This window comes from Salvelinus fontinalis, chromosome 6 (genome assembly GCF_029448725.1).
Source record: "Salvelinus fontinalis isolate EN_2023a chromosome 6, ASM2944872v1, whole genome shotgun sequence".
NCBI classification, from domain to species: Eukaryota; Metazoa; Chordata; class Actinopteri; order Salmoniformes; family Salmonidae; genus Salvelinus; species Salvelinus fontinalis.
The window spans coordinates 39,395,992-39,540,170 of NC_074670.1; the positions used below are offsets into that span (position 1 = coordinate 39,395,992).

The following is a 144,179-nucleotide window of genomic DNA, read 5'->3' on the forward strand; positions in this document are numbered from 1 at the left end:
ATTCATGAGACAATGTGAAAGATGGCGCCCGACATTTTCAGGCCAATTTTGCTAGTATTGTCATTGTATAACCACGTTTTTTTGTGGCTAAATATGCACATTTTCGAACAAACTCTATATGTATGTTGTAATATGATGTTACAGGAGTGTCATCGGAAGAATTCTGAGAAGGTTAGTGAAAAAATTAATATATTTTGGCGATGATAACGATATCGCTCTCTTTGGCTTGAATCAATGCTCGGGTAACGTTTGCATATGTGGTATGCTAATATAACGATTTATTGTGTTTTCGCTGTAAAACACTTAGAAAATCTGAAATATTGTCTGAATTCACAAGATCTGTGTCTTTCCATTGCTGTGAGCTGTGTATTTTTAAGAAATGTTTTATGATTAGTAATTAGGTAATACACGTTGCTCTCTGTATTTATTCTAGTCGAGTTGTGATGGTGGGTGCAATGTGTAAACTATGATTTCTACCTGAAATATGCACATTTTTCTAACAAAACCTATCCTATAGGATAAATATGCTATCAGACTGTCATCTGATGAGGTTTTTTCTTGGTTAGTGGCTATCAATATCTTTATTTGGCTGAATTGGTGATAGCTACTGGTGGAGAGAAAAAATGGTGGACAAAGAAAAATGGTGTCTTTTGATAACGTGGTTAGCTAATAGATTTACATATTTTGTCTTCCCTGTAAAACATTTAAAAAATCTGAAATTGTGGCTTTATTCACAAGATCTGTATCTTTCATTTGGTGTCTTGGACTTGTGATTTAATGATATTTAGATGCTACTATTTAATTGTGACGCTATGCTAGCGATGCTAATCAGTGTGGGGTGGGGGGTGGGGGGTGGGGGGTGATCGCGGATCCGGGGTTGAGAGGCGTGAAAAGTTAACAAGTGACATCAATAAGGGATCATCGCTTTCAGCTGGCTTCACCTGGTCAGTCAATGTCATGGAAAGAGCAGGTGTTCCTTATGACTTGTATACTCAGTGTATATAGAACCTTGCTTAATAAAGGGTTCTTTAATATCGTCCAAGGAATCAAAAGGTTCTATATAGAACCCCAAAGAACCCATTTTCCTAAGAGTAGACACGTTTCATCTAGTAGAATGAAAGAGGAAGAGGCGAAGCAAGAGGTTTTACTGCCCAAAATCTATCCACAAAAATAAGCCAACAAAGTGAGGAATTTTTTGTATGGAAGTTAGTAACCAAGTTTAGATCCACAGTTTTTATGCGAATAAAAGTTCTACTGTATTTTCAAAAAATCACGACGTGATTTTATATAAAACGTCAACAGCTAATTCTTTCATTCGACATGGTGGGATATTTTTGTGTCATTTAAATGTATTATGAGAGAATTGTTAGTGGAAACGCTTTTATGCACAAATATTGATATAATAACTATTAAAGTAAACTTGGAGTCATGTGATGCAATGTGTGGTCCTCCCACTATGACTTGTCGGGAGAGTGTGCAATTTATTAGACTACAGATTAAATAAATTATGAACTTCACATGGTGATGAAAGGGCAAGGTAATGGCTTGATGCTCCTTTCCAATAATTATCGAGGGTCTTATTCTGTTGACATGATGATCGAATGTTAACTGCTGTTTGACAAATGCAAATATGAATTGCTTTTAGCCATAATAATCTCATCATGTAGACTAGCCTAACCCCACAGCCTACTCTCACTGTGTCTGTTATTGACTAGAACCCACATGCCAAGACCAGAGTAGGCACGTTTGCTATTTAATGCAACAGTTTTTGTGATCTGTAGAGTGGAAATTGCACTGGAAACACTTTGAACTTTAGAGTTTTTTCCGTACATGAAAACTGAAGCAAATTCTTTTGGTGTGTGCACTATATTCACACCAAGTCCGTTAGGACACACCACTGGTGGGAAAATGCCCATCTTTTCTTTATACAGATTTTAGAACGCATGAAAATCTGCCTCCAATTGGATGGAAACCTAGCTAATGAGATAGTCGAATTTGGTCAACAAAAGGTTTTATTGATAATTTGCATCTAAGGCTTATTCGATTGAATACAAGTTTTGTAATGGTCAGGTTGTTACGAATGCACTAATATAAGTGGACGCATTTGGCATTTCAGCAAAGTTGTCAGAGATGGATGAAGGACTCATTATGGATATACATTGCCATTAATGGGCTTCCACCATTTTAATGTAGTCAACTGGGTGGGTTTTCGCCAGGTAGCCCAGCGGTTAAGAGCGTTGGGCCAGTAACCGAAAGGTCACTGGTTTGAATCACAGAGCCGGCAAGGTGGAAAAATCTGCCATTCTGCCCTTGAGCAAATCAGTTAACCCCCAACAACAACTGCTCCCCTGGCGCCGATGACGTCGATTAAGGCAGCCACCCACACCTCTCTGATTCAGAGGGGTTGGGTTAAATGCGGAAGACACATTTCAGTTGAATACATTCAGTTGTGCAACTGACTTGGTATCCCCTTTCCCTTTCCTATGAATTGGGCGCATCAGCCAATGAAGAAGAAAAATGTACTACTTTAAAATGGAGATGGCATGGGGTGCGCCATTGTGGCTGTCACAGACGCTATGATGGCATGGGTTGTGTTGGTTAATTTCTTTACTATCAAATGAGGAGAAGCAAACTTATCACACAAGTCAGAGTAATACTTAAACTAAATCTTTATTCACTTATTAATAAAGGAGCAGGTCAATACAACACACACATATTAAGTGAATCGATTGAGTGCTCTACGATGGCTGGTCGACGAATCACCCTCAGATGATTTGTTGAGAGCCCCGAGACAAAGGTACACAGGTCTTATATAGGCAAGATACTCCCCCTTCAGTCTACATGACGAACAACAGATGTATGGAATGGGTCACAAGGTTAAGATTTTCATGAAGATACTTATAATTCCCAGCAGACAGTATCTGCTGTAAAAACTGTTCTCATTGTGTAGAAACCAGGGTCTGGCCCCAAGCCATCTCTCCCTGGTACCTTATAGAACAGAAACACTAACTCATGGTCTGGAATGCGGTATCACCCAAAGATATCGTAAATTTGCTGTCAGTGTTAAATCTCTCAGAGGCCCTCTTTCAGTTCACACAGACACAATAGAGTTATAAGTGCATAAAACAACCATTTGATGCAATTACAGTATTATAACATCATGTTGCAAATTTGCTCTCACAAGATACAAAGATGAGTCCTCTATCTATCTCTATGGTCTGTTGTTCACATGCGTATCTGCCCTCTCATTGGCTAGAATGGTTCCACCTGATCTCGCCTCCACCTGTCTGTCTTCCATGTCTGAGAACATGTATTTCCATTGTTAGAGCAGTCAGTCGAATATCTTGTCAATATAATAGACAACCTTTGTAAGAATTCAGTGCATGCTATTGAGGAAGAGAATGGTATTTCAAGACCCACCTGTGTCTGACAACAGCTGATAATCAGCTGAGGGGATGCACTGTCAATAGTATCCAGCTGCAGCAGCCTGTGACTAAAAGTAGCCTGTCACTAAAACCAATACTATTGCCATCTACTGGCCATGGTTAATCCCTACAACAAACACATGAACTCCTTTTCTTTCCTAGATTCCTTTCCTCTATTCCTAGTTTCCTTTCCTCTTCCTTTCCTCTCTACTGGCCGTGGTTTATTTTGTTATTTTATTTAACCTTTATTTTGACAGGGAAGATATATTGAGACCCTACAGTAGGTCTCTTTTCCAAATGTACCCTGTATAATACATTATAAAAATACACGTTATACACTCATACATACATACATACAGTTGAAGTCAGAAGTTTACATACTCTTAGGTTGGAGTCATTAAAACTCGTTTTTCAACCACTCCACACATTTTTTGTTAACAAACTATAGTTTTGGCAAGTCAGTTAGGACATCTACTGTGTGCATGACACAAGTAATTTTTCCAACAATTGTTTACAGAAAGATTATTTCACTGTATCACAATTCCAGTGGGTCAGAAGTTTACATACACTAAGTTAACTGTGCCTCTAAACAGCTTGGAAAATTCCAGAAAATGATGTCATGGCGTTAGAAGCTTCTGATAGGCTAATTGACATCATTTGAGTCAATCGGATGTGTACCTGTGGATGTATTTCAAAGCGTACCTTCAAATTCAGTGCCTCTTTGCTTGACATCATGGGAAATCAAAAGAAATCAGTCAAGACCTCAGGGAAAAAAATCGTAGACCTCCACAAGTCTAGTTCATCCTTGGGAGCAATTTCCAAATGCCTGAAGGTACCACGTTAATCTGTACAAACAATAGTACGCAAGTATAAACACCATGGGACCACGCAGCTGTTATACCGCTACAGTAAAACTAGTCCTATATCGACATAACCTGAAAGGCTGCTCAGCAAGGAAGAAGCCACTGCTCCAAAACCATCATAAAAAAGCCAGACTACGGTTTGCAACTGCACATGGGGACAAAAATCGTACTTTTGGGAGAAATGTCCTCTGGTCTGATGAAACAAAAATAGAACTGTTTGGCCATAATGACCATCATTTTGTTTGGAGGAAAAAGGGGGATGCTAGCAAGCCGAAGAACACCAACCCAACCGTGAAGCATGGGGGTGGCAACATGTTGTGGGGGTGCTTTGCTGCAGGAGGGACTGGTGCACTTCACAAAATAGATGGCATCATGAGGCTGGAAAACTATGTGGATATATTGAAGCAACATCTCAAGACATCAGTCAGGAAGTTGAAGCTTGGTCGCAAATGGGTCTTCCAAATGGACAATGACCCCCGAGCATAATTCCAAAGTTGCGGCAAAATGGCTTAAGGACAACAAAGCCAAGGTATTGGAGTGGCCATAACAAAGCCCTGACCTGTAAAGGTTGTCGTAGTCGTTCTCCTCCTCAGACGAGGAGCAGCATGGATCGGACCAAGATGCGGATTGGTAAGTATTCATGATTTAATGGCAAACCAACAAAACACTACAAATTAACAAAACAACAAACGTGACTAACCTGCAACAGTCCTGTGTGGCCCAAACGCTGACACAAGAACAAACACCCACAAAACACCAGTGAAACCCTGGCTGCCTTAGTATGACTCCCAATCAGAGACAAACGATACACACCTGTCTCTGATTGAGAATCATACCAGGCCGAACACAAAAACCCAACATAGAAATAGAAACCTAGACCAACCCACCCATCTCACGCCCTGACCAACTAAAACAAATACATAAAGGAAAACAGGTCAGGAACGTGACAGAACCCCCCCCCCCTTAAGGTGCGAACTCCGGGCGCACCAACACAAAGTCTAGGGGAGGGTCTGGGTGGGCGTCTGTCCACGGTGGCGGCTCTGGCGCTGGGCGAGGTCCCCACCCCACCATAGTCACTCCCCGCTTCCGTATCCCCCTCCCAATGACCACCCTCCAACTAAACCCACCTAAATGAAGGGGCAGCATCGGGATAAGGGGCAGCACTGGGATAAGGGCCAGCAGCTCCTGGCTGAGGGACTCTGGCAGGTCCTGGCTGAGGGACTCTGGCAGGTCCTGGCTGAGGGACTCTGGCAGGTCCTGGCTGAGGGACTCTGGCAGGTCCTGGCTGAGGGACTCTGGCAGGTCCTGGCTGAGGGACTCTGGCAGGTCCTGGCTGAGGGACTCTGGCAGGTCCTGGCTGAGGGACTCTGGCAGGTCCTGGCTGAGGGACTCTGGCAGGTCCTGGCTGAGGGACTCTGGCAGGTCCTGGCTGAGGGACTCTGGCAGGTCCTGGCTGAGGGACTCTGGCAGGTCCTGGCTGAGGAACTCTGGCAGGTCCTGGCTGAGGAACTCTGGCAGGTCCTGGCTGAGGAACTCTGGCAGGTCCTGGCTGAGGAACTCTGGCAGGTCCTGGCTGAGGAACTCTGGCAGGTCCTGGCTGGACGGCTCTGGCAGGTCCTGGCTGGACGGCTCTGGCTGGTCCTGGCTGGACGGCTCTGGCTGGTCCTGGCTGGACGGCTCTGGCTGGTCCTGGCTGGACGGCTCTGGCTGGTCCTGGCTGGACGGCTCTGGCTGGTCCTGGCTGGACGGCTCTGGCTGGTCCTGGCTGGACGGCTCTGGCTGGTCCTGGCTGGACGGCTCTGGCTGGTCCTGGCTGGACGGCTCTGGCTGGTCCTGGCTGGACGGCTCTGGCTGGTCCTGGCTGGACGGCTCTGGCTGGTCCTGGCTGGACGGCTCTGGCTGGTCCTGGCTGGACGGCTCTGGCTGGTCCTGGCTGGACGGCTCTGAAGGCTCGGGACAGACGGGCAGCGCTGGGCAGGCAGACAGTTCAGACCACGCTGGGCAGGCAGGCAGTTCAGACAGCGCTGGGAAGGCAGACAGTTCGGGCAGCGCTGAGCAGGCAAGCAGCGCAGGCGGCGTTGGGCAGATGGCCGACTCTGACCTGCTGAGGCGCACAGTAGGCCTGGTGCGTGGTGCCGGAACTGGAGGCACTGGGCTGGAGACATGCACCACAGGGAGAGTGCGTGGAGGAGGAACAGGATTCTGGAAACGCACTGGAAGCCTGGTGCGTGGAGTAGGCACTGGTGGTACTGAGCTGGGGTGGGAAGGTGGCGCCGGATATACCGGACCGTGAAGGAGGACACGTGCTGTTGAGCACCGAGCCTCCCCAACCCTACCAGGTTGAATGGTCCCCGTAGCCCTGCCAGTGCGGCGAGGTGGAATAGCCCGCACTGGGCTATGCAGGCGAACCGGGGACACCACCTGTAAGGCTGGTGCCATGTACGCCGGCCCGAGGAGACGTACTGGAGGCCAGATACGTTGGGCCGGCTTCATGACATCCGGCTCGATGCCCAACCTAGCCCTCCCAGTGCGGCAAGGTGGAATAGCCCGCACTGGGCTAAGCACGCGTACTGGGGACACCGTGCGCTTTACCGCATAACACGGTGTCTGACCAGTACGACGCCCTCTCACTCCACGGTAAGCCCGGGGAGTTTGCTCAGGTAACCAACCCGGCTTCGCCACACTCCCCTTTAGCCCCCCCCCCCAAGAAATTTTTGGGTGAGCCTCTCGGGCTTCCAGCCTCTCTTACGTGCTGCCTCCTCATACCAGCGCTCCTGGGCTGTGGCTGCCTCCTTCTCCTCCCGAGAGCGGCGATTCTCTCCCACCTTAGCCCAGGGTCCTTCTCCGTTGAATATTTGCTCCCATGTCCATTCCTCTTCTCTCCATTGCTTTTGTTCTTGCCGTCCTTCTCCAATCCGCTTGGTCCTGGTTTGGTGGGTGTTTCTGTAAAGGTTGTAGTAGTCGTTCTCCTCCTCAGACGAGGAGGAGCATGGATCGGACCAAGATGCGGATTGGTAAGTATTCATGATTTAATGGCAAACCAACAAAACACTACAAATTAACAAAACAACAAACGTGACTAACCTGCAACAGTCCTGTGTGGCCCAAACGCTGACACAAGAACAAACACCCACAAAACACCAGTGAAACCCTGGCTGCCTTAGTATGACTCCCAATCAGAGACAAACGATACACACCTGTCTCTGATTGAGAATCATACCAGGCCGAACACAAAAACCCAACATAGAAATAGAAACCTAGACCAACCCACCCAACTCACGCCCTGACCAACTAAAACAAATACATAACAAAGGAAAACAGGTCAGGAACGTGACATGACCTCAATCCTATAGAACATTTGTGGGCAGAACTGAAAAAGTGTGTGCGAGCAAGGAGGCCTACAAACCTGACTCAGTTACACCAGCTCTGTCAGGAGGAATGGGCCAAAATTCACCCAACTTATTGTGGAAAACTTGAGGAAGGCTACACCCAAGTTAAACAATTTAAAGGCAATGCTACCAAATACTAATTGAGTGTATGTAAACTTCTGACCCACTGGGAATGTGATGAAAGAAATAAAAGCTGAAATAAATCATTCTCTACTATTATTCTGACATTTCACATTCTTAAAATAAAGTGGTGATCCTAACCGACATAAGACAGGGGATTCTTACTAGGATTAAATGTCAGGAATTGTGAAACTGAGTTTAAATGTATTTGGCTAAGGTGTATGTAAACTTCCGACTTCAACTGTATACCCTCCACCACAGTACTGCATAACATTGAGTTCACATCTAGTCAGAACTAGGAGACTCTGATATTTTTGACTTGCAAACTGGTTGTAGTTAATCACGTGCAGTGTTCAACAAATTATACCCAACGTTAACATTGACTTAAACGATAACATTGACTTACATCGTTGTGCAACATCATGGGTAAACTCTGGCTATCGTCTTTCATCTCGAAAAAGTGGATTTTTACTGTTGTGGGCGTTTAAAGGCCCAGCTAGTCAAAATTTTATCAGCTGATGAAACAAACACTAGAGTGAAAAAACATGTTCAGTGTCATTTCCTGATAGTTGCTATCTACACAGGACCTTCTAATCAGCAGGTTTGCATGAGTGGGAGATTCAGCTTTCGATAGTGACATCACCATGCAGTAAATTGGTTAATAGACCAATAACAAAGAGAGTTCCAAACCTCTGCCAATAAGAGCTAGTTTTCGGTTTTCCCCTCCTTACCCAGATAATAGCTAGATTTCCATTAAATTGGAGACACATTTTCATGTGAATATCTAAAATACGCATCATGAAAATATGCACATTTTCCCAACAGAGGTGTTTCCACCAAGCTGACCTGCTGCAAATTTTGGCAGCATTTATAAAATTGTTCCAAAACTTCCTGTTTCCATCACACGTTGTGATTTTTTTTATACGGTATGACTTACTCGCATAAAAACGGGATGGAAACGTGATTAGTCCTTGCAAAAATGTTCTTGCTTGAGAAATATTGTTTTGCTAGAAAGTAATTTTTTAAAACTATTTTAAAATATACTACAGTAAGGTACTAGTTACCCAGAAATTATTATTATTATTTTTAAATATTAATTAGTTCAGATCAACTTGTTCTTGTGATTCAGCTATATGCCTGAATCCCAGGTGAATTAGATATTGTCCCATTCATTTGGAATTACAGGATTTAGCTGGATCTTCACTATTGAAGATGGGAGGTGGGACGGGGACGCTATCTAAATTAGGCAATTCATTCTGGAGTGAACAATCCCTTTACCCTGCACGCATATATTTATTCACATAAGTGAGCTATTAATGCTGCATTCAAGTGCTAGTCGGAAGTAGGAAACTCAAAGATGTTAGACTTGCTAATTGTTTGAACGCGGCACGTGTAACTGCAAACAGTTAGCAAGTGGATTTTTTTTAGTTTCCTTGTTCCGACTAGCACATGAACGCGGCATAAGTCCAACAACAAGACTCAGAGTGATTTAAGGTTTTTAATTATAGGTGACTATTTACAGGCAGTTACTAAAATTCCAAATTTCGTAAAAAAACGAAGTAAAACCGAACACTTAAAGATTCCCATTGTTGCAGTGTTTAATCATACAGTAATATTTTGTGCTTAGAAAAATAGCAACCTATAATACTATTATAGTTAACATTTATTTTCAAATAATAAGGAAGAACAATATATACACAACAGTAACCTAAATGCATCTGTACATTAAAGGACTCTGTAATCTACTGGCCAGAATACAACGCATGTAACATTTCTCCAGATAAAAAAGTATTTTCCTGCCGAAATGATTCCCTGTCAACCGTAAAATCCACTAATTGTGTTTTTTTCATCAAATCCTGATCTACGCTAACTGCACTTTGATACATTCTGTAAAGATTTATAACATTTTAACTTTTGTTATATTTAAGATGCCATCATCATAATCTTAGCATTTCAAAACAGCTATTATTTGCAGCATTGCATGGTTTGACCTATGTAGAGAAGTACAAAAAACACAAATAAAAAAGCGTAAATTAAAAAAAGTGTTTACATTTACATTTACATTTAAGTCATTTAGCAGACGCTCTTATCCAGAGCGATTCAATAATTGCACTGTGTGTTGTTGGCTCATGCAGCGAAATGAAGAAATCTGTGATATGAAAAAACAGCATTCTACTGTCAGCATGGGGATCAGTCTGGCAAAAAAAATTACGAAACAAATAAAAAAAAGAATAGCACACCAACTACCTCCTCATTGTGTTCTTTCCTATGACTAGTTAAAGCTCAAATGCTCACCCCACGTCACAGCCAAATATAAATACAGGCAAGGCAGGGTAGCTGTTAAGAACGTTGGGCCAGTAACCAAAAGTTCGCTGGTTCGAATCCCCAAGCGGACTAGGTGAGAAATCTGCCGGTGTGCCCTTGAGCAAGGCACTTAACCCTAATTGCTCCTGTAAGTCGCTCTGGATGAGCGTCTGCTAAATGATTCAAATGTAAAAATGCATGTAAAAGTGATCAAAATATTATGCATTACAGTTGTCATTATTAGAACTCTCAAGTTTCAGTCTAAGAAATCACAGAAATCTATACACAAGTACACAAAAATCCCAGAGCTTTTCCAGTTTTGGGAATGGCAAATCCCACAGTCGTCTTCCTCCTTATTCTCTTTCTGCAGCTTCGTCTCTAACATTTATTATTAATGTGTTTATTATTGTAGCTGTCATTATTATGACTATTATTACTGTAATGTTATTACATTTACATATCTGCAACATGGGTTAACTGTGCCATACAGAGTAAAACCAGAAAAAAGGCAACATCGAAAGAGGTGGCAAAAGGTCGTTGTCAGTGGAACCCTGAAGGATAACACACATCTGCAGAGTGGCTCCTAATCAGCCCTCTCGGTCAAGCCCCTCTGCCACCTCTTCACTTTGTTGGCACTTGGTACCCCCTACTATCCGATAGAAATACTGCATCTGGTCCTCAGTCCCCCTGTTTTCCGTTCAGTCAATTCCAGGGCCTTCCTTGATGATCTGTACAGTACATTCAGCAACATAAAAGGGAAGTCTGTTTAGGGAGCACCAAGACCCCGCGACTCCTCTCCAAGAGACTCTGCCGGCCACTGGTTAAGTAAGTGCTTTCCAGCATGGGGTGGATGCTAAGGCCGGTGGAACCTAAAGAAAAGAACATCAATGATAATTTGATCAATCACAACAACTCAACATATCAAAAAGGTATTTTCCAAGGCTGTAAGAGCAGCCAATTAAAGGGATCGAAACAAATGTCTTGGTATGTTAATGCAAGATCTATATTATGTAATTGTGTATATACAGTGGGGCAAAAAAGTATTTAGTCAGCCACCAATTGTGCAAGTTCTCCCACTTAAAAAGATGAGAGAGGCCTGTAATGTTCATCATAGGTACACTTCAGCTATGACAGACAAAATTAAAAAAAAAAAATCCAGATAATCACATTGTAGGATTTTTAATGAATTTATTTGCAAATGATGGTGGAAAATAAGTATTTGGTCAATAACAAAAGTTTATCTCAATACTTTGTTATATACCCTGTGTTGGCAATGACAGAGGTCAAACGTTTTATGTAAGTCTTCACAAGGTTTTCACACACTGTTGCTGGTATTTTGGCCCATTCCTCCATGCAGATCTCCTCTAGAGCAGTGATGTTTTGGGGCTGTTGCTGGGCAACACGGACTTTCAACTCCCTCCAAAGATTTTCTATGGGGTTGAGATCTGGAGACTGGCTAGGCCACTCCAGGACCTTGAAATGCTTCTTACGAAGCCACTCCTTCGTTGCCCGGGCGGTGTGTTTGGGATCATTGTCATGCTGAAAGACCCAGCCACGTTTTATCTTCAATGCCCTTGCTGATGGAAGGAGGTTTTCACTCAAAATCTCACGATCAGTCGTCCTGGTCCCTTTGCAGAAAAACAGCCCCAAAGCATGATGTTTCCATCCCCATGCTTCACAGTAGGTATGGTGTTCTTTGGATGCAACTCAGCATTCTTTGTCCTCCAAACACGACGAGTTGAGTTTTTACCAAAAAGTTATATTTTGGTTTCATCTGACCATATGACATTCTCCCAATCTTCTTCTGGATCATCCAAATGCTCTCTAGCAAACTTCAGACGGGCCTGGACATGTACTGGCTTAAGCAGGGGGACACGTCTGGCACTGCAGGATTTGAGTCCCTGGCGGCGTAGTGTGTTACTGATGGTAGGCTTTGTTAATTTGGTCCCAGCTCTCTGCAGGTCATTCACTAGGTCCCCCCGTGTGGTTCTGGGATTTTTGCTCACTGTTCTTGTGATCATTTTGGCCCCACGGGGTGAGATCTTGCGTGGAGCCCCAGATCGAGGGAGATTATCAGTGGTCTTGTATGTCTTCCATTTCCTAATAATTGCTCCCACAGTTGATTTCTTCAAACCAAGCTGCTTACCTATTGCAGATTCAGTCTTCCCAGCCTGGTGCAGGTCTACAATTTTGTTTCTGGTGTCTTTTGACAGCTCTTTGGTCTTGGCCATAGTGGAGTTTGGAGTATGACTGTTTGAGGTTGTGGACAGGTGTCTTTTATACTGATAACAAGTTCAAACAGGTGCCATTAATACAGGTAACGAGTGGAGGACAGAGGAGCCTCTTAAAGAAGAAGTTACAGGTCTGTGAGAGCCAGAAATCTTGCTTGTTTGTAGGTGACCAAATACTTATTTTCCACCATAATTTGCAAATAAATTCATAAAAAATCCTACAATGTGATTTTCTGGATTTTTTTCCTCATTTTGTCTGTCATTTTGAAGTGTACCTATGATGAAAATTACAGGCCTCTCATCTTTTTAAGTGGGAGAACTTGCACAATTGGTGGCTGACAATACTTTTTTGCCCCACTGTAACTTCATGTTGTCCATAGGCTGAGGAAGTACCTTGTATAGATCCTACTGTCTTCATGAACCTCCATTTCAGAGCTCTTAAAGTCATTGAGCTCCTTCCGAATGGCAGCCTGGACGAAGGTGGGAAAGTTAATACAGTTAAGACTTGCATAAAAGAGCATCTAACTGCTAAAGTAAAGACTGAAATATATACTTCCATTACTGGGCAATAAGATATACTGGTGTCAATAAGTAAGTGCATTGACAGCTGATTGTACCTTGTCGGCGGGTGTTAGCTTGGTCCAGGGCTTGTCCGCTCGCCGATCGTAGTCATTGGCTGTGGTGACCTCCACATACTCGTGGAAGCGCAGGATCTTTCTGGCCTGTAGCTCAGCAACCGTGGGCCTCTGACTCAGCTAGAGGAGGAGTTAAATGAAGAGTTTAAAGGCATGACGCCCTTTATCTATTTCCCCAGAGTCAGATGAATTTGTGTTCTGTATGAAAGAAGTTAGAGGTAGTTTTGAAAGCCAAAATGGTATCCACAAGTTCATCTTTATCTGGGGAAGTAGATAAAGGGCCTCATTGCCAGTCTCCCTTGAAGAAGACTACCTTCTCTCAGCTTGTTTTATATCAATTCACTCGTTAATCCTCTGTACGTAAATGTTCTGTTAAATGAGAGAAATATATTATTACAGGTAACAGTAGTGCGTGTGTGTGTCACTGGTCTTACCTTCCTGGTGAGTCTACGTTTGATCTCTCGGACCTCCGCCTGCCTGTCTACCTGGTTCTTGGCTGGAAAGGAGAGAGTCAAGCCAATGTTTAGAACCCTGTACAGACATGAACCAAATTGTGCAATTGCTGTCTATTTCACAAAAATAGGATTTTACAATGGGATTTAATAAAGGTACTAGGTACAAATACACAAGTACACCGACTGAGATAAAAAAAATCTAATCCACGTTGATAAGAAGTGGCCTCATGCTCTTGGAATGTGGCCTCATTTATATAAATAACAAGAATCCTTACTGAGAGAGAAATACCAGTGGGGATTGAGCTGTGATTAGGTGAAAACCTAGGCCCCATTCTAATTCCATAAAAGTGCATTATTCCTTCCTCCCTTCCTTTAAGTTCTCTGATTAGACATGATCGGACGGGTGAAGGCAAGCGCTCCATGCCTCCACCACAAAGTTTTCACCGGTCAGAAAAAATGTGATGGGGAGTAGGAAAGACTTACGTTGAAGGATGTTTCTCTGCTCCAGCTCCTCTGCACTGGGTCTCTGGCTGAGACGCCTAGAGGATAGAAGTTCACATCAACCTTGTGTTAGATTTGGTGTGTGTACATGTGGAGAGAAGAGGAAAGAGCGAGAAGAAAACGATAGTGAGACTGTGTGGCTTTATCTATTACCTTGTGAGTGCAGAGCCTATTTGTGTGCGTATGGCCTCCCATTGCTCCCTGCTCTGCCATGTCAGCCCTGTTGACCCTTGGTGTGTGTGACCTGGTGTGTGTCCAGGAGTGCGTCGTTCGGTGTGACCGCTGGACTTGTCCTCTCGAGCATGTTTCTCTGGGGCGTGTCGGTTACTCAGTTTCAAAGCTAACGTGTCTTTCCTTCTGACCCTGCTGGCCAAAGCACCTGAACAAGAACCACAGAGAGATGTAGTCAGGTATACAAAGATATACAAAGATATACAATACCAGTCCACACCTACTCATGCATAATCAGTGCTCTAACTCCCCCTTGCGCTGGTCTGGAGCAATGAAGTAGTGACGCAGGGTACCGTACTAAACGACAAATTACCTCTAAATCCGGCAGCATAATCGCAAAACATTTAGTGGAGCAACCATTGTAGGTGTGTCCAAACTTTTGACTGGTACTGTGTAGGTGTCCTGTGTGTCTCAATTGGTAAGAGTGCAGTGCTAACAATGCCAAATCGGGGGTAAATTTCCACAGGGATTATAGTCACATACAAAAAGTATGCGCTCACTCTACTGTAAATCACTTCTAATATGCCACCGAGTCTGCTAGGTGGCATATTTATTTTTACAGTATTTTAAAGACGCTGCTGTATCTGAGTATAAATGTTTATCCATAACCCAATTCAAGTGAGACAGAGATACATACTGGGTGGAGGCTCATCTTCCTCCTCCTCGTCTGAATTTTCATCTTTATAGAGCACTGGCCCGTCCGAGTCGCTCTCTTCCCTTTGCAGGTCCTGCTCTTCTTCCTCCTCCTCCTCCTCACTGCTGTTGGGCCCCTCGGGGATGACGTTGATGCAGGGCTCTCCCACCATGCACCTCCTGCTCCGTGGCTCCAGCTCTGGCTGGGGAAGCTCCCCATCGTACTCCTCCTCTTCATCATCATCATCATTATTATCATCATCTTCATCATCATCATCCTCCTCAGAGTAGTCATCCTCAGCCCTGATAAGAGAGAGGAGGGAAAGAGAGAGAAATGGAGCGATGGAGATCAGATGAGTTTTCAACAGAAATAGGAAAAGCCGCCAGTCACATATTATTGACGGAGCTGATAATAAATAATTGGCATCACAGAAACCTTGTGTGGCTAGATTCATTCATAAGTCCTAGACAAGGTCTTGCCAACTTTACACCTAATGTTTGAGGTGTGTGTTTTACTCAAGTCTAGAACATTGATGAAATATCCACAGGACTCACAATTTCAGAGGCTGGATGCTGACGGCTAGGGGCCGGCCGCGGTCCCCCTGGTACTCGGGCGGCGTCTCAAAGAGCAGGGAGTGGGCTGAACGCTGGGAGCCGTCGGGATGTGGCTGGGCCTGGCCGGGGCTGGACAGGGCCCTCTGGATCATGATGTGCAGGGGGACAGGGGCCGGACGCTGGGGGGGCTCACTGGTGGGGCTGGGGGGGTCAAAGAGCAAGGGCTGGGGGATGGGATGTTGGTAGGAGTGCTGGTGGTGGAGGTAGTGAGCGTGCAGATGCTGGCGGGAGGGAGAAGAGGGGATGTAGTTGGGTAAGGGCGGGGACGGGGGAGGCATCTGGAAGCCGACTGAGTGGTTATGATGGTCCTCAGGAGAAAGCAGGGAGGTGGAGGGGGTGGGGCCCGACTGGGTGGACGCAGAGGGGTCCTCCGGGTTGCGCTTTGTGACAGGGGTGGTCCTCTTGGGGGGCATCGGTGGGGAGGGCTTAGTTGGCACAAGGCTGGTACCGGCCTGGGTGAGGTTGCCTGTGGGATTGAGAAACACAGTTTATTGAAGGTGTCACACACACTGATAAAAACACATGTTCACTTACTTTATTAACCTAAATCTGGGCTTTCAACTGCGGATCAAGTGAGTGCACATGCTTGTTTACGTCTCCAATTACATGTAAGATCAAGCCCAAGTAACATGGGTGAGTGCACATGAATGGATATACACACCCAGATCACATGACTGAGTCCACATGAATGCATAGATCCACAAACCCAGGTCACATGAGTGCATCCGACAGGGTCTTACATTACAAACGGGTGCATGTGGCCATCAAGGTTACAGTGAGTACACATGCTCTAGAACACACACAGATCATACACAAATTGATTTGGCCAGTATGCATTCATCGCTTCTTAGCATCTCTGAACTGAGAATTATGAAAAAAAAAACCTGTTCAACCAAGCTGGAATAGACATTTTGCGATTGCATGCAAACCTTTAAATATGTAAGCTTGATGCAGTTGCTGACGGATGTGTCAGCATGAAATAGCATTAAAATACAAAGCCATGGACACATACTGCATTGGAGTACAATAGATCACAGCAGCAGACCGATTTAAGCGCCAGACATGAAGCATGCAATATACTGGATTGGACTATAACATCTGCTTTAAACAGAGTCAAGCCCTTCATCTGCCCTTCTCTCCTTTCTTGCCCCAGAGCAGATGTGTGGATTAGCCTTTATGGGGCAGCCTTGTCTGCGCTGCGCAGCCACAGCTAGCCATCATGGGAGACTCAGTTACTCCCCCATTCACATGCCAGATGTGGTAGTACACATATGGTGCTCAGACACCCACATACACCCACTTAAACGCACACCTCACTCTCATTTAACCTTACGTGGCATGATCATAAGAGAGCACTCAATCCAGGCCGTTATAGGTTAGTCCAGCAGTGGCATCCAGGTAGCATTTGGCATGAGGCATTTCAAGTCAGGATGATGCAATATGATGATGCAGATGACCAGAAGGTTGAAGTAAACAGGGGGGGGGGCATACACCCACACAACGCAGGCTCGGGAAGACGTTAGAGACAGGGTGGGCCCCATTGCTGCGTCGATGCCAGTGAAGAGGGGCTTTGGCGGGCATCCTTTGTTTTACCTGACCGCAGGCCTCTGCCGTCCCGCCGACACAGGTAGACAGGGAGGGACAGGTAGACGTCATAGTCGCCCTCGCGTTTCCAGCAGGACCAGTAAAGGGGCAGTTGGGAGTCATTCTGGTTCACACCCCCCTGTAGAGTGGAGGCTGGCGGGGGACGAGAGGTACGACACGCAGGCCTTCAGCTCTCATATAGGCTGGCTGAATGTATACAGTGTGTATAAGGTGACCAGACGTCCCTGATTTACAGGGACAGTCCCCAACTTTAGTGGCCTGTCCCCGGCTAGAGCTGTCCCTGAAAATATCCCTGATTATCCCTCAGAAAGAAAGATGCAACTGTGAAGTTACATTGAGGTTGATATTTCAATAATCAAAATGCTGTATCCATTCAGATTTGCATGTGCAAATTGTCTCTCCCTGTACCAAACTTGTTTGACCATTCATGAGAACGTTTGATCATTGATACAAACATGTAACCACCGCATGAACAACCATGCCCACCAGGGCCCTCATTTATCAATGTTGCATAGAAAAGCTTCTAAATTAACTCGTACAAATACAAAAAAGTTGGTATTTATCAATCGCTCGTATGCTTGATTTACAGACACCTGTAAGTAGGCCTTGATAAATCAGACGCGTTCTAAAACACTGTGCTAGTGCACGTGAAGTCTCATTTACATAAATAACCGCCCTAAATAACAATTTATGGTCACAAACCTTCCCTTCAAATCTGCAAGAAATGTCACTAATTTTTGTCCGCCAACATGGAGAAATCAAAAAACACGAAGAAAAAAAACGTCAGAAATAGAACTTTTCATCGCCGAAGTGGAAGATATAAGTGTAACAGGAGAAGGGTAGAGTGACTCTTCACTGTCTGCTATGGACCAGCGCATTGGCAGCATAATTGGAGAGACCTCAGTGTCTGGCATCATTTGTGATGGTGATACTGAGGACCCTCTCCCAGACCCTGAAGGAATACCAGACACATCAACTGCTGGTAAGTCAAGCTTTATTTTCGCAACCATATTCAGACATGGCCCACATCTAAATATTTTTTCTTGACAATAAATATAACAAAATAAATGTAACAAAATGAATATAACCAAAATTACAAAACATGAAATCTTTACAGACGTGGGTGATTTGCCTGACCCCTCAGCCATCCCCAGGCCTACAAGAAGGGTGTCCTCTTTGGCAAGCGCTTCATTTGTGCCGCATATTTTGACTGACGCAGTCCTGAAACAACGAGATCGATACATCAATTCTTAGATTCAAACAGCAGATGGAGGATGTATGCAACGGCCTGAGAGACAAATACTGGTGCAATGTAAATGTGTTTTCCTTGTCGATTTGATTACAATATTTGGAAGAACAGATACCTAAAACCTTTGTGTGATATTGACTCTTGTCCTCAGTGCCAGAGCTATGGGTGGTGGGAAACACTCCCTGTCAGGCATGGGCTCATCGAGTCTGGGTGGATCATTCAGTGTAATGCCAATTTTGATTGCAATGTTGTGGAGCACACTGCAATCCTTGACAATGTAGCAAACCTAAAAATGAATTTTCACATTGTATTACATTCACGTAATGGCATTTGAAGGCACATCATTTCAGTGGCAAATCTTGCTAGGCTGGTATTACAGTGTGCCTCCTGTCCCAGACAAGTACAGCCAACGCCCTTTCAGCAGGCCTATGGTGCGCTCCACTGTTCTTCTGCGTACGTGGGCTTGGTTGTACCTTGCCTCTTGTTGGTTTGAGGGGTTTGTGAGGGGAGTCATCAGCCATGTTTTTAATGGGTAGCCCCGGTCTCCTGCAATTATGAACACAACATTCAGATATTGTTTCCCAGTAGAGGTCTAACATGGCAAATAAAACATAAGTCACTTACCAATAAGCCATCCATCCCCAACAGCTCCTTCCTGGAGGTTAAGGCCGACTGAATTGTTCTGCACAATGAATGAATCATGTGTCTCACCTGGCCATTTGGCCACTACATTCAACAAAGCCAAATGTGAATCACAGATGACCTGCACATTGACAGAATGGAAACCTTTTCTGTTGACGATGTTGAATTTGCTCAATGATGGTGCTTTAATTGCGATGTGGGTGCAACCAATTGCTCCAATGACATTGCGAAATCCAGCTATGGTATGGAAATCCCTTTTCACTCTGGCCTGTTGCACAGCAGTGTACGGAAACTGTATGTATTGTGGGGTCAATTAAATAATGCCATGAAGGACTGCAGGCAATAATCGGCTCATAGTTGGTTGGGAAATGCCAGACCGATCCGCAATATCCCGTTGGAATGTTCCAGTGGCCAAAAATCCCAGGGTGGAGAGGACTTGGGTACGCACTGGGATGGCATTGGTGCGTTTCGTCTCCCTTACTAATACTGGAGAGAGTTGGTTGCAGAGATACAATAAAATATGCCTTGGAAAACGAAATCTACTAATTAGCCAAGCGTCGCTCTCAGCAAAACAAACGGCACACTCACTGAAAACACGCTCCCTGCATAATGCAGCTTGTGCCAGATCCTCCAGCAATGCAAGATTTGCTGTTTTGAACAAGTCACAAATGCTCAGTGTTGCCTTTTATGTTATTTAACTGGTTTAACTAAATTGCCTTCAACCTTACATTCAACTCTCTTTCTAATTGACTATTATTCAATTAGGCTGAAATGGTTTCATGCTTATGAATTCGATAGCATCCTGAGAAAACGATTAGTAACAAAAGTGTCTATAAAAGAAATACATGAATAAACTATTCATGTATTATCTTTTTTCTTCATAGTTTATGATTTGGTCCAGTATGTCATCCTTCCTCCACCATTTGGCGGATGGTATTTCATTAGAAGTTTGACTTTTCCACCACAAGGTGCTGTGTGTACACATGGCCAGAGGTGTGCTTAAATGTACGCACATTTTCAAGTATATCATGTCAGATTGTCAGAATAATAGTAGAGATAATTATTTATTTCAGCTTTTATTTCTTTCATCACATTCTCTGTGGGTCAGAAGTTTACATACACTCAATTAGTATTTGGTAGCATTGCCTTTAAATTGTTTAACTTGGGTCAAACGTTTCGAGTAGCCTTCCACAAGCTTCCCACAATAAGATGGGTGAATTTTGGCCCATTCCTCCTGACAGAGCTGGTGTAACAGAGTCAGGTTTGTAGGCCTCCTTGCTCGCACACGCTTTTACAGTTCTGCCCACAAATTTTCTATGGGATTGAGGTCAGGGCTTCGTGATGGTCACTCCAATACCTTGACTTTGTTGTCCTTAAGCCATTTTGCCACAACTTTGGAAGTATGCTTGGGGTCATTGTTCATTTGGAAGACCCAATTGCGACCAAGCTTAAACTTCCTGACTGATGTCTTGAGATGTTGCTTCAATATATCCACATGGCATCATGAGGCAGGAAAACTATCTATTTTGTGAAGTGCACCAGTCCCTCCTGTAGCAACATGATGCTGCCACCCCCGTCCTTCACGGTTGGGATAGTGTCCTTCAGCTTGCAAGCCTCCCCCTTTTTCCTCCAAACATAACGATGGTCATTATGGCCAAACAGTTCTATTTTTGTTTCATCAGACCAGAGGACATTTCTCCCAAAAGTACAATCTTTGTCCCCATGTGCAGTTGCAAACCGTAGTCTGGCTTTGTATGGCGGTTTTGGAGCAGTGGCTTCTTCCTTGCTGAGCAGCCTTTCAGGTTATGTCGATATAGGACTCGTTTTACTGTGGCTATAGATACTTTTGTACCTGTTTCCTCCAGCATCTTCACAAGGTCCTTTGTTGTTGTTCTGGGATTGATTTACACTTTTCGCACCAAAGTAAGTTCATCTCTAGGAAACAGAACGTGTCTCCTTCCTGAGCGGTATGACAGCTGCGTGGTCCCATGGTGTTTATACTTGCGTACTATTGTTTGTACAGATGAACGTGGTACCTTCAGGCATTTGGAAATTGCTCCCAAGGATGAACCAGACTTGTGGAGGTCTACAATTTGTTTTCCTAAGGTCTTGGCTGATTTCTTTTGATTTCCCATGATGTCAAGCAAAGAGGCATTGAGTTTGAAGGTAGGCCTTGAAATACATCCACAGGTACACCTCCAATTGACTCAAGTGATGTCAATTAGCCTATCAGAAGCTTCTAAAGTCATGACATAATTTTCTGGAATTTTCCAAGCTGTTTAAAGGTACAGTTAACTTAGTGTATGTACATTTCTGAGCCACTGGAAGTGAAATAATCTGTCTGTAAACAATTGTTGGAAAAATTACTTGTGTCATGCACAAAACTATAGTTTGTTAACAAGACATTTTTGGAGTGTTTGAAAAACAAGTTTTAATGACTCCAATCTAAGTGTATGTACACTTCCGACTTCAACAAAGTACAAATTGTTGAATCCCACACCTTGCTTAGAAATGATAGAAATGATCACACGCATGTTTTACGAACATTTCTGTTCGTATGCAACATTGATAAATGAGGGCCCAGGCTACTAAACAGGTGATTGTAAAATGACTAGCCGAAGAAAACTGTGGAGGGGTAATCAATGTCTGTGTTATAATTAATACAGGTATTTGAATGGAATATTTCGAAAATTCATAGTTAACAATAGTTCCATGCCATTGTTTTTTCTACATTTTTGCACAACTAGCCCCATATAAAAAAATCCCAGATTTTAATTTCCAATATCTGGTCACCATAACTACACATACACTAGGGTGATGTTCATTAGGGCACACCGTAGCACACCATTTAAAAAACAGTCCAGGTAGTCCTTCCTGGTTTCAGACATTTTTTTAAAAACGTGTGGTGTCTAATGAACACGACCAAGGTGGATATGCTTACACTGAACGCACTACCAGCATCCAGAAGAAGAGGGTCTGTGTAATTAGAGTGTTACGCTAAGTGTCTGAGGGGCTTGTCTGGGCTGTGAGAGGGGCACCAAGTGGGGAAAGTGAAGAGAGGAAATCAAAACTCCTTCCGTTTCGGGCCCTCTAGGTTAGCCGTTGGAAGTAATCACTCTGTACCTAGCTAACTGTTAGGAATATTCCTAACTAACTAGTGGAATACCTTTGAAATACCTTTGAAAACAGTCACTACAGGCTCAGCTAGCATTCATATACAGTTTGATATGTTTCAACAACAGCTGGGGAAGCAATGATTGCATATTCAGTACCATGCCGGATGAGATTTTAAATCTACAAAACCTATAAGTATCCCATAACTTTTCCCAGTAGTTTATGATAACCTTGGTTTGAACATTACCTAACAAAATGCACTGGCTAAAATTAATTGTAGACAATAACTGAACGTATTGTAATTCTACCAAATTAAGAATGCAGAAAGTTTATCAACGAAGCAACTTCTTAATGTCATTTCTCCTTCCTGCTACATGACTACATCATGAAAAGCCCCCATTTTTCAGAGTATTCTATGCCCCATTTTTTAACATATCCGACATGGTTTAATACATCGGAATTGTTTACATAATATGACAGCTGAAATGTCTACACACATTCTAGAACGTACATATGAAATAGCTTGACAGACTATAGATGGCGAATAGGTGACAAACGAGCGCACGGCAATTGACTTCCAAGCCTACTAGCTCCAGGCTAAACCAACCAACCAACCTACATGTAATAATGATACAGGAATTATATACAAAAAATGTGTTTAAACAGTCCTAAGGAAATAGGCGTATCAGATCTCAACAGTGAATAAAGTCAGTCTCCCCTGACGAGAAATGCCCCTGGTAAAAACAAAAACAACAATATTGTCTTCGCATGGAGCTGAGCAGCAGCAGGCTCAGAGCCACCAGAGTCAGTGGGGTCCTGGGAGAGTACAATGCCAGGGAAAATCTGCTTCTGCTGCTGTCTAAAATAGTTCAGTCTTATTAAGTCATCGGCTGGGGAACAGCTGCTGGAGCCGCAGGGATAACATCATTATAAGGATGAGAGTGGCAAAGTGTGTGTGTGTGTGTGTGTGTGTGTGTGTGTGAGTGTGTGTGTGTGAGAGAATGGGTGCAACGTGCGCACGTGTTCCTTGTAGTAACCCCTATGCATGTAACATGAGTCTTCTGCAGACATGTATGCATATGACACGTGACTAGAAGTTACACGTGGAAGCTCCACTGATTGTGCATGTGCGCACGTGCACATGAGTGAATGTGTGTGTGCATTGATGCAAGCTGCACCTGGTCTCCCCTGGCATCTCATTGGCTAATTCTGTCATTCTGTGATTAAACAGGCCCCTACTACAACAACCACCACAACTAGTACTACTACTCACCCAACATGGCAGCATTAACGCCCCTGTTGACAGGCTTGGGCAGGGGGAGGGGTGGCTGCTTGGTCGCCTGGGGGGTGGAGGATGGAGCAAGGGACACTATTGCTGAAGATTGGGTGTTGGCGCCTGCAGAGGAGACAGTTCGGGCAGGCTTTGCAACTGCAGAGGAAGAAGAGGAGGAGGAAGAGTATGTGGTTGCAGGGTGGTTGGATAGGGTGTGGGGTGAGGGTGACCCTTCGCTGCCGGGCTTGGGGGTGGAGCTCATCAGCCACTTGGGGGGCATAACGGACTGTTTGGGTGGCAGCGACTCTCGGAGAGTATCCCGCAGCGAATCTGGGTCAGGAACAAAATGGCTATCTGATTCTGCAAAACAAACAGCACACAAGACATATGTTACATAACATACATGTGTTAAAGAGCACTATACATTTAATAACTAATCATCATCATAAGAGACACATGGGCGCATTCGTGTCAAAGACCGTACACAAAGCAACTCGCTACACACTGCTAGGCTTTTTGGAGCGTGTTTGTTTCTTTCAATAATGGAAAAGATACTATCTCATCACATTATGCATCTCCCTAAAAAACATAAATGTTTCAGTCTTGGGTTGGAGCACTGAGACAATTTGTGCCATTCACTCAGCCACTCTAGTGTGTGTGTGTGTGTGTGTGTGTGTCGGTGTGTATTGTCATTATCAGGTGATCAGCTGTGTAGACAAACAGTGCTGTAATTACCAAACCCCCTCCCCCCATTCCCCTAACCCTGCTTCTTATCCCACGCCATTTCTCAAAGCTGCAGTTTATTTATAGACAAGTCTTTATCCCATGCTGATGTCACAGAGAAAAGAGGAAACACAGAAGGTATTCACACTCCTTGACTTTTTTCAAATGTTGTTGTGTTACAAAGTGGGATTAAAATGTGTCCTTTTTTTGTCAATGATCTACACAAAATGCTCATTGTCAAAGTGGAAAAAAAGTAAATTGTTTTTATTTATGTAAATAAAACCGCAATATATATTCATTAGCTAAGTATTCAACCCCTTGAGTCAATACATGTTAGAATCACCTTTGGCAGCAATTACAGCTCTGACACTCTTAAGAGCTTAGCATACCTGGATGGGACAATATTTGCCCATTATACTTTAAAAAATATTCAAGCTCTGTCAAGTTGAACATTGCTAGACAGTCATTTCCAAGTCTTGCCATAGAGCCAATTTAAGTCAAAACTGTAACTAGGCCACTCAGGTACATTCAATGTTGTCTTAGTAAGCAACCCCAGTGTATATTTTGGCCTTGTGTTTTAGGTAATTGTCCTGATGAAAGGTGAATTTGTCTCAGTCATGACGTGGCCCTTTCTGGGTGTAGATAGTGGCTTCCCCCTCTCTCACTCTCTCCTACACCCAGGTTCTATTATCTCAGGTCGTAAATTCCTGGTGGAGACTCTCTTCCCCTTTTCATGCAGATAGAGACCACAGAGTGAACAAAGGATTTCACGTGGCCGAACTCCTAAATCCCCAAAATGGGAAAATGAAACTATATGTCCACTTGTGAGAATGTGGGAAGGGTCAATGGACACTTAAGGGACAGTTATGTTGAGTGTGTTTCATTTGGTGACTTCATGGAGTACAGGAAACACACATTACTAATCTGAATGCGTACATTTCTCAATTATGGTGTTTGCATCTAATTCTTGTATAAAATGAATGAGTAAAGATGAAACTCTTTGTGAAATAATGTAATGTGATGTTAACCTTTCATTTTGATAGAATTGTATTCCCTGTCCCTGTTTAACTAGTCAGCGGCCACGCCCCCGTGAGCGCAGACATGATCTGGCATCATGGAACCGCCTTTTCTACTGTTACGAATAAAAGCCCCTCCTAAGAAAATCTTCTTCAGACTAAGCAAACCCACAGTGTGAGCTTTGATTGGGAATAGTTAAGACCACGCATACCTCGGTGTAAGCTGAGGTGGCACAGGTTTGAGTACCAAGATTAGAAAACCATACCATGTGGAGCATTGGCTACACGCCTGGAAATTGTTACATTCTGAGACTATCGATCGCTATAGAATAAGAGCAAATCTTAGATACAAATTACTAGTCTGCAGCTAGAAATTATGTAACTTGGGATGCGAATACCGACAACCGCCGAAACATCTACTCTAAGAACAATGGATGCCTGATGTATCCATTACAACCGACATTATCAGGAGCCGCCGATAGAGCTACCACCATGAGTAACCAGAGACTCTCTGATGAACTGACTCTCCCGCAGACGGACTGATGATTCCAACAGAGAAGATCACAACGACATATGGGCGTAAATATATATTGATTGCAATTATTCCCAAATTAGTGAGTGTTCATGTGCGAAGGATTAGCATTTCAATGTATATGATTATAGACTGTGTAATGAATCCATTTTGTCTTTCCCGCTCTTTCTCAGTTCACATCCCCTTCCCTTTGTCCACCAAGCCGTCATATCGGTTTAGCCCACTAGGGAATCTTCCCTATCATTGTTAGTAACCAATATCTACGGTTTGTTTGTTTATGCATTTCTGTGATTATTTAGTTAGTTAGTAAATAAATGATTAAGCAAATTGGTGTATGGATGATTTATAGTAAAGGCTGGGTTTGTGCAGATAACCAACAATTTACGACATTCAGATGACTGGTGTGAGGTAAAGAATAATTCATTAATAGAAGACTAATCGATCAGATATTAAAATATCTGAAGAGTTATATTCTGAAAATTATAACTTTGTAATCTGAAGATTTTCCATGGTGCCCTGACTTCCTAGTTAATTAAATTTACATGATTAGTTTAATCAATTGAAAATATGAAGACTGGTACTCCGTGGTGTGTTGTGTTGGATTACAGGTTTCCTGTACAAGCTACCTTCTTTGCATTCTGTAATTTATGTTAGTATTGTGGAGTAACTACAATGTTGTTGAGCCATCCTCAGTTATCTCCTATCGCAGTCATTAAACTCTAAACTCTGTAACAGTTTCCTTTCTCTCTGGCAACTTAGTTGGGAAGGGTGCCTGTATCTTTGTAGTGACTTATTTAAGCTTGCCATTACAAAAGGGTTGAACATTTATTGACGCAAGACTTTTCAGCTTTTCATTTATTATTAATTTGTAAACACTTCTAAAAACATATTTCCACTTTGACATTATGGGGTATTGTGTGTAGATCAGTGACACAAAATCTAAATTGAATCAATTAAAAATTCTGCCTGTAACAACTAATGTGGAAAAAGTCATGGGGTGTGAAAACTTTCTTAAGGCACTGTAGGTCAGAGAAAACCGAGGGAGAGAGAAAAGGGGAGAAAAGGAGAGGGGGAGAGGGATGAAATGGAAGTGTCAGGAGTGAGAGAGAAAAGAGACAATAGAGGGAGAGAGAGAGAAAGAGAAAGCGAGAAGATTAAGATAAATCAGGAACAGCATAATATCGAAAAGAAACAGCAGACACTAAATGGCATTTAGCTCAGTGTGTAATAGCTGGAATGGTATCAATTAGCTTTAGCTCTTCAGCAGGGTTACGGTTGAGCTGAGAGGCATTAGCTTTTAAGGGCAGGAATGGTTAAAACGATAGTGCCGCATTAATTACGAAAGGAGGAGAGGATGAGCTATTCCCTCTATTCCCTTCTGTTCCTGAATAAGACGCATAGCTGGAGCAGGACTCAGGGGAGCAAAGAGGCTCCGAGACTCCTGTCTATATCTGGGCCCAAACCAAAGGCCTGAAGAGGAGGAAGACTGACTGGAAGGAGGGAGGGAGGGACAGTCAGAAAACCAGGCTCCAGGTAGAAGTTGCCTTTATGCAAAGATCTAGGATCAGCTGATCCTTTTAAAATGTAGGGTAGTAGGGGGTAAAGACAAACCTTAGATCAGTGTCTAGGGACAGCTTCACCCTACTCCACAGAATAAGGGTGTGTGTGTGTCAAATCAAATTTGATTGGTTGCATACACATATTTAGCAGATGTTATTGCGTGTGTAGCGAAACGCTTGTGTTCCTAGCTCCAACAGTGCAGTAATATCTAACAAATCACAACAATACATACAAATCTAAAAGTAAAAGAATGTGTCGGTGTTAATAGCTCACCTCTACGGGCCCTTCCCTCCTCTGCGGACGCGTGCCGGGGGAGGGTGGGCTTCCATGCTGTCTCAGCGGGGCGACTCCTCCTTCCGTCCTCTGATGGCGCCTTCTGCAGGCCCGGCCGCTTTTCTCCGTCAGAAGGGTGTAGTCTGCCCCCACGTCTACCCTCCTCCTGTCCCATCCCCTGCACCTGGCCCATCATCTGGCCCTGCCAGGCCATGTTAGACTTCCCCTCCCCCTGGGACAGTCCTCCTCCACCTCCTCGCCGGCCCTCCTCCTGATGTCCGGAGCCTCTGCGGCCACCCTGGTCCCCGTGGCGGTCTACGTCCGGGGGGAAGCGGACCCTGCGGTCCTCTGGCTGGGGCAGCCAGGCTGGGTTAATCTTAAAGTCTGAGGCGTTCATCCCAGAGTCTGAGGGGGGTCTTGTCTGGTTCTCCTGCCCTCTGCCCCCTCCACCACCTCCACCCACGGGCAGGGTGTGGCCATTCTTCACGTAGGGCTGTTTGGGGCTGTGAGGATCGCCCCCTTCTGTCACAAAAATGGATACAAGCAGTGAGACTTTCTATACAGAGACAATCATCACTCACACATGAGAAGATCTATAAACTACACTACTTTGAGTCACCAACAAAAGGAAGGGGTTAGCCAGAAATCTAACAAAGCCATCATCTCTACTCAAAATGTTCTGCATATTTGAGTATAAATGGTCAAATTTAATTGGCTTGTTGAAATAGGGCACAGGATGGACTTTTGGATTTGTTCCCTCGGTGCATCTGGACATGATTTCGCAGCCCTATTCAGAATGTAAGGTTTGAGAAAGGTGTCCTAACCGCCAACAGCTCTGGAACAGAGCTCTGCCCATGGAGTGAAATATGTTTAATAAACGGGCCTCTGCAACACTGATGCCGGCAGAGTAAAAGCACAGAACACACTGACTTTAAAAGCTATTTCGCTGCAGGGTGCAATTCGTTCCACTTTCCCCAGCTCAAGAAAAACGCTATGTCATTTTCTTACCAAAATATACAGTTATACTGTTTAAAAGGGAGCATTTGCCTTTCTTCAACTGCCATTGAGTGTGCTGAATTTGAAGCTGTTACTGTCATCGACTATGCTGTCTGTGTAGGTGTGATAGCCCTGGACTTTCGTCTGATAAAGATAGTCATTTTCAATTTGCTCCCTCCCCCTTGGCTGCCCTAACCCTTAAATGTTTGCAGATCTGAAGGGTCTGGATAGGTATATGTAGGGTAGTGGTGGAGCGTCCACCATGTTGCTTACACTTGACATATATCAAATCTTTTTTTTTTGTCACATGCGCCGAATACAACAGGTGTAGACCTTACAGTGAAATGCTTACCTACAAGCCCTTAACCAACAATGCAGTTTTAAGAAAATCTCTAAAAAACTAAATGATAAGAATAAAAACGAAATAAAGAGCAGCAGTAAATAACAATAGCGGGGCTATATACAGGGGGTACCGGTACAGTAGTCAATGTGTCATTGTGCGGGGGGTACCGGTGTCGAGGTTATTATGTACATGTAGGTAGAGTTATTAAAGAATAGATAATAACATTCTCACATAGGTGTTCCATTTGTCCAGGTGGGAAAGGGCAGTGTGGCGTGCAAAAGAGATTGCATCATCTGTGGATCTGTTGGTGCGGTATGCAAATTGGAGTTAGTCTAGGGTTTCTGGGATAAGGGTGTTGATGTGAGCCATGACCAGCCTTTCAAAGCATTTCATGGCTACAGAAGTGAGTGCTACGGGTCGGTAGTCATTTAGGCAGGTTACCTTACTGTTCTTGGGCACAGGGACTACAGTGGTCTGCTTGAAACATGTTGGTATTGCAGACTTGGACAGGGAGAGGTTGAAAATGTCTTGGTTAGTTTGGTTGGTTCTTGGTTAGTTAGGTTGGCTTTGTGCATGCTACCTGTGCTGTGAAAAATATCTGTCCTTTTTTGTATTTAGTGGTGAGCTAACATAAATATATGTGGTGTTTTCGCTGTAAAACATTTTAAAAATCGGACATGTTGGCTGGATTCACAAGATGTTTATCTTTCATATGCTGTATTGGACTTGTTAATGTGTGAAAGTTAAATATTTCGAAAAAATATATTTTGAATTTCGCGCCCTGCACTTGAAGTGGCTGTTGTCATATTGTGCCCGGCTTCGGGCTTGCAGCCCAAAGAAGTTAAAGGTCTTACTCACATCAGCTGCGGAGAGCGTGATCACATGGTCATCCGGAACGGCTGATGCTCTCATGCATGTTTCAGTGTTACTTGCCTCGTAGCGAGCATAGAAGTTATTTAGCTCGTCTGGTAGGTTCGTGTCACTGGGCAGCTCTCGGCTGTGCTTCCCTTTGTAGTCTGTAATAGTTTGCGAGTTTCTGGATGAGCGTTTTCCTGTTTGCTTATGGAGGAATACAGCTCATTGAGCGCGGTTTTCGTGCCAGCCTCGGTCTGTGGTGGTATGTAGACAGCTACGAAAAATTCAGATGAAAACTCTCTAGGTAGATAGTGTGGTCTACAGCTTATCATGAGATACAAGCGAGCAAAACCCTGAGACTTCCTTAGATATTGTGCACCAGCTATTCTTTACAAATATGCATAGGCCCACGCCCCGTGTCTTACCAGAGGCTGCTGTTCTGCCGATAGAGTGTATAACCCGCCAGCTGTATGGTCTTAATGTCGTCGTTCAGCCACGACTCGGTGAAACATAAGATACAGTTTTTAAATGTCCCGTTGGTAAGATATACGTGCTTTCAGCTCCTCCCATTTATTTTCCAGCGATTGAACGTTAGCTAGCAGAACGGAAGGCAAGGGCAGATTAGCCACTCGTCGCCTGACCCTCACAAGGCATCCTGATTTCTTTCCGTGAAACCTACGTTTACTTTTCCAGCGAATCACAGGGATCTGGGCATGGTCGGGTGTCTGTAGTATATCCCTTGCGTCCGACTCGACCAATTTGAGGTGAGTATTCCCAGTTCTGATGTCCAGAAGCTCTTCGGTCATAAGAGACTGTAGCAGCAACATTATGTACAAAAAAGTTACGAACAACGCGAAAAAACTAACAAAATAGCATGGTTGGTTAAGAGCCGAGAAGACGGCAGCCCTACCCTTCGGCGCCATCTTTCGCCCTCCGGCGCAATCTTTCGCCAAACATTCAAAGTTTAGGGGCAAGTGGAAGGGTTAGTGAGCCAACTGGAACTGGCTGATTGAGTCATGTGGGGATCAGGTGAGTGAGTGACATCACCAGTGGCAGCACTCTTACCATTCTCCGGGAGCTCCTTCAGCACTCCCTGTTCTATAAGCTCCTGCCTCGGTCGCCTCATCGACATCCTTCTCTCCAGAACTGCCGTCAACACACAGAATTTAAGCCAGCGCGTTAATGCACTGAGGTTTTTTTTTCAGATTTCTTCCAGATAGCATATAAAACCAAAGATAATACTTCAAATGTTAGTGTCATTTCACGTTCCAGAAGTCAAAGATGTAAGTTTACAGATCTTCAAATAAAAATGATTTAATTCTAACCACTATAACAATCGTCTTGTTAAAGCAGACTGAACTTGATACACTGGAAAACTGGCCATATCACCAGGAGACAGGAATACACACTGAAAAGGCGTTTGATAAAGACTGAATGCAACACATAAAAACTAACAAACACAATGAAACCGGAACACAAACCTTCTGAAGTTTCCGTAAACTTCTCGCTGCTTTTCTTCTTCCTCCACTTCCATGGTTTGAAGATCTTGCCAAGGGTAGAGAACTTGCCCTTGCCCTTGCATGGGAGAGGGGTGCTGTCCCCATCTCCCTCCGTCGTGGTGTGCAGGTGGTCAACTTCATCAACTGGAGCAATGGCGTCAGAGAGACAAGAATAGAGAGTCAAGAAACACTGTTGAAATATGACAACCACAACTGGGCATCTCCAACATAACAACAGCAGAGAGCAGAGGTAACCCTTGCCCAAACATTTTTTACAGTAGCCTAGCTGAGCTCTAACTCAGGCGAGCAAAACCTTGTGCACCAGCTGCTGTTTAGCCTGGCCCATGCACTCTGAGTAAAGTGTAGTTTTAGAACATTAACCTATAGCCTAACTGAGCTAGACTGACACCCATATGCACACAGAGTAAAGTGCAGAGGAACATTAGCCTAGCTATGCTAGCCTGACACCCATATGCACCGTGATTAAAGAACATGGGAGGGCCAGGCTCATTAGGAAGGTTATTAACGTTAGCTCAGAGCTCTGGGACTGTGTGTGCTTTGGCAGGGTGATGGTGAAAGCGCATGTACTCCTCCACACATTCACAACCAAGTAACCAACAGTTATGAGATGGGAGAGTCCCTCTTGCACTAGCCTCCATCTATAGCTTCCCACAGTCAAGAGTCTCACATTCCTCCCCTTGGGATAATATTGTTATAAGCCTTTCAACACCAACAGGCTACGTGCAAGCACACACACACATTGCACTCTTTATGCTTTTTCACTAACAATGTGGAGTCATACACCTTTAAAAAATATTTGGAGGTAGGACTCTCTCTTTGGCCTGAGTGAGTCTCTCTCCGAGACACGTAGACATCCAGCTGCCATGGTAACAGCTCAGGTGATTGACAGGCTGACTGACAAGGTGCTGAGCTTCACATCTCTGTGAGCCAGGTTCCTCTAAGGTTGAGGTATTAATTCAGCAGACATAATATTTACCGTGTAGAAGGGCTGGGGCAAAACAACCTACCAGTCCCACAAACACAGGATGTCCTGACAATAACACTGCCCCAGCAATTCGGTTCACACAACAACGCACGCTTAAAAAACGCTATAATATTTGCCAGCTGCTGATGGGCAGATGTAATAATACTATACAATACCTTCCTTCAAAACACCAGAAGTGGATGTAGAGGAAACATGTCAAAAGGTGGAAATGGGCACCAAAGCAGGGTCGTGGAGGTTATATTACAGAGCTAGTCACCTGGGTGAGAGGTCAGGGTCCAGCTTCCATGGTGGTGGGACTTGAGGCAGCATGCCATGAGGAAGCAGAAGGTTGTGTTCAAAAATCCAAACACTTGTCCCTAGTCGATCACAACACCCTAGGTAGGGAGGGGCGGGGGTTGGCTGTGACAGCGCAGAGACCCACAGAAGGCTGCTAAGCCACATACGGACAAAACATCAAAGTCCAGAGGCCAGGTCCAAACCATGTACATCCATCTCCTCGGGAAGTTATAAAAACCAGTGGATTCAGTTCATGATATCCAAAGAATGAGTTGCTAAACGCAGTTGTCTGTAACACATACACTCCCCTGGTTCTCCTACACACAGGCACAGCAGCCTCTGGCAGAACGGTTTGCCTCTGACAAGGAGAGCAGGCAGGCAGGCAGGTTAGTTAAAATCCACTCAAGCAGGATAAATGCTGGCTGTGCTGGGCCGACACACTCCAGATCTACAGTGGGTTGACTGACTGATACTACCAGAAACACAAGGCAGCACATTCACTCCATTCAGCTGGTAGCAAGAAATACAGTTGATCTTATCCCGGAGATTCGAAAGGTGACCAAATGGATCCTTCCTATACCCATTTTCTTGTCAAAAGCGTGCCTGAAGAGTGAGTGGAGGTCCGGTGTGTGTGTAGGCTGTCTGCAGCTGTGTGACTCGGACAGAGGAAAGGGGGGAGGGGGTCTGGGAAACAACGGAGGAAACGGCACTCCACCCTGATCCTTACTGTGACAGAGAACAAAGTCAACCTCCACCACTCACACATCTTACTGTACTGGACATGGAAACAGAGAGCCTGTTTCAACTGTAGGCTATACTGTAGGCTATAAAGCACACAGGACATAATATTAAGTGATAATGCCAGAGAAGGCGGTATATTGGCAGGGGTGTTAGCAAATTGTGCCAATATATCCTTCAAAACACCGGCTTCGAGGGCATTATCACTTTTATACAACAGGTTACCAACATATTCAAATAATGTTTGACATATTTTCATTAAAAACATTATTTTGATGAATTTATTCATACCATTTCATCCTTCCACAAGCCGGTAGGGATATGTGGATATTGTAAAGTGTAAAGTGTGTAAAGTGTATATTGTAAAGTGGTTGTTCCACTGGATATCATAAGGTGAATGCACCAATTTGTAAGTCGCTCTGGATAAGAGCGTCTGCTAAATGACTTAAATGTAAATGTAAAATATAGTCCTGACACAAATCTAGGGTTGCTACCAGTGGCGTGCCGTGGGCCTGGGGCCTGGGCCTTCAGTGAGGTCCTACACAGTCCCACTCGAATGAATCCACCTCTTATTACCATCATTATGATGCCATGGCTCTAGACACTATACATTTAGACAGAAACGCAGTATAACCAGGCGTTGCGTCACCTTGAAATTGACATTTTTATTCAGAGAATTGCAGGGGAAGAGTACAATACAGTACAGTTCAACTAATAGGCAAGAACATAGTCGAGTGCAACAGAGTTATATTAATATTCTTCTTCTATCCATTTCTGGTCCACGAACTTTGAGCTTTAAGTCCCCCCCCCCCAAAATATACAGTGTGTTCATTAAACAGCGCATTGTCGCACCCAAAGCAGTTTCACCGTGATGATAAAGACACATAACTATTCACTGAAAATAAAAGAAAGAAAACAAATAATTTGCAACATAGGCTATTTGCCATTTTATTTTGTTAATATATAGGCTATTTAATATTAACAAAATAAAATGCGAAACATACATACACATTTAGTAAAAAATAAAATGCATTGTATGCCTACTCACCAAAGACTGATTATTTGAACACAAAATCCTTCCTCCTTTCTTTCCTCAAGAAGACTTCAATGACTCTGTTGTACAGTCTATCTGTGCGTTTTAGTTCCACCAATAAGTAATTTTCTATTGACATGGAGGCTAATGCTGAAAGCCGAGTCTGTCCAGTAGCATTTCTGGAATACGTTTTGATTCGCTTTAAGGCCGAGAATGACCGCTCGACAGAAGCCGTGGACACAGGGATAGTCACTGTCACACATGCCTTAAGTAAATCAAGGAGATCAGAGGGACTTTTCCCTTCAAAATCAGTCATAGCATACATTACAGTCAGTTCTGTTTTTAGCTTGGATAGGTCGAACAGTGTTCCGTGACTCTCTGTTAAGCTGGAGAAGGCTGTTTGCAGGAATTTTTTCCGGTAGGTCTGAAAGTGCTGGGGGTCCAGGAGGGAGAGAAACATACATTTTTCGTGGTCTTGAAACCTGTTTCGTATCTGGCAAAGAAGGTTGTCCAGAATATTGCTGTGGAGTTGTTGGTAGTATGTGCGAGGGTCTCCTTGTGCTGGGCCTCTGCGTTCGCTGGGTGAACTTGAGATGCGCGCTGTGTCATCGTAGATTTGACTGAATCTGCGCCTCTCTCGCTCAATTGTGTCACAAAACTCGTTCACCCTTGTCAGGCAGAATTGTACATCCAAAGTTTGTTTCTGTAGAATTCCAAAAAGCACATCCGAATAATTAAAAATCCCATTGAATGTTTCAAGCAAAAAACAAAACTCAAAATCATCCAAACGTGCATTAAATCCATCATCCATAAGCACAGTATCCCCGTCATAGTCATCATGATGTTCCAGTAAGTGGTTAAACAGCTCCTTTAGGGCAACTCTCTTTTCAAAGACTGCATTGACCAATCTAGATGTATATTGCCACCTCGTTGGTGCAACCTTAGGAAGACGACGCTTGCAGATGTCATCCAGCAGTTGCGTGCGCTTAGGGGATTGTGAGAAAAATGCTGTAAGGCCATTGAGGTTGGCAAAGAAGACCTTGCATTCTTTAAGCTTTGAGGCTCCTTGAGACAGTACTAAATTTAGTCGATGTGCATAGCAGTGAATGAATAAGGCCATCGGTGCCCTCTCCTTAACTTTAGCCCGCACCCCATTGAGTCCAGATGCCATGACTGCTGCGCCATCAAAAGACTGTGCCACAACTTTATCCACACTACATTCATTTTCCTCCAAGAAACGGAAAATCATAGCGGCAATGTCATCAGCTCGCTTGCCGCTTGTCACATCTTCAAATCGGATGAATCGCTCCTTGACTCCTGTGTCCGTCACATAACGCAGGACGAGTGAGAGCTGTGCTGCATTTCCCTCATCTGTTGTCTCGTCCACCATAACAGCAACAAAGGGAGCTTTTTTAATCTCCATTTTGATCTCTTCTCCCATCACTTCAGCAATAGCATAAATTAGGTCATTTTGTATTTTGCCTGACGTCCCAATGAACACTTTGTTAGTGGACAGGTGGTATTGTAAATCTGTGTTGCTTTCAGAAAGAAAAGAAAGAAGCTCCACGTAGTTCCCTTTGTTTGTGGAGTCAGCACTTTCATCGTGTCCCCTAAATGAAAGTTCCTGTTTACCCAAAAACATGACACAATCAATGAGTCTTTTCAATATTTCCCTATTTTTCTTCACCTTTTCATTGTGCAGCTCCGTTGCCCTGCGCGCTTGTTCGTTGAGCTGTAGATCCACTCGGGTGTCCCCAAAAGTTTTCAAAAGCACCATTGCTTGTAAGTGCCCAGCCGTACTTTGGTGTCTCGTTGCTGCCTTGGTTAGACAACTCAAGTTTGCAAAGCCAGTGTGGCTCCAAACACCAAATCGATCACTTGCAAATAATAGGCATTCCCAGCAGTACAGTTTGCAGTGCTTCTCGGAGCCTGTGAGCCATTGATAGCGCTCGTAGTTGGAACTTTGAAAGTGGCGAACGAACCCCTTTCCCGCCTGTGACAGACTTTGTAGCGTCGGCGTCGGGCGACCTTTCCTTACAATGTCTAACTTTTCTTGAAAAGTTCGTCTTGAGAATGGCGTTATAATTATATCCTCGACCAAATCGATATCTTCTCCTCCTTCCGCCATTGTGGGTTGAAAAAACAGCTTAGTAGTACGCAAATTAATTTGTTTATCAAATTCAGTTTCCTAGTTCTGAGGTTCTGCATAGACCTGCCCATAGGACCTGCCTCTCAATATTGGTAATCCAATTAAAAGACGTGCACGCACTACGCCTGCTAGCTGGCTCCTGTGTAACACTGGAGCCAGCCAGCAGGCGTACAATAGCCAACTCTAAAGCTGATTGGTTGACACTAAATTTTCATTTCCATTCACTTTCAGCTACAAGCGCCCGCACTGTTAATTCTGAAGGCCTGAGGGCAGATTTTAGACCCCTGGCAACACATGATGGCTGAATATGATTGGATAAAAGATCTAACATAAAGACCAGCCCTCCAACTCTCAACCTGGGGCTGGAAGCAGTGCAACCAAGAGGAAAGCTATGAAATGAAGAGTATAACTCTTACTCTGGGGAATAATTTAATACATATTTGTGGGAAAATATATTTTACATTTTTTTATATTCTGATTATGTTTAGGCCAGCATAGAAGGCCTTGCTGGCCCTGACGGCCCACCACTGGTTGCTACCCAAGCTGGCTGGTCGTTTGTTCTATCGGTTCGGTTGCTAGAGACGCGATCCAGTTGTTCAGTCTTTTTGTTCTGTAAGGTCTACACAAATCTCTGCTGTTGAAAACTAAATGTTAGAGTAAAAGAAAAGTGAGATAATGTCTAGATGCTTTTTATAATGGAGATCAAGTTTATATGCTGGACTGACAGTGGATTGTGCAGTCAGATGGAACAGAGTAAATAGGCATTTTAACATCATAGATTTAGCCGGTGGTAATTTTTGGAATAGACACCGGCTGGAATGCGGTTTTTACCAATCAGTATTAAGGATTAGACCCACCCATTGTATAACAATACCATAAACCCTCCATCATCATCACTCCCTTCTAAAAATCATCAATCACCCAGACCTCTTGAAGAATCCTTAAGTGTTGTGTACAATGATTTTATGTAAAAACAAAGACCTTAGAGAGGTCTGGAAGACAAGTTAAAAGTGAATGATGCAGTGACAGCAAGGATACCAGGCTAGACAGCGCTGTCCAATCAGGAATCCTGCCCATCTAGAGCTTGCAAATAAGGAATCAGGGTCAGACTTGGATGTCACTAGTTATGTTACATTCCCCCAAAATTGAAATCGCTGCTCAATAGAAATAGGGAACAAACAAATGAGCCTCTGACAACCAGAACGAAAAAGGTGGGGTTTTAAAAGGCATCCAAGGGGGTGCCTACTGACTGGGTGCTGGCCAAACAAACACCCACTGGATTTGCCTGATAGCAAACAAACTAAAGGAAAAGACAACTCACACCAACTTAGGTAAGGGAATGCAAATAAATGTGGCACAAACCAAACAGGTGAGGCATGATAAAAGGCTTTGTTTCACATAAGAGATGCCCACTGAAGCATTGGCTCTGTAGCTCTTAAATATCACCTGAAACTAACGACTGACTAACGAGGCGACAGGTGCAACACATCCTGAACAACTAGGATAATTCCAATCAGTGCGCATCCACAACTAAATAGAACCAACCTCAAAAACCAAAGCCTGTAACAGTTACCACAGCCACAAAGTCATAAGTTCCACCTATTTCTACAATTTATCTACTTAAAATGTGATTTCCCATTTTTACGATATAGCCAATTTCGACATTGTGGCTTTACTATCTAGTGGAAACCGCCAGACTGGGATGACCTCAAAGCAATGCTAATAGCCACACCTGGTGTCATCTTCCACACCTCAGACTAGTGATGGGAAGCTAAGCTATTTTTACTGACTATGATCTTAGTCAAAAAATAGTCAAAAGAACGAATCTTGACTATTTTGAGTCAGTAACGCCCAGATTTCTAGGAATACAAACAATATTATTTATTGATATACTTGAAACGAGGTCTAGTTGTGGCCGCAACCGGACTAGATTGTGAACGGCTCTTGGCGGAATGCATTGCTTGACTGCAGTGAGGGTGACAAGCACAATATTGTTCGTCAACTGCAGCACCCCAAACAATTCGTTCTCAAGTTCGAGTTTGTTGCGCAGAGGCTGTTATCAGTTCTAAACATGTATTTTTCTTCTCTATGCTGCCTGCAGCATGGTATATTTTCCAGCACGCATATATGACAGACAGTTGTTGGTCGGCGCACATTTGATGAGCCGGAAAAGCACGTATTAATCCTGCTATAGAGTTAATGCGGCCAGCAGTTCAAAAGAACGACAAAAAATGAATGAGTCACTCAGAAAAACGAATCATGACTCGAGTCAACTTGAGTCAATAAAAAGAGTTGTCATGTTTTTTTTTTTTCGAACTACACATCATTATCTCACACCAAGTCTCCCACCACAAAAAGAAAGAGGCCTGAGTAATAGGCATTAGGGAAAATGTTCTTAGAAATGTTTGTGTCCAGTTGCAGGTGATTCTACAAAAAAATCAGGGGGAAAAAATCAGAAAGTTATTAAATCCATGTTTTGTACCGTGCTGGGAGGTTCTTCGCCAACGCACATCTAGCATTTCCCAGCATCTTTGCAGGAACTAGTTGTTTCTAGTAGTAGATGAAAGCAAGTTACACAGTGCGGGCAAAACAAAGATCTACACACATGCAAGAGGCATTTCCCGCTCGATACAAAACATGGTTTTCATATATTTTTTTGTAGAACCACCAGCAACTGGACACGGACATTTAGAAGATAACCTTGTACCTGACACGAGAACGAAGATAGTAGAGGTCGACCGATTAATTGGAATGGGCGAATAATTTCAAGTTTTCATAACAATCGGAAATCGGTGTCCACCGATTTTTAAATTATAAATTATAATATATTTTTTTACACCTTTATTTAACTAGGCAAGTCAGTTAAGAACACATTCTTATTTTCAATGACGGCCTAGGAACGGTGGGTTAACTGCCTTGTTCAGGGCCAGAACGACAGGTTTTTACCTGTCAGCTCGGGGGTTCAATCTTGCAACCTTACGGTTAACTAATCCAACGCTCTAACCACCTGCTTTACATTGCACTCCACGAGGAGCCTGCCTGTTACGCGAATGCAGTAAGAAGCCAAGGTAAGTTGCTAGCTAGCATTAAACTTATCTTATAAAAAAAACAATCAATCAAACAATCCTAATCACTAGTTAACTACACATGGTTGATGATATTACTAGTTTATCTAGCGTGTCCTGCGGTGCATATAATCAATGCATTTCGCATTCGCAAAACAGGACTGTCGTTGCTCCAATGTGTACCTAACCATAAACATCAATGCCTTTCTTAAAATCAATACACTAGTATATATTTTTAAACTTGCATATTTAGTTAATATTGCCTGCTAACATGAATATCTTTTAACTAGGGAAATTGTGTCACTTCTCTTGCAACAGAGTCAGGGTATATGCAGCAGTTTGGGCCGCCTGGTTCGTTGCGAACTGTGTGAAGACTATTTGTTCCTAACAAAGACAGCCAACTTCGCCAAACGGGGGATGATTTAACAAAAGCGCATTTGCGAAAAAAGCACAATCGTTGCATGACTGTACCTAACCATAAACATCAATGCCTTTCTTAAAATCAATACACAGAAGTATATATTTTTAAACCTGCATATTTAGCTAAATGAAATCCAGGTTAGCAGGCAATATTAACCAGGTGAAATTGTGCTACTTCTCTTGCGTTCATTGCACGCAGAGTCAGGGTATATGCAACAGTTTGGGCCGCCTGGCTCGTTGCAAACTAATTTGCCAGAATTTTAAGTAATTATGACATAACATTGAAGGTTGTGCAATGTAACAGGAATATTTCGACTTATGGATGCCACGCGTTAGATAAAATACGGAACGGTTCCGTATTTCACTGAAAGAATAAACGTTTCGTTTTTGAGATGATAGTTTCCGGATTCGACCATATTAATGACCTAAGGCTCGTATTTCCGTGTGTTATTATGTTATAATTAAGTCTATGATTTGATAGAGCAGTCTGACTGAGCGATGGTAGGCACCAGCAATCTCTTAAGCATTCATTCAAACAGCACTTTCATGTGTTTTGCCAGAAGCTCCTCGCTGTGCTTCAAGCATTGCGCTGTTTATGACTTCAAGCCTATCAACTCCCGAGATTAGGCTGGTGTAACCGATGTGAAATGGCTAGGTAGTTAGCGGGGTGTGCGCTAATAGCGTTTCAAACGTCACTCGCTCTGAGACTTGGGAGTAGTTGTTCCCCTTGCTCTGCATGGGTAACGCTGCTTCGAGGGTGGCTGTTGTCGATGTGTTCCTGGTTCGAGCCCAGGTAGGAGCGAGGAGAGGGATGGAAGCAATACTGTTAGACTGGCAATACTAATACTAAATACTAAAGTGCCATAAGAACATCCCATAGTTAAAGGTATATGAAATACAAATCGTATAGAGAGAAATAGTCCTATAATTCCTATAATAACTACAACCTAAAACTTATTACCTGGGAATATTGAAGACTCATGTTAAAAGGAACCACCAGCTTTCATATGTTCTCATGTTCTGAGCAAGGATCTTAAACATTAGCTTTCTTACATGGCACATATTGCACTTTTACTTTCTTCTCCAACACTTTGTTTTTGCATTATTTAAACCAAATTGAACATGTTTCATTATTTATTTGAGGCTAAATTGATTTTATTGATGTATTATATTAAGTTAAAATAAGTGTTCATTCAGTATTGTTGTAATTGTAATTATTACAAATACGTTTTTTTTATTTATTTTTTTAAATCGGCATTAGCTTTTTTCGATCCTCCAATAATCGGTATCGGCGTTGAAAAATCATAATCGGTCAACCTCTAGAAGATAGTATCGCCAAGAACAGGTTAGTTGAAAAATCTATGGCGCCGTTTTGTATAAGCTAAGCTGTAACGTTGAGTATGGAAACATAGTTATCACATATCTTGTGTAAAAAACTGTAGCTAACTATGATCCAGGTTTAACCTCAGGCCCATGACTCATTGACTCATAGCAGGAGCAGTCAGGTGAGCATGTGGTGGAGAGCAGATAGTGTTGTTTTAAAGGGCCTCAGCAGCAAGCCCACTGCCTCGAGCAGCCTGATCACTTACATACGAGTCTGCTTCCGCAAGGAAAGCCAACCCTTTTCCTCCTCAACCCTAAACTAGTCACCTTCCATGTTTTGAAATGGAGCCTAGATAAGTTTTGACTTGTCACTAGTGGGTAATTCCAATACCTAAAGTTTTCGGTTGAAAAGATAGCCATTTCTCAACCTGGTTTTGTGGACTCGTACCTACACACAGGGTCGAACTGGCCATCTGGCATTTCAAATGCAAATGCAATTTTTTGCCTGGTGTGCTTGTTTAACTTGTTACACAAGTGGCACACTAGGCCGATTACTCGCTGGTTGCCTAACTTCATCTCTATACAATAACCTAGCAAGACAACCCAACCTCGTAGGCTTAACCTCCATGGGATAACAGACCACAACAATACTGAGGGAAAGCTGGATGGAATGGCTCCAAAGAAAGCACATAACACACTACACATTCAGAGAGACAATCCTATTTCCAGTAATCTCTCAGAAAATGTTTCAATATCTCACAGTTTACTGCCGCAAACAGTGAGACATGTGTTTGTGCGGCTAATCTTTTTGTTTTGCATACAGAATGTCAGAAGGGTATCCTGCACTCAGTAATGTGGGTGCACGCACACACACAGCTGATATTCATCCACCTGGTCCCAGTGACTTTTAGCATTCCCTGTGGTAAAGAGAGGTAAATAAAGTGTGCAACATTGTTGATTACACAATCTCCAGCCCCCGCCTCTCCTCTGCCCTCCCTCCTTTTTTTCAGCAGCCAAGATGTTGAAAAGAAATTGAAAAACTGAACACTAAGGATCTTTTCATAAGTGAGTGAAAGTGTTTGAGTTTATTTATAAATGTGTACTTGTGAGACTGATTATAGAGCAGGTGTATGTGAGTGACTGAGTGAGTGAGTAAGTAAGCTAGAAACTCACCGCTGCGGTGGATGTGTTGGTGTTGGTGTTGGACCTGAGCTGGGGACTCCAGAGGAAGGCTCTGTCCCATGATCCAGCCCCAGAGGGGCCTGTTTTGCTCTTTCTACCCAGGAATAGGCACGCCGTGCTGGGCAGAGGAGGAGCACACCTGGTCCACAGCTTGTTCAACCAAGTTCACTAGTCTCCTCTTTCTGTCTACTTCGCCAGCAACTCTTTGCAACTTTCTTTCCCCTCTACCTCTTTCGGTTACTCCTCCCACTCTCCCTCCCTCTTTCGGTCTCCGTAAGACCTACCCTCCCTGCTCCCTTGAAGTGCTCCCCACCCTCTCCCTTTCTCACTGACCCTCCCTCCGGTCAGCATTCACAGACGGATGCCAATCATTCCTTTGAGCTGCACTGGTGGTGTATAAATGTGTGTTTGTATTTTCGTGTGTGCGTGTGTGTGTTATAGTGAGTGAGAAGATTAGATTTACCACAACAGAATTGACCAACATTCTCTGGCTAACCTCTCGGGCTTTAGCCCTTCATATATGCCCACCACAGTTCTGCACAGGATCTCTTTCCACTTTGAATGAGGCTTAATAGACCAAAACCAGCAGTAACGAAAGTCGTTTCTTGAGCAGCGGTGGGCTCTGACTGCTCATGTGACCTAACAGTGGCCAGATCCAGGTCAAAGGTTAAATAATGACACTCACTGAGGTATTCATATTCTGTCTCTATGGAGCCACCATATGGATGTACAGCATGAGCACGGGGCTTCTAACAGCAACTCTGCCAGTAGAGCTGAGAGGTGTGAGTATTCACAGAGAACTGAAAGGATGGGCAGTGGGGCCCGAGAGAGAAAAATTGAATAAAAAAATATAGAAAGTAGTACCTTCTCTAACTCACTTCCGACATAGAAATGAAATTGCTTAAAGTCGGAAAACCAGAGCAGGCACAAAACTACTAGCTTGTCCTTTAGGAGAGAGATCTATTTCTATCTGTGTCCTCTATCAATGGAGATGAAGTTCAGATAGAGAGAGGAGGAAGTGTCTGCTCTGAGACCACACAGCATTCCATCAGCAGAGATGTCGCTAGTACTGCTGAGGAGGTCATGGGGTGGCCTAGCGGTTAAGAGCAGAAAGGTTGCTGGTTTGAATCCCCGAGCTTACTAGGTGAAAAATCTGTTGACGTGCCCTTGAGCAAGGCACAACCCTAATGGCTCCTGTATGTCGCACTGGATAAGAGCATTTGCTAAATGACTAAAATGTAAATGTGAAAAATTAATACACAATGACTAGTCATTCAAAATGGCCACGTACGCTTCACAAAAGCCTTCTTCACATTCACTTCCAGTCAGCACTCATGACAGAGCTACAACTATCTACTTCATTGAAACGGTACTGGTTTTCCATTCCATGTTATTTTAGCATGCCATGACACCCATGTTTACCTGGCCACTGTTTTAAATGCTAACTTTTTAGCATTACATAGGATATGAAGAAACATTACTCTGAGCCGCAGCTTCATACTATACTGAACAAAAATATCAATGCAACATGTAGTGTTGGTCCCATGTTTCATGAGCTGAAAGAAAAGATCCCAGAAATGTTCCATACACACAAAAAGCTTGTTTCTCTCAAATTAGTGTACATCCTTGTTAGTGAGCATTTCTCCTTTGTTAAGATAATCCATCCACCTGACAGGTGTGACATATCAAGAAGCTGATTAAAAAGCATGATCATTACACAGTTGCACCTTGTGCTGGGGACAATAAAAGGCCACTAAAATGTGCAGTTTTGTCACACAACACAATGCCACAGATTTTGAGGGAGCGTGCAATTGGTATACAGACTGCAGGAATGTCCACCAGAACTGTTGCTGTAATGGGTTGAAAACAAAGTCACTAAAAACCTATTTGTTTATATATTTGTCTGAATTAATCTAAATGTGTATATTCTACATGCGTTAGTAGTCCATCAGGCCAATAGATGGCGGTGTTGCACTGTGGTAGTAGAAAAAACAGAAAGTTCTGGCCAAGTGCGCGCACCATTCTTCAGAATAAAGAAAGCGCCTGAACTTTGCAGATGTAAACTTGTGTCTGTTCTTTTTACTATTGCAGGTATGTAACAGAACTTCCAAACTTTCTAATATTGAAAGAACATGTAAAACATGCTATTTAACAACTTTGTCAAGGTATTATCACTTTAGGAAAGGTTTTGTGTTGGTTTTGTGTCGAACTGAGTGAGAGAAGAACGTGATTTACAATGAGTGAGAGTATATGTTAGCTTGATGCTAGCTGAGGTAAAAAGTCACAGAGACTAGTCCAACGCTCTAACCACTAGGCTACGCTGCCGCCCCACTTTATTGAGTAGCTTACTTATACTGGATTTTGTTTGGGAGATTTTATTAAGAATCCATTTGTTATGGATTTCTGAGTTCGTTTTACACGTTATTGGTTTTGTGTAAAATTGTGTTCCCGAGCTGGTAAACTGTCCGCGCACGCTCAGTCTGGAGCGTGATTGAGAGAGACGATTTTACGGAGGTGCCACTATCTTAAAGCTGAATGTATTGTTGCAGTTAGAAAAACATTCAGTTATTTTTGTCTTCATATATACAAGTGTTTCTATTGTATGAATGTGAAATACATTGTGGTTTTCATGTGCAATCATACAGTAAGACAGGGTTATTAGTGGAATTTTTTTTAAATTCTGATTTAGGTAAAGTGCATTTATGCTGTGTAATTTAAAGTGTGCACTTGTTTGATGTGAATGTTTTAAAAGTGCGAACAAGAAAATAGACAATTGAAAATGAGAAAAAAAACATTCTTTAGAATAAATAAAACACCAGAACTTTGCAGATGTAAACTTGTGTCCATTCTTTTTACTATTACAGGCCACCTCAGCTACAGACTGAGGCCGGTAACAATGCCAGAGAATGTAATGTTAATTTCTCTACAATAAGCCAAGGTCATTTTAGAGAATTTGGCAGTACGTCCAACCGCCCTCAAAACCGCAAACCAAGTCTAACCACGCCAGCCCAAGACCTCCACATTCAGCTTCTATACCTATGGGATCGTCTGAGACCAGCCACCCGGACAGCTGATGAAACTGAGGCGTATTTCTGTCTGTAATAAAGCCCTTTTGTGAGGAAAAACTCATTCTGATTGGCTGGGCGTGGCTCCCCAGTGTGTGGGCCTATGCCCTCCCAGGCCCACCCATGGCTGCACCCCTACCAGGTCATGTGAAATTCATAGATTAGGGCCTAATTTATTTATTTCAATTGACTGATTTCCTTATAAATGCAACAATTTCAATGATTTTACTCAATAAAATCATTGAAATTATTGCTTTTATATTTTTGTTCCGTATACTTGTCAAACATAGAAAACTGATACGGATTGGCGTGGGGGGTCCGTTGGAATCTTACTCATTGTAAGATTTTTTGTTGTGGTCCAAATTGAATGTTACGTACTATATTTTTATTGAATATTATATGAATCCTCTAATTTAAAATGAACAATTCGGGTGCAATCAATCAGCTTATTGTCTCAGAGATTAAATTATATTTTGACAAAATAATGTTGAAGGAATGCTAATCTGATCAGAAAAGATTTCAGAACAATTTGAAACGGTGGGTGTCGAAATCCTCTTTCTTGTGCTTTTTGAGGTGGAACGACCATACTTCTCAATTTTCAACGCTGGCTGGTTGGCTGGCTGGCTGGCTGCTGTTTTCTGTCCATCATGGGCCTGGTTCCTTGTCGGAATCTGAACAGGCTCCGAGGGATTAGCATGCCTTTGAACCTATGTTTGCCAAGGAGAGGGGCAAACTGTTTGGGCAAGAAACAGAGGGAGAAAGGAGTGTGAAGGGACCAACACAAACGACTCCTTCTCATAGGAGAGGGTGGAGAGAGAGATCGGCAGAAGAGGAAGGCTAGCCAGCCAGGCTGTTTTGGTTAGAACAAAGGGCATGTTTAAACCCACTACCTGGGGTCACATGCAACATGACAACACAGGGCACTGAACGGACGTGGGGTGTATTCAGTGATGTGAAACGTTCTGGACATCACATATAGGAATAGAGTGAATCGAGCTGGCATGATCTGACAGACAATCATATCGGTTCTATACAATACATTCCTACAGTATCTGAAAGTTCTATTCTGAACATGCTTCTGGGTTTAAATAGTTGTTTTCCCTCAAATACTTTGAGCGTTTGATTGAGCCTGTCTGGAATGCCAGGTGGGCGAGGTTTGCAAAGCTGTCACTTTGGGGACTATTCTATTGGTTCCATTGTGCCAGGCAAGCTCAATCAAGCACAGCTAAAGAATCCTAGAGCCGACAAGGTAAAACAGTCTGTCCTTCCCCAGGCACCGATGAAGTGGATGTCTATTAAGGCAGCCCTCCATTTGGGTTAAATGCAGAAGACAAATTTCAGTTTTACAACTGACTAGGTATGACCCTTTTCTTCTTCCCTTTCTTTCTCGGCTTCTAAAGATGGAGTCTGTAGTTGTACGGCATTTTCTCACTGCCCCACATAAAGCCTCCAAAATGGGCTGGCTTCCAGAGAGCGGGAGAGACAGAGAGCTGGGCCAATCCGCATGAGCCCAGAACCTGTCGACCTGGAAAACAGACTGGGCCAGGCCTCTTCAGCAGGCAGATGGAACTGAAGCTCAACACACAGACTGGTTCTAACAAGAAAGGGAGGGAGCTTGTCTCATTAGCCTACAGAGGGCGCCATAGCTGTCTGCTGTGCGCTGAGTACCAGCAAAATCAATCTGCCCCATAAACACACCCAGGTCTATGTTGCACTACTACACAAACCACAATGAACAAGAAGCTAAACTTACCACGATTTTCCATTACAAGGTCTGAGGCGCAACAGTCAACGGTTCCTGAAAAAGAAGCGGCAACATTTTTATTTATTAGTCTGCAGAGGTAAATGGCAAAAAGGTCAACTTTCATGAGTAGTATTTATGTAAAAACTGGAGAGATGTACACTGTAGAAGGTCATTGGTGTTGGGAGGTGGTGGTCTTCAGCAGCAGTAGGTCTGTGGGGAGAGGTTTCAGGCCTCCCTGGATTTGCCCTCTCGGCTCAGTCCCTCTGTCCAGAGAGAGCAAAACACACAGTCAGTTACACACAGCTGGGAGGGGAGAGCATTTAACCAGTTTTAATGGGGATCGATAAACTCAAGTGACATTCCACATAAAACAACACTTAAATATTTAGAGGATTTAGAGTGAGGAGAAGGGTAATGGCATCGTTATGACACCCAAACACACACTGTGTTAACGACTGTTTGAAAACTGCATTTTTCCTCTTCAGATTTACACCCAAATCTAAATTCTAAGATTGTTTTTATTAACTATTTGCAATAAACACATTGTGGTGTGTGGTAACTAAATATTAAAGAGAGCCAAAAGACATGCTCAGTTACAGTCCATCTTGACTGAAACACACACACGCACACTGACTCTAGCTGCAGCTCGTGGTGACAGTGTCATAGCCAGGAGGACAATATTAAATTCTGGGAACAGAGCGTGAGCACATTTCGCCAACTCGAGCAGATCTGCTGTAACAGGGACCTTTAACAGGGAGAATGAAGGATGAGCACAGGAATGGTGTGTGTGTGTGTCAAGGGAGAGATGGTGAAGGGTCAAGGGAGAGGTAAAAAGGTGTCGGTGAAGGTTAGGGTTGAATGGCGGGAACCCGGTTACCAAGATTAACCACTCCCTTTTCCTGGGTTAAATAACTGCGAGAAACCGGTAAATTATAATAAATTATTTATTTTAACAGCATGACGTGAACTGTTAATTTGCAATGTCGAAACCTGGATTCTCTACGGCCTTCTTTCTGCATGATCAATCAGAAACGCTCATGGTGTGGACAGACCATTTCGGTATGGACCTATCATCTCATCATGGTAACTTTTTCACTTGTGACAGGTATGCTTACATTTGCTGCAGCATAGCATATTGCTACAGTAATATAAGGTTCGAATGCACGTCTAATTTACACATCTCCACCTGGCTTTCGGGGGTAAGCATATTTTTGAATTGTAAAGATTTTTTTTATTGCAGCTGGAGTTTAAAAAAAGCCTATCACTCAAATATCGTTGCTTTAAATCAGAGCATGCGTGAGCAGACTCTCCATCAATTCCATTCAAATTGCATCAAAATAGATCATCCTGTTCAAGACATCCTAGCCTACCTCTTTCAGGTAATACATTCAAATGCAGTATTAGCCTTGTATTTAGATAATGAATGATGGGTTATTCATAATAAGCTTCTAACTTATAGCCACTGTCTCTTTTGCAATACGCACGCACCTGTGCTCTGCTGGCCTCCCGTTAAAAAATGCTCCTTAGATCTTGGAGTCCCAGTCAGGAAAAGCTAGACTAGAATAGCCTGCAGGACATTTTATATTTTTTGAATTTTTTATACGAATAGACTATTTGAAGAGGGACGCAAGCTCTTGTTTGCTGAATGTTAAATCCAACAGTCAACAGAACTGATGGGTAGTTTGAAAGAGGAGGGAACACGTGATGGCGGTAGGCTATAGCAGTTATTTATTCAGACCCATAACCATTCAATCTTTGTGAAGGGAAGTGTAAGCCATCTGCATCTAACTCTAGTACTATATTCTTCAAGCATGTCATTAGAATGATGAACATAAGAACAACAAAAATGATTTCCTTTAGCTTAACTGTTGAAAGCGAGGAAGGAATGACGCAACAGGAGGTAAGAGAAAGGGGTAGAGTAATAACATTAGGGGAAATATTATTTAAGGTACAATGCCTTTGGAAAGTACTCAGACCCCTTGACTTTTCCACATTTTGTTTACAGCCTTATTCTAAAATGTATGAAATAGTTTCCCCCCTCAATCTATACACAATACCTCATAATGACAAAGCGAAAACAGGGTTTTAGAAATGTTTGCAAATGTAAATTACAGAAGTATTGACACCCTTTGCTATGAGACTCAAAATTAAGTTCAGGTGCATCCTGTTTCCATTCATCTTTGAGATGTTTCTACAACTTTATTGGAGTCCACCTGTGGTGAATTCAATTGATTGGACATGATTTGGAAACGCACACACACACCTGTCTTTATAAGGTCCCACAGTTGACAGTGCATGTCAGAGCAAAAACCAAGCCATGGGGTCGAAGGAATTGTCCGTAGAGCTCAGAGACAGGATTGTGTCGATGCACAAATCTGGGGGAGGGTACCAAAAATGAATTTGCAGGGACCACGTTAGGCGTTAAGTCTTTGTGTGTGGTGTGTGAGAGTGAGTGAATGAGTGAGTGAGTGAGAGCGAGAGGTAAAAGGAGAACGTAATGAAAAAGGTGTAGGGACAGTAATAGTTACAACCGTTCTGTCTTACAACACAACCTAACTTGCTGCCCACTCAGTGGCCTTATATTACTGCCATCAGATAATGTCCTGCAACCTCCCACCATGAAATAGTTGTGACTTGCTTATAGTTGAGAATTTTTGGGCTAAAGTTTTACTTATGCTAAGGCACAAAGTTACAGGTACAGTGGTTAACAAAAATTAACCTCATGGCAGAGACACATAAGAATGATGCTCCATCCCAGTAATGTATGTTGGTGTTTGGATTGTAATTATGGTATGTAACAATGTAAAGGCTTGACCCTGAATCAGTCTGCTCTGTTGAAGCATTCTATAAAAAGATAATCTACTGATCTACGAGGGAGCCAGCGCTGCTTTGCCTGAGAGTCCAACAAGCTGTGTGCTATCAAGAAACAACCTGCCAATATGTCCTTGAAACAGGTTCTTCATGCAGTTCTTCATGGTTTAAAACAGGTATTCTATAAGTACTTTATTAACTATGAATACATTAGATCCAAGTGTCATTTTTGTAAATCCGGTAAAAAAAACGGACATTGCAGGGCTAGCGTTCAATAGCTGTGCAGTTTGTTTTTCTGCATCACAGGTGAATGTAGGACTCATTCTAGGGTTGGGCGGTATTTTCATACCGTCCAACCGTTTCTGTATAAACAGTGGCGTTGAAATATACTGTATACCGGGGTAAGGGTCTTTCTATTAATAATGGGGCCAATGTGTGACACTGGGATAAATATTTCTAAATGGTAAAAAATATATATATATATATTATTTTTTCCCCCATGCATTTCCAAATGTGTACTTAGAGGAATAAAAGTGAATATGCAGATTGGTCCATAACTCCTCCACCTATACAACAACATAGGACTATACATCCTTTAAGCGGGGTTCACACAGACATTGGCAAGTCAAATTCAAGGACTTTCAGGGAAATTTTCATGCACTTAATTGTAATTTTCAAGGACGTCAATGTTGTGTATTTGTATATTTTATATAAATTGTACACACAGGGCCTAATATTGACCCCCCCCCCACCAAAAATTATGTATATATATATTTTTAAATAAAAAGTAGGCCATTACCACTTTAAGAATAATACATTTTTGGGCCTTGCCAATGCATTGATATTTGAATTATTATTACATTTCAAAATCTGTGACAATAATGTGGACCTTACCTGACAAATAGATTGGATGCATGCATCGTGATTTTTCTGCTGCCTATGTGGCCGACGGAGGCACATATAATGAAGCCATGAATAGAGGTAGCATTAATCTCACCATCGCTGTTTTTATAATGAGAACGTGACCAAAAAAACAGGTTCCTTTTAATGGAAGGATTTGAATGGAAACAAACGAAAGTGGCCACATTCATCACCAAAATCGATCAAAAATGAATTCACTGATAATTATAAAGGAGCAGGGGAACATAAATTGGCTACAAAAATTACAAGGACATTTCAAGCACCAAATTCAGGAAAAATTAAAGTACTGAATTTCTGAGCTCCAAATTCAAGTAGGCTACTTCTGGCCCATTTGTCACGAGGGACTAGGAGGGTGAGGAAGGAATCAGGTGCAGAGAGCTCCACAGGGAAAAAGGTGCACTTTAATATGGCACACAAAAACCCACAAGCCCAAACACAGGGCGCGGTTAAATAAATTGGACCACCCAAAACACAGGGTGCAGGTCCAGAACATAAACACCTCTACCTTAACAACACACGTAACACGAAACAATCCCGCACAAAACAAGGGCGGGGACACATACTATAAAAAAGGACGCTCATCAAACACATAGAACAGGACACAGGTGAAACTAATAAGACACAACCAACAGACAACGAAAAAGGGATCGGTGGCGGCTAGTAGGCCGGTGACGACGACCGCCGAGCACCGCCCGAACAGGCAGGGGAGCCAACTTCGGCGGAAGTCGTGACACCATTGTATTGTTTCAAATTGCAGGTGCAACATGGAAAGAAAAATGTATGTAATGTTATTTCATTACCAAATCATATTGTGAATAAGCCCACTAGGCTATGTAATTTGTTGTCATTATATCTAGAATAATTAATAGGATTAGCGTTGGGTGTTGCGCAATAGTCTATCCTATACAATTGAGCACGATAGACTTGGTGTCCAATCCGAGGCACAATAACATATGAAAACATGAAATTCTCAGGTTAATCAAGCAGACAACAACAGATGATCATCATCAATTTGCTAGGGATATTAGATCCAACGATTTCACCAGCGTAATGAATGAGACACCAAAATATTCTGGATATTCCTTGCAAACACCTTTTTTTCCAGCACGTTTGTTGCATTGCACTATCACGACAGCTATTCGTCACTTGACTGTCATTCTGAAAATTCCTTCCTGGATCAGAAGATGATGTATGAAAATATCACAGCGTAACTAAATCAGCTTGATACCAAATGCACATCCAACAAGTAATATGCATAATTATTGAAGAACCACGTTAATGACAGTATTGGTTTAGGTTTTAAGAATCAAGGTTCCAAAGGCTGGGACTAATATAGTGTATAAGAGGTCATACAATAAGTTTTGTAGGGATTCATATGTTGATGATGTAAAGAATATTTGCTGGTCTGTGATGTGTAATGAGGAGCAACCAGACGCTGCACTTGACACATTTATGAAATTGCATATTCCAGTTACTAATAAGCATGAACCCACTAAGAAAATGACTGTAAAAACTTCAATTCCATTGGACTGATGAGGAATTAAAAAATTGTATGGTTGAGAGGGATGAGGCAAAAGGTATTTGCCATAAGTCTGGAAGCCAAACTGATTGGCAAACATACTGCAAATTAAGAAATCATGAAACAAAGATAAATTATATAAAGAATCATGGTAAAAAGTTTTGGAGCACTTTAAATTACATTTTGGGGAAAAAAGCCAACTCAGCTCCATCATTCATTGAATAATGAGAGAATACTCTCTCATTAGAGGGAGATCTGACATAGCGTCATTTCCGGTCACAACTTGCAGACTTGTTTACATGCTGCTGTGCGTTTTGTTGCCAACCTTACTTTGCTACCTGACAACTTTACATTTTTTACTTTCTAATTACCGTTTATATTTTTAGTTTGTCCCTCACTCAACTTTTTTTTCATTCAACTTTTTCACTCCGGACGCTTTATCTGGACATGGTTCGTCAGGACTTCCAACAGCTGAAGCTGAGTAGTAACATTAACATGATGCCTTCTAATTGCAGTCACTGTACTCATAATATACAGGAGAACGATCGCTCTACGGCGAGGATAGCTGGGCTGCAAGCCCAGCTTCAGATGCAATCGTTAGCCAAGGTTAATTTCAGTGTAGGAAAGGATGAAACAGCGTCTGTGCCACCAGTAAGTACAGATAGTAACGTTACTATAAATCCCCTCGCAGGATCCCCGCAGCCGGACAACTTTCTCATGGCTTCTGGAGGGAAATGCTGTAGGAATGCTCAACCGGTGTCGCTCATTCAGCCGACTGAAACTTTCAATCGGTTCTCCCCATTAAGCAGCAAGTCAGAGGTCGAGCCTTCTCTGGTCTCTACTCCTCCCGTTACGGGGTCTGAGACGCCGAAGCTTCCCACCATTAGCTCTGACAAATTGAAAACCCTAGTCATTGGCGACTCCATTACCCGCAGTATTAGACTTAAAACGAATCATCCAGCGATCATACACTGTTTACCAAGGGGCAGGGCTACCGACGTTAAGGCTAATCTGAAGATGGTGCTGGCTAAAGCTAAAACTGGCGAGTGTAGAGAGATATTGTTATCCACGTCGGCACCAACAATGTTCGGATGAAACAGTCATAGGTCACGAAGCACAACATAGCTTCAGCGTGTAAATCAGCTAGAAAGATGTGTCGGCATCGAGTAATTGTCTCTGGCCCCCTCCCAGTTAGGGGGAGTCTCACAACTCAATCGCTGGTTGAAAACTGTTTTCTGCCCCTCCCAAAAGATAGAATTTGTAGATAATTGGCCCTCTTTCTGGGACTCACCCACAAACAGGACCAAGCCTGGCCTGTTGAGGAATGACAGACTCCATCCTAGCTGGAGGGGTGCTCTCATCTTATCTGCAAACATAGACAGGGCTCTAACTCCCCTAGCGCCACAATGAAATAGGGTGCAGGCCAGGCAGCAGGCTGTTAGCCAGCCTGTCAGCTTAGTGGAGTCTGCCACTAGCACAGTCAGTGTAGTCAGCTCAGCTATCCCCATTGAGAGTGTGTCTGTGCCACGACCTAGGTTGGGCAAAACTAAACATGGCGGTGTTCGCCTTAGCAATCTCACTAGAATAAAGACCTCCTCCATTCCTGCCATTATTGAAAGAGCTTGTGATACCTCACATCTCAAAATAGGGATACTTAATGTTAGATCCCTCACTTCAAAGGCAGTTAAAGTCAATGAACTAATCACTGATCATAATCTTGATGTGATTGGCCTGACTGAATCATGGCTTAAGCCTGATTTACATTTACATTTACATTACATTTAAGTCATTTAGCAGACGCTCTTATCCAGAGCGACTTACAAATTGGTGCATTCACCTTATGACATCCAGTGGAACAGCCACTTTACAATAGTGCATCTAGATCATTTTAAGGGGGGGGGGGGGGGGGGGCAGAAGGATTGCTTTATCCTAGGTATTCCTTGAAGAGGTGGGGTTTCAGGTGTCTCCGGAAGGTGGTGATTGACTCCGCTGTCCTGGCGTCGTGAGGGAGTTTGTTCCACCATTGGGGTGCCAGAGCAGCGAACAGTTTTGACTGGGCTGAGCGGGAACTGTACTTCCTCAGTGGTAGGGAGGCGAGCAGGCCAGAGGTGGATGAACGCAGTGCCCTTGTTTGGGTGTAGGGCCTGATCAGAGCCTGAAGGTACTGAGGTGCCGTTCCCCTCACAGCTCCGTAGGCAAGCACCATGGTCTTGTAGCGGATGCGAGCTTCAACTGGAAGCCAGTGGAGAGAGCGGAGGAGCGGGGTGACGTGAGAGAACTTGGGAAGGTTGAACACCAGACGGGCTGCGGCGTTCTGGATGAGTTGTAGGGGTTTAATGGCACAGGCAGGGAGCCCAGCCAACAGCGAGTTGCAGTAATCCAGACGGGAGATGACAAGTGCCTGGATTAGGACCTGCGCCGCTTCCTGTGTGAGGCAGGGTCGTACTCTGCGGATGTTGTAGAGCATGAACCTACAGGAACGGGCCACCGCCTTGATGTTGGTGGAGAACGACAGGGTGTTGTCCAGGATCACGCCAAGGTTCTTAGCGCTCTGGGAGGAGGACACAATGGAGTTGTCAACCGTGATGGCGAGATCATGGAACGGACAGTCCTTCCCCGGGAGGAAGAGCAGCTCCGTCTTGCCGAGGTTCAGCTTGAGGTGGTGATCCGTCATCCACACTGATATGTCTGCCAGACATGCAGAGATGCGATTCGCCACCTGGTCATCAGAAGGGGGAAAGGAGAAGATTAATTGTGTGTCGTCTGCATAGCAATGATAGGAGAGACCATGTGAGGTTATGACAGAGCCAAGTGACTTGGTGTATAGCGAGAATAGGAGAGGGCCTAGAACAGAGCCCTGGGGGACACCAGTGGTGAGAGCGCGTGGTGAGGAGACAGATTCTCGCCACGCCACCTGGTAGGAGCGACCTGTCAGGTAGGACGCAATCCAAGCGTGGGCCGCGCCGGAGATGCCCAACTCGGAGAGGGTGGAGAGGAGGATCTGATGGTTCACAGTATCGAAGGCAGCCGATAGGTCTAGAAGGATGAGAGCAGAGGAGAGAGAGTTAGCTTTAGCAGTGCGGAGCGCCTCCGTGATACAGAGAAGAGCAGTCTCAGTTGAGTGACTAGTCTTGAAACCTGACTGATTTGGATCAAGAAGGTCATTCTGAGAGAGATAGCAGGAGAGCTGGCCAAGGACGGCACGTTCAAGAGTTTTGGAGAGAAAAGAAAGAAGGGATACTGGTCTGTAGTTGTTGACATCGGAGGGATCGAGTGTAGGTTTTTTCAGAAGGGGTGCAACTCTCGCTCTCTTGAAGACGGAAGGGACGTAGCCAGCGGTCAGGGATGAGTTGATGAGCGAGGTGAGGTAAGGTAGAAGGTCTCCGGAAATGGTCTGGAGAAGAGAGGAGGGGATAGGGTCAAGCGGGCAGGTTGTTGGGCGGCCGGCCGTCACAAGACGCGAGATTTCATCTGGAGAGAGAGGGGAGAAAGAGGTCAAAGCACAGGGTTGGGCAGTGTGAGCAGAACCAGCGGTGTCGTTTGACTTAGCAAACGAGGATCGGATGTCGTCGACCTTCTTTTCAAAATGGTTGACGAAGTCGTCTGCAGAGAGGGAGGAGGGGGGGGGGAGGGGGAGGAGGATTCAGGAGGGAGGAGAAGGTGGCAAAGAGCTTCCTAGGGTTAGAGGCAGATGCTTGGAATTTAGAGTGGTAGAAAGTGGCTTTAGCAGCAGAGACAGAAGAGGAAAATGTAGAGAGGAGGGAGTGAAAGGATGCCAGGTCCGCAGGGAGGCGAGTTTTCCTCCATTTCCGCTCGGCTGCCCGGAGCCCTGTTCTGTGAGCTCGCAATGAGTCGTCGAGCCACGGAGCGGGAGGGGAGGACCGAGCCGGCCTGGAGGATAGGGGACATAGAGAGTCAAAGGATGCAGAAAGGGAGGAGAGGAGGGTTGAGGAGGCAGAATCAGGAGATAGGTTGGAGAAGGTTTGGGCAGAGGGAAGAGATGATAGGATGGAAGAGGAGAGAGTAGCGGGGGAGAGAGAGCGGAGGTTGGGACGGCGCGATACCATCCGAGTAGGGGCAGTGTGGGAAGTGTTGGATGAGAGCGAGAGGGAAAAGGATACAAGGTAGTGGTCGGAGACTTGGAGGGGAGTTGCAATGAGGTTAGTGGAAGAACAGCATCTAGTAAAGATGAGGTCAAGCGTATTGCCTGCCTTGTGAGTAGGGGGGGAAGGTGAGAGGGTGAGGTCAAAAGAGGAGAGGAGTGGAAAGAAGGAGGCAGAGAGGAATGAGTCAAAGGTAGACATGGGGAGGTTAAAGTCACCCAGAACTGTGAGAGGTGAGCCGTCCTCAGGAAAGGAGCTTATCAAGGCATCAAGCTCATTGATGAACTCTCCAAGGGAACCTGGAGGGCGATAAATGATAAGGATGTTAAGCTTGAAAGGGCTGGTAACTGTGACAGCATGGAATTCAAAGGAGGCGATAGACAGATGGGTAAGGGGAGAAAGAGAGAATGACCACTTGGGAGAGATGAGGATCCCGGTGCCACCACCCCGCTGACCAGAAGGTCTCGGGGTGTGCGAGAACACGTGGGCAGACGAAGAGAGAGCAGTAGGAGTAGCAGTGTTATCTGTGGTGAGCCATGTTTCCGTCAGTGCCAGGAAGTCGAGGGACTGGAGGGACGCATAGGCTGAGATGAGCTCTGCCTTGTTGGCCGCAGATCGGCAGTTCCAGAGGCTACCGGAGACCTGGAACTCCACGTGGGTCGTGCGGGCTGGGACCACCAGGTTAGGGTGGGCGCGGCCACGCGGTGTGAAGCGTTTGTATGGTCTGTGCAGAGAGGAGAGAACAGGGATAGACAGACACATGGTTGACAGGCTACAGAAGAGGCTACGCTAATGCAAAGGAGATTAGAATGACAAGTGGGCTACACGTCTCGAATGTTCAGAAAGTTAAGCTTACGTTGCAAAAAAAAATAAAAATAAAATACAAGATCTTATTGACTAAAATGATATAGTACTGCTGGCTGGTGAAGTAGCCTGGCTAGCAGTGGCTACGTTGTTGAAAGTGAAGCTGGCTAGGTAACCTCGACAATTTCACTAAATTTCTCTAAACTACACAATTATCATGGATACAAGGACAGCAAAGACAACTAGCTAACACTACGCTAATCAAGTCGTTCCGTTGTAATGTAAGTTTCTACAGTGCTGCTATTCGGTAGAAGTTGGCTAGCTAGCAGAGTTGGCTAGGTAGGAGGACGGCAGCGCGGCAGGCGAAAAATAGCTGGCTAGCTAACCGATAATTACTCAAAGCTACACAATTATCTTAGATACAAAGATAGCAAAGAAAACTATGTAGCTAGCTAACACTACACAAGTCAAGTCGTTCCGTTGTAATGTAATCGTTTCTACAGTGCTGCTAATCGGTGGCTAGCTGGCTAGCTAGCAGGGTTGACTACGTTACGTTACGTTACGTTAGGGCGAGAATACCTGGCTAGCGAACCTCAGCGAACCTTGATAACTACACAATTATCACCGATACAAAGACGGCTATGTAGCCAGCTAAGTAGCTAGCTAAGATCGAACAAATACAAATCAAAGATAGCAAAGACAACTGTGTAGTCAGCCAACACTACACTGATCAAGTCGTTCCGTTGTAATGCACTCGTTTCTACAATGCTGCTATTCGGTGGCAAGCTGGCTAGCTAGCAGTGTTGGCTACGTTGCGTTACGTTAGGGCGAAAATAGCTGGCTGGCGAACCTCAATAACTACACAATTATGTTTGATGCAAAGACGGCTATGTAGCTAGCTAAGATCAAACAAATCAAACCGTTGTACTGTAATGAAAATGAAAATCAGACCGTTGTACTATAATGAAATGTAATGAAAAGTTATACGGTAGACGGTGGACGTTTGCTAGCTGCTGGGCAGATAGCAGTGTGGACTACGATAGGCGACGAAATACGATGATTACGCAATTATCTTTTATACACAGACGGCTAAGTAGCTAGCTAAGAAGAAATTGCTAAGGTTAGACAAATTAAACCGTTGTACTATAATGAAATGTAATAAAATGTAATGAAAAGTTATACTACCTGCAGAGCGAATGCAAATGCGACCGCTCGCTCCAAACCGGATGTCAATATTGAATTTACTGTGTTAAATGAGGCCTCACCTCCTGGTTACACTAGTGACCATATCCCCCGTGCATCCCGCAAAGGCGGAGGTGTTGCTAACATTTACGATAGCAAATTCCAATTTACAAAAAAAAATGGCGTTTTCGTCTTTTGAGCTTCTAGTCATGAAATCTATGCAGCCTACTCAATCACTTTTTATAGCTACTGTTTACAGGCCTCCTGGGCCATATACAGCGTTCCTCACCGAGTTCCCTGAATTCCTATCGGACATTGTAGTCATAGCAGATAATATTCTAATTTTTGATGACTCTAATATTCACATGAAAAAGTCCACAGACCCACTCCAAAAGGATTTCGGAGCCATCATCGACTCAGTGGGTTTTGTCCAACATGTCTCTGGACCTACTCACTGCCACAGTCATACTCTGGACCTAGTTTTGTCCCATGCAATAAATGTTGTAGATCTTAATGTTTTTCCTCATAATCCTGGACTATCGGACCAACCTTTTAATTACGTTTGCAATCGCAACAAATAATCGGCTCAGACCCCAACCAAGGAGCATCAAAAGTCGTGCTAGAAATTCTCAGACAACCCAAAGATTCCTTGATGCCCTTCCAGACTCTCTCTGCCTACCCAAGGACGTCAGAGGACAAAAATCAGTTAACCACCTAACTGAGGAACTCAATTTAACCATGTGCAATACACTAGATGCAGTTGCACCCCTAACACTAGTTCCCTGGTATACAGATAATACACGAGCTCTGAAGCAAGCTTCCAGAAAATTGGAACAGGAATGGCGCCACACCAAACTGTAAGTCTTCCGACTAGCTTGGAAAGACAGTACCGTGCAGTATCGAAGAGCCCTCACTGCTGCTCGATCATCCTATTTTTCCAACCTCATTGAGGAAAATAAGAACAATCCAACATGTATTTTTGATACTGTCGCAAAGCTAACTAAAAAGCAGCATTCCCCAAGAGAGGATGGCTTTCACTTCAGCAGTAATAAATTCATGAACTTCTTTGAGGAAAAGATCATGATCATTAGAAAGCAAATTACGGACTCTTCTTTAAATCTGCGTAGTCCTCCAAAGCTCAGTTGTCCTGAGTCTGCACAACTCTGCCAGGACCTAGGATCAAGCGAGACACTCAAGTGTTTTAGTACTATATCTCTTGACACAATGATGAAAATAATCATGGCCTCTAAACCTTCAAGCTGCATACTGGACCCTATTCTAACTAAACTACTGAAAGAGCTGCTTCCTGTGCTTGGCCCTCCTATGTTGAACATAATACATCCCTTCCGTCTACAAGAGAGCGAGAGTTGCACCCCTTCTGAAAAAACCTACACTCGATCCCTCCGATGTCAACAACTACAGACCAGTATCCCTTCTTTCTTTTCTCTCCAAAACTCTTGAACGTGCCGTCCTTGGCCAGCTCTCCTGCTATCTCTCTCAGAATGACCTTCTTGATCCAAATCAGTCAGGTTTCAAGACTAGTCATTCAACTGAGACTGCTCTTCTCTGTGTCACGGAGGCGCTCCGCACTGCTAAAGCTAACTCTCTCTCCTCTGCTCTCATCCTTCTAGACCTATCGGCTGCCTTTGATACTGTGAACCATCAGATCCTCCTCTCCACCCTCTCCGAGTTGGGCATCTCCGGCGCGGCCCACGCTTGGATTGCGTCCTACCTGACAGGTCGCTCCTACCAGGTGGCGTGGCGAGAATCTGTCTCCGCACCACGTGCTCTCACCACTGGTGTCCCCCAGGGCTCTGTTCTAGGCCCTCTCCTATTCTCGCTATTCACCAAGTCACTTGGCTCTGTCATATCCTCACATGGTCTCTCCTATCATTGCTATGCAGACGACACACAATTAATCTTCTCCTTTCCCCCTTCTGATAACCAGGTGGCGAATCGCATCTCTGCATGTCTGGCAGACATATCAGTGTGGATGACGGATCACCACCTCAAGCTGAACCTCGGCAAGACGGAGCTGCTCTTCCTCCCGGGGAAGGACTGCCCGTTCCATGATCTCACCATCACGGTTGACAACTCCATTGTGTCCTCCTCTCAGAGCGCTAAGAACCTTGGCGTGATCCTGGACAACACCCTGTCGTTCTCAACTAACATCAAGGCGGTGACCCGTTCCTGTAGGTTCATACTCTACAACATTCGCAGAGTACGACCCTGCCTCACACAGGAAGCGGCGCAGGTCCTAATCCAGGCACTTGTCATCTCCCGTCTGGATTACTGCAACTCACTGTTGGCTGGGCTCCCTGCCTGTGCCATTAAACCCCTAAAACTCATCCAGAACGCCGCAGCCCGTCTGGTGTTCAACCCTCCCAAGTTCTCTCACGTCACCCCGCTCCTCCGCTCTCTCCACTGGCTTCCAGTTGAAGCTCGCATCCGCTACAAGACCATGGTGCTTGCCTACGGAGCTGTGAGGGGAACGGCACCTCCGTACCTTCAGGCTCTGATCAGGCCCTACACCCAAACAAGGGCACTGCGTTCATCCACCTCTGGCCTGCTTGCCTCCCTACCTCTGAGGAAGTACAGTTCCCGCTCAGCCCAGTAAAAACTGTTCGCTGCTCTGGCACCCCAATGGTGGAACAAACTCCCTCACGACGCCAGGTCAGCGGAGTCAATCACCACCTTCCGGAGACACCTGAAACCCCACCTCTTTAAGGAATACCTAGGATAGGATAAAGTAATCCTTCAAACCCCCCCCCCCCCCCCCCCCTTAAAAGATTTAGATGCACTATTGTAAAGGGGTTGTTCCACTGGATATCATAAGGTGAATGCACCAATTTGTAAGTCGCTCTGGATAAGAGCGTCTGCTAAATGACTTAAATGTAAATGTAATAATAAATGGCTCTCTATCCACCGGATGTGTACCAAACTCACTAAAAGTGGCAGTAATTAAGCCTCTCTTGAAAAAGCCAAACCTTGACCCAGAAAATATAAAAACTATTGGCCTATATCGAATCGTCCATTCCTCTCAATTGGTTTTAGACCCCATCATAGCACTGAGACTGCACTTGTGAAGTTTGTAAATTACCTTTTAATGGCGTCAGACCAAGGTTCCGCATCTGTCCTCGTGCTCCTAGACCTTAGTGCTGCTTTTGATACCATCCATGACCCAATTATTTTGGAGAGATTGGAAACCCAAATTGGTCTACACGGACAAGTTCTGGCCTCGTTTAGATCTTATCTGTCGGAAAGATATCCGTTTGTCTCTGTGAATGGTTTGTCCTCTGACAAATCAATTGTAAATTTCGGTGTTCCTCAAGGTTCCGTTTTAGGACCACTATTGTTTTCACTATATATTTTACCTCTTGGGGATGTCATTTGAAAACATAATGTTAACTTCACTGCTATGCGGATGACACACAGCTGTACATTTCAATGAAACATGGTGAAGCCCCAAAATTGCCCTCGCTAGAAGCCTGTGTTTCAGACATAAGGAAGTGGATGGCTGCAAACTTTTTACTTTTAAACTCGGAAAAAACAGAGATGCTTGTACTAGGTCCCAAGAAACAAAGAGATCTTCTGTTGAATCTGACAATTAATCTTGATGGTTGTACAGTCGTCTCAAATAAAACTGTGAAGGACCTCAGCGTTACTCTGGACCTTGATCTCTCTTTTGACGAACATATCAAGACTGTTTCAAGGACAGCTTTTTTCCATTTACGTAACATTGCAAAAATCAGAAACTTTCTTTCCAAAAATGATGCAGAAAAATGTATCCATGCTTTTGTTACTTCTAGGTTAGACTACTGCAATGCTCTACTTTCCGGCTACCCGGATAAAGCACTAAATAACCTGTTGGGGATGGGGGCGCTGTTTAGACTATTTATGCTAATTTGGCTAATTTTTTAAACGGCTTCCCACAAAATCCTTGATCGTACAATATGCATATTATTATTATTATTGGATAGAAAACAGTCTATAGTTTCTATAGGAGTTGAAATTTTGTCTCTAAGTGGAACAGAGCCCATTCTACAGCAATTTCCCTGACATGGAGTCAGATTTGAGAAATGTTGGCCACTCTTCTGAAGTCAGTTAAAAGGGCACTGTCGTTGCTATGACTATACGGACACTTCTTACGTCTTCCCCTGGATGCCTTTACGTGATGACGATTCCAACGGGGTCGATTGCGCGTTCACAGGCCCTACAAATGAAAAAACCCTGAAGCTAGTCATTCTTTGGGAGCTGCGTCATGAGCCTAGAGGACACCGGCGCGCACCTGTTCCAAGCGTTAGTTTAGCCTGTTATATTTCTCCGGTCATCTTTTCACTCGTTATAGGAGTTAAAAACATCATAAGGTAGTTAATTTAAAGCGTTTTATAGCAATTTATATCCGTTTAGTGCGATTTTGGGACATTTATTTTTGCAACGATGTGAAAAGTTGGGCACGCTTTTCAGTTCATCCCGAACGCAGTTGACATTTCCACATGGCAAGAGGACAGCTTTCCACCAAAAGACGATTTCTCCCAAGAAAGGATCCTTTGCCCAAGATACTGATGGAAGAACAGCTCAAGGTAGGACATTTTTATTATGATAAATCGTGTTTCTGTCTAAACATTTTAGTGGCGCAAACTGTATTGAAAAGTAAGGATAAATTAAAAAATGTAATAACGCAATTGTATTAAGAATTAAATTGTCTATCAATCCCTGTCCACCCTATATTTTTTAGTCACGTTTATGAGTATTTATGTATAAGAGTAGATCACTGTCTAAGTGGCGCAAGGACTTTTTCTTTACCAGCCTGTCTACATTTCACATTGTCTAACCATGATTTTGGTGGCTAAATATAAACATTTTCGATCAAACTGTATATGCATGTTGTAATGTGATGTTACAGGAGTGTCATCGGAAGAATTCTGAGAAGGTTAGTGAAAAAATTAATATCTTTTGGCGATGTTGACTTTTATCGCTCACTTTGGCTAGAATCAATGCTGGGCTGCTAATTGCTATGTGCTAAGCTAATATAACGATTTATTGTGTTTTCGCTGTAAGACACTTAGAAAATCTGAAATATTGTCTGTATTCACAGGATCTGTGTCTTTCGATTCGTGTATGCTGTGTATTTTTACGAAATGTTTGATGATTAGTAGTTAGGTAAACACGTTGCTCATTGTAATTATTCTAGTCCATTTGTGATGGTGGGTGCAATTGTAAACTATGCCATCTACCTGAAATATGCACTTTTTTCTAACAAAACCTATCCCATACCATAAATATGTTATCAGACTGTCATCTAATGAGTTTTTTTGTTGGTTAGGGGCTATAAATATCTTAGTTTAGCCGAATTGGTGATGGCTACTGGTGTTGGTGGACAAATAAAAGATGGTGGATTATGCTAATGTGTTTTTAGGTAATAGATGTACATCTTTACATATTGTGTCTTCCCTGTAAAACATTTTAAAAATCGGAAATGTTGACTGGATTCACAAGATCTGTGTCTTTCATTAGCTGTATTGGACTTTAATGTGTGAAAGTTAAATATTTAAAAAAAATATTTTTTTTGAATTTCGCAGGCACTGGTTTTTCAGTGGGGGGGGGGGGGGGGTGTGCCGCTAGCGCCACGCTGATCCTAGACAGGTTAAACTTCAGTTAGTGCTAAATACGGCTGTTAGAATCCTGACTAGAACCACATTTTTTTAATCATATTACTCTAGTGCTAGCCTCCCTACACTGGCTTCCTGTTAAGACAAGGGCTGATTTCAAGGTTTTACTGCTAACCTACACAGCATTACATGGGCTTGCTCCTACCTATCTTTCCGATTTGGTCCTGCCGTACATACCTACACGTACACTACGGTCACAAGACGCAGGCCTCCTAATTGTCCCTAGAATTTCTAAGCAAACAGTTGGAGGCAGGGCCTTCTCCTTTAGAGCTACATTTTTATGGAATGGGTCTTCAGTAGGTCATATGATTGAGTGTAGTCTAGCCCAGGAGTGTGAAGGTGAACGGAAAGGCTCTGGAGCAACGAACCGCCCCTGCTGTCTCTGCCTGGCCGGTTCCCCTCTCTCCACTGGGATTCTCTGCCTCTAACCCTATTACAGGGGCTGAGTCACTGGCTTACTGGTGCTCTTCCATGCCGTCCCTAGGAGGGGTGCGTCACTTGAGTGGGTTGAGTCACTGACGTGGTCTTCCTGTCTGGTTTGGCACCCCCCTTGGGTGGTGCCGTGGCGGAGATCTTTATGGGCTATACTCAGCCTTGTCTCAGGATGGTAAGTTGGTGGTTGAAGATATCCCTCTAGTGGTGTGGGGGCTGTGCTTTGGCAAAGTGGGTGGGGTTATATCCTGCCTGTTTGGCCCTGTCCGGGGATATCATCGGATGGGGCCACAGTGTTTCCTGACCCCTCCTGTCTCAGCCTCCAGTATTTATGCTGCAGTAGTGTATGTGTCGGGGGGCTAGGGTCAGTCTGTACTTCTCCTGTCTTATCCAGTGTCCTGTGTGAATTTAAGTATGCTCTCTCTAATTCTCTCTTTCTTTCTCTCTCTCGGAGGACCTGGCCCTAGGACCATGCCTCAGGACTACCTGGCATGATGACTCCTTGCTGTCCCCAGTCCACCTGGCCGTGTTTCAACTGTTCTGCCTGCGGCTATGGAACCCTGACCTGTTCACCGGACGTGCTACCTGTCTCAGACCTGTTGTTTTCAACTCTCTAGAGACAGCAGGAGCGGTAGAGATACTCGTAATGATCAGCTATGAAAAGCCAACGGACATTTACTCCTGAGGTGCTGACTTGTTGCACCCTCGACAACTACTGTGATTATTATTATTTGACCATGCTGGTCATTTATGAACATCTTGGACATGTTTTTTAAATAATCTCCACCCGGCACAGCCAGTCCTCATAGCCTGGTCCCTCTCTAGGTTTCTTCCTAGGTTTGGGCCTTTCTAGGAAGTTTTTCCAAGCCTTCTACACCTGCATTGCTTGCTGTTTGGGGTTTTAGGCTGGGTTTCTGTACAGCACTTTGATATATCAGCTGATGTAAGAAGGGCTAAATAAATAAGTTTGATTTGATCAGATGGCTCATTTATCACAAAACCCACTGATATTGCTAACTACTTTAATTACTTTTTCATTGACAAGAAACAAACTTAGGGATGACATGCCAGAAACAAATGCTGAAACTACACAACCAAGTATATCTGACCAAATTATGAAAGACAATAATTGTACTTTTGAATTCCGTAAAGTCAGTGTGGAAGAGGAGAAGAAATTATTGTTGTCTGTCAACAATGACAAGACAACGTGGTCTGACAATCTGGATGGAAAATTACTGAGAATAATAGCAGACGATATTGCCACTCCTATTTGCCACATTTTCAATTTAATCCTACTAGAAAGTGTGTGCCCTCGGGCCTGGAGGGAAGCTAAAGTCATTTCCCTACCCAATAATAGTAAAGCCCCCCCTTACTGGCTCAAATAGCCAACCAATCAGCCTGTGACCAACCCTTAGTAAACTTCTGGAAAAGATACAATGCTATTTCACAGTAAACAAACTGACAAAGGACTTTCAGCACGCATATAGGGAACAAGCACAGCAGTTACACAAATGACTGATGATTGGCTGATGATGATAAAAGGATTGTGGAGGCTGTCTTGTTAGACTTCACTGCGACTTCTGAAATTATCAATCATAGTCTGCTGCTAGAAAAACTTGTTATGGCTTTTCACCCCCTGCTATAATGTGGATAAAGAGTTACTTGTCTAACAGAACACAGAGGGTGTTCTTTAATGGAAGCCTCTCAAACATAATCCAGGTAGAATCAGGAATTCCCCAGGGTAGCTGTTTAGGCCCCTTGCTTTTTTCCATCTTTACTAAAGACATGCCACTGGCTTTGAGTATGGCCAGTGTGTCTATGGATGCGGATGACTCTACACTATACACGTCAGCTACTAGAGTGACTGAAATGACTGCAACACTTAACAAAGAGCTATTGGTAGTTTCGGAATGGGTAGCAAGGAATAGGTTACTCCTAAATATTTCCAAAACTAAAAGCATTGTATTTGGGACAAATCATTCAGTAAACCCTGAACCTCAACTGCATCTTGATCAAAAATGTTGAAATTGAGCAAGTTGAGGTGACTAAACTGCTTGGAGTAACCCTGGATTGTAAACTGTCATGGTCAAAACGTATTGATAGAACAGTAGCTAAGATGGGGAGAAGTCTGTCCATAATAAAGCACTGCTCTGTCTTCTTAACAACACTATCAACAAGACAGGTCCTACAGGCCCTGATTTTGTCGCACCTGGACTACTGTTCAGTCATGTGGTCAGGTGCCACAAAGGGGGACTTGGGAAAATTGCATTTGGCTCAGAACAGGGCAGCACGGCTGCCCCTTAAAAGTACACGGAGATCTAACATTAAATGACATGCATGTCAATCTCTCATGGCTCAAAGTGGAAGAGAGATTGACTTCCTCATTACTTGTTTTTGTGAGAGGTGTTGACAAGCTGAAGGTACCCAGCTGTCTGTTTAAAATACTATCACACAGACACCCATGCATACCCCACAAGACATGCAGCAGAACAGACTATGGGAGGCACACAGTACTACATAGAGCCATGACTACATGGAACTCTATTCCACAACAGGTAACTGATGCAAGCAGTAGAATCAGATTTAAAAAGCAGATAAAAATACACCTTATGGAAAAGCGGGGACTGTGAAGTGACAAACATAAGCACAGCCACATGCATACACACACACACGGTAACATACGCACTATACACACACGTACACATGGATTTTGTGTTGTAGATATGTGGTAGTGGAGTATGGGCCTGAGGGCACACAGTGTATTGTGAATTCTGTAATTAATGTATTGTAATGCCTTTAAAATTGTAGAACTGCCTTAATTTTGCCAGGCCCCAGGAAGAATAGCTGTTGCCTTGGCAGCTAATGGGGATCCATAATAAATACAAATACAAGGTAAGGTGACTCTTTCAGTTAGAAGCATTTGATTTTGCAATCGCATACATCATTTTGGATTTGTGTGCTCATGAAAACCTTTTTCACCCTGTAACATAAGGAGACACAAAATATTACTTACACTGCATTTTTGAGATCTCTATTTAAAAAACTGTCCGACAGCTAGATCCAGGATTCTTACAGGGTTCAAGTTCAATCTCTAATTTAACTGATTAATGCTTAATATATGATTTAACAACAACTTACACTGCCATAAACGCAAGGCCAGAAAAGTTCTGACATGATTTTGGACAAATCCGTCAAGACCTCATTTTGACAATATCACAATATAATTTTTGTGCTAGTTGCTTTACCTGCACCAAAATGTCATAGCTTGTTCTCAATCTTCTTTTTTATAGGGAGCCAATTTGTTTCAGCAACTGATCAAAACTTCTCTCGTCTCTGCAGCAGACATGGAGAGCAATATGTTTGTAACATTGAATTGCAATAAAATCACAGTATTGAATTGCAATACATATAGAATCATGAGAATCACAATACATATTGTATTGGCACCTAAGTATCGTAATAATATCATATCGTGAGGTCCCTGGCAATTCCCAGCCCTACAAATGACTATCACTATTCTTTAATGAACCGTGTTATTAACCCATGACTACATGGGCAAAAGCCTGTTAAAATCCCTCTAGGGTACGTGGGACGGTAGCGTCCCACCTGACCAACATCCAGTGAAATTGCAGAGCGTCAAATTCAAAAATAGAAATACTGATGATAAAAATTCAGAAAACATACAAGTGTTATACATAGGTTTAAAGATGAACTTCTTGTGAATCCAACCACAGTGTCAGATTTCAAAAAGGCTTTACGGGAAAGCATACCATGCGATTATTTGAGAACATTGCCCAGCAGACAAATCATTACAAACAGTAACCAGCCAAGTAGAAGAGTTACACAAGTCAGAAAGAGATAAAATTAATCACTTACCTTTGATGATCTTCATATGGTTGAACTCAGAAGACATTCATTTACTCAATAAATGTTTGTTTTGTTTGATAAAGTCTCTCTTTATATCCAAAAACCTCAGTTTTGTTCACACATTATCTTCAGTAATCCACAGGCTCAAACGTAGTCAACAGGCAGAAAAAATAAATAAATTGTATCCGTAAAGTTCATAGAAACATGTCAAACGATGTTTATATTCAAACCTCAGGTTGTTTTTAGCCTAAATAATCTATAATATTTCAACCGAACAATAATGTCGTCAATATAAAAGGTAAACAAGAAAGGCGCGCTCTCGGGATTGCGCATGAAAAAGCTCTGTGACACTTTAGGGTCCAGTCATTCAGACTGGTCTTACTCCCTCATTTTTCAGAATACAAGCGTGAAACAATTTCTAAAGACTGTTCACATCTAGTGGAAGGCGTAGGAACTGCAATTTGAGTCCTAAGTCAATGGATACTGTAATGGCATTGAATAGAAAACTACAAAAATAAAGAAATCCTACTTCCTGGATGGATTTTTCTCAGGTTTTCACCTGCCAAATCAGTCCTGTTATAATAATGTCTGTGAGTATAACAGTTTTGGAAACTTTAGAGTGTTTTCTATCCAAATCTACCAATTATATGCATATCCTAGCTTCTGGGCCTGAGTAGCAGGCAGTTTACTTTGGACACGCGTTTCATCCGGAGGTGAAAATAGTGCCCCCTACCCTAGAGAAGTTAAAACAATGTGATGGCTGTTGTCCTGAGAGGCCCCATTGACCAGAGCTATAAATAAACAATGCCCTGCCGTGAAGTAATAATTCTGTTCAGGACACAGCCAAGCACAGGGTTCTAATGCTCTATTACACACACTCACGCACACACACAGCCATTACCTAGGCTAATAGTCTATCTAGGACTCTGCTATGCACAGGGTTCTACTGCTCTCACTCACACACAAACACACACGCACTTCCCATCATCAGTCTACCATTTAATATGACTGATTGCTCTGTTTCAGAAGTATCGTCACCACTTATGAGTTTCTCTTGCTTTATGAGTGTGCGAACAAAGCTTTGCTTTTCAACCACAAAAGAAAGCTAAAAGGGTAAAGGAATGAAACCGAACTGAACAAGTGGCAGTGACACCAAATAAGCCCCATCCTTTCCTTGAGTTCAGAGCCTGGGCTAAATGTACTGGACTTTTAGCATTGAAAGACAAGTAGTCACTGAATTATTGGACAAGGTGCGAGCGCTCACACACCACAGAGGCAGCAGATAAGTTTCTCACACTCCCGACCTGCCTAGTACCACTGCTTGGTGAGTCACAGCAGAATCTGGAGTAGAGTGGCGAGCATTTCCCAATCTTAGAAAGGTGTGTGTGTGTGTTTGTGATCTTATACATCTCGTCATGCCCTCATCTTTGTGCTCAGCCTTTGTTTCAAATGACATGCAGTGATGCATTCAAAGAAATGTGCTCTCTCCCCCCCTCGCTCTCTCTCCCTCTCATGCTGACAGCACACCCTCTGGATGGAGCTTGTGAAAAAGGGATGTACATGGCCTAGTTCCCTTTTGAGTTTTTAACCGTCTCACTGCTGGGCGAAACCGCTGTGCTCAATCAATGCTTTTCTGCACCACCACAAGTCTCACTGTGTCAAAGTCAAACAGTCCAGAGACTTCAATCACTCACCTTTCCACCATAGCGATGCCAGATATACACTCCACTTGCCTTTGACACATCACAACATGTCAGTCTCCAGTCCAGACCACAGCTGATAACACCTGACCTCACATAACACCTCACACTGACTGTCAAGCAGGAGGGTGCGAGACCTGGCACACACCTTGGTCAGTGATAGTCCTGACTAATTAGAGATCGTAATGATTTCCACTGTGGTGAGTAGCCGATTGAATCGATCCTGATGAACATAGAGTCAGTGGTCGTCTTATAACTCATTCTGATCAGCTCCGATTGATATGAAAGATTCGCTTGCCGTAGCAAACAACCTGAGGCAACACGCATAGACTAAACCCACAACAACTCTTTACAACCAACAGAGACTAAACCTACAACAACTCTTTACAACCAACAGAGACTAAACCTACAACAACTCTTCCTCGGAGGGTACTTTTAAGTCCTGCTATTGCCTGCACGCCCCCCCCCCCCCCCCCCCCCCCCCCCCCCCCCCCCCAATCACACACCTATCCCCCCCTCCACAGTCACCAAAGATCAGGCATCACAAAGCACAGGTCAGAAAGCACAGGTCAGGAGGAATCACAAACTAGTTGTTGCTAGAGTCACTACGGTATAATAATTTGTAGAGTGCACTCTCACTGGCTGGAGCACTCCACTAGCAATGATTCAATTAAGATGAGAGCGGAAATGGGAGCAGCTGGCTTGGTTATGGGATCTTTTAATAGCAGCCCAGCCCACCTCCTCTCACTGCAGGGCTGTTTGGGTTTTGGGCACAAACAGCCACCAATAAAGTGGAGGAAAAATAGTTATCCCCAGTTCTTTAAACTTCACCAAGACAACACTCTCAGCTTATGACATGCATCTAGCACAACACATCTAGAAGATAAGCACTGCAGGTGTCCAGAACCAGAGCCTAAAGCAAATGGACCCAGTGCCATACTCACTGCTCCAGAAGGGTCTTTATGCCAGATCTCTCCCCCGCCAAAGGTGTCTTGGAGCTGGGTGCGCAGTGGCAGACTTACAGCCTCTCTAGTCCCTCTCGTGCGAATCTCTCCGATCAGCACCGCTCCTCAGCCCCCCCTCTCGGATACGGACAGAAGATGGGAGTCTGTTCTCAATCCGGGTCGGCTACACGTCATCACCGCGCCTACCCCAGAATAGCACCACTCACCGCAGGGACTTGTGGCCCACTTTCCCAAGGAGCCCAAAACGCTCCTCTCCTCTGAAAAACTTTTTAAAAATCTCTCCACCTGTTTTAGAGCACTGTTCAACAGGAAGCTAGTGCAAATGGACCTTTGAAACTCACTGTTCTTTGGTCACTATGAGCAATGAGAATGTGTTTTTATCCTCTGTCCTAAAGGCAGAAGTAAGGACTCCACCCAATGTGGTGTGTGGAAGTGAAGTTCCTGATTACATACAGTAGACAAGATCGCTGGCTTGGACAGCTGTCAGGTATCAGCATAATCTAGCTTGAACCCACACCTTTTGCATGGTCAGTATTTTCACACACCCATCTCCCAAGCACTCTGCATCCCATATTCCCATCCTCATGCATGGAGTCCCACAGTCTCCGCACCCTCCACCCTACCCCCTGCTAGTGGACTAAGATGAGGAGAGAGCAGAGTACATTAACCAACAGGGTTTCCGTTAGCCGGCAATTGGCAAAAAATATATAAAAAAATAACTTTTTAATTCATTGGTGGAAACACCAGTTCATGGAAATACAATTCACTGTCATGCTTATCGGTTAATAGGCTAATTTGAATAATTTTGTGTAATTAAATTGGCCTGTGTATTCATTAGTCATCATGCATCTTATTTATCCAACAACTATTATACGCGCACAGCATTCAGAGCATATTTTGAGCGGGATTTCTCCTGCAGCTCCTCAGCTGGTTGCTGCTAGAGTAAAATGGGCTTTTATAAGCCCATTCATTGCGCCACAAATCCCAATGCAAATCGCATGTTTAAAACAGTTTTAGTGCACAACTAAAAAGAGCTAAAAAATGTTTCCTCTAAACTGGTAATTGAAGCACGCCTCCCATTCAACATTCAAGTGCAGGCAACAACCTATTAGTGCGTCAGCCACCACTTTACAATGTGAGCTGGAGGCAGTATGCATTTTGAAAACATGCTTAAAACCTTTTTCAAATAGCTTACTGTGAGGAACTATAGTTAATATATTATAATTCGCAATGGATATAAAAAATAAATAAAAAACACTTCCCTACATTTCCTGTGCAGCAGGACAGGTACTTCTATGCGTGTTCAGGTGCGCACACACTACCTCAACATTATCAGGAAAGAGAAACCATACACATGCTCATATGGAGCACCCCAAACAAAAGACAATGTTTCTCACAAGTGTAGCAGGTTGTGAACTCTGCAAACAACGTTTCCACTCCGAGATTGAGAAAGGTAAATGCCTGTAATTAATACATAAATTAACAGATTTTTAAAAATGATAATAGGATAAGACAACCATAAGAACTAAGGACAATGTACATATCAAAACTCAGACAAACAAACACACACGATACAACACAGTTGAATCTGACAATTAATCTTGATGGTTGTAGTCGTCTCAAATAAAACTGTGAATGACCTCTGCGTTACTCTGGACCCTGATCTCTCTTTTAACGAACATATCAAGAATGTTTCAAGGACAGCTTTTTTCCATCTATGTAACATTGCAAAAATCAGAAACTTTCTGTACAAAAATGATGCAGAAAACTGTATCCATGCTTTTGTTACTTCTAGGTTAGACTACTGAAATGCTCTACTTTCTGGCTACCCGGATAAAGCACTAAATAAACTTCAGTTTGTGCTAAATACGGCTGCTAGAATCCTGACTAGAACCAAAAGATTTGATCATATTACTCCAGTGCTAGCCTCCCTACACTGGCTTCATGTTAAGGCAAGGGCTGATTTCAAGGTTTTACTGCTAACCTACAAAGCATAACATGGGTTTGCTCCTACCTATCTTTCCGATTTGGTCCTGCCATACATACCTACACGTACGCTACGGTCACAAGACGCAGGCCTCCTAATTGTCCTTAGAATTTCTAAGCAAACAGTTGGAGGCAGGACCTTCTCCTATAGAGCTCCATTTTTATGGAATGGTCTGCCTACCCATGTGAGAGAAGCAGACTAGGTCTCAAACTTTAAGTCTTTACTGAAGACTCATCTCTTCAGTAGGTCATATGATTGAGTGTAGTCTGGCCCAGGAGTGTGAAGGTGAACGGAAAGGCTCTGGAGCAACGAACCGCCCTTGCTGTCTCTGCCTGGCCAGTTCCCCGCTCTCCACTGGGATTCTCTGCCTCTAACCCTATTACAGGGGCTGAGTCACTGGCTTACTGGTGCTCTTCCATGCCGTCCCTAGGAGGGGTGCATCAATTGAGTGGGTTGAGTCACTGATGTGATCTTCCTGTCTGGGTTGGCACCCCCTTGGGTTGTGCCGTGGCGGAGATCTTTGTGGGTTATACTCGGCCTTGTCTCAGGATGGTAAGTTAGTGGTTGAAAATATCGCTCTAGTGGTGTGGGGGCTGTGCTTTGGCAAAGTGGGTGGGGTTATATCCTGCCTGTTTGGCCCTGTCCGGGGGTATCATCGGATGGGGCCACAGTGTCTCCTGACCCCTCCTGTCTCAGCCTCCAGTATTTATGCTGCAGTAGTGTATGTGTCGGGGGGCTAGGGTCAGTCTGTACTTCTCCTGTCTTATCCAGTGTCCTGTGTGAATTTAAGTATGCTCTCTCTAATTCTCTCTTTCTCTCTCTCGGAGGACCTGGCCCTAGGACCATGCCTCAGGACTACCTGGCATGATGACTCCTTGCTGTCCCCAGTCCACCTGGTCGTGTTTCAACTGTTCTGCCTGTGGCTATGGAACCCTGACCTGTTCACCGGACATGCTACCTGTCTCAGACCTGTTGTTTTCAACTCTCTAGAGACAACAGGAGCGGTAGAGATACTCGTAATGATCAGCTATGAAAAGCCAACTGACATTTACTCCTGAGGTGCTGACTTGTTGCACCCTCGACAACTACTGTGATTATTATTATTTGACCATGCTGGTCATTTATGAACATTTGAACATCTTGGCCATGTTCTGTTATAATCTCCACCCGGCACAGCCAGAAGAGGACTGACCACCCCTCATAGCCTGGTTCCTCTCTAGGTTTCTTTCTAGGTTTTGGCCTTTCTAGGGAGTTTTTCCTAGCCACCGTGCTTCTACACCTGCATTGCTTGCTGTTTGGGGTTTTAGGCTGGGTTTCTGTACAGCACTGAGATATCAGCTGATGTAAGAAGGGCTATATAAATACATTTGATTTGATTTGGACAACAGTTATTAGCAATGCCATGGTGTAGCCTAATACAAAAATAAATAAGTACAGTAGCTTACATTCCATGGTGTTTGGACAATTTTACCATTCTAATAACATATATTTGCTTTAATTAATATTGTTCAATAGAACTCTAATCGACTTTGTCAAAAAAATATGCCTAAAGAGTTTCTCAATACTCCCATTGCTTAGCATCTCCCACTTCCTTTAATGCTGTTGAATTTCTAATAGCAATTATAATTTCAAGGAGGAATCGGTGTCTAACAAAATGTTTTTAAAAAGTTGGTGTTAGACATGTAGAATTTTGTGTTTTGAATATGAATATTTTACCTAGCAGAAGTATTGTACTGTCAATTTAAGGACTGTGGACAATGAGGTCACCAAAGATAAGCTGACGATTCATATATACATCTGTCGGAAGTTTACATACACCTCAGCCAAATACATTTAAATTCAGTTTTTCACAGTTCCTGACATTTAATCCTAGTAAAAATTCCCTGTCTTAGGTCAGTTAGGATCACCACTAGGATCACCACTGTCAGAATAATAGTAGAGAGAATGATTTATTTCAGCTTTTATTTCTTTCATCACATTCCCAGTGGCTCAGAAGCTTACATTAGAGGTCGACCGATTAATCGGAATGACCGATTAATTAGGGCCAATTTCACGTTATCATAACAATCGGTAATCAGCATTTTTGAACACTGATTATGGCCGATTACATTGCACTCCACGAGGAGACTGCGTGGCAGGCTGACTACTTGTTATGCGAGTGCAGCAAGGAGCCAAGTTAAAGTACTAGCTAGCATTAAACTTATCTTAAATAAAAACAATCAATCTTAACATAATCTCTAGTTTAAAAAACAATCAATCTTAACATAATCACTAGTTAACTACACATGGTTGATGATATTATTAGTTTAGCTAGCTTGTCCTGCGTTGCATATAATCGATGCGGTGCCTGTTCATTTATCATTGAATCACAGCCTACTTCGCCAAACGGGTGATTTAACAAGCGCATTTGCGAAAAAAGCACTGTCATTGCACCAATGTGTACCTAACCATAAACATCAATGCCTTTCTTAAAATCAATACACAAGTATATATTTTTAAACCTGCATATTTAGTTAATATTGCCTGCTAACATAAATTTATTTTAACTAGGGAAATTGTGTCACTTCTCTTGCGTTCTGTGCAAGCAGAGTCAGGGTAAATGCAGCAGTTTGGGCCGCCTGGCTTGTTGCGAACTGTGTGAAGACCATTTCTTCCTAACAAAGACTGTAATTCATTTGCCAGAATTTTACATAATTATGACATAACATTGAAGGTTGTGCAATATAACAGCAATATTTAGACTTATGGATGCCACCCATTAGATAAAATACGGAACGGTTCCGTATTTCACTGAAAGAATAAATGTTTTGTTTTTGAAATGATAGTTTCCGGATTTGAACATATTAATGACCTAAGGATCGTATTTCTGTGTGTTATTATATTATAATTACGTCTATGATTTGATAGAGCAGTCTGACTGAGCAGTGGTAAGCAGCAGCAGGCTCGTAGGCATTCATTCAAACAGCACTTTCCTGCATTTGCCAGCAGCTCTTCGCTGTGCTTCAAGCATTGCGCTGTTTATGACTTCAAGCCTATCAACTCCCAAGATTAGGCTGGGAATACTAAAGTACCTATTAGAACATCCAATAGTCAAAGGTATATGAACTACAAATGGTACAGAGAGAAATAGTCCTATAATAACTACAACCTTGTAACAATCCTCATCTGGAGAAAGAGAGGAGGACCAAAGCGCAGCGTTGTAAGTGTTCATGACGAAACTTTAATAGAACAAACTGAACACTGAAATACAAAATGATAAATTGAACGAACGAAAACCGAAACAGTTCCGTGTGGAACAAACAGACACGGAAGACAACAACCCACGAATCCCAGGTGAAAAAAGGCTACCTAAGTATGATTCTCAATCAGAGACAACTAACGACACCTGCCTCTGATTGAGAATCATACCAGGCCAAACGAAAAAACCAACATAGAAACACAAACATAGATAACCCACCCAACTCACACCCTGACCATACTAAAACAAAGAAATAACAAAAGAACTAAGGTCAGAACGGGACAAACCTAAAACTTCTTACCTGGGAATATTGAAGACTCATGTTAAAAGGAACCACCAGCTTTCATATGTTCTCATGTTCTGACCAAGGAGCTTAAACGTTAGCTTTTTTACATGGCACATATTGCACTTTTACTTTCTTCTCCAACACTTTGTTTTTGCATTATTTAAACCAAATTGAACATGTTTCATTATTTATTTGAGACTGAATTCATTTTATTGATGTATTATACACTGCTCAAAAAAATAAAGGGAACACTTAAACAACACAATGTAACTCCAAGTCAATCACACTTCTGTGAAATCAAACTGTCCACTTAGGAAGCAACACTGATTGACAATAAATTTCACATGCTGTTGTGCAAATGGAATAGACAAAAGGTGGAAATTATAGGCAATTAGCAAGACACCCCCCAAAACAGGAGTGATTCTGCAGGTGGTGACCACAGACCACTTCTCAGTTCCTATGCTTCCTGGCTGATGTTTTGGTCACTTTTGAATGCTGGCAGTGCTCTCACTCGAGTGGTAGCATGAGACGGAGTCTACAACCCACACAAGTGGCTCAGGTAGTGCAGTTCATCCAGGATGGCACATCAATGCGAACTGTGGCAAAAAGGTTTGCTGTGTCTGTCAGCGTAGTGTCCAGAGCATGCAGGCGCTACCAGGAGACAGGCCAGTACATCAGGAGACGTGGAGGAGGCCGTAGGAGGGCAACAACCCAGCAGCAGGACCGCTACCTCCGCCTTTGTGCAAGGAGGTGCACTGCCAGCGCCCTGCAAAATGACCTCCAGCAGGCCACAAATGTGCATGTGTCTGCTCAAACGGTCAGAAACAGACTCCATGAGGGTGGTATGAGGGCCCGACGTCTACAGGTGGGGGTTGTGCTTACAGCCCAACCCCGTGCAGGACGTTTGGCATTTGCCAGAGAACACCAAGATTGGCAAATTCGCCACTGGCGCCCTGTGCTCTTCACAGATGAAAGCAGGTTCACACTGAGCACATGAGCACATGTGACAGACGTGACAGAGTCTCGAGACGCTGTGGAGAACGTTCTGCTGCCTGCAACATCCTCCAGCATGACCGGTTTGGCGATGGGTCAGTCATGGTGTGGGGTGGCATTTCTTTGTGGGGCCGCACAGCCCTCCATGTGCTCGCCAGAGGTAGCCTGACTGCCATTAGGTACCGAGATGAGATCCTCAGACCCCTTGTGAGACCATATGCTGACACATGCACATTTGTGGCCTGCTGGAGGTCATTTTGCAGGGCTCTGGCAGTGCACCTCCTTGCACTAAGGCGGAGGTACCGGTCCTGCTGCTGAGTTGTTGCCCTCTTACGGCCTCCTCCACGTCTCCTGATGTACTGGCCTGTCTCCTGGTAGCGCCTGCATGCTCTGGACACTACTCTGACAGACACAGCAAACCTTTTTGCCACAGTTCGCATTGATGTGCCATCCTGGATGAACTACACTACCTGAGCCACTTGTGTGGGTTGTAGACTCCGTCTCATGCTACCACTAGAGTGAGAGCACTGCCAGCATTCAAAAGTGACCAAAACATCAGCCAGGAAGCTTAGGAACTGAGAAGTGGTCTGTGGTCACCACCTGCAGAATCACTCCTGTTTTGGGGGGTGTCTTGCTAATTGCCTATAATTTCCACCTTTTGTCTATTCCATTTGCACAACAGCATGTGAAATTTATTGTCAATCAGTGTTGCTTCTTAAGTGGACAGTTTGATTTCACAGAAGTGTGATTGACTTGGAGTTACATTGTGTTGTTTAAGTGTTCCCTTTATTTTTTTGAGCAGTGTATTATGCTAAAATAAGTTTTCATTCAGAATTGTTGTAATTGTCATTATTACAAATATATATATGAAAATCGTCCGAGTAATTGGTATCGGTGTTGAAAAATCATAATCAGTCGACCTCTAGTTAACATACACTGCGGACCTGGTATCCTTTCACTCCCTCCTCTCTACATTCTCCTCTTCTGTCTCTGCTGCTAAAGCCAATTTCTACCACTCTAAATTCCAAGCATCTGCCTCTAACCCTAGGAAGCTCTTTGCCACCTTCTCCTCCCTCCTGAATCCTCCTCCCCCTCCTCCCCCCTCCTCCCTCTCTGCTGATGACTTCGTCAACCATTTTGAAAAGAAGGTCGACGACATCCGATCCTCGTTTGCTAAGTCAAACGACACCGCTGGTTCTGCTCACACTGCCCTACCCTGTGCTTTGACCTCTTTCTCCCCTCTCTCTCCAGATGAAATCTCGCGTCTTGTGACGGCCGGCCGCCCAACAACCTGCCCGCTTGACCCTATCCCCTCCTCTCTTCTCCAGACCATTTCCGGAGACCTTCTCCCTTACCTCACCTCGCTCATCAACTCATCCTTGACCGCTGGCTACGTCCCTTCCGTCTTCAAGAGAGCGAGAGTTGCACCCCTTCTGAAAAAACCTACACTCGATCCCTCCGATGTCAACAACTACAGACCAGTATCCCTTCTTTCTTTTCTCTCCAAAACTCTTGAACGTGGCGTCCTTGGCCAGCTCTCCTGCTATCTCTCTCAGAATGACCTTCTTGATCCAAATCAGTCAGGTTTCAAGACTAGTCATTCAACTGAGACTGCTCTTCTCTGTGTCACGGAGGCGCTCCGCACTGCTAAAGCTAACTCTCTCTCCTCTGCTCTCATCCTTCTAGACCTATCGGCTGCCTTTGATACTGTGAACCATCAGATCCTCCTCTCCACCCTCTCCGAGCTGGGCATCTCCGGCGCGGCCCACGCTTGGATTGCGTCCTACCTGACAGGTCGCTCCTACCAGGTGGCGTGGCGAGAATCTGTCTCCGCACCACGTGCTCTCACCACTGGTGTCCCCCAGGGCTCTGTTCTAGGCCCTCTCCTATTCTCGCTATACACCAAGTCACTTGGCTCTGTCATAACCTCACATGGTCTCTCCTATCATTGCTATGCAGACGACACACAATTAATCTTCTCCTTTCCCCCCTCTGATAACCAGGTGGTGAATCGCATCTCTGCATGTCTGGCAGACATATCAGTGTGGATGACGGATCACCACCTCAAGCTGAACCTCGGCAAGACGGAGCTGCTCTTCCTCCCGGGAAAGGACTGCCCGTTCCATGATCTCGCCATCACGGTTGACAACTCCATTGTGTCCTCCTCCCAGAGTGCTAAGAACCTTGGCGTGATCCTGGACAACACCCTGTCGTTCTCAACTAACATCAAGGCGGTGACCCGTTCCTGTAGGTTCATGCTCTACAACATTCGCAGAGTACGACCCTGCCTCACGCAGGAAGCGGCGCAGGTCCTAATCCAGGCACTTGTCATCTCCCGTCTGGATTACTGCAACTCGCTGTTGGCTGGGCTCCCTGCCTGTGCCATTAAACCCCTACAACTTATCCAGAACGCCGCAGCCCGTCTGGTGTTCAACTTTCCCAAGTTCTCTCACGTCACCCCGCTCCTCCGCTCTCTCCACTGGCTTCCAGTTGAAGCTCGCATCCGCTACAAGACCATGGTGCTTGCCTACGGAGCTGTGAGGGGAACGGCACCTCCGTACCTTCAGGCTCTGATCAGGCCCTACACCCAAACAAGGGCACTGCGTTCATCCACCTCTGGCCTGCTCGCCTCCCTACCTCTGAGGAAGTACAGTTCCCGCTCAGCCCAGTCAAAACTGTTCGCTGCTCTGGCACCCCAATGGTGGAACAAACTCCCTCACGACGCCAGGTCAGCGGAGTCAATCACCACCTTCCGGAGAAACCTGAAACCCCACCTCTTTAAGGAATACCTAGGATAAAGTAATCCTTCTAACCCCCCCCTTAAAAGAGTTAGATACACTATTGTAAAGTGGTTGTTCCACTGGATATCATAAGGTGAATGCACCAATTTGTAAGTCGCTCTGGATAAGAGCGTCTGCTAAATGACTTAAATGTAAATGTAATACACTCAATTAGTATTTGGTAGCATTGCTTTTAAATTGTTTAAATTGGGTCAAATGTTTTGGGTAGCCTTGCACAAGCTTCCCACAATAAGTTGGCCCATTCCTCCTGACAGAGCTGGTGTAACTGAGTCAGGTTTGTAGGCCTCCTTGCTCATACACGCTTTTTCAGTTCTGCCCACAAATTTTATATAGGATTGAGGTCAGGGCTTTGTGATGGCCACTCCAATACCTTGACTTTGTTGTCCTTAAGCCATTTTGCCACAACTTTGGAAGTATGCTTGGGGTCATTGTCCATTTGGAAGACCCATTTGCGACCAAGCTTCCTGACTGATGTCTTGAGATGTTGCTTCAATATATCTACAATTTTCCAACCTCATGATGCCATCTATTTTGAGAAGTGCACCAGTCCCTCCTGCAGCAAATCACCCCCATAAAATGATCCTGCCACCCCCGTGCTTCACGGTTGGGATAGTGTTCTTCGGCTTGCAAGCCTCCCCCTTTTTCCTTCAAACATAAATTGGTCATTATGGCCAAACAGTTCTATTTTTGTTTCATCAGACCAGAGGATAATCATTGCCCCCATGTGCAGTTGTAAACCGTAGTCTGGCTTTGAGGTTTTGGAGCAGTGGCTTCTTCCTTGCTGAGCGGCCTTTCAGGTTATGTCGATATAGGACTTGTTTCACTGTGGATATAGATACTTTTGTACCCGTTTCCTCCAGCATCTTCACAAGGTACTTTGCTGTTGTTCTGGGATTGATTTGCACTTTTCGCACCACAGTACGTTCATCTCTAGGAGACAGAACGCGTCTCCTTCCGGAGCGGTAAGACGGCTGCGTGGTCCCATGGTGTTTATACTTGCGTACTATTGTTAGTACAGATGAACGTGGTACTTTCAGGCATTTGGAAATTGCTCCCAAGGATGAACCAGACTTGTGGAGGTCTACAATTTTTTTTCTGAGGTCTTGGCTGATTTCTTTTGATTTTCCCATGATGTCAAGCAAAGAGGCACTGAGTTTGAAGGTAGGCCTTGAAATACATCCACAGGTACACCTCCAATTGACTCAAATTATGTGAATTAGTCTATCAGAAGCTTCTAAAGCCATGACATTTTCTGGAATGTTCCATGCTGTTTAAAGGCACAGTCAACTTGGTGTTTGTAAACTTCTGACCCACTGGAATTGTGATACAGTGAAATAATCTGTCTGTAAACAATTGTTGGAAAAATAACTTGTGTCGTGCACAAAGTAGGTGTCCTAACCGACTTGACAAAACTATAGTTTGTTAACAAGAAATGTGTGGAGTGGTTGAAAAACAAGTTTTAATGACTCCAACCTAAGTGTATGTAAACTTCCGACTTCAACTGTAGTTTGATGGAGCGATGGGAAAGCCAGCCTTGAATCTGTAGCCAAAATAAGCTTACTGTCAAACAGTACCGATACAAATGCATTATGTCCTCCTCATTATGACAGAATCTGCATTTCGAGTCTTGCTCAATAAACCAAATACAAAACATTGTCTTTGTTGACAGAATTTTATAAAATACCTTTAACTGAAAGGCTCAGACCTGCTTCCATGGTATTGGGTTGTCAAAGATTTCTTCCTAATTTTTATGGCGTTGCAGATAAGTTATATTTATCATTTTGTATCCATTTATAGTTTTTTTTAGAGTAGGACAGCATAGTTAACTTGTGCTTTCCTTTCTTCATCTTAACTTTCCATGTGGGGGGTATAGCAGACACTAATTGAGCACATGTATGATTGGTACAAATATCCCTGTAGGTTCTACACAATGTTCCAAAATCAAACCATTTTCTGTCCTTGTCCACAATGTCATTTAGAAAATGTGTTTGCCAAAGATTGCCAACAAAAGAGGATAGCCATTAATATCAATATTTGTGTTGTACTAAATAAGTTGCTGAAGAACTTCCTCGGGAGAATAGAATTGGAAGTGTAACCATTGCCTCCTGAAGTAATGGAGATGCAATGCTGAAAATAAATGGTGCTATTTTGGTATAGAAATGTTTAAATTGATGAAAAGGTTGGAGGTTGTGTGTGAAAATTTAGTACATTTCGCTGAAATCCAGTTTGGATTGGGATATACAGTACACTAGGAAAGTATTCAGACCCCTTGACTTTTTCCACATTTTATTAGGTTACAGCCTTATTCTAAAATATATTTTCCTCATCAATCTACACCCAATACCCCATAAAGACAAAGCAAAAACTTTTTTTTAATTATTTTTTTTATTTAACAAAAAAACAAAAACTTTTTTACAAAAGTATTCAGACCCTTTGCTATGAGACTCGAACTTGAGCTCAGGTGCATTCTGTTTCCATTTATCATCCTTGAGATGTTTCTACAACTTGAAGTTTCTAATTCTCAAGGAAATACATTGACAGTATACGGACATTACAACCAAGTAACGTGAGGAGTCTTCCTCCTGTTGGGTGTCGGATTGGCTTACAGAGTCGAAAGAATAGTAAGGGTTTCTTAGGTTCTGTGAAGAACATTTTCCATACCTCAATTGGAATTCCATCTAAAAGTGGGAACTCTCCCATTTTGAATGACTCAATGGCATAATGTAATTCCTCCTCTGTGATCAAACCTTCACCTAAAAGCTGCTGCTCATCTGTACGTTTCAGGTGGGTGATATTCAATACAAAAAAAATCTCAAATCAAATTGTATTGGCCACATACACATATTTAGCAGATGTTATTGGGGGTGTAGCGAAATGCTTGTCTGTGAATGCTTGTGAGATTGTAGGGCTAGCTTCTGTTTGAACAACTGTTTGAAATAATTTGTTCCTTCTATTAATAATGCAATTCTCTAAAATGAGTTGATATTTTTTCAGGCAAAATTTCTCTGCTGTAAATGCATGAAATATATGGAGTATTTTTCACCATGTTCCATCCATGTGGTTTTAGACCTACAGTATAGATGATACCACCAACGACCTGTTGATGAAGTCTCTTTAGCTCTCTTTGTTTTCCATTGAGTAATTGTAATGTTGTAATTTAAATCTTTAAAATAATTGTCAATTTGTTGTTTTAGAGCAATGATGTCCTCTGTTTAAAAAGCTTTTGATTGGCAAAAACCTTTTCTTTCTCCAAGAGGCATGTTTTATCACATGCCCACTGAAAGCGCATTTGATGGCATCCCATACAATATGCGGATCATCTGCGTCTGTACTGTGGTTAAATAATGAAATTATGTTTAAAATAAATTGTTATGAATAAAATTCACATCCTCCAGTAAGGATTGGTTAAACTTCCAAAACCCTGGACCTCTTGGGAATTCCTCACTGCAAGTTGGATTAAAATAACAGAGTACTTTGAACATAAATGTTCTGCAATAACAGTTTTATACCGTAGAACTGAGTAAAAAGCAAATAAAAAAATAATAAATTAGTCTCGCCTTCTCCCTTATTCGCCAAGTATATCTAATTGACTGGGGACTTTTAAATCTCCCGAAATCTACTAGATCCAGAGAGGATATATTCCCCTGATTGCTGAAAGAGCTTGTAGGTGATAATTTGACATGCGGCTCCCAGTTCTATTGATTACTGAATCTATCACTGTATTAAAATCTCCAACCATTATAATTTGTTTGTTACAATCCTTCAATTTCTGTATTGTCTCCTCTCAAAGAATAATGAATTGTACACATTTGGGGCATGGAGGTTGATGAGACAAAAAACGTAAATTGTCCACTGATATTTCTAACATAATCCATCTCCCGTGAGAATATCCTATAGTCACATGGATATTAGCTAATCTGATTACCAATAAGAATAAGAACCCCTCTTTTGTTGCTTAAGCCATGATTAAAGAACATAGTGTTTTCGGAAAGTATTGATACCCCTGGACCATAGTTTGCTACGTGACACCCTTATTCTAACAAGCTTGGCACACCTGTATTTGGGGAGTTTCTCCCATTTTTCTCTGCAGAACCTCTCAAGCTCTGTCAGGTTGGATGGGGAGCGCCACCGCACAGCCATTTTCAGGTCTCTCCAGAGATGTTTGATCAAGTTCAAGTCCGGGCTCTGGCTGGGCCATTCAAGGACATTCAGAGACTTGTCCCGAAGCCACTCCTGTGATGCCTTGGCTGTGTGCTTAGGATCGTTATCCTGTTGGAAGGTGAACGGTCGCCCCAGTCTGAGGTCCTGAGCACTCAAGCAGGTTTTCATCAAGGATCGCTGTACTTTCCTCCGTTAATCTTTCCCTCGATCCTGACTAGTCTCCCAGTCCCTGCCGCTGAAAAACATCCCCACAGCTTGATGCTTCACAGTAGGGATGGTGCAAGATTTACTCCAGACGTGATGCTCAACATTCAGAGCTCAATCTTGGTTTCATCAGACCAGAGAATCTTGTTTCTAAACGTCTGAAAGTCCTTTAGTTGCCTTTTGGCAAACTCCAAGCGAGCTGTCATGTGCCTTTTACTGAGGAGTGGCTTCTGTCTGGAAGAGTGTTGCAGAGATGGTTGTCCTTCTGGAAGATTATCCCATCTCCAGAGAGGAACTCTGGAGCTCTGTCAGAGTGACCATTGGGTTCTTGGTCACCTACCTGACCAAGGCCCTTCTCCCCTGGTTGCTCAGTTTGGCTGGGCAGCCAGCTCTAGGAACAGTCTTGGTGGTTCCAAACTTATTCCATTTAAGAATGGAGGCCACTGTTTTATTGGGGAGCTTCAGTGCTGCAGAAATCTTTCGGTACCCTTCCCCAGATCTGTGCCTCGTCACAATCATGTCTCTAAGCTCTACGGAGCTCAATTCCTTCGACGTCATGGCTTGGTTTTTTCTCTTGGCACCCACCTGTCTATACAAGGTCCCACACTGTCAACTGTGGGACCTTGTATAGACAGGTGGGTGCCTTTCCAAATCATGTCCAATCAATTCAATTTACCACAGGTGGATAAATAAAGTTGTAGAAGCATCTCAAGGGTGATCAATGGAAACAGGATGCATCTGAGCTCAATTTTAAGTCTCATAGCAATGGGTATGAATACTTAATAATACTTAATGAATAATAAGGTACTTCTGTCATAAAAAAAAAAAAATATTGAAAACATTTCGGGAAACATGTTTTTGCTTTGTCATTATTGTCACGATCGTCGTTACGTGAAAGAGAGGAGGACCAAGGTGCAGCGTGAAATGAACACATATTTAATCAACGAAGAGGAAGAACACTTACAAACTAAACAAACAACAAACCGACGAACGTGAAGCTATATAATGACAAGTGCAGACACAGGCAACTTACACATAGACAATCACCCACAAACTACCTAATGACTATGGCTGACTAAATATGGCTCCCAATCAGAGACAACAATAGACAGCTGTCTCTAGGCAACCATAGACATACATACACCTAGACTAGACACTGCCCCATAAACATACAAAAAACCCTAGACAATACAAAACACATACATCCCCCATGTCGCACCCTGACCTAGCTAAAATGATAAAGAAAACAAAGATAACTAAGGCCAGGGCGTGACAGTACCTACCCCCCAAAGGTGCGGACTCCGGCCGCAAAACCTGACATAGAAGGGGAGGGTCCGGGTGGGCCTTCTTACGGCGGTGGCTCGGGTGCGGGACGTGGACCCCACTCCACCATAGTCAATACCCGCTTTGGTGGCGCCTCTGGAGCGAGGACCCTTACAGCGAGTCCCGGACTGAAGACCATCCTAGAGGGCGCCACTGGACGGAGGGCCAGCCCCGGACTGAGGGCCAGCCCCGGACTGAGGGCCAGCCCCGGACTGAGGGGCAGCCCCGGACTGAGGGGCAGCCCCGGACTGAGGGGCAGCTCATGACTGGAGGGCAGCTCATGACTGGCAGCTCATGACTGGAGGGCAGCTCATGACTGGAGGGCAGCTCATGACTGGCGGCTCTGGCCGGTCATGGCTGACTGACGGCTCTGGCCGGTCATGGCTGACTGACGACTCTGGCCGGTCATGGCTGACTGACGACTCTGGCCGGTCATGGCTGACTGACGACTCTGGCCGGTCATGGCTGACTGACGACTCTGGCCGGTCATGGCTGACTGACGACTCTGGCCGGTCATGGCTGACTGACGACTCTGGCCGGTCATGGCTGACTGACGACTCTGGCCGGTCATGGCTGACTGACGACTCTGGCCGGTCATGGCTGACTGACGACTCTGGCCGGTCATGGCTGACTGACGACTCTGGCCGGTCATGGCTGACTGACGACTCTGGCCGGTCATGGCTGACTGACGACTCTGGCCGGTCATGGCTGACTGACGACTCTGGCCGGTCATGGCTGACTGACGACTCTGGCCGGTCATGGCTGACTGACGACTCTGGCCGGTCATGGCTGACGACTCTGGCCGGTCATGGCTGACTGACGACTCTGGCCGGTCATGGCTGACTGACGACTCTGGCCGGTCATGGCTGACTGACGACTCTGGCCGGTCATGGCTGACTGACGACTCTGGCCGGTCATGGCTGACTGACGACTCTGGCCGGTCATGGCTGACTGACGACTCTGGCCGGTCATGGCTGACTGACGACTCTGGCCGGTCATGGCTGACTGACGACTCTGGCCGGTCATGGCTGACTGACGACTCTGGCCGGTCATGGCTGACTGACGACTCTGGCCGGTCATGGCTGACTGACGACTCTGGCCGGTCATGGCTGACTGACGACTCTGGCCGGTCATGGCTGACTGACGACTCTGGCCGGTCATGGCTGACTGACGACTCTGGCCGGTCATGGCTGACTGACGACTCTGGCCGGTCATGGCTGACTGACGACTCTGGCCGGTCATGGCTGGCGGGCGGCTCTGGCAGCTCCGGACTGAGGGGCAGCTCCGGACTGAGGGGCAGCTCATGACTAGAGGGCAGCTCATGACTAGAGGGCAGCTCATGACTGGAGGGCAGCTCATGACTGAAGGGCAGCTCATGACTGAAGGGTAGCTCATGACTGGCTGGCGGCTCTGGCCGGTCATGGCTGACTGACGGCTCTGGCCGGTCATGGCTGACTGACGACTCTGGCCGGTCATGGCTGACTGACGACTCTGGCCGGTCATGGCTGACTGACGACTCTGGCCGGTCATGGCTGACTGACGACTCTGGCCGGTCATGGCTGACTGACGACTCTGGCCGGTCATGGCTGACTGACGACTCTGGCCGGTCATGGCTGACTGACGACTCTGGCCGGTCATGGCTGACTGACGACTCTGGCCGGTCATGGCTGACTGACGACTCTGGCCGGTCATGGCTGACTGACGACTCTGGCCGGTCATGGCTGACTGACGACTCTGGCCGGTCATGGCTGACTGACGACTCTGGCCGGTCATGGCTGACTGACGACTCTGGCCGGTCATGGCTGACTGACGACTCTGGCCGGTCATGGCTGACTGACGACTCTGGCCGGTCATGGCTGACTGACGACTCTGGCCGGTCATGGCTGACTGACGACTCTGGCCGGTCATGGCTGACTGACGACTCTGGCCGGTCATGGCTGACTGACGACTCTGGCCGGTCATGGCTGACTGACGACTCTGGCCGGTCATGGCTGGCGGGCGGCTCTGGCAGCTCCGGACTGAGGGGCAGCTCCGGACTGAGGGGCAGCTCATGACTAGAGGGCAGCTCATGACTAGAGGGCAGCTCATGACTGAAGGGCAGCTCATGACTGAAGGGCAGCTCATGACTGAAGGGCAGCTCATGACTGAGGGGCAGCTCATGACTGAGGGGTAGCTCATGACTGGCTGGCGGCTCTGGCAGGTCATGGCTGACTGACGGCTCTGGCAGGTCATGGCTGACTGACGACTCTGGCCGGTCATGGCTGACTGACGACTCTGGCCGGTCATGGCTGACTGACGACTCTGGCCGGTCATGGCTGACTGACGACTCTGGCCGGTCATGACTGGCGGGCGGCTCTGGCGGCTCCTGACTGGCGGGCGGCTCTGGCGGCTCCTGACTGGCGGGCGGCTCTGGCGGCTCCTGGCTGGCGGGCGGCTCTGGCGGCTCCTGGCTGGCGGGCGGCTCTGGCGGCTCCTGACTGGCGGGCGGCTCTGGCGGCTCCTGACTGGCGGGCGGCTCTGGCGGCTCCTGACTGGCGGGCGGCTCTGGCGGCTCCTGACTGGCGGGCGGCTCAGATGGCGCTGGGCAGGCAGGCAGCTCAGATGGCGCTGGGCAGGCAGGCAGCTCAGATGGCGCTGGGCAGGCAGGCAGCTCAGATGGCGCTGGGCAGACGGGCAGTATGGCGGTGCTGGGCAGACGGGCAGCACAGGCGGCGTTGGGCAGACGGGCAGCGCAGGCGGAGCTGGGCAGACGGGCAGCGCAGGCGGCGCTGGGCAGACGGGCAGCGCAGGCGGCGCTGGGCAGATGGGCAGTGCAGGCGGCGCTGGGCAGACGGGCAGTGCAGGCGGCGCTGGGCAGACGGGCAGTGCAGGCGGCGCTGGGCAGACGGGCAGTGCAGGCGGCGCTGGGCAGACGGCTGACTTTGACCTGCTGAGGCGCACAGTAGGCCTGGTGCGTGGTGCCGGAACTGGTGGTACCGGACTGGAGACACGCACCTCAGGGCGAGTGCGGGGAGAAGAAACAGTGCGTACAGGGCTCTGGAGACGTACAGGAGGCTTGGTGCATGGTGTTGGCACTGGTGGTACTGGGCTGGGAACACTCACCACTGGGCGAGTGCGAGGGGCTGCCACAGGAGTGCTAGTGCGCTGAGCTGGCACAGGACGTGCAGGGCTAGGGAGGCGCACAGGAGGCCTGGTGCGTGGTGCTGGCACAGTCTTCACCAGACTGCTAGCACGCACCTCAGGACGAGTATGGAGAGCTGACTCAGGTGACATCAAATCCCGCACACGCTCCTTCAAGCGGATGCGGTCCTTTATGCTCCACACCAGCAAATCCCTCATTTCTCTCTCCTCCAATTTCCCCATTAATTCATCCACAGTCTCAGGTTCACTCCCCTTGCTCACCTCCAATTCCACCTCGACTGGCTCTGGTTCCATCTTCGGCTCCTCACAGTAAGCACGGGGAGCTGGCTCAAGTCTCCTACTTGACCCAGCTACACTCCCCGAGAGCCCCCCCCCCCCCCCCAATACATTTTTGGGGGTGCCAGCCGCTCTGTCGTGCTAGCTCCTCATACCGGCGCCTCTCTGCTTTCGCTGCCTCCAGCTCTGCCTTGGGGCGGCGATATTCCCCTGGTTGTGCCCAAGGTCCTCCACCGTCTAATATTTCCTCCCAATTCCAATAGTCCTGCAATCGCTGCTGCTGCCTTGTATCACGCTGCTTGGTCCGGTTTTGGTAGGTGATTCTGTCACGATCGTCGTTACGTGAAAGAGAGGAGGACCAAGGCGCAGCGTGAAATGAACACATATTTAATCAACGAAGACGAAGAACACTTACAAACTAAACAAAACAACAAACCGACGAACGTGAAGCTATATAATGACAAGTGCAGACACAGGCAACTTACACATAGACATAGACAATCACCCACAAACTACCTAATGACTATGGCTGACTAAATATGGCTCCCAATCAGAGACAATGATAGACAGCTGTCTCTAATTGAGAACCAATCTAGGCAACCATAGACATACATACACCTAGACTAGACACTGCCCCATAAATATACAAAAAACCCTAGACAATACAAAACACATACATCCCCCATGTCACACCCTGACCTAACTAAAATGATAAAGAAAACAAAGATAACGAAGGCCAGGGCGTGACAATTATGGGGTATTGTGTGTAGACTGATGAGAAATAACTATTATTTAATCTATTTTAAAATAAGGCTGTCACGTAAAAAAAATGTGGAAAAAGGGAAAGGGTCTGAATACTTTCCGGATGCACTGTACAACCTCCCCAATCACTCTTCCATTTAGCTTCTTCCTTAGCTATAGAGTGACAACCAAATTAATGCAGCCAAATGACAGGGATTAACGGTACATTTACTACTGGTGAAATATGTAAATGGAGAATCAATAAAACAATGAATGCCATTCTGGAGAGACGCCTATATCGTCGCCACACACTTCTTGTCTCAACATTTTAAATGATAATCAAGACACATTATCTTCACACATATTTTAGATGTTTTTTACTGACAGACACAATTCAATAAATCAGCGATGCCTTTTATCACTTCCCTGTATAGATAGGAGAAATTATTGAATTTTGGCATATGTATTACCATGTACTTCCCCATTGGACCAACCACTATGCCATTTCTCTCCAGTTCTATTGGTTTTCAATTTAAAGGCACAATCCTACTCATATTAGCAACCCATTTGAGTTGTTGTATCTTTAGATTCACCCTCTTTCAAAGTTTCTGACAGACATTTTCATCTCTGTCACATGGAACTGCTATCAGGTGCGCTGTTTAGAATGGGGTTTTCCCTGGTGTGCTGTTTAGAATGGGGTTTCCAGCGAATTGCATTGTGGCCAATTTTTGTAAAGGACGTTTTATTGGCTGCTTCATTACATGAGTTGCATGTTCTGTTAAGATGCATTACCATAATCTAAATGTGATTTCTGTCATTCTGAGAACCATGTGTGGACACCCTAATGGGTTATGCACCCAATGCATATGGGTCAGGTACATTTCTCAAAATGGCCGGTAAATTAAAATCTTCCCGATCATGTTGTCCGGCGCAACATTTTCCTGACGGAAACCCTGGCTGAGAGCTATTGAAGTAGCTTGTCAGAGACCGGTCTCCTCTTTGGTATAACTGAATCATGCCCAACTGATGGGTTAAGCATCCTGCTCAGCTTATAATGGCCCATTACCCATTACAGTGCATTCCAATAGGATGTGGCGAGCACTCCAAGAGCACTGAGACAGCGTTTTCTCTGACAGGCAAATGAACTTCAAGACCTCTCAGGCAACAAATAGTCAGCATCAGATAATGAGATAGTTTTATGGGGCAAGTATTGGAGGTGGCCAAAACAGACAGTACAGACACACAGGAACACTAGTAGCCTAGTAACAGGTGTAGAAAATATGAAAACGTGCCTCCTGAGTGGCGCTGTCACTCTCCCAAGTCCATACGGGAGTTGCGGCAATGAGACAAGACTAACTACCAATTGAATACCACAAAATTGGGGTGAAAGAAAAGGTGTAAAAAAATATTCTTTAAAAAAAATAGATAAGATTATTTATTTTTTTAAATCATGTGCACTGAAGAGGGAAATATACTGAACAAAAATATAATCGCAACATGTAAAGTATTGGTCCCATGTTTCATGAGATTAAATAAAAGATCCCAGAAATTGTCCATACGCACAAAAAGCTTATTTCTCTTAAATGTTGTTTATACATTTGTTTATATTCCTGTTAATCAGCATTTCTCCTTTGCCAAGATAATACATCCACCTGAAAGGTTTGGCAAAATTTAATCAAGAGGCTGATTAAACAGCATGATCATTACACAGGTGCACCTTGTACTGGGGACAATAAAAGGACACTAAAATGTGCGGTTGTGTCACACAACATAATGCCACAGATGTCTCATGATTAGAAGGAGCGTGCAATTGGCATGCTGACTGCAGGAATGTCCACCAGAGCTGTTGCCAAAGAATTTAATGTTAATTTCAGACAGCTGATGAAACTGAGTTTGCACAATCGAAAAATTTCTGCACAAACTGTCATCTCTGTGCTCGTTGTCCTCACCAGGATCTTGACCTGACTGCATTTAGGCATTGTAATGGTATGGGCAGGCATAAACTACTGACAACGAAAACAATTACATTTTATCGACGGCAATTTGAATGCACAGAGATTCCATGATGAGATCCTGAGGTCCATTGTCGTGCCATTCATCCGCCACCAGCACCTCATGTTTCAGCATGATAACGCATGGCCCCATGTCGCAAGGATCTGTTCACAATTCCTGGAAGGTGAAAAGGTCCCAGTTCTTCCATGGCCCACATACTCACCAAACATGTCACCCCTTCAGCATGTTTGGGATGCTCTGGATCGACCTGTATGACAGCGCGTTCCAATTTCCGCCAATACCCAGCAACTTCGTACAGCCATTGAAGAAGAGTGGGACAACATTCCACAGGCCACAATCAACAGCTTGAGCAACTCTACGCAAGTGAGATGTGTCGCGCTGCATGAGGAAAATGGTGGTCCCACCAGATACTGACTGGTTTTCCGATCCACGCCCCTACCTTTTCTTTTAAGGTATCTGTGACCAAGAGATGCAAATCTGAATTCCAAGTCATGTGAAATCCATAAAAACTCAGCAAAAAAAGAAACGTCCTCTCACAGTCAACTGCGTTCATTTTCAGCAAACTTAACATGTGTAAATATTTGTATGAACATAACAAGATTCAACAACCGAGAAATAAACTGAACAAGTGCCACACACATATGACTAACAGAAATTGAATAATGTGTTCCTGAACAAAGCGGGTTCAAAATCAAAAGTAACAGTCAGTATCTGGTGTTCCCTTTATTTAACTAGGCAAGTCAGTTAAGAACACATTCTTATTTTCAATGACTGCTTTGTTCAGGGGCAGAACGACAGATTTTTACCTTGTCAGCTCGGGGATTCAATCTTGCAACCTTACGGTTAACTAGTCCAACGCTCTAACCACCTGCCTTGCACTGCACTCCACGAGGAGCCTGCCTGTTACGCGAATGCAGTAAGAAGCCAAGGTAAGTTGCTAGCTGCATTAAACTTATCTTATAAAAAACAATCAATCAATCATAATCACTAATTAACTACACATGGTTGATGATATTACTAGTTTATCTAGCATGTCCTGTGTTGCATATAATCGATGCGGTGCGCATTCGCGAAAAAGAACTGCCGTTGCTCCAACGTGTACCTAACCATAAACATCAATGCCTTTCTTAAAATCAATACACAAGTATATATTTTTAAACCTGCATATTTAGGTAATATTGCCTGCTAACATGAATTTATTTTAACTAGGGAAATTGTGTCACTTCTCTTGCAACAGAGTCAGGGTATTTGCAAAAGTTTGGGCCACCAGGCTCGTTGCGAACTGTGTGAAGACTATTTCTTCCTAACAAAGACAGCCAACTTCGCCAAACGGGGGATGATTTAACAAAAACGCATTTGCGAAACAAGCACAATCGTTGCACGACTGTACCTAACCATAAACATCAATGCCTTTCTTAAAATCAATACACAGAAATATATATTTTTAAACCTGCATATTTAGCTAAAGGAAATCCAGGTTAGCAGGCAATATTAACCAGGTGAAATTGTGTCACTTCTCTTGCGTTCATTGCACGCAGAGTCAGGGTATTTGCAAAAGTTTGGGCCGCCTGGCTCGTTGCGAACTAATTTGCCAGAATTGTACGTAATTATGACATAACATTGAAGGCTGTGCAATGTAACAGGAATATTTAGACTTTCTTTCACTGAAAGAATAAACGTTCTTTCAGTGAACGTTTTGTTTTGATGACCAAAGGCTCGTATTTCTGTGTGTTATTATGTTATAATTAAGTCTATGATTTGATATTTGATAGAGCAGTCTGACTGAGAGATGGTAGGCACCAGCAGGCATTTATTCAAACAGCACTTTCGTGCATTTTGCCAACTCCCGAGATTAGGCTGGTGTAACTGATGTGAAATGGCTAGCTAGTTAGCGGGGTGCACGCTAATAGCGTTTCAATCGGTGACGTCACTCGCTCTGAGACTTGGAGTAGTTGTTCCCCTTGCTCTGCAAGGGCCGCGGCTTTTGTGGAGCGATGGGTAACGATGCTTTGAGGATGGCTGTTGTCGATGTGTTCCTGGTTCGAGCCCAGGTAGGGGTGAGGAGAGGGACGGAAGCTATACTGTTACAATGGCAATACTAAAGTGCATGCAAGAACATCCAATAGTCAAAGGTATATGAAATACAAATCGTATAGAGAGAAATAGTCCTATAATTCCTATAATAACTACAACCTAAAACTTCTTACCTGGGAATATTGAAGACTCATGTAAAAAGGAACCACCAGCTTTCATATGTTCTAATGTTCTGAGCAAGGAACTTAAACGTTAGCTTTTTTACATGGCACCTATTGCACTTTTACTTTCTTCTCCAACACTTTGTTTTTGCATTATTTAAACTAAATTTAACATGTTTCATTATTTATTTGAGGCTAAATTGATTTGATTGATGTATTATATAAAGTTCAAATAAAAGTGTTCATTCAGTATTGTTGTAATTGTCATTATTACAAATTAATGAATTCATTAATAAATAAATAAAAATCGGCCGATGGTCCTCCAATAATCGGTATCGTCATTGAAAAATCATAATCGGTCGACCTCTAATCTCCTCCTATTGGACTGCACCAGATTTGCCAGTTCTTGCTGTGAGATGTTACCCCACTCTTCCACCAAGGAACCTGCAAGTTCCCGGACATTTCTGGGGGGGGAACGTCACCCTCCGATCCAACAGGTCCCACATGTGAACAATGGGATTGAGATCCAGGCTCTTCGCTGGCCATGGCAGAACACTGACATTCCTGTCTTGCAGGAAATCACGCACAGAACGAGCAGTATGGCTGGTGGCATTGTCATGCTGGAGGGTCATATCAGGATGAGCCTGCAGGAAGGGTACCACGAGGGAGGATATCTTCCCTGTAACGCACAGCGTTGAGATTGCCTACAATGACAACAAGCTCAGTCCGATGATGCTGTGACACACCGCCCCAGACCATGATGGACCCTCCACCTCCAAATCGATCCCGCTCCAGAGTACAGCCCTTGGTGTAACGCTCATTTCTTTGACAATAAACGCGAATTCGACCATCACCCCTGGTGAGACAAAACTGCGACTCGTCAGTGAAGAGCACTTTTTGCCAGTCCTGTCTGGTACAGCGACGGTGGGTTTGTGCCCATAGGCGACATTGTTGCTGGTGATGTCTGGTGAGGACCTGCCTTTACAATAGACCTACAAGCCCTCAGTCCAGCCTCTCTTAGCCTATTGCAGACAGTCTGAGCACTGATGGAGGGATTGTGCTTTCCTGGTGTGACTCGGGCAGTTGCTGTTGCCATCCTGTTCCTGTCCCGCAGGTGTGATGTTCGGATGTACCGATCCTGTGCAGGTGTTGTTGCACGTGGTCTGCCAGTGTGAGGACGATCAGCTGTCTGTCCTGTCTCCCTGTAGCGCTGTCTTAGGCGTCTCACAGTACGGACATTGCAATTTACTGCCCTGGCCACATCTGCAGTCCTCATGCCTCCTTGCAGCATGCCTAAGGCACGTTCACGCAGATGAGCAGGGACCCTGGGCATCTTTCTTTTGGTGTTTTTCAGAGTCAGTAGAAAGGTCTCTTTTGTGTCCTATGTTTTCTTAACTGACCTTAATTGCCTACCGTCTGTAAGGTGTTAGTGTCTTAACGACCGTTACACAGGTGCATGTTCATTAATTGTTTATGGTTCATTGAACAAGCATGGGAAACAGTGTTCAAACCCTTTACAATGAAATTATTTGGATTTTTACGAATTATCTTTGAAAGACAGGGTCCTGAAAAGAGACGTGTCTTTTTTGCTGCGTTTATTAAGGCCTAAGGTATTTATTTAAAGTGACTGATTTCCTTATACGTATGAACTGTAACTCAGTAAAACCTTTGAAATGGTTCCATGTTGCTTTTATATTATAGTTCTGTTACAGAAATGATTTAACAGTTTTACACCCTGTAAAGATACAGTGTATCACATTTTTTATTCCTTGTGTTACTATTTTATTGTATTTTTTCATTTTTGTTTAACTGTGCACCAGTTGTATTCGGCGCATGCGACAGAACATTTCATTTTATTTGATATAATGATACACTATGCATCCAACACCTCTGCACTATCCTGCTTGAAGTAGTCTCTGTAAGACAGGACTACATTGGCAAAACAGGCAGCGGTTTTTTGCTACTGTATTACCACAGAGTTTGTGGTTTCTTTGGTATTACTGACTGTCCAGCATTAAGAGAACTGCAAATAACTCCATTCAACATAGCCTAACTACAAAAACACTGGCACCTACCTCACACAGACTACTCTGCTCAAACACAAACAATGTGCCAATGTCCTCTACTTTACCATGACCTTGAAAACATCAAATCCCCTTTAGTTAAGGGAATAAAATTATGACAATTTAAATATTCATACATAAACATTCCATGAAAATGTATCCTCCATCAAATGTCCCCATTCAGTTTTTGTACCATAACAATCTATTCTCATCAGTATTTTGTGGCACACCCCATGGTACTCAGGTATAGACTTAGCCAGCAGATCCGACCCGCTTGCTTACTGCTGCACTAGAGTCTGAGACTTCCTATGTAGACACTGCAGAGATGGCGCGAGATATGACTCGGAAAACGCAACTCAATCAGTCATTTTCTATTAAGGTATCTTTACTTTTACTCAAGTATGACAATTGGGTACTTCTCCCACCACTGGTTAGGCACCACAGTTTAGGGTTAAGCACGAATTCCAAATATCTAGCCTAAAATAATGAAAGAAAAACCTCAATGTAGCCTATAAATATAAACTTCACAAGAATTATACATTTATGAATTTAAGGTATTGCTTTCTTTATTCAACCCGCCCGCTTTTCATCCACACAATAATTCATGACCCTGAACCCGTCTTCCCCATGGATATAACCGCGGGTTATGAATGAGAACGAAAACGTCAGTTTACTTAAAAACTAGCCGTCATTCAATCTTCTCAGTGTAACAGTTGGGCAACTGGGACAATTTGAAGTACAACGCATTTCTCATCCCTGGACTCAGGTACTTTTTCAGAGACATATCTCGTGTCAGCTCCGCAACGTCTTAATCTACACAAGAAGCCTGTCCAACTCTACTCCATTCATAGACGCTAACTGCTTGAGCGCCTATCAAAGATAGTATCTTCTGCCCGGGGACCCGGCGCTTGCTCTAAATATTAACATGCATCGCTTGTGTTACATTTTCGGAACCATAAGGAATGTGTAACGTTCGTCTTGTGGTGATTGAACGGACCAAGGCGCAGCGGGTGATGAATACATATTGAATTTATTTACAACAAGACGAAAACACTAACGAACACTAGAACAAACTACAAAACAATAAACAAAGTCAACAGACTTGAAACAAATGAACTTACATATAGACGAAGAACGCACGAACAGGAACAGACTACCTAAAACGAACGAACAAACGAAACAGTCCCATGTAGAATACACTGACACAGGAACAATCACCCACAAACAAACAGTGAGAACAACCTACCTTAATATGGCTCTCAATCAGAGGAAACGACACACACCTGCCTCTAATTGAGAACCATACCAGGCAAACCATTAACCCAACATAGAAAACACATAACATAGACTACCCACCCCAACTCACGCCCTGACCAATTAAACACATACAAAACAACAGAAAACAGGTCAGGAACGTGACAGAATGTATCTTTCATATCAGCGAGAATTCATTTTTAGAAAACAAATGATTAAATTACTACACACCTTTTATAGGGTTAGTGTTCCCACAAGGCCATATTGCCATGTTACATTGTTTGTTTACGGAAGGCAGACAGAAGACATAGTGCTAATTATTTATTTTGCGTGCTCCGAACACCTGTGTGTAAGCAAAAATGGGGAGGAAGTGTAGTTCGTCAACTGGTGGCGCATACAGCTTGTGGATCTGTGAAAAACTGCTACTACAGTAAGTGTAGATTTTTTATTTGAAAGTTTCTCTCACTGATATGAAATATAAGCGGCATATCAGCATATGTTTTGAAAACCGGTTTGAAAGTGATGAGTGACTTTTCTAAACGTTATAACACAGCCTCAGAATTGTAGTTCACATGCAAATGTATGTGCACATGCAAATGTATGTGTAGACAGCTTGACAGAAATGGTAGCAGAAGGTGAATGTTGAACTTTTGTTGCACACATATCCAGATGATGCTGCATATCATTTTGCGCAATAACACTGTCGGTATAATCTAAGCGTAAGCAAGCGCTAGCATAAACTATCCTACAGCTGAGCCATGATGCAGGAGCGAGTAGTATCCATATTAGGCTATCATGTCCTCATATTTGCTCTAGCACAGAGACATAAATCATGCATAAACAAGTTAATGCAAGCTAACTTGAGGTCACAGGACCGCTAATATTCCTCTCTCGATTCGCAAAACCAAATCGACAATGACCCATTAGTTTATCTTGCTCTGTTTGGACGCATATTTTGGCTACAAACAATATTATAATATTTATATATAATTATAATAATAATGTAAGACAACTTCGCTTGTGTATCCTTTGAAAACAACAATGTCAACACTGAAAATATAGAATGTATCTATGCATAGGCTATCGAGCCAGTAGAGTTTGTATTTGAATGAACACGTGGCATGGGGAACTGCCTTATTTAGGGGCAGAACGACAGACTTTTACCTTGGGGATTCGATCTAGCAACCTTTCGGGAACTGGCCCAACGTTCTAACGACTAGGTTACCTGCCGCCCTAGTATCCTAATGATTATGGCAGTAGGCAGATTATGAAATAGTCATGTAAACACCCTACTCTGTTTATCTTAATCTGTGTAAAGTCAAAATCGAAGTAAGCATAAATCGATTAAAACACCTGGTTTTCTGAGAAATCTTTCGAATTATTAGGACATGTACACACCTTAATTGGCGTTCCAGTGGTGTATTTGATCTATCTGCGCATGTGCTAGCATCAGCATCTTTAGCACGAGTGAAGTGAGTTCTGAATAACTGAGTGTATGCGTTTTAGAAGTAGTTTTCGCATACAAAAAAATCGTTATTCCTGCAAAGCATGTACACGTTTTAATCGAACTATATTACATGAATCTGATCATCCACAATAATCGCAATATTGTGTGCATGTAAACGTACTCATTGTTGCGGTTGGGTGGAATTGTTACAATGCAACATTGAAGCAACGTTAACACTGTTGGATATAATGCATGAAAGATTAGCGGTTTGCTGCAGCGTAACATGTAAAGGCAACTATGCAGAGCACATTCTCCCGCGAATAACGGAACAGGTAAACCATCAAATGGGTGTTCAATAAAATGCATAGTCTATTCGTAGACTCAGTTTAGCCTATTGTGCATATCAAAGAAAGCAGCAGCAACGTTTCTAACTGTTGCTTATGGCTGAACAGTGGGCAAATCTAACAAATGATGGACCTTTAGGAAACCAACCGCATAGATAGCTATAGCGGCTGTTTTCGAACTATTAAGTAGCCCACTTAGCAACTGGCTATTTCGTCAACTGTAGCCTATCATATTATTGCCAAAAAAACGAATTGAATAGACTACGCAGTAGTCCCACAGGGATGAAGAATAGTCACCACATATCTAAAAATCAAACCGTAGCCTGTAGCTCACCTCTTTGTAGGAAAAAGAGGTTTGCTAATTGCTACCCAGTGTAACATCACCACTCCATCCCACTGATAATATCTAGAGAGCATCATCACGCGCATCCATTGTGCTTGAACGCCAACAAGATCATCAATGGAGATCAAGGTGGACAATACACCGTCACTGATTTAAGCGGTAAAAACAAAATAAATATGTACGAAAACTAATAAAAAATTACATTTGGAAAAAAGTTGTTACAAATCTATATTTCCAATGGCAGTGTCTTAGTGATTGCCAAGTTAAAACCACGTTCATTGTGTTTTGCAGGAAATTATTCCATCTCTGTTTACTCTACCATGTTACTTTAGACCTCACATACCTTCTCTCCTGACTCATGAATTGCCCTCCTCTTGTTTGGAAATCGGTTACAATCGATTTAATATAGCAGGCTACTCAGCCATTTCCTCATCACTTTTTCCCAGGCCCCCATCGAAACTTTTTTTTTACCGGAATGACCGGAAACAACCTGAAGGGCATTTTGGTAGTAGTAGTTCTTGTGTAAAACCGCAGCCAGGGCATCTCAATTGCCTACTATGGACGGTAGTCGCAAATCGAATCTGCCTCGGATTAAAAAGACTTCAATACCCAGCAAGCATTGTAAGGAAAACAGTCCAAGCGCACTGTTATAACTGTTATCGTAATCTAAAATCATTATGATGTTCCTCAATGAAATAATGCATTACAGCTGACTGTTACAAGACAGTATTCTTTGTTTCAATGTCAGTGATGTTTAATTCAATACTTTCATATTTTTATCATCACAAATGACCATTAAGATATGCTGGTAACTGGTCTCATAAGCTTTCAGAGCAACTTAAGCACAAATGGAGCATGGACAACTCTAAAGATAAATGTGTTTTAAGATCTTTTGATGATTCAAGCTTGAAATCTTTTTTTTAGCAAAAGACAAAGCTCTCGATGTACTGCACTCTTATGAGGGGAAAGGGGGCTAACTAGAACCATAAGATGTTCTACGATAGAACCCTTTTTGAGCTGGGTAGAGCCCTTTTTGGTATCAGGTAGAACCTTTTCACTAATATGAACTAAACGTTTTCTACCTTGAACCAAAAAAGGATTATCCTACAGGGACAACTGCAGAACCTGCTTTGAACTCTTTTTCTAAGAGTTTGCAGGTGTCGGCATAAGTCTTACTTTATGTCGAACAATTGTATTCTTGTTTTATATGTAACAAATATACAGAATGTGTCAAATCAACTGGAAAAGCCTAATTGTTGCCATGAATAGAACAAATATATATTAAGTCAGTTTATCATATTGAAGAGAATTTTTAGATTGAAGGTAGGATTGAATCAGACCAAGTAGGGTACAGAATAGCTAAAGCCTGTAAACTCTCTGCAAGCTTCAGCTTCAATTTACATTGGACATACAGCCTCATCTAGTGGCTGAATGGTAGTAAATAATTTACTGCCTCCTGAACATGCTGCTTATTTTCTTGATGTTGTAGTCATACTCTAGGAATGGTCTTGTGTCAGTGGCATGTGATGTGAAGGGAAGGCAGGAAGGACTAACAGAGTATGAAACAAAGTGTTGGATCAGCTGGAAACTGCGGCAGAACAAATACACAAGTGTTTTTATTGACCATAATAGATTTCAGAGGGAATAACTTTTGGCATAACAGAACTCATCATTTTCCATAATCACAATTTAATGTATATATATTTTTTTTGCCTAAATGCCATGTTTCTTATTGGAAGGTTTATGGTAGGACACTGAATTGAAAACAGATCGTACGTGAACATGTTTTTCCTTTAGTTAAAAATAAATGATTCATTTTTGTTTAACAAAGGAATGCAATGATGACTACTGAAAACAAAATGTTTAACCTTTACAACATGCACATCTGATCAAATGTACTACTCTGTTGGTACTCTCTAATAGGTTCTCCACAGCTAGAACTGAATGGAGGACGTTTTTTTGAATACATATTCTAGTATTTTGAAACCCGTTATGCACTTGACTAAATCATTGCCCGATCATGTGTCAACAACTTTTCCATGTAACTTCCTCAAGGAAGAAGCGTTTTTAAGTCTAGAAATCTGATTCTAGCTTGATGGTTGTTCTTAGATTGAGACATTATAAAGTAATCAGGCATTGGACAGTATTACACCTCCTTAGATATGAGCATGTGCCCTTTGCTCTGATAACATTGCCATGCCTCTCTTTGCCTAACAACAACAACAGCAACATTAAGGTACAGCATAGTAGAGTTAGGCTCACTACTGTATTTCTTATTTCTTCAGAACTCTGTCTGTCTGAGGTGTTGATAGAACACTGCAGCCAGATGTTTTGTCCAACATAACAAAACATGATCTGGTTCCCTGGTGTTAGAAAAACATCAGAACATAGTGAAGGCCAGAGACAGATATGTGTTGGTGTTGGTTGTTTCAGGTGTTCTTGTGCTGTATCAGGTTGCCTTTGCATGTTATGAGACATTATTTCTTCCAGTGGTCCTCCTACATACTTGCACCAATAATAGTATGCAGCGGGTAGAATGGATTAGGCCATAATCTAGGCAGGAATGTCTATGTTCGGGGACCAGGCCAGCTGCACAGGATTTGATCATTGGTTGCAGCTGGATAGCAGGACAACCAGGGCTGGCTCCAGGCTTAAGCAGCATAAGCGGTCGCCTAGAGGCCCCAGGCGCTAGGTGTCCCCCGACCAAAAAACATTTTATTTATATTTTTAGGAACTCAGTCGGAATCTCAATTTATTCTTTATATTTAGAATAGTAGAATACACAAGGTGCAATTTCAAAATGTGGATGTGCATCAGCAGTATTTCTCTTGTTATGTTAGTCACTGACAGTCACTCAATTAGCCATGTCAGCTAACAATGTTTTGATAGATAAGTTAGTCTAGCCATCTATCTACTGTAAACCTTTAATAATCGTTTCCGAATACCGACCTGGCACGCAGTGCCAAATAGTGTCCATTTGCCAAAAAGTGTGTGTGTCCCTCACCTCTGAAGGGCTGTTGCTAGAACTTGCAAAATTATGACCGGCCTACGTAATTAACCAAAGCGTCCGTTGCTATGCTGGTCACTTGGCTCTATTTTACCCTGTAGCAGTCGCGGAGGATGGAGGATGCAGGCATTTCTGGTTCTATTTCACCTCCTAAACGCTTGCTTGGTCCGCACTAATTTATTACCTCAGAATCACTCTCCAAGGACTACCATATATTTGTCTTTATATACGAAAATATTGTTAAATAGGAATAAATAATTCAAGCTCTTTTTAGGTTGATTTTAGATTGACATTGCTAGATACTTTTTTACCTCAGCCTGCATAGCCAGCTAGCTAGCCAGACAGTTTTATTTAGCTAACATTAGCTAGCTAGCTAACTGTTATTGTAGCTTTCTGTTTGTATGTAGCTTGCACTTTAATGACATCCCTCGAGGAGATTGTATTTTATCTTTCCAACCAGGCGAAGTACTATGAAGACACCACTGATCTTGACAAGAGGCGCACCATTCCTAAGGGGGCAGAGAATATCACAATTCAGGTTAACTTTAAGTAGTTACCTACTATTATATCACTGGAAGGATTTATTGTACAACCAATTTTCAAAACTTAGCCATCTAGGGTCTCCACCGAGCTAGGTAAATCTGCATTTAGTTTTAATGCACCAAATTGCTGGAACAAAATTCAAAATACATTTAATCTTGATGTTCTGGTGCCATTCGGGCAATTTAAATATTGATTGTGGAGGAATGTCACTTTTTTTCTGGGTGATTTGTGACGTTTTTTTTGTGTTTCCCATGACTGTATTTTGGTATTTTAATATGTATATGTTTGGGTATAATGTGTATATTTATTTATATTGTATATACTGGGCACATTTGTAAAAAAGACCTAGGTCTCAATATGTTTTCTAAAATAAAAGTTAAATAAAAAAATAAAAATAAAATTAAAGTTGGTAATTTACAGTACCAGTCAAAAGTTTGGACACCTACTCATTCCAGGGTTTTTCTTTATTTTTACCATTCTACATTGTAGAATAATAGTGAAGACATCAAAACTATGAAATAACGCATATGTAATAATGTAGTAACCAAAAAAAGTCTTAAACAAATCAAAATCTATTTATATTTGAAATTCTTCAAAGTATCCACCCTTTGCCTTGATGACAGCTTTGCACACGTGGTATTCTCTCAACCAGCTTCATGAGGTAGTCACATGGAATGCATTTCAATTAACAGGTGTCCCTTGTTAAAAGTTAATTTGTGGAATGTCTTACCTTCTTAATGCATTTGAGCCAATCAGTTGTGTTGTGACAAGGTAGGTACGTTATAATAGTTTCTGCATGTCGTGTTATGTCGTTTATACTGTAGCATAATATTTTTGTGTATATTCCTTATAACCAAGGACACGCAAGCTAACGTTACTCATTTCATAACCTTTATGGTGTTATATTCAATCGTGCTTATGTAGCTAGCTACATTCTTCTATTAGCTCTGTAAAACAATGCTAATTGCGTCAGAGAAGTATTGGCTTGTTGTATTTTGAAGCTACCATGAAAAAATAGAAACATATCTTCTTATATCACTTGTTCGTTTTCTGAGTGCATTCCACAAAGCTGTTTATCATGTCCGCCATATCCACTGCCCCATTGTGAGGTTTTAGTCAAGTACGCAGTCTGGTTTGATTTTTCTCTCTCCCGTGAGGTGGTCCACCTTCCCTGTGGCCGACATGGTTGCTGTATGGACAGTGAAAAGGACATGGGTGTCTCGTTTGTCATGCCACTTGTCACTGCCAGCTGTTGACATTTCTTATTTTGTATAACGAGTCATTTAGGATGGCAGTAGCATTGTTAATGAAATGCAGTCATTGCAGTAGAACTAGGAAGCAGTCTTTGGAAAAAAGGGTCGCAAAGAAGGGAGTTGCAAACATAGGATCTGTGCTCCCGTTTTCTCTTAGGGAGTTCTTTTTTACTATCCCCATGAGAAAGACTGTCACCAGGAAGGTATACATTTCTCTAATTGTGGTTGTCCCCCCCACTCCTGGCTGCTCTCTCTATTCCTGTAGCTCCAATGCATTGATCTCTGCTATGTCTCCCACCAGCTCCTCTGTTAGAAACAACTTGAAGCACTCTGCCTCAGATGGAAATGGCAAGGGTGTTGCACTCCAGACTGGGACTCATCAAAGCAAACAGCAGGGCCAGGAGGGGTAAAATGGCTGGCAGCCTTCCAGCTACCACAGAACTCCTATACTTCATCCACTGTCGGTCTACTGCCATCACCACCAGCATCTTCAAAGGGAACTGGGACTTTGTCAGTGGACAAGGGGTCCTCAGATTCAGGGTTCTCAATGGCTGGGGGGACAGTTCCTCACTGTCAGAATCTGATTCCTGACTTTCAGACTCATTGTCAGATTTTTTTTTAAATCTCCAGAAGTTGACTTCTTTTGAAAGACATTGCTAATGCTCCAGTTTAGCTCACTAGCCACACACATAAACAACAACAGAGTGGCTGAGAGTGGGAGTGAGAGGTTACGTGATTGACTGCCTGCACGCGCCATTTGTATCAATAAATCACTATCAGAAAATGTTTTGTGTGGTAATTATTGATATATTTTCTATTTTATTCACGTTTTTCAATTACCAGTATTAAATCATGCATTCCGATTCTTGCATAGATTGTAATGGGCACATAGTATGTGTTTAAAATACGTTTTTGAAGGTTATACTGATTATGATGAGCTAAGCTAATTCCAGCTGTGTAGAGCCATGTTTGTTGACATACAATGCATTCTGGGTTTCACGTAATCGTCTGTCAGACCAAGGATGCTATAACAAAATGAGGTGAGTAAGGGTTCACTCATTTTTTGGGAACTTCAGGAAGTGAATGGTGGGATGTGAACGATGGTAGACGACACACCCCTTCAACATGCATACTATAAACAGACCAAACTCATCTTGTCTTCTGTTATCTTTGGTTTCTGAGTGGAAAAAGCATGGCTGCGCGCTGAAACTAATCATCGTTGGATTACTTTTGATTTCTAGATAGTGTTTTACTCATTTATTTCGATCAATGGTGAGCTCACCCGTGATGTGATTAATTATATATAGTAATTGCTATTAGCTAATTCATATTGTAGTGTATGTCAGCCGAGAGTTAGCAAATATGATCGCTTGTGTTCAGTTAGCGCTAGGACAAATGTAGCCTACATTTTTACAGTTTGGATGATTGTGTTATGCTATAGATACTTCTGTGAATATCTGAACATTGCATCCAAAAATAAACTGCTCAATTCTGGACATAACTTTGTACGGTCTGTGTTTGTGTAAATAGTTTCTGAAAAAAAGTGTGGCCAGCTCAAATGCTGATTGTTGTGTTCAGGGACCACTAGAATGGTACTTGTGAAAGGGTTAAGACATGAAGGTCAGTCAATACGTGAAAATGTCAAGAACTTTGAAAATTACTTCAAGTGTAGTCGCAAAAACCGTCAAGTGCTATGATGAAACTGGCACTCATGAGGACCGCCACAGGAAAGGAGGACCCAGAGTTACCTCTGCTGCAGAGGATAACTTCATTTTCAACCCAAATAAATGCTTCACAGAGTTCAAGTAACTGTAAGGACAGACGCTGGGAGACGAGTAGCATGTACAGGGAGTGAATATTTAATGAATCAACAGACAGGATACAAAACACGAACCGCGTCTGGACAAGGGACACAACGACATTAATGCTGACTCGGGAAAGAAACTAAGGAAGTGACAGATATAGGGGAGGTAATTAATAACGCGATGGAGTCCAGGTGAGTCCGTTGAAGCTCGGATGCGCGTAAAGATGGTGATAGGTGTAAGTAATGATAAGCAGCCTGGCGACCTCGAGCGCCAGAGAGGGGGACCGGGAGCAGACGTGACAGTAACAGACACCTCTCAACATCAACTGTTCAGAGGAGACTGCGTGAATCAGGCATTCACAGTCGGATTGCTGCAAAGAAATCACTACTAAAGGACACCAATAAGAAGAAGAGACTTACTTGGGCCAAGAAACATGAGCAATTGACATTAGACCGGTGGAAAGTCCAAATTTGAGGTTTTTGGTTCCAACTGCTGTGTCTTTGAGAGTAGTAGATGAGTAGATGTACAGATAATCTCCACATGTGTGGTTCCAACCGTGAAGCATGTAGGAGGAGGTGTGTTGGTGTGGGGGTGCTTTGCTGGTGACACTGTCTGTGATTTATTTAGAATTCAAGGCACACTTAACCAGCATGGCTACCACAGCATTCTGCAGCGATACGCCATCCCATCTGGTTTGCGCTTAGTGGGACTATCATTTGTTTTTCAACAGGACAAAATGACCTCCAGGCTGTGTAAGGGCTATTTGACCAAGAAGGAGAGTGATGGAGTTCTGCATCAGATGACCTGGCATCCACAATCACACGACCTCACCCCAATTGAGATGGTTGTGGATGAGTTGGACCGCAGAGTGAAGGATAAACAGCCAACAAGTGCTCAGCATATGTGGGAACTCCTTCAAGACTCTTAAAAAACATTCCAGGTGAAGCTGGTTGAGAGGATGTCAAGATTTTGCAAAGCTGTCATCAAGGCAAAGGGTGGCTACTCTGAAGAATCTAAAATATATTTTGATTTGTAAAACATTTTTGGGGTTACTACATGATACCATATGTGTTATTTCATAGTTTTGATGTTTTCACTATTATTCTACAATGTAGAAAATAGTAAAAATATAGAAAAACCCTTGAATGAGTAGGTGTGTCCAAACTTTTGACTGGTACTGTACATGTTGCCGGCCGTCCAGCAGCAAAAAGGAGGCACAGATTGTTTGCTTTTGGAAACGGTTTTACTCTCTGCAGAGGTGAGGAACCCTCTATGGCACGATACCATCAGAAATCCATGGGGGTATTTTTCTCCCTGCTCTGCTGAGGAGTATTTTTCTCTGCTCATACAGGCATAATAAAGCCCTACACTAATTTGATGGACATTTATTTTAAATATGAATCATTTTTAAATTGTGATTTATCAGGGGTGCTGCATCAATCTACCGCCTATGCTGGTGCAGGAGATGATGCAAGCATTTTCATGTGTCTTGTTTGTCTCATGTCGTCAATGTCCATGAATTTGTCTGTCCATGGTGTCCGTCGTCCGTAATCTGTTTTGTCTGTTGTTTTCCCCACTCTTGTTGTCACTCCTTGGCCGGCTCCCCATCTCAAGGCGATAGGTATTTTACAACATTTACATGCCTTGTCATTTGCATGTTATGGTAAATAACTTTAATCATGTTGTAATAATAATGTTTTTCATTTGTTTAAATATGTGTTTTCTTGCAGACATTGGCAGTGTGAAAGTTGGTAAGTTGGTTGGCAAGTACAGTTCAAATCGGAAGTTTACAAACACCTTAGCCAAATACATTTAAACTCAGTTTTTCCACAATTCCTGACATTTAATCAGAATATAAATTCCCTGTCTTAAGTCAGTTAGGATCACCACTTTATTTTAAGAATGTGAAATGTAAGAATAATTGTAGAGAGAATTATTTATTTCAGCTTTCATTTCTTTCATCACATTTCCAGTGGGTCAGAAGTTTATATACACTCAATTCATATTTGGTAGCATTGCCTTTAAATTGTTTAACTTGGGTCAATCGTTTCGGGTGGCTTTCCACAAGCTTCCCACAATAAGTTGGGTGAATTTTGGCCCATTCCTCCTGACAGAGCTGGTGTAACTGAGTCAGGTTTGTAGGCCTCCTTGCTCGCACACACTTTTTCAGTTCTGCCCACAAATTTTCTATAGGATTGAGGTCAGGGCTTTGTGATGGCCACTTCAATACCTTGACTTTGTTGTCCTTAAGCCATTTTGCCACAACTTTGGAAGTATGCTTGGGGTCATTGTCCATTTGGAAGACCCATTTGCAACCAAGCTTTAACTTCCTGACTGATGTCTTGAGATGTTGCTTCAATATATCCACATAGTTTTCCAACCTCATGATGCCATCTATTTTGTGAAGTGCACCAGTCCCTCCTGCAGCAAAGCACCCCCACAAAATGATGCTGCCACCCCCGTGCTTCACGGTTGGGATGGTGTTCTTCGGCTTGTAAGCTTCCCCCTTTTTCCTCCAAACATAACGATGGTCATTATGGCCAAACAGTTCTATTTTTGTTTCATCAGACCAGAGGACATTTCTCCCAAAAGTACGATCTTTGTCCCCATGTGCAGTTGCAAACAGTAGTCTGGCTTTTTTATGGCAGCTTTGGAGCAGTGGCTTCTTCCTTGTTCCTTTCAGGTTATGTTGATATAGGACTCGTTTTACTGTGGCTATAGATACTTTTGTACCATTTTCCTCCAGCATCTTCACAAGGTCCTTTGATTTTGTTCTGGGATTGATTTGCACTTTTCGCACCAAAGTACGTTCATCTCTATGAGACAGAACGCGTCTCCTTCCTGAGCAGTATGACGGCTGTGTGGTCCCATGGTGTTTATACTTGCATACTATTGTTTGTACAGATGAACGTGGTACCTCCAGGCGTTTGGAAATTGCTTCCAAATATGAACCAGACTTGTGGAGGTCTACAATTCTTTTCTGAGGTCTTGGCTGATTTCTTTTGATTTTCCCATGATGTCAAGCAAAGAGGCACTGAGTTTGAAGGTAGGCCTTGAAATCCATCCACAGGTACACCTCCAATTGACTCAAATTATGTGAATTAGTCTATCAGAAGCTTCTAAAGCCATGACATAATTTTCTGGAATTTCCCAAGCTGACCCACTGGAATTGTGATACAGGGAATTATAAGTGAAATAATCTGTCTAAACAATTGTTGGAAAAATGACTTGTGTCATGCACAAAGTAGATGTCCTAACCGACTTGCCAAAACTATAGTTTGATAACAAGAAATTTGTGGAGTGGTTGAAAAATTTGTTTTAATGGCTCCAACCTAAGTGTATGTAAACTTCCGATTTCAACTGTATATAGCACAGGTCTTGTCTTGTAAGGTTTTCAAGTATGTAAATATTTGTATATTTTTTCTGAGTTGAATGAGTCTGCTTTCTGGTGAATATTTGAAAAAGATGGCTGTAAATGTTCACATTTGCATCGTAAATATATTTATTGGAAGTAAAAAAATATTGACTGAAATTGACTGTTCATTTCCTTACTGGTCTTTAAAACCCCTTCTCCCTGGCAATTAATATTTTGTGGCCAATTACAAATCAAACTTTAGCGCATGGTTGGTTTGGAATTGGACATTTGTTTCTAGTTAGTTAGCTAGTCATTTTTCCAACAATTGTTTAGACAGATTATTTCACTTATAATTCCCTGTATCACAATTCCAGTGGGTCAGAAGTTTAGTAATATCTGGAGTTTGCATATCTGGAGGTTCTAGATTCATGTAAGTAATATGGCAGAAGTGTCCAAGAGCCCATTATACAGCTGGGTGGAGTCATCACCATATTGCGACACCTATCCAATCCCCATCAGGTCAAACACTGAAATTATACAGTATGGGGTTAAGGGCCTTAATTAAACTGTTTTGAATTTTTATTGTAATTTTATAAGCCTTCTCTCGGCCTGTACCTTAAAGGTCTTACTTACATTGGTTACAGAGAGCGTGATCACACAGTCATCTGAAAGACATAGCAAACAACTGGATACCGCCTTTCTAAATACTCTGCACTGATGACTTACCTACTGTAATTCAGCCAACGTCGACACAGTCACAGGGACAACAAGTGCACTTGTGCAGCTACAGAAGATTTTCTACGGGGTTATTGGGGTCGCTTTGCAAAGCAGCCAAATCGGGGACAATAGGAGTGCGAGGCATTTATCAGGGGGAGTAGAACGGGGGCAAAAGTGACTGTTTGTTTGTTTGGGTTGTTGAGGAAACAGCCCCACCTGTTTTGGAGACCACCACACAAAAGACAAAGAGTTACAGAGGTTCTCTGGGGTTGGATAGGAGGTGGATAGCCAACTGTACACTCTATACTGAGTGTATTGTATACTAGTCTCACAGTCAGGCAAACTAGTGTGTCCATATATTGTATGTACGCTGGCATGTAACAGTATACAAGCTGTTACAAAAAAATTACAATTTTCTTTTACTGCAGGCTCCCTTATCCAAGCTTTTAAACCAGATTATATTGGAGGATCTAAAATGATTACCAATAGTTTGTCACTGTTTTCTAACTCATCATTGCAGTCATGAAACATTCATAATTTTTCCATGATGAACCTTCATGCCACAATTTCTTTCAGAATTTCATTCTGGGGTAATGCAGGTTCTCATAGGAAATCACTTCACAAGGTCACAGTATAGCTGTTCATTGTTACTAATGAATAGAATGTAGAAGTGGGTTAACATAAACTATACCCAGTGAGTGGCATGCTGTTTTCATATAAATATTGTTGGGTACTTTTGCTTACAGATCGTATTGGGGTATGACAAATGTGCACCTTGGCAACAGCCAAACGGGGAGAAAACATTACTCACCTCATTATCAACCCTCCGCTACTTCATATCACTTCCTCTCATTGACCAACAACTCGCCTGCTACTTCCTGTAATTTCTACTTTGGATGAAAAGGAATTGGAGAAAGCATCCTGTTTTTCTGTGTAGAACCAATATGACCATTGTTAGGTTCTAAATTAACCTATTAAAACTCACGGACGCTTAACAAAGCACAAACCAAGTTTATTCATCGATTGGATCGATACAGCTGCATAGGACAAAATACATATTCACTCAATCACTGATATTTAACCCTTTCTCCTATGCTGAGTCTCCTACACATCTGAACAGCCAGTGCATCTCTGTTGCTAGACAGAACCTAAGTGATATCTGTTCTTCCTCACTTCATCCGACCTGACCTCTGCCCCAAAGTGCTCACTCCTCCCCAACTCATGGCTGTCATGTTGACTCGTACCAGACTATGTCTTTTCTCCTCCCATCGGATCGCTGATGTATAACAATAACATATCCGGACAGAATGTAAACGTTATACATTACCCTCTCTCCCTCAGTGACATGAATAAGTATATTTCATATTCTCAGAACCCAACACCATCACATAGCAAACCGGAAGGTTTACCCAGCCGATGAGTAACACTGGGAATCAAATATCCAGGGTACATTTTAAACACTTCCTGCGTCACTTTCAGAATTACAGGAATTAGAATTATCTGAGTTTTGTGACCCTTGTTGCAGTAGAACAGGTTTGAGCATAGCAGGTTACTTTAAATGGAGCAGGGTTTTGGCAGAGGATAGATTTCAGTTGCATAACTGTAGGTGGATCAACAATTATCTGCCTAATGTACAGTATAAGAGTACATTATGGGACATGGTGTGATCTTGTTGCCCTCTGATCTATTGTCGTTGTGGTGACATGAGGAAATGGTACCCGGCCCTGCTCTTGATTGAAGGATGACTATGTTGGGGCCTGTCTGGCGAGCCTGGCCGCAGGGTACTCTGCATTAGATGTGTGACAACAAGTATGACAGGAATGGGGCTGATTGCATCACACTGCCAAAGGGGAGATCGATTATTTGAAAGTCATCTCATTAAAAACCCCAGTGAGACGATTCCCAGTGTTACTCATCGTTTCAGCAATAGGCCTATGTCCAAGAGGTCAGCGAGGGGTCATGGTAACTAAGAATGGGTGGTGCAGGACACTACCGCAATGACACATTTGGTCATAGGAAATGTGCCAAGAGATCCTTATGACAACAGAAACTGGCCTGCTTTTGAATGGAAAATCTATTTTTTATTTTATTAATTTGAGCTTTTGATTTCCTCTGCCATTTATCTACCTTGGGCCTCTGTTTGAACTAAGAGCAGTGTTTGCATTGGCCTAAGAGACTGGGAGAAGGTGAAACTACTATACACAAACAGAAAAATCATATTTCTCAATTATTTGCTCCATGTGGCATACATCAGCATGTGAGAGTATTTTTCAAAACAGTTATTGTTAGTTTGTTTCCTAGTAAAGTGAATGGAGAATCCTAATGTATAGGTCTGTTGGAGAGCTAAGATGTACCATATTTACGTAACAATTCAATATTACAGCATTTTCCTCCTCACTATATTACATCATAAGCTAATTTCAATAGTATCCTTTCAATGTTTCACATTCTGGTGAGATTCAGTGGCTTGGTGCCTCAGGACACAGTTCAAAATGTTGTTCTACACCACTGCCAAATTAACAGTCATATACTGTACATTCATAGTTTAGAAATGGCCTATTCAATCTCACCTATTCCTGCATGCAGTGCAGGGAGTTCTCATAATAAAGTCCACTCTTCACACAACTCTAAAGTTACCTTTTGCTTTTCCACACATACCTCATCAATTAACAATACATACAGTATGATGTGGGGTGATAATGATTTATATGATTCAGTAAATTCAAAGTGCTCAGTCATTGCTTATTAGGTGTTTCCCTTTCTGTCCCAGTTATTGATCTAAGTATACACCAGGATTTTTTTTTAAATCCAGGCAACTTGTTTGACTGAATATGCTTCCTGTCTCTTATCCCATGGGCTAGACGTGTTCTGTATCACACCATAAAACAATAACACGGGAGAATTGGCCACATGACTTGGGTGCAATTCCTCGTCCCTTCACATTTCCTTTCTGTTGCAGGGTTATTAACCAAAGAAGTCTGACAACTCCATTCTGCCTGCACTCCTTGACCCATCAGAATATTTGTAATGGAACTATTACACTGTGTTGTAGGTAAACGTCGAGTTCATCATCTAGTCAAAGCAGTAAAATAAGGAGTCAGGCAAGTATTTTGTATAATTCAACTATTAATTTGTTTATTATTACACACTGCTTCACACAGTCACTCAATACAGAAGTTGTCGAAATCAAAATGTCAAGAATTGAATACAACAATATACCGTATGTTTCAATGTTAAGTATGTTTTACTCCCACCCACCTGACCCACCCAAGCATACACACATCTACACTGAGTGTACAAAACATTAAGGACATCTGCTCTTTCCATTGCATAAACTGACCAGGTGAATCCAGGTGAAAGTTATGATCCCTTATTGATGTCACTTGTTAAATTCACTTCAATCAGTGTAGATGAAGGGGAGGAGACAGGTTAAAGAAGGATTTTTAAGCCTTGACACATCTGAGACATGGATTGTGTATGTGTGCCAATCAGAGGGTACATGGGCAAGACAAAAGATTTAAGTGCCTTTGAACAGGGTATGGTAGTAGGTGCCAGGCTCACCGGTTTGTGTCAAGAACTGTAACGCTGCTGGGATTTTCACACTCAATAGTTTCCCGTGTGTATCAAGAATGGTCCACCACCCAAAGGACATCCAGTCAACTTTACAACTCAATATTAGGAAGGTATTCTTAATGTTTTGTACACTCAGTGTATAATCCTAAACATTGCACCTTTAAATGACCTCAGTCATTTCCCTTGATGAATAACCTGTATAGCAATCATAATATGTTGTTATTATACAAATCAAATAAAGGAGAGATTAAATATGTTTGGCAAAATAATGAGAAAAACACAGTGGTTATCTCATACATCATTTTGATGATCTATCAGTCATATTCTCCCTGTTACATTCTTTCCATCATGACAGCAATGGTCTGCCATTGTTTTGAACACAGACAACCAGCATAAACACATCAACTGTTCTCTCCTCTACGGCTACCTGGCCAGAGTCTGCCAGTAGCATGGACCATCCTTGTCCCTCCTGCCCCTAACATAAACATTTTGCTGCACAAATAGCCTGTATGCATCATGCCTGGTCCATCCCTCAAGGTTTGGATCTAGCGTCTGTCTTCAGGCCTCTGTCACATTTTGTTTTCCAACCTCTCTTTATGGGTGCAAACCGACAAACAGACAGGCAGTCCCACCGGTCTGCGGCCTTCCTGCATGTGACACATCTCTTTATCAGCAGCCCTTTGTTCTGCTCCTCTCCATGTTAGAGTGTCATTTGTTCTGGTACTCGCTCTTCACTCCTCACTCCGTCTGCCACACAATGTCGTTTAGCGCTCATTAAGCCCAGGGGCCCTGGCTGCTTCCTTCCTGGGTTGAAAGGCCCATCCCCTGGCTCTCTCAGAGGCTCTGACCATAGATCTTTGGAGGAAAGAGACATTGGTCAGCAACATAATAACAAAGGTCATCTTGTGGTACAATATGAAATAATTCTGTGTACAGCCTATGCTTCATTTGATAACCAGAATAGCAAACAGCTGTTCCAAGCTCACCTAAGGAAAGTCAAAAGGTTGGGGAGCTCTTAATTGAGCTCTGGGGTGAAGAGTTATCTGAGCTGCACACAAGAAGAGAGATAGATGGGGGCAGACTGGCCTACACACAATAACGTTGAAGTGAAGATTTTTACAAATGAATAAAACATGAAAAAATGAAATGTTTTGAGTCAATAAGTATTTAACCCCTTTGTTATGGCAAGCCTAAATAAGTTCAGGAATAAAAGTGTGCTTAACAAGTCAAAATAAGTTGCATGGACTCACTGTGTGCAATAATAGTGTTTAACATGATTTTGGAATGACAACCTCATCTCTGTACCAAACACATACAGATAATTGTAAGGTCCCTCAGTCGAGCAGTGAATTTCAAACACAGACTCAACCAAAAAGACCAGGGAGGATTTGCAATGCTTCGCAAAGAAGGGCACCTTTTGGTGGATGGGTAAAATTAAAATTAAAAGCAGACATTGAATATCCCTTTGAGCATGGTGAAGTTATTAATTACACTTTGGATGGTGTATCAACACACCCAGTCACTACAAGATACAGGCGTCTTTCCTAATTCAGTTGCTGGAGAAGAGGAAACCCGCGCAGGGATTTCACCATGAGGCCAATGGTGACTTTAAAACAGGTACAGAGTTTAAAGACTGTGGTAGGAGAAAACTGATGATGGATGCACAACATTGTAGTTACTCCACAATACTAACCTAATTGACAGAGGGAAAAGAATGAAGTCGGTACAGAATAAAAATATTCCCAGAACATGCATCCTGTTTGCAACAAGGCACTAAAGTAATACTGCAAAGAAAATTGGCAAAGCAATTAACTTTTTGGCCTGAATACAAAGTGTTATTGGATTTGCTCCAACACATTAATGAGTACCACTCTCCATATTTGTAAGCATACTGGTGGTTGTATCATGTTATAGGTATGCTTGTTATCGTTAAAGGACTGGGGACTTTTTCAGGATAAAAAAAATGTACGTAACGGAGCTAAGCGCAGGCAAAATATTAGAGGAAATCTTAGTTCAGTCTGCCCTCCACCAGACACTGGGAGATTAATTCACCTTTCTTCAGGACAATAACCGAAAACACAAGGCCATTTCTACACTGGAGTTGGTTACTAAGAAGACAGGGAATGTGGCCAAGTTACAGTTTAGACTTAAATCTACTTGAAAATCTATGGCAAGACCTGAAAATGGTTGTCTAGCAATGATCAATAACCAATTTGACCGAGTTTGAAGAATTTTGACAAGAATACTGGTCAAATGTTGCACAATCCAGGTGTGGAAAGCTCTTAGAGACTTACCCAGAAAGACTCAGAGGTGTAATCCAAGGTGGTGTTGAGTCCAAGGTGGCTTAGCAGTTCAGACGTCTTTTTCCGTATTGTCGTGTCGTGTCCTGTATATATATATATTTACACCTTTTCTTCACATATCTTTTATTTATTTTTTTATCCAAGAACTCAACTACAAAAGCTTTCCTGCAAAAGCTTTCCTGCAACCCGCTTCACCAATTACAATAAGTACTATTTACCTCAATCTGAAAATCCATCGTGGAAGATAGCCAGGGGCTAATTCAGAAGCTAGCCTGAAAGCTAACCAGAAGCTACTCCGATAGCTAGCCAGAAGCTAATCTGTAGCTGCCCCGAAATTAGCCGGTTTGCTGGCTAGCGTTGGTGTTTCAGCTGCCCACGTTTTGCGGTCATCAGCTATTCCTTTAGCTCGATAATCTACCGGCACTTTTGTGCAACGCGACTCGGACCGGAGCATTCCGGGACTTTTTTTCTCTCAGTTTCCCCGGATTCCAACCGCAGGCTCTGGACACTTGCACCTTGATTTCGCAGCTAGCTAGCTGCATACCGTGTGACTATTGGCTTACGTCGACCCCGGAGCAAACTCAAATCATGCTGGAGCTAGCCAGCTGAGGAGTTCCATCACCATCCGGACCCGTTTCTTTTGTTGCTGCTGCAGATACGGAACCCCACCGGGCCCTCACGACTGACTGCCGACGTTATCTACCCGAGGGATTTATCCAACCGGCACCTCCGTCCCGACGTTACCTGAACGCTCATCTGAGGCCCGCTAATCGTTAGCTGTCTTATCGGCTGCTATCTGAACAAAACCCCACTACACGGAACCTACCGACGGAAACGCACGAGGTATCTACAAACAGACCTCCATCCTATGCTGCTACCGATAGCCATATACCCGGCCAGCTGTCTGGATCGCCACGACCCCAACCAACCTCTACTCACTGGACCCTTATTGATCACTCGATTAAGCATGCCTCTCCTTAATGTAAATATGCCTTGTCCATTGCTGTTCTGGTTAGTGTTTATTGGCTTATTTCACTGTAGAGATTCTAGCCCTGCTCTCTATACCATATCCAACCTCTCAGTTCCACCACCCACATATGCGATGACATCACCTGGTTTCAATGATGTTTCTAGAGACAAGATCTCTCTCATCATCACTCAATACCTAGGTTTACCTCCACTGTATTCACATCCTACCATACCTTTGTCTGTACATTATTCCTTTAAACTATTTTATCGCCCCCAGAAACTTCCTTTTACTCTCTGCTCTAGTAGCTCTAGGCGACCAATTCTCATAGCTTTTAGCCGTACCCTTATCCTACTTCTCCTCTGTTCCTCTGGTGATGTAGAGGTGAATCCAGGCCCTGCAGTACCTGGCTCCACTCCTATTCCCCAGGCGCTCTCTTTTGATGACTTCTGTAACCGTAATAGCCTTGGCTTCATGCATGTTAACATTAGAAGCCTCTTCCCTAAGTTTGTTTTGTTCACTGCTTTAGCACACTCTACCAACCCGGATGTTTTAGCCGTGTCTGAATCCTGGCTTAGAAAGACCACCAAAAATTCATACATTTTTATCCCCAATTACAATATTTTCAGACAAGATAGAACGGCCAAAGGGGGCGGTGTTGCAATCTACTGCAAAGACTGCCTGCAGAGTTCTGTTATACTATCCAGGTCTGTTCCCAAACAATTTGAACTTCTACTTTTAAAAATCCACCTCTCTAAAAACAAGTCTCTCACCGTTGCCGCCTGCTATAGACCACCCTCTGCCCCCAGCTGTGCTCTGGACACTATATGTGAACTGATTGCCCCCCATCTATCTTCAGAGCTCGTGCTGCTAGGCGACCTAAATTTGAACATGCTCAACACCCCAGCCACCCTACAATCTAAGCTTGATGCCCTCAATCTCACACAAATTATCAATGAACCTACCAGGTACCCCAATTCCGTAAACACGGGTACCCTCATAGATATCATCCTAACAAACTTGCCCTCCAAATACACCTCTGCTGTTTTCAACCAAGATCTCAGCGATCACTGCCTCATTGCCTGCATCCGTAATGGGTCAGCGGTCAAACGACCTCCACTCATCACTGTCAAACGCTCCCTGAAACACTTCAGCGAGCAGGCCTTCCTAATCGACCTGGCCGGGGTATCCTGGAAGGATATTGATCTCATCCCGTCAGTAGAGGATGCCTGGTCATTTTTTAAAAATGCCTTCCTCACCATCTTGAATAAGCATGCCCCATTCAAGAAATTTAGAACCAGGAACAGATATAGCCCTTGGTTCTCTCCTGACCTGACTGCCCTTAACCAACAGAAAAACATCCTATGGCGTTCTGCATTAGCATCGAACAGCCCCCGTGATATGCAACTTTTCAGGGAAGCCAGAAACCAATATACACAGGCAGTTAGAACAGCCAAGGCTAGCTTTTTCAAGCAGAAATTTGCTTCCTGCAACACAAATTCAAAAAAGTTCTGGGACACCGTAAAGTCCATGGAGAATAAGAACACCTCCTCCCAGCTTCCAACCGCTCTGAAGATAGGAAACACTGTCACCACCGACAAATCCACTATAATTGAGAACTTCAATAAGCATTTTTCTACGGCTGGCCATGCTTTCCACCTGGCTGCCCCTACCCCGGACAACAGCACTGCCCTCCCCTCTGCTACTCGCCCAAGCCTTCCCCATTTCTCTTTCTCCCAAATACATTCAGCTGATGTTCTTAATGAGCTGCAAAATCTGGACCCTTACAAATCAGCCGGGCTAGATAATCTGGACCCTTTCTTTCTAAAACTATCTGCTGAAATTGTTGCCACCCCTATTACTAGCCTCTTCAACCTCTCTTTCGTGTCGTCTGAGATCCCCAAAGATTGGAAAGCAGCTGCGGTTATCCCCCTCTTCAAAGGGGGGGACACCCTTGACCCTAACTGCTACAGACCTATATCTATCCTACCCTGCCTTTCTAAGGTCTTCGAAAGCCAAGTCAACAAACAGATTACCGACCATTTCGAATCACACCACACCTTCTCCGCTATGCAATCTGGTTTCAGAGCTGGTCATGGGTGCACCTCAGCCACGCTCAAGGTCATAAACGATATCGTAACCGCCATCGATAGGAAACAATACTGTGCAGCCGTATTCATTGACCTGGCCAAGGCTTTTGACTCTGTCAATCACCACATCCTCATTGGCAGACTCGACAGCCTTGGTTTCTCTAATGATTGCCTCGCCTGGTTCACCAACTACTTCTCTGATAGAGTTCAGTGTGTCAAATCGGAGGGTCTGTTGTCCGGGCCTCTGGCAGTCTCTATGGGGGTGCCACAGGGTTCAATTCTTGGACCGACTCTCTTCTCTGTTTACATCAATGATGTCGCTCTTGCTGCTGGTGATTCTCTGATCCACCTCTACGCAGACGACACTATTCTGTATACTTCTGGCCCTTCTTTTGACACTGTGTTAACAACCCTCCAGGCGAGCTTCAATGCCATACAACTCTCCTTCCGTGGCCTCCAACTGCTCTTAAATACAAGTAAAACCAAATGCATGCTCTTCAACCGATCGCTGCCTGCTCCTGCCCGCCTGTCCAACATCACTACTTTGGACGGCTCTGACTTAGAATATGTGGACAACTACAAATACCTAGGTGTCTGGTTAGACTGTAAACTCTCCTTCCAGACCCACGTCAAACATCTCCAATCCAAAGTCAAATCTAGAATTGGCTTCCTATTCCGCAACAAAGCATCCTTTACTCATGCTGCCAAACATACCCTTGTAAAACTGACCATCCTACCAATCCTCGACTTCGGTGATGTCATTTACAAAATAGCCTCCAAAACCCTACTCAATAAATTGGATGCAGTCTATCACAGTGCCATCCGTTTTGTCACCAAAGCCCCATATACTACCCACCACTGCGACCTGTACACTCTCGTTGGCTGGCCCTCGCTTCATACTCGTCGCCAAACCCACTGGTTCCAGGTCATCTACAAGACCCTGCTAGGTAAAGTCCCCCCTTATCTCAGCTCGCTGGTCACCATAGCAGCACCTACCTGTAGCACGCGCTCCAGCAGGTATATCTCTCTAGTCACCCCCAAAACCAATTCTTCCTTTGGCCGCCTCTCCTTCCAGTTCTCTGCTGCCAATGACTGGAACGAACTACAAAAATCTCTGAAACTGGAAACACCTATCTCCCTCACTAGCTTTAAGCACCAGCTGTCAGAGCAGCTAATAGATTACTGCACCTGTACATAACCCATCTACAATTTAGCCCAAACAACTGTATTTATTTATTAATTTATTTTGCTCCTTTGCACCCCATTATTTCTGTCTCTACTTTGCACTTTCTTCCAATGCAAACCAACCATTCCAGTGTTTTTTATTTTATTTATTTTTTTATTTATTTATTTTTTACTTGCTGTGTTGTACTCACTTCGCCTCCATGGCCTTTTTATATTTTTATTTATTTATACATATATCTGTTTGCCTTCACCTCCCTTATCTCACCTCACTTGCTCACATTGTATATAGACTTATTTTTTTTCACTGTATTATTGACTATATGTTTGTTTTTACTCCATGTGTAACTATGTGTTGTTGTATGTGTCGAACTGCTTTGCTTTATCTTGGCCAGGTCGCAATTGTAAATGAGAACGTGTTCTCAATTTGCCTACCTGGTTAAATAAAGGTTAAATAAAAAATAAATAAATAAAAAAAAATCACTGCCAAAGGTGCTTCTACAAAGTATTGACTCAGGGGTGTGAATACTTACGTAAATTATATATTTTTGTATTACATTTTCAATAAATTTGCACAATTCTCTAAAAACATGTTTTTCCTTTGTCATTATGGGGTAATGTGTGTAGATGTGTGAAAACAAATAATATTTAATCCATTTTGAATTCAGGCAGTAACACAACAAAAAGTAGAAAAAGTCAAGGGGTATGAATACTTTCTGAAGGCACTGTAGATACCCTTCAAACAAACTAAGATCAGTGAATTCTCACAATACCTTTGATCAAAGAATCAGGTGTGTAAAGATCTGTTGCCTCTTTCTTTTTGCCAATTTGGCAATCTAAAGACAACTTTATTGTACACTAAAAGTTTTACTGACATCATTGCAAGGTCATAGACCAAACAATAATGTATTTACAATATAATGTCTAACGGCTCTATCCAAGTGTGTGGCGTTACAGATTGCACGCTAGAAATGTAAAGGTAATTTGTGATTGAGCCGATATTCTGTATGCAGCGTTTACTGTGAATGCAGTCTCCGTTAATGCAGGAACATTGCCTTTCAATTTCAATCCCGCTGTAACGATTCGGATTTAATAGAGCCCTATGTCTCCCTAAGTGAAAAATGACCCCTGTTTGTCTCCCAATGAGGAACAATGAGTGCAATGAGTCTCTAGGTGTCTCCAGGTGCCTGTATTTGTTTCTCTATCATCCTTATCATCCTCTATCATCCTCTATCATCCGGTACCATTAATCCCAAACTCAGCCTTTCAATTCTTGAGACTCCTAGACACTTCACTCCCCTGTCCCTTCAGCCAATCAAAACATGCAGTGGGGATTACACAGCCTGGGATGACACTGCCCCTTTGGGCACTCCGTAACATTGTGGTGCAGATTCATTCCACCACGAGAGGGAACGCCTGTGTGAGACACACAACAACACTCCCTCAAGATAATAATAGCATCCCAGAGAAGTGAGCTATGCTCTCAGACCACACCTTGAAGAGCTTCAACAGAGAGTCCTTGTTCTGTGTACTCATATGGCTAACTAATAAAACGAGAACATTCCACAGTCTCTGAGTATCTGTCTGTCTGCGGTGGTGGTGGTGTGTGTGTGATGGTGTCTTGGCCATTGTTTTGACCCCAACTCACCTGTCCTGACAGAAGCTGGTGCAGGTGTGGTCGTCAGAGTCGGCACACACACAGCGACTGGCAGACCTACGGCGACGTGACAGGGGGCTGCCCAAGCCGTAAACAGTGGTCTTACTACAGAGAGGGAAAGAGAGAAAGGGAATATCAGTTTTATCAGTCACCCTCAAGATATAACCACAATGTTTATAGACTTTGTCCCTTGGCATTAATAAAATGCAGTGTTGCAAGACAGGGATGATTGCCAGAATAATGTCATATTGATGCCAATGATACACAGCTAAAATAAAAAACGGTGCAAATATTAATGTTGATATCATCACACTGTGACATAATTGACCCACATAAGTGAATTGCTCAAGTATATGTCTGCAAAGCTGAGTAGGTATTTGTTTGACGTCTTTGATGGTGTGTAGTGTAAGTAAGTGTATGAGCATGTGTTTCTCTCTGTGAATGCATATATTTCTGTGAGGTGTGTTTGCCCACCTTGGTGTGTTGACCCAAATGATGTCGAGATGGCAAAAGTAGTGGCATTCAGAGTCCAGCTGATTGTTGCAGGCACAGCGTTTGGTCCTCACTCTGTGAAGTGGAGCCAGATCACTGGATTTAGGCCTCTCTGACAGTGGAAGTCCAAATCCTACATGACAGACAGAAGGATATAGGTAAGAAACCAATCTTGGTGCATCAAGACCGTACAATCCACCAGCCAGGGTTGGGTAGGTTACTTTCTAAACGTAATCCTTTACAGTTACTAGTTACCTGTCCAAAATTGTTAACAGTAACATAACTTTTGGATTACCCAAACTCAGTAACGTAATCTGATTACATTCCATTACTTTTAGATTACTTCCCCCTTAAGAGACATTAGAAGAATACAAACATGTATGTTACCAATTGAACGACATCTATTGCAGGATAAATCAATGTTAAAGTTTACATAGCTGGCCATATATGGATGTTACATTTAACTTTATGGGTTCGTTATGTAGGCTTCTGCTTTCAGCTACAAAGAATACGATTCAATTTACATTAAAAAACAAAGTCTATCAGAATTCCAGTTATTCCAATAAATGTTATACCCCTTGATCTTCAAGAATGGGACTTGGAAACATGGTTATTTTTGATTAGCCAAATTGTTTTAGCTGAGCATAACCCCAAAACTAAGGACGTATTAGCCAGCCCTACTGTCACGTTCCTGACCTGTTTTCTGTTGTTTTTGAACTTTGTTTAGTTGGTCAGGACGTGAGCTGGGTGGGTAGTCTATGTTACGTGTTTCTATGTTGGGTTAAATGTGTTGCCTGATATGGTTCTCAATTAGGGGCAGGTGTTTGACGTTTCCTCTGATTGAGAACCATATTAAGGTAGGCTGTTTTCACTGTTTGTTAGTGGGTGATTGTTCCTGTGTCTGTGTCTACCACACGGGACTGTTTCGTTTGTTCGTTCGTTTGGCTAGTCTTTCCTGTTCGTGCGTTCTTCGTGTCTATGTAAGTTCTCAAGTTCAGGTCTGTCTACGTCGTTTTGTTGTTTTGTTTCTATTCAAGTGTTCTTCGTATGTTCGTCTTTGCTTTAATAAATATTCATTATGTCTACATACCTCGCTGCATGTTGGTCCGATCCATGCTCCTCCTCATCCGAGGAGGAATATGACGAACGTTACACCTACTCTGTTGTTTATGATTTTGTTGTCATGGAGTACTGATTGTGCTCATTGATTCGAGTTGAAAAATAAATGCTGCGCTCATTAAACGGCATGTTTTGATCACTACTGAAAAGTGGTATTTACATGTGAAAAATCAATGCAATATGCTGCATTTTTTATAGGCATATTGTTTACCTTTTTGTTGGTGACACTTCGATATCTTGATAATATACAGCTGTTTAAAGGGCAAATCCACAGATGAAACAATAACAAAACAAACACCCCGCCTCTGTTTTGGTAAAAAGCTGAGGGATGGGCCTGGAGAAATGTAATCACTCAGATTAAAAAGACAGAGCTATGGATGCAAGGACTGACCATCCATGATATTAAAAGTATTGTTTTAACCATGTTATGAGGCTATACAGTGTTTAATTACATTTAGAATGTTTACAAACATTGGAGAAAAACAAGCTTATATTTTGGTTTCTCAAGGAGTGTGACATTTGAACTAAGCTCATGAGGCATTTATAAGTTATATTTCTCAATAATAAATGGATAGATATATATAATTTATAAATCCAAAAACGGATGTAGCAACTACAGATTGCCCTTTTAAGTCTATCAAAAGTGTGTGAGTTTGAGCATGTGTCCATTAGGCCTATGGATTTTTTTATTTTTTTTAAAAATCAGCCTGAATTAGATTGAGCAATAAAAGCCCCACTTTTATTCCATAGGCTGGGATCCGCACTATGCAGCTGTTGCAAGAGCGCATTTTTCACTGGCTGTCCACTGGTTCCAAAAACAATGATTGATAGGCAGCTTAAACTTCTTAAATTCAACTATTATTGGGTTCAAATACAAATTTAGATTTGTGAACAGCCATCCACAACAACCACAATCCATAACACGCAAAAAGCTAAATGAGAGAGCAGAAGTGTGATTCACAATTACATCAATGCAGATATAAATAAGTGATATCTGTATCACTGTAGACTAACCCACTGCTGTCAACCTTACCTCCAAGCGTTTATTCAAGTTGGATAATCTTTGGATGCCGACAGCAGTCGCACCATTAGAAAGCATAGCTTAGATTGTAACCTACAAAAGCCTGTTCCTGCTCTTTTCCCGCGATCCATCAAACACATTTGGTGTGTCATCATAGGGGTCTCTGACTTCTGGTTAGACTCGCTCAGATGGAACAAACTTAAACTCGTGCCTTTTTTCAATGCTGATTTGAATGTCATTGAGAAAACAGAAGTGTCAAAGATTTTTTTCGCAAACATCCTTTTTGAATTTAAAAGTAATCCTCAAAGTAATCATCTAGTTTTTCAAAAGTATCTGTAATCTGATTACAATATTTTTGCTGGTAATGTAACGGATTACAGTTTTTTTGTAATCCCTTACTCCCCAACCCTGTCACCAGCATAAAGGGACACTAGACAAATGTATTATTACCGGTACTCCGCTATTTGCCTTGATCTATCACACCAGTCTAATCAAACCTTTCCATGGAAAGCTAGTAATCATCTGTATTCTCTTTTATCTGTCTGTTCAAACATTCTGAAGGGAGTGCCAATGCCAATAGTGAAAGGCAAACAGACATTTTGGGGAGACTTCACCTCTTTATTGACTGTGTTAAGTAAGTTAGTGGGTCCCTCGATAGGAAGGGAATATGTACTAGTGTTTCAGTGGAGTCAGTACATTTCATTTGTCCCGATACAGAGATGACCAGAGTATGGAGAAACACAGCCTCTGGTATTTTCTGACTGTACAATGATAAGTCTACAACCAGCAAACAAACATTGTCATGCTCTCACAAGTTCAAGTTTAACTTCTTATGGCTGGGGGGCAGTATTGAGTAGCTTGGATGAATAAGGTGCCCAGAGTAAACCGCCTGCTACTCAGGCCCAGAAGCTAAGATATGCATATTATTAGTAGATTTGGATAGAAAACACTCTGAAGTTTCTAAAACTGTTTTAATGATGTCTGTGAGTATAACAGAACTCATATGGCAGGCAAAACCGGGGCAAAAATCCAACCAGGAAGTGGGAAATCTGAGGTTTGTAGGTTTTCAAATCTTTGCCTATCCAAAATACAGTGTAAAATTTGGTTCAATTGCACATCCTAAGGCTTCCACTAGATGTCACCAGTCTTTAGAACCTTGTTTCAGGCTTCTACTGTGAAGGGGGAGCGAATAACAGCTGTTTGAGTCAGGTGTCTGGCAGAATGCCATGAGCTAAGTCTCGCTCGGCTGTGAGCACGAGCTCTGTTCCTTTTCCTTTCTAAAGACAAAGGATTTGTCCAGTTGGAATATTATTGAAGATTTCTAATAAAAACATCCAAAAGATTGATTCTACTGTAATGGAACTGTCGTCTGAACTGTGCCTGCGCCTTGTGAATTTGGATTTGTGAACTAAACGCACGAACAAAAATGAGGTATTTGGACATAAATTATGAACTTTATCGAACAAAACAAACATTTATTGTGGAACTGGGATTCCTGGGAGTGCATTCCGAGGAAGATCATCAAAGGTAAGTGAATATTTATAATGCTATTTCTGACTTCTCTTGACTCCACAACATGGCGGGTATCTGTATGGCTTGTTTTGGTCTCTGAGCGCTGTACTCAGATTATTGCATGGTGTGCTTTTTCCGTTAAGCCTTTTTGAAATCTGACACAGCGGCTGCATTAAGGAGAAGTATATATTTAATTACATGTAAAACACTTGTATTTGCATCAACATTTATGATGAGTATTTCTGTAAATTGATGTGGCTCTCTGCAAAATCACCGGATGTTTTGGAAGCAAAACATTACTGAACATTACGCGCCAATGTACACTGAGATTTTTGGATATAAATATGAACTTTATCGAACAAAACATACATATATTGTGTAACATGAAGTCCTATGAGTGTCATCTGATGAAGATCATCAAAGGTTAGTGATTAATTTTATCTCTATTTCTGCTTTTTGTGACTCCTCTCTTAGGCTGGAAAAATGGTTGTGTTTTTGTGACTAGGTGCTGACCTAACATAATTGCATGGTATGCTTTCGTCGTAAAGCCTTTTTGAAATCGGACACTGTGGTGGGATTAACAACAAGTTTTTCTTTAAAATGCTGTATGATACTTGTATGTTTGAGGAATTTTAATTATGAGATTTCTGTTTGAATTTGGCGCCCTGCACTTTCACTGGATGTTGTCAAATCGATCCCGTTAACGGGATTTCAGCCGTAAGAAGTTATAAGGTGCTTTTGACAACCAAGATCACTCAAATACTATATAATCCATTTGCTGTGTGAGATGAAGGTTCTCCAGAGAATCAACATTTGAGAATGTGTACCCCTGAGCTAGTCAACAAGGTTGAAGTGAGATGTAACACTGGTCCTAATGTGTTAACGATAAACCTTCATTGATGATGGGACAGTTGGAACGGGGCTTGGTGAAACGTGTCTCTTTGTTGCTTTAAATATCTTGTCACTGAATATAATGAGTGTGCTTATGAGTAAGTCTTTACATTGCTCTGGACACTAAAAACATGTTTTCAATGCTGCACCATGTCATCATTGTACAGGGATATTAATTTGTTTAAATGGAAAGTCAGCCAGTGTTTTGTTGATGCAGAACCTCAATAGAATTGCATAATTTTTTCTCTAGTGCGTCACTCCAAAGTAATATTTTTATGTTATTTTGTATTTAGTTGTGCATTCAGAAAATGATCAGTGATTTTTGAGCATTATTTTTCAATACTTCAATGACATGATTAAGTCTATTTTTGCTTGTGGAAGACACAACAATTCCTAAGATAATTTATTATAGTAATAGCACTGTAGTACTCACCTTCCTGCATGGACACACACACAGTGATGAGAAGGAGCAGGCTGGTGTGTGCTGTCATGGTTGCTGTTGGTCTGTTTGTAGAGCTCACGGTGAAGTAGAATATCCTAAATGCACTTTGGCAAATTATCCCAGCTGCTGCTTGCTTGTTTGTTTGCAGGTGTCTGAGAGGTGGCCCTCAATTTATAGTCCTCTTTCCCCATAATGTCACACTGGAAGTCCTGCCCCTTGCTGCTACAATGTTACACAACTCCTTCAGAGGGTTTGAGATTCCTATTATCATAGGAATCTATGTTCACTCCACCCCACCGCAACTCACCAACCCTCCAGCCTGCAGGTCAATGGGCAGACAACAGTTCACTTATCACCTGTAGCATGTTGCATTCCCTTTCCACATGCAATTTGGTTGTGTGACATGTACTTTTGCTGTCATATTTTGAGGGATGTTTGACATATGGCGAGAGCCTGAGGGAGGAGGGTAGGAGAGGGAGGGAGGGAGTGGAAGACCATGTGGAAAGGAGAGAGATGGCTCCTGATTGCCTGCTTTGCATGGAGTCTGCAAGGGAAGGCCAGGGTGCCGTGGAAACAATGATCAGGGGGAACGTTATCCAATACAGGGGGGTTGGCAGATTGTGGTGGTGGAGCAGATGTGCATTGGGTGACAATTGACTCAATTCGGGATTGATTGACAGAACAAATTAATTCCCGATGTGGTGTTGACCGAACAATATTATTTAATTTGTTTTCTCATTTAAAGAAGAATGGAATTCCACCATCCTTACGATACTTATTTTCTCAAGCTCTATTTATAGTATAGACAGTGCAGAAGATTGCAGTTGTAACATGTCAGGCCACACGGGCGCCACAGAGTAAGATTTTCATTCTTACGCAGTTGTGGGTCTACAGTGCCTTCAGAAAGTATTCAGACCCCTTTACTTTTTCCACATTTTGTTACATTACAGTCTTATTCTAAAATGTATTAAATTGTTTCCCCCCCCCCTCATCAAGCTTTCATACAATACCCATAATGACAAAGCAAAAACAGTTTAGAAATGTTTGCTAATTTATATATATAAAAAAACATATTACATTTACATAAGTATTCAGAGCCTTTACTCAATACTTTGTTGAAGCACCTTTGGCAGTGATTACAGCATTGAGTCTTTTTGGGTATGACGCTACAAGCTTGGCACACCTGTATTTGGGGAGTTTCTCCCATTTTTCTCTGCAGATCCTCTCAAGCTCTGTCAGGTTGAATGGGGAGTGTTGCTGCACAGAAATGTATGTCTCTCCAGAGATGTTCGATCGGGTTCAAGTCCTGGCTCTGGCTGGGCCACTCAAGGACATTCAGAGACTTGTCCCGAAGCCACTCCTGCGTTGTTTTGGCTGTGTACTTCGTTGTCCTGTTGGAAGGTAAACCTTCGCCCCAGTCTGAGGTCCTGAGCGCTCTGGTGCAGGTTTTCATCAAGGATCTCTCTGTACTTTGCTCCATTCAATTTTCCCTTGAACCTGACTATCCTACTAGTTCCTGCCACTGAAAAACATCCCCACAGCATGATGCTGCCACCACCATGCTTCACCGTAGGGATGGTGCCAGGTTTACTCCAGACGTGACGCTTGGCATTCAGGCCAGGGTGTTAAATCTTGGTTTCATCAGACCAGAGATTCTTGTTTCTCATGGTCTGAGAGTCTTTAGGTGCCTTTTGGCAAACTCCAAGCAGGCTGTCATGTGCCCTTTACTGAGGAGTGGCTTCCGTCTGGCCACTCTACCATAAATGCCTGATTGGTGGAGTGCTGCAGAGATGGTTGTCCTTCTGGAAGGTTCTCCCATCTCAACAGAGGAACTCTAGAGCTCTGTCAAAGTGACCATTGGGTTCTTGGTCACCTCCCTGACCAAGTCCCTTCTCTCCCAATTGCTCAGTTTGGCTGGAGGGCCAGCTCTAGAAAGAATGTTGGTTGTTCCAAACTTCTTCTATTTAGGAATGGAGGCCACTGTGTTCTTAGGGATCTTCAATGCTGCAGAAATGTTCTGGTACCCTTCCCCAGATCTGTGCCTCGACACAGTCCTGTCTCGGAGCTCTACGGACAATTCCTTCAACCTCATGGTATGGTTTTTGCTCTGACATGCACTGTCAACTGTGGGACCTTATATAGACATGTATGTGCCTTTCCAAATCATGTCCAATCAATTAAATTTAGCACAGGTGGACACCAATAAAGATGTAGAAACATCTCAAGTATAATCAATGGAAACAGGATGAACCTGCGCTCAATTTAAAGTCTCATAGCAAAGGGTCTGAATACTTACGTAAAGAAGGTATTTGTTTCTTAATTGCTAAAAACCTGTTTTCACTTTGTCGTTATGGGGTATTGTGTGTAGATTGCTGAGGAAAATGTTGTATTTAATCCATTTTAGAATAATGCTGTAACGTAACAAAATATGAAAAAGTCAAGCGGTCTGAATACTTTCCAAAGGCACTGTACAATAAATGAGTCAGGCAATATGTGTTTTGAGAGCATGAGGTCTGAGAGTATTACGTTCATCTGATTAGTCATTGAACAAGATAAATGGGGTACAATGGAAATTGAATACCAGAATGGAAATAAGGCCCTGGGCTTTGTGTTTTAATCCTCGATCATTTTTGATGTGTTGAATTTTGTCTCCAGCTGGAGCAGCCTACTACTTTTAATTATCCAATTCATTCTATCAATTTTTCTAAAGGATGTGGTAGTGATGAACACTTCATCTAATAATGGTTATTGGGTTGAAGAGAGTCAGACATTAGATGTTAGGCTAAGGCCAAGGTACAATACTCACAGTACATCACAAGCCAACCCTTATGACACACTACCTCAAAGTCAGCAACGTACAATACAAAACATCTTATGCAATACAGAAGCAGTGTTTTGAAAATGAAAGCTACAGACCAACAGCAATATCTCTACTACCCTTGCCAGCTATTACGTTATGATTGTTTTGACAACTGCACTGTCAAAGAAGTTGCTAAACTGTTTCTGGAATTACATTTGACCAAAATATTCTCGGTGCATTCCAGAGATATTTTTTTTCCTTCGTCTCTTGTTCCGTGATGGCTGGCACTAGCCCATGCACAGATAAACCGACAGCTCTCTTCCCTGCCTGAGGGTACTGGTGCCCCCAGTGCATTGTGCCACCCACACAGTGCCCAGTGAGTGACTGGCCCATGAGCCAAGGGGGGAACCTTACCACTGCCATGCAGATAGCCAAATGGTAGCACTCACTCATGCAAATGAACTGCGGCGTTAATCTCCCCACACATTCAGATTAGTCAGGTTAATCAAAAGGGATTTTATCTCTAACTCCATAAAGTGGCTTAGGTGTTCGTTAAAGCCACCGGGGCATGGCTGATGAGTGGATGGTCAATTATCTGATAGGGAAATATGGCAAATGTGTATGGAAATGCTGCGTGGATACAGCTGTCAGTCATTAACATCAGCGTGGGCTGTGATGAGCTCTGTCAGACTTTGATACTGGGGGCCACGTGTCTCGACAACACACACACACACACACACACACACACACACACACACACACACACACACACACACACACACACACACACACACACACACACACACACACTCAGATGAGCACATGGTCAGCACCAGTATAGCACAGAGATTCGAACCCGCAACCCTCCGCCTCTCTAACATCTAGGCTACATACTGTGCAAATATGATATAATATTCATAGTTCTTTAAACTGGTACTTTTCCTACACAAATCTTTTGTATTAGACAAATTGTCCATGAAGACATTGTGGCAGACCAACATGGTGGCTGACCTGTTGTAACCCCTCCCCCCCATAGCTCTGTCGGGGAGGGTGCTGTCGTCGGTGCGTCTCCCTTATCAATAGGGCATCCGTGTTTACATGCTTCGCCCCTGACCTGTGCACAACAGAAAAGGAGAAGCGTTGAAGGGACAAGAACCACCTGGTAACCCGATCGTTTGTGTCCTTTCCCCTGGCCAGGGGAGCATAGTCCGTGACCAGGGTGAAGTGGGTACCCAACAGGTAATACTTGAGAGTGTTTAGCGCCCACTTCACCGCTCGACACTCTTTCTCCACAATGGAGTACCTTTTCTCTCTATGAACCAGCTTTCTGCTGATGCACATGATGGGGTACTCCTCCCCATCGTGGATCTGGGACAGAACGGTGCTGCTGTCTCGTTCGTCCATTTCACTGTTTTCGGGAGGCAGGCCCTGGTTAGATCGGTGAGGGGGGAAGCTATAGCCGCAAAATTGGGGATAAATCGGCTATAGTATACTGCCAGTCCCAGGAAGGACTTGACCTGTGTCTTGGTGTGTGGAACGGGCCAGTCACGAACCGCATGAACCTTCCTCTCCTGGGGCTTGACGTCCGATCAAATACCCCAGGTACTCCACCTCCTCGAAACCTAGTTTGCACTTCTTGGGGTTCGCGGTCAACCCGGCTTGTCTGAGCGCGTCCAGCCCCGCCTGGAGGCGCGTCAAGTGTTCTTCCCAACCTTGGCTGTGGATGATGATGTCATCCAAATAGGCCGCTGCGTACTGCTGGTGGGGTCGAAGTACTTTGTTCATCAGCCGTTGGAATGTGAGTGGGGCTCCGTGGAGACCAAACGGGAGCACCCGGTACTGATACAACCTGTCTGGTGTCGAAAATGCCGTCTTCTCCCGGGAGGAGGCTGCCAACGGTACCTGCCAATATCCTTTGGTCGGTCAAGGGTGCTGATGTACCGGGCCTTTCACAATCGGTCGATGAGCTCGTCCACCCTCGGCATGGGATATGCGTCGAACAAGCTGATGTCGTTCACTCCCCGGAAATCGTTACAGAAGCGAAGGCTACCGTCCGGTTTGTGCACCAATACGATGGGGCTGCACCATGCACTGTGGGACTCTTCAATGACTCCCATCCTCAGCATAGCCTCCCCTTCCTGCTTCACGGCCTTCCTTCAGGCCTCCGGAATCCGATATGGCCTCTTTCTTACCGTTTCGCTGGGCCGGGTATGAATGTGGGGTTCAAGGAGTGTTGCACGGCCCAGCTTCTCGGAGAACACCACCGTATTTTGATCGACAAGCTCCCTGAGCTCTTGCTTCTGGGCCGGGTCGAGGTCCTCATTGCTCGGGACTAACACTGGTCCCGACCATAACACGGCCAAGGCTGTCCTCTCGTGCCACTTCTTCAACAGGTTCACGTGGTAAGTCTGTTGAGGTTTCCATCTCCCCGGAAGCCGTACGCGATAATTGACAGGTCCCATCTTCTCGGCCACCTCATATGGTCCATGCCATGTTGCCAGGAACTTACTTTCGGCCATGGGGATTAAGACCAGCACCCTTTCTCCCACGTGGAATTCTCGGGGCTGGGCTCCCCGATTGTAGAACTGGGCTTGGGCGCATTGGGCATTGGTTCCCTCACGACGGGCCATATGGCTGTCATCCGCTCCCTCATCGTCTCCACGTGCTCTACCACGCTGCGTAACGGGGTCGATTGGGCTTCCCACACCTCCTTTGCGAGGTACAGTAGGCCGCGTGCCCTCCTCCCATAGAGGAGTTAGAACGGGGAAAACCCAGTGGAGGATTGGGGTACTTCTCGGATTGAGAACATTAGGTGGGGTAGTAGCTGGTCCCAGTTCTTCCCGTCCTGCTTGATGACCTTCCGCAGCATCTGTTTGAGTGTTTTATTAAAGCGCTCGACGAGCCCACCCGTCTGCAGGTGGAAAACGGAGGTCCGGATCTGCTTGATCTGCAGGAGGGCACACAACTCTTTCATGAGGCGAGACATAAACTCCGTACCTTGGTCTGTCAAGATCTCGTTCGGGATGCCCACCCAGCTAAAGAGGTGGAACAACTCCCTGGCGATTCCCTTGGACACTGCCGCACGTAGTGGAATGGCCTCGGGATACCGGGTGGCATAATCTACTATCACCAGGATGTACCGGTGTCCTCGTGCTGTTTTTACCAGGGGTCCCTCTATGTCCATGGCGATGCATTCAAAGGGCACCCCGATGATTGGTAGGGGGAACAATGTGCTTCGGAAGTGGGTTTTCGGGGCTGTGAGTTGACATTCCGGACAGCTGCGACAGTAGTCTTCCACGGCCCTCCTCATCCCAGGCCAATGGAACCGGGCGGCGATCCGTTCCTGGGTCTTCTCCATTCCCAGGTGCTCCCCAACAAGTGGGTGTGGGCCAGCTGAAGAACGGTTCCCAAGTACCGTTGGGGCAGCAACAATACCTCTCAAAGTTACCCCTGTTGGCATGACACCTGATACAAAAGGTTACTCTTGATTTGGAAATGTGGGTATCGCCAGTCACTCACCCCCAGAAGTAGCTGTCCATCCACCACTATCACTTGGGCTGCGGCAGCTTTCAAGTTCGGATCCTCCCACTGGGCTGTCCCGATTTGTCCCCCAGTTGGCCCTCAGTGGGGGTCTCGACTGGCCCATCAAAATCGAGGAGGGGGAGGATGGCTCCTCCTTCAGGAGTTCCCCAGGGGGTTCGGGTTCCGGCGCCCCCTCCGACTCCGGAGCCGTAGATCCATGCTGTTTAACTGGTTGCTTCCGGGCCGCACAGGCTATTGGTCGTCCCCGCTCTGTTCTTCGGCCTGCTTGTACCTTCTTCCTCAACTCGTGCCCCATAGGGCCGCAAACAGCGAACAATCCCGTCCCACTAGGAGAGGTACCGACAGCTCTGGCACTGCACCCACTGTCATCTGGCATCTCCCTTGTGGCGTCACGGTGGTCCATACGGTCGGATACCGCTTTGTGTCACCATGAAGCCAGGAAATGGACGTCTCCCTACCCCTTTCGGTTTCCTGGTTCAGCAGGCTCGTGGTTACGAGCGTAACCATACTTCCGAGTCCAATAGCGCTTCCGTGTCGTGTCCGTCAACTTTCACCAGGACCATGGGTGCAGTTGATTCAGGGTGCGCCAACAGGAGGTGACATAGTTCACGGCGTGACCCACCTCGCCGCCGGGGCTAGCTGATGGCATCGACTCCTCCCGAGCCTGGCAATTCCAGGCAATGTGCCCCCGGGCGCCACACTCAAAACATCTCCTTTGGTCTCCATCTACCTGGGTCGGCCCTACCCCAGCCGTTTCTCCACGCGTTTGCGGTCCTTTGGCCCTGCCGACTGTCGGTTCGGGGTACACCGTGGTGGGGCTGTCCTTCTGTCCCCTCGGACGGGTCGCCGACTCATCCTGGCTTCCACTCAGCAGGGCCTGCGTGTTATGATGCGTCTCCACTGCTTCCAGGAGGCCCTCCAAGGTCTGGGGTGCGCATAGACTTCCTGCCCTCTTCATGTCGTAGGGTAGCGCCCGTAAGAAGCGATCCAGGACCAATTGTCGAGGATGGAGAGGGTGGATACGTCGGTTAGGAGCCATGCCCTGGTGATGCGCAGTAGGTCGCGCATCTGTGTTCGGGGGGATGCGTCGGCTACGAACCTCCAGTCGTGGAACCGTTGAGCCCGATGGGCCAGGCTGTACCCGTGGCGGCTGAGTATCTCCCGTTTGAGTTAGCCACCTGTTCGTCGTTCAGGTCCCAATACGCCTTTTGGGCATTCCCTGAGAGGAACGGGGCCAGCAGACTGGCCCACTTCGACCTTGGCCATTCTTCCCTTAGAGCTGTCCGTTCAAACGTACAGAGGTAGGTTTCGATGTCATCGTCTTCCGTTAGTTTGAGTAAAAACTGGTTGGGATGTGATTCAGGAGACACTCCTCCTTGCAGCTTCCTGATTTCCTCAACGAGGCGGACGTTTTGTAATCGCTGTTCCTCCAGCGTTCGTTCCTGAACCGCCTGTTGTGCTTGTTGGGCCCGGACGAACTGAGCTATCAACTCATCCATGCTGATGCTGCGTAAACGTCAACCTTGATCTGACCACGTTATCAGAATGCCTGCATTCTCCACCACTTGTGGCAGACCAGGGGGTTGGGTCAAGATGTTTACAAAGATCAGACACGGACAGAGTATGATTAGCTCGGTTTCAGGGGTGTTTATTAAATAATAAAATCAAAAGAAAAGGATATGTCTCCCCCATGAGACCCTTTCCGGGATACCGTCTCTGGGCTCCGGGTCTTGCTGTATCCTGTCGGGCATACAAACGTCTTAGCTCGTGCACCATCTTCAACTACACGGAAGTCACCTAACTTCCCCCAGTCCTCTCCTGTCCCTTCTGGCAGCTTTATGGGGCTTGTACAGCTCGTGAGCAAACAGCCCTTGATTATTCACCAACTCCCCAATCAGCCCCAATTAGTCCTGGGCGGAGAGCCCGTCGAGACCTGGCACGTCCAGCAGATGGAGCCATCGCCTCGTGATGTATACTCCGTCTATCACCAGGCCTCGACGAGTCTCCCCCTGGTGGCTGACCTGCTGTACGCCACAACATGTATTACACCCCAACAGACAACATTTCCTGGGTAAACTAAACACACACAAATGAAGTATGACAATAACATTAATGAGACATAAACAATATTTGGTACTATTCCAAATGTAGAGTTTACAATCATGGGGTGAATCATGGGATCCAAATGCTAGACTGTTGGGAATGAGAGATTAACAGATGTATCTTTCAGGATCTCATAGTATCAACTGTCAGAGCTAATCTGCCATATCTACAAGAGGAAAGAAAAAAAAAACACTTCCTCTTCAATTTCCCCCACCTACAGATAAGTAGAATGTTTGACACGGTGATGAAATTCCCATACTGCTGCACTATAGCCCAGATTCCGCCACACATTCCTGGATCAGACAGACAGTGGTGTCATGCCCATAGGGGGCACCAAGTCACATGCCCCCTCAGATTTGTCCAGTTTTTTTTCAATTTTGTAAAGGTTTTCTTCCAGGGGTGAAGGAGAGGACCAAAATGCAGCGCGGCTAGTGTTAAACATGTTTAATACAAACACAAGTGAAACACTACAAACAACCTACAAAATAACAAATGTGCAAAACCGATACAGACCTATCTGGTGCAGAACACAAACACAGAGACAGGTAACAAACACCCACAAAATCCCAACACAAAACAAGCCTCCTATATATGAGTCTCAATCAGAGACAACGACTACCATCTGTCTCTGATTGAGAACCCACACTAGGCTGACATAGAAACAGACAAACTAGACACACAACATAGAATTCCCACCCAGCTCACGTCCTGACTAACTAAAACATACAAAACAACAGAAAACAGGTCAGGAACGTGACAAATTTAAAGTTTTCTTGTTTTTCAATCAACCAACAAAACACATTCCAGACTTTAAAAAAATAACTAACAATAATAAAATAAAATGAAAAATAAATAAATAAATATACAGTGGGGAGAACAAGTATTTGATACACTGCCGATTTTGCAGGTTTTCCTACTTACAAAGCATGTAGAGGTCTGTAATTTTTATCATAGGTACACTTCAACTGTGTGAGAAAAATCAACTGTGAGAGAAAAATCCAGAAAATCACATTGTATGATTTTTAAGTAATTCATTTGCATTTTATTGCATGACATGACTAGTTGATAGTCCTGATAGTTTAGGTAGCGAGATTCCCTCTAGGAAGGAATGAAGTTCTGCATCCGTATGTTTTCTCTCAGAAGTATATAGTTTGCAGTAAAAATCATGAAAAGTTAAATGTATATTTTTTGAGTCATATGTGACCTCATCCTCTGCTGTTCGGATGGCCATGATTGTACGCTCTGACTGCTCTTTTTTAATTGGTAAGCAAGCAATCTACTAGGCCTATTGCTATACTCATAGTATTTTTGTTTAGTAAAGAAGAAAAAAAAGTTTGAGTATAGTCCAAGTTCAGTTTGGCTTTGGCTGCTTTAAGTTGACTCCAGGAGGTGCTGTCTGGGGATTGTTTATGTACTTTTTCACAGCGTTCCAGCTCCCTCTCAAGATCTAGCCTGTGTGCTTCCATTGCTTTTTCTTAGAGGAAGCATATGCAATTAGATGACCTCTTAGTGTGGCTTTTGCAGCGTCCCACATTGTGGCCGGAGAAACAGGAGAGTCTTTGTTGTCTTGTGTGTAGTTGTCTATCCATGTAGTTATCAATTTATGGAACGCTTCGTTTGATAACATGGAGGTGTTGAATTTCCAGCTCTTTGAACTCGTTTCTTTTTTGCTGAGGTCAAAACGGAGGTGGACAAAGGTGTGATCTGAAAGTGCTATGTGTCCGATTGTACACATGGCTGAATTTATGAAAATCTTTGGGATAAAAAGGTAGTCTATACGGGAGTAGGTGTTATGGACATTAGAGTATTAGAGTAGTATGTATAGTCCATAGACAAGCTATTAGTCTCTCTCCAGATATATATCATCATCAACATCTTTGCAGATCTAGGATTTGTGGTGGGGACTTAATTTGTCTTGGGTTGGGTTGAGGGTACAATTAAAATGTCCAGCCAGCACTCCAAAGGAAACACAATGGTCATTGAACAGGGTTATCATTTTTGACATGAAAGCAGGAGTATCTGTGTTAGGGGCGTATATATTTAAGATAGTAACTGGTTGCCCATACAGTGGCCCAGTTACCATAATAAATCTCCCCTCCGGGTCAGATATGTTTTTGTCAATTATGAATGGAACATTCTTTTGGATAAGTATGGCTGTACCTCTACTGTTTGATTTGAAAGATGAGAAATACACCTGTCCCACCCAAGCTCTGCGGAGGTGGCATGTTTGGCATCACAGAGGTGGGTCTCTTGTAATAGCGCAATGTCTGCTTTTTCCTTTTTTAGAGCACATAGTATCTTTTTCTGTTTTATTGCATGACCTAGACCATGGCAGTTCCATGTAAATATATTTAAGGTACTAGTCAACGTCATCGAACAGTAATCAAACTCTAATGCAAGTCATCTCTGGGTAAAGGTGGATAATAGTTACAGCTGTGATCACATAAAAGAAAAATAAATGCTGTACATGAAAGAACAATCTCTGAACACCCCAGCTGAGTTCCCAAACAACTCGACATATCCCGTTGGTTCTATTACCCCCACGCTCAGTCTCAATTCTGTGTTCTGAAAACAAAAGAAAACCGGGAACAGTTAGCAACGCACAACGTCTCCCCCTCCCCACCAAATAAATGCCTCATCCTCTCCACCCCGCATTGAGTAAGTGACAACGTAGCCCCCATCCAGACCACATTAAAAAAGAGGGGGGAAATAAAATCAATAGCCCATTCTAGATATACCTCCCCCAAAGGACGTAGGGCTAATCGTTTGGACCAAATAAAACAGAAATGTTGGGGTAAGTTAAGAGGGATCTATAGGATAAGTTATTCGTTTTTATTAAAACGTAATATCAACAGGATAAGGCCATAGGCATGAAATTGACACATTGAGCTTCTCATTAGGTCTGTAAATGTGTCGTAATCAACAGCCTATATATGGTGGAGGCCAAATGATTCCTACAAATAATAATAAAAAAGGGGGAAATAAAAGTTGGCTGAGTCGTTAGTAGGCCTAGGTTAGGCTAAAGAGCCTATCCCTCTCTCAGCTAAAATAAAATAAATATAAATTAGACAGCTATAACGACATTTAGCGGGGCGGATGTTGTCTTACCTCCATTAGTAATAACAGTAATCGCTTTTAGTCATTGGTCCATTTCTCAGTGACCAGGAATGTCCTTCAAAAAACTTTTGCCTCTGGGAGTTTTGAAGTGTCGCATGGCTCCTTGGTGATGAATCCTGAGCTTGTTTGGGTATTTGAATCCCCTAAAGATGCCTCGGTCAATGGAGTATTTCTTTACCTCGTCAAACTCTCTGCGCTTTCGGCTTATTCCAGCTGACAGGTCCTAGTGTAAAGTGAGATTGGCATTTCCCACTGTAATGGTGTTGATTTTCATCGCCTGTAGGACTTGTTCCTTGTCGGTGAATCTCAGGAAACGTATGGTGATTGGGCGCGGTGGTTTTCTGACTGCTGGTGGGGGCATCAGTGCTCGGTGAGCTCTCTCGAGTTCTATGGGCCTGTCGGTGGACATGTGGAGCCACTCGGGAAGTTTGTCTTGCAGGTAGTGGATCAGTGGCATGTTCCCCTCTTCTTTTTCGCCCAGATTTAATAGAACACAATTATTCCTTCGCTCCATGTTTTCCAGGTCCTCTGTTTTCTCTTCCAGATGCTCTATTTTCTTTTTAGCATATGCTATTGTTTCCATGGCATCTGTCAGTGAGTTTTCCATGGATAGGATTCACCCATCTGCCTCATTCAGGTGCCCCGTGTTGATGGTTATCTTGTTGTTGATGTCAGGCAAAGCATTTTCCAGGGTTGTCACCTTGCCCCCTATCGCACTGAGCTGAGAGTTAAAGCCATCTAATTTGATGTTGAGTTCTGTACGTTGGGATCTCAGCTCAGAAAGGATGTCTTCGACAGAGTTAGAGGTTGGCATTTGTTGGGGGACGTGTCCTCTTGCTCCTGGCGCTTTTTCTGAAGCTAGCTATTTCTAAGAGGCTTTTTCCGCGGCTAATGCTCGAGTCCGGGTAAAAATGTCACCTGTAATGGTCGCCTTTTGTAGCCGCCATGACTTTTTGACTATAGCTAAAAGAATTGGAAACTACTTGTGCGGAGCGCTTAGTTCATGCAGCCATCTCGTTCAAGGGTCACATGATCCTAGATTTGTCAAGTTTTAAACATTTTCAAATGTTACATCTTTTACTAAACTTGTATTTTCTTAGTCAAAGTAAAGTGAAACAGGATGGTCATAATGCTTCATGACTGTGTCATGAAGTGTATTTTCTAAAAGGTATTTAACATATGATGAAAAAAAACATGACCGTGAAGAATTCATTACAACAACAAATTATTTAACTTCTTTAGGATAGGGGGCAGCCTTTTCACGTTTGGATGAAAAACATGCCCAAATTCAACTGCCAGCTACTCATCCCCAGAAGATAAGATATGCACATTATTAGTAGATTTGGATAGAAAGCTCTGAAGTTTCTAAAACTGTTTAAATCATGTCTGTGAGTATAACAGAACTTATTTAGCAGGCGAAACCCCGAGGACAAACCATTCAGATATATATTTTTTTCAGGTCACTCTCTTTTCAATGGGGTTTCATTGGGAATCCAGATTTCTAAGGGACCTTCTTGCAGTTCCTACCGCTTCCACTGGATGTCAACAGTCTTTAGAAATTGGTTGAGGTTTTTCCTTTGAGAAATGAAGAAGTAGCCATGTTCAGAATGAGGCTCCAGTGAAGTGTACTGTTTGTTAGATGCGAGTGACCAGAAAGCAAGGTAGACATTGTTTTCCTCCGGTATTGAACACAGATCATCCCGTCTTCAATTTCATCGATTATTTACGTAAAAAAATACCTAAAGTTCTATTACAAAAGTAGTTTGAAAAGTTTGGACAAAGTTTACAGTTAACTTTTGAGATATTTTGTAGTCACGTTGTGCAAGTTGGAACCGGTGTTTTTCTGGATCAAACGCGCCAATTAAATGGACATTTTGGATATATATCGACGGAATTAATCGAACAAAAGGACCATTTGTGATGTTTATGGGACATGTTGGAGTGCCAACAAAAGAAGCTCGTCAAAGGTAAGGCATGAATTATAGTTTTATTTCTGCGTTTTGTGTCGCGCCTGCAGGGTTGAAATATGCTTTTCTCTCTTTGTTTACTGGGCTGCTATCCTCAGATAATAGCATCGTTTGCTTTGGCTGAAAAGCATTTTTGGAATCTGACATGTTGGTTGGATTCACAACAAGTGTAGCTTTAATTTGTTATCTTGCATGTGTGATTTCATGAAAGTTAGATTTTTATAGTAATTTATTTGAATTTGGTGCTCTGCATTGTCACTGGTTTTTGGCCAGAGAGGTTTTAAGAAACACTTTCAAACGAAAGGAAACTTCTTGGCAGGGAAAAAACTAATATAAATTAATGTGGGTTTTGACACTCTTATGTGGGCTTCATAACCAGCCATAAAATAACACAGCAGGTGTAAATATATGGATCATGACAAGTTATGTCAGCTGTTTTTACATATTATGACATGGTTATGCAGTGTTAACGTGTTATGACACTGAGTGTCAAGTAAAGTGTTACCAGAGATGCCTAGACAGGACACTAGATACTCTAGTGCAGGGTTTCCCAAACTTGGTCCTAGCGCCACGCCCCTGTTAAAAAAGTTGTTTCATGTTTTATTTAACCTTTATTTAACCAGGTAGGCTAGTTGAGAACAAGTTCTCATTTGCAACTGCGACCTGGTCAAGATAAAGCAAAGCAGTTCGACACATACAACAACACAGAGTTACACATGGAATAAACAATCATACAATCAATAATACAGTCGAAAAATCTATATACAGCATGTGCAAATGAGGTAGGATAAGAGAGGTAAGGCAATAAATAGGCCATGGTGGCGAAGTAATTACAATATAGCAATTAAACACTAGAATGGTAGAATGTGCAGAAGATAAATGTGCAAGTAGAGATACTGGGGTGCAAAGGAGCAAGATAAATAACTACAGTATGGGGATGAGTAGATTGGATGGGCTATTTACAGATGAGCTATGTACAGGTGCAGTGATTGGTAAGCTGCTCCGACAGCTGGTGCTTAAAGCTAGTGAAGGAGGTAAGAGTCTCCAACTTTAGTGATTTTTGCATTTCGTTCCAGTCATTGGCAGCAGAGAACTGGAAGGAGAGGCGGCCAAAGGAAGAATTGGCTTTGGGGGTGACCAGGGAGATATACCTGCTGGAGCGGGTGCTACGGGTGGGTGCTGCTATGGTGACCAGTGAGCTGAGATAAGGCGGGGCTTTACCTAGCAGAGACTTGTAGATGACCTGGAGCCAGTGGGTTTGGCGACGAGTATGAAGCGAGGGCCAGCCAACGAGAGCGTACAGGTCGCAGTGGTGGATAGTATATGGGGCTTTGGTGACAAAACGGATGGCACTGTGATAGACTGCAACCAATTTGTTGAGTAGAGTGTTGGAGGCTATTTTGTAAATGACATCGCCGAAGTCGAGGATCAGTAGGATGGGCAGTTTTACGAGGGTATGTTTGGCAGAATGAGTGAAGGATGCTTTGTTGCAAAATAGGAAGCCGATTCTAGATTTAATTTTGGATTGGAGATGTTTAATGTGATTCTGGAAGGAGAGTTTAAAATCTAACCAGACACCTAGGTATTTGTAGTTGTCCACATATTCTAAGTCAGAACCGTCCAGAGTAGTGATGCTGGACGGGCGGGCGGGTGTGAGCAGCGATTGCTTGAAGAGCATGCGTTTAGTTTTACTTGCATTTAAGAGCAGTTGGAGGCCACGGAAGGAGAGTTGTATGGCATTGAAGTTCATCTGGAGGTTCATTAAGTAGTGCATGAAGAGGATGTGGTACTGGTCCTATAAGCACTGATAGGCTTACCATGTGATTTGAACCAATAACACAGTCCCAATATCAGTACTGCTGTACCAGCTCACTACACAGAAGCATTGTCTGTGGTAAAGGGATTACATAACTCGTTTGGCTCTGGTTAGAGACACAGTCACGCTCCCAATGAACCCTGCTCCTATTTTCTAACCATCATCTGTGCACGTGGCCAATTTAAGTTTAGAGGTAGGGCATGTTAATATTTTATCTGAATGATTCATATTCGGCTCCCTTACTTCTTAATACATTTTAACACTTAATTTACATACAACCTCTGGGTGACTGCTTGTTCTCGGGTAGAGCAGTACCACAAGATGTCCCTACTGATTCACACAGAGATAAGGGATGTGTGCACTTTACATTTCTAGCTGCCTTGTTTGCAATTTGTACAGCAGCAAGTGTCTGTCTGAGCTGGGCTGTTTTGCTTCGAGAAGAGAAACCTCATGGTTTGTCTTTTATCTAAGTGCAGAAGCACAGTAGAGCAGAGGTCACTAGTGCTCCTCATCTGCCTTGTCAGAAGGAGATTATGCTTGTCATCCCAGAGCCATAAAGAGCCTTCAAGATTTAAGGAACAGAATAATAAATCTCAGTATCTCTGTTAGTTTATGGGTAAAGTGCAGTGCACTAGAGCTGGGTGCCATCTCCAGTTATGTTTTTCTATGTCAACACATTCACACTGCATCATACTTTATCACTCTGTCTAAAAATTAACACTTCCATCACTGTAGCAATTATCTGATATGACAATCATTTATAAATACATTTATAAATGCAGTGGTTGCACTGATTTGTAAACCATTTATCATTACGTGCTATTTGCAGGAATAGAAAACAATATTCATAGAACTATATTCACATAAAACTGTGCCTTCCCACAGTGGTGTAAAAAGTACCCAATAGTCCTACTTGAGTAAAAGTAAAGATACCTTCATAGAAATTGACTCAAGTAAAATTAAAAGTCACCCAGTAAAATACTACTTGAGTAAAAGTCTAAAAGTATTTGGTTTTAAATATTCTTAAGTATCAAA

General features: G+C 43.5%; 3 protein-coding genes across 8 annotated transcripts; all 3 read right to left on the reverse strand.

Annotated features, from left to right (window-relative positions):
• Positions 1-9,899: 9,899 nt before the first annotated feature.
• Positions 9,900-100,352, reverse strand: LOC129857815 (phosphatase and actin regulator 4B-like). 6 transcript variants are annotated; one of them, XM_055926415.1, is made up of 16 exons: positions 100,213-100,352; positions 47,242-47,346; positions 47,093-47,137; positions 31,065-31,226; positions 30,649-30,729; positions 27,390-27,911; positions 23,286-23,645; positions 16,996-17,139; positions 15,343-15,868; positions 14,792-15,090; positions 14,077-14,302; positions 13,906-13,961; positions 13,402-13,463; positions 12,950-13,087; positions 12,726-12,802; positions 9,900-10,970 (listed from the first exon to the last, which is right to left on the reverse strand). In XM_055926415.1, exons 3-16 carry the CDS (start codon positions 47,103-47,105, stop codon positions 10,955-10,957), a joined length of 2,682 nt encoding a protein of 893 aa, XP_055782390.1. In that variant the 5' UTR covers positions 47,106-47,137; positions 47,242-47,346; positions 100,213-100,352; the 3' UTR covers positions 9,900-10,954. The 6 variants fall into 6 exon arrangements, with proteins under 6 accessions (XP_055782390.1, XP_055782391.1, XP_055782388.1 ...); XM_055926416.1 differs by lacking the exon at positions 100,213-100,352 and adding an exon at positions 71,039-71,197; XM_055926413.1 differs by lacking the exons at positions 47,093-47,137; positions 47,242-47,346; positions 100,213-100,352 and adding an exon at positions 42,266-42,525.
• Positions 33,748-38,751, reverse strand: LOC129857817 (zinc finger MYM-type protein 1-like). The gene has a single exon (XM_055926426.1). It carries the CDS (start codon positions 36,261-36,263, stop codon positions 34,161-34,163), a length of 2,103 nt encoding a protein of 700 aa, XP_055782401.1. The 5' UTR covers positions 36,264-38,751; the 3' UTR covers positions 33,748-34,160.
• Positions 100,353-113,701: 13,349 nt separating the features above from the next.
• Positions 113,702-128,490, reverse strand: LOC129857822 (endothelin-2-like). The gene is made up of 4 exons (XM_055926430.1): positions 127,790-128,490; positions 122,796-122,946; positions 122,313-122,426; positions 113,702-114,977 (listed from the first exon to the last, which is right to left on the reverse strand). Exons 1-4 carry the CDS (start codon positions 127,845-127,847, stop codon positions 114,887-114,889), a joined length of 414 nt encoding a protein of 137 aa, XP_055782405.1. The 5' UTR covers positions 127,848-128,490; the 3' UTR covers positions 113,702-114,886.
• Positions 128,491-144,179: the final 15,689 nt, after the last annotated feature.

What these genes read in the sequence shown, in the direction of transcription:
- LOC129857817 (XM_055926426.1), bottom strand. Translation starts at nt 36,263, where the DNA reads ATGGCGGAAGGAGGAGAAGATATCGATTTGGTCGAGGATATAATTATA.
- LOC129857815 (XM_055926413.1), bottom strand. Translation starts at nt 42,335, where the DNA reads ATGGGACAGAGCCTTCCTCTGGAGTCCCCAGCTCAGGTCCAACACCAA. An exon ending in GAAGGAGCTCCCGGAGAATG is followed by an intron (nt 27,912 to 30,648) that starts GTAAGAGTGCTG and finishes TTTTTGTGACAG; the next exon opens with AAGGGGGCGATCCTCACAGC. An exon ending in GGAAGATGAGCCTCCACCCA is followed by an intron (nt 14,303 to 14,791) that starts GTATGTATCTCT and finishes GTTCTTGTTCAG; the next exon opens with GTGCTTTGGCCAGCAGGGTC.
- LOC129857822 (XM_055926430.1), bottom strand. Translation starts at nt 127,847, where the DNA reads ATGACAGCACACACCAGCCTGCTCCTTCTCATCACTGTGTGTGTGTCC. An exon ending in GTGTGTGTCCATGCAGGAAG is followed by an intron (nt 122,947 to 127,789) that starts GTGAGTACTACA and finishes TCTGTCATGTAG; the next exon opens with GATTTGGACTTCCACTGTCA. An exon ending in ACCAGCTTCTGTCAGGACAG is followed by an intron (nt 114,978 to 122,312) that starts GTGAGTTGGGGT and finishes TTTCCTCCAAAG; the next exon opens with ATCTATGGTCAGAGCCTCTG.